Genomic DNA, 138,211 nt, shown 5'->3' on the forward strand with positions numbered 1-138,211 from the left:
TCTTTCTAGTTGCTGTATGTGGGACGCGGCCTCAGCATAGCAGGAGAAGCGGTGCGTGGGTGCGCGCCCGGGATCCGAACCCGGGCCGCCAGCAGCGGAGCGCGCGCACCCAACCGCTAAGCCACGGGGCTGGCCCTATTCCTCATTTTGTTAATGTGGTGTATCATATTGATTGATTTGTGGATGTTGAACCATCCCTGCATCCCTGGAATAAATCCCACTTGAACATGGTATATGATCCTTTTAGTGTATTGCTGTATTTGATTTGCCAATATTTTGTTGAGGATTTTTGCATCTATGTTCATCAGTGATATTGGCCTGTAATTTTCCTTCTTTGTGTTGTCCTTGTCTGGTTTTGGTATCAGGGTAATGTTGGCCTCATAGAATGAGTTAAGAAGTGTTCCATCTTCTTCACTTTCTTGGAACAGTTTGAGAAGGATAGGTATTAAATCTTCTTTGAATGTTTGGTAGAATTCTCCAGAGAAGCTATCTGGTCCTGGACTTTTGTTTTTTGGGAGGCTTTTGATTACTGTTTCAATCTCTTTCCTTGTGCTTGGTCTACTCAGATTCTCTATTTCTTCTTGATTCAGTTTTGGGAGGTTGTTTGAGTCTAAGAATTTATCCATTTCTTTTAGGTTGTCCAGTTTGTTGGCATATAGTTTTTCATAGTATTCTCTTAAAATCCTTAGTGTTTCTGTGGTATCCATTGTAATTTCTCCTCTTTCATTTTTAATTTTATTTATTTGAGCCTTCTCTCTTTTTTTCTTAGTGAGTCTGGTTAAGGGTTTGTCAATTTTGTTTATCTTCTCAAAGAACAAGCTCTTAGTTTCATTGATCCTCTCTATTGTCTTTTTAGTCTCTATTTCATTTATTTCTGCTCCAATTTTAATTATTTCTCTCCTTCTGCTTACTTTGGGCTTTGTTTGTTCTTCTTTTTCTAGTTCTGTCAGGTGTAGTTTAAGATTACTTATTTGATGGGGCCAGCCCCGTGGCATAGCAGTTAAGTGCGCATGCTCTGCTGCTGGCGGCCCGGGTTCAGATCCCGGGCGTGCACCAATGCACTTCTTGTCAGGCCATGCTGTGGCATCCCATATAAAGTAGAGGAAGACGGGCACAGATGTTAGCCCAGGGCCAGCCTTCCTCGGCAAAAGAGGAGGATTGTCATGGATGTTAGCTCAGGGCTGATCTTCCTCACACACACACACACAAAAAAGGATTACTTATTTGAGATTTTTCTTGTTTGTTGAGGTAGGCCTGTATTGCTATAAATTTCCCTCTTACTATTGCTTTTGCTGTATCCCATAAGAATTCGTATGTTGTGTTTTCATTTTCATTTGTCTCCAGGTATTTTTTAATTTCTCCTTTGATTTCTTCATTGATCCAATGGTTGTTCAGTAGCCTGTTGTTTAGTCTCCACATATTTGTGAATTTCCTAGCCTTTTAGTTGTAGTTGATTTCTAGTTTCATAGCTTTGTAGTCAGAAAAGATGCTTGATATGATTTTAATCTTCTTAAATTTTTTGAGGGCTGCCTTGTTTCCCAGCATATGGTCTATCTTTGAGAATGTTCCATGTGCACTTGAGAAGAATGTGTATTCTGCTGTTTTTGGATGGAATGTTCTATATATATCTATTAAGTCCATCTGGTCTAATATTTCATGTAAGGCCACTGTTTCCTTGTTGACTTTCTGTCTGGGTGATCTATCCGTTGATGTAAGTGGGGTGTTGAGGTCCCCTACTATTATTGTGTTGCTGTTGATTTCTCCCTTTAGGTCTGTTAATAGTTGCTTTATATACTTTGGTGCTCCTGTGTTAGGTGCATATATATTCATAAGTGTTATGTCCTCTTGGTGCAATGTCCACTTTATCATTATATGCTGCCCCTCTTTGTCTCTCATTGTCTTTTTTATCTTGAGGTCTGCTTTGTCTGATATAAGTATGGCTACAATTGCTTTCTTTGCGTGCCATTTGCTTGGAGTATCATCGTCCATTCCTTCACTCTGAGCCTATGTTTGTCTTAAGAGCTGAGATGTGTCTCCTGGAGGCAGCATATTGTTGTGTCTTGTTTTTTAATCCATCCTGCCACTCCGTGTCTTTCGATTGGAGAATTCAATCCATTTACATTTAGAGTGATTATTGATATATGAAGGCTTAATACTACCATTTTATCTCTTGTTTTCCAGTTGTTCTATATTTCCATTGTTTCTTTTCCGTTGTATTTCTGACTGCCATTTCAGTTTGGTGGTTTTCTGTGATGGTTTTATCTTTATTTATGATTTGTGGCTCTGCTCTGATTTTTTGTTTAGTGGTTACCATGAGGTTTGTATAAAAGATCTCATAGATGAGATAGTCCATTTTCTGATAGCCTCTTATCTCTGTTAGCCTAAGCAGGTTCCATCCCTTTCCTCTTCCCCTTCTGAGTTATTGTTGTCACAAATTGTTCTTTTCTGTGTTGTGAGTTTGCAACTAAACTGAAGTGTTTCTAGTTATTTTCCTTTTTTTGGTGAGGAAGATCAGCCCTGAGCTAACATCTGTGCCCATCTTCCTCTATTTTGTATATGGGACACCTGCCACAGAATGGCTTGATGAGCAGTGCATAGGTCCACACTCGGGACCTGAACCTGTGAACCCTGGGCCGCTCAAACGGAGCATGCTAACATAACCACTATACCACCGGGCCAGCCCCTATAGTTATTTTTGATGCTTTCCTTCCCTTTGTCTTTTATGTTATAATTAAGTGTTTACTAACCTATTCTGATATAGAGCTACAATTTGTTGATTCTGTCTATTTATCTCCTTGCTCAAGATTTTGTAAACTTTTCCTTTTTAGTTTCAGATGGGAGGGCTCCTTTTAACACTTCTAATAAGGCAGGCCTAGTGGTGATGAACTCCCTCAGCTTCTGTTTACCTGAGAAAGCTTTTATTTCTCCATCATAACTGAAGGATAGTTTCACTGGATAGAGTATTCTTGGCTGAAAGATTTTGTCTTTCAGTATTTTGAATATATCATTCCATTCTCTCCTAGCCTGTAAGGTTTCTGCTGAGAAATCTGCTGAAAGCCTGATAGAGGTTCCTTTGTAGGTTATTTTCTTCTGCCTCACAGCCTTAATATTTTTTGTCATTGACTTTTGCGTTTTACTATTACATGCCTGGGAGAAGGTCTTTTTGCACTGAAGGAAATCAGGAGAGACTGTCGATCCAAAACACAGGTCTGTGAGGGCAGCTAGAAAACTGTTCCGGAAGCTTTTGTGCGCATGCTGGGCTGCCCCTGGCTCCTCTTACAGTTGCACTGGCCACTGTGTGAGGACCTGTGACCTAGATCATTCCTGCCAGGGAGGGGGAGGTGTCTGCTCACCTAGTTCCACTGTTTCCCAGGGATCCAGTCCACCCACCTTCAGATGTATGACTGCGTGGATCTCTTAGACGTCCTGTTGTGCCATGTAGGGAATCCTCTGTTGGTTAATGAATGTCCATTTAATGGAACTTAGAGGGGAGAGACAAAGGGAACAACTTACTCCCCCATCATGCTGATGTCACCTGTTCTTTGTTCTAAAAAGGTATAAAACTGTACTGAAAACCATGCTTCTCTAGAATGCTTTCTTCCTTTGTGGAGACTGCCTTCCTGGGCTAGTTCTCAGCTTGGCTCAAGTAAAACTCCCCTTATCTGTCTTATCTATAGATTGGTTATTGGTTACTTGCATCGACATCCCTGACACTCATACATGGTCTGGCACTGCCTAGGAACTCAGATAGTTCCTGAAGTGAATGAGTGAACGTCTAATCTAGAGGGCAGCAGACGCCACATTTTGGGGAAACAGGCCCAGAGAGGGAAAGAGAGTTTCTGAAGGGACTGTGAGCACAAGCCAGTGTGGCTGGGGTGTGGTGCGCTGAGTTAGAATTTGTGCCTCTAATCTTGGGGTCACCCTGTCTCTGAACTCCCTGCTGGAGGAGAGGCCAGAGCGAATGGCCAGCCCTGCCTGGGGTAGCTGGGGCTCTGCAAAAGTTGGGGTTCTGGAAAAGCCTAGGTCTTGGGGCTTGTCCGAGGACTCCTCCAGGCAGTGGGAGGAGGCAGCCTGCAGTTGGGTTCATGGGATGCAGGGAGGTTCAGAACCTGGGCCTGTCTATCGGGCGCACCAGGGTTCAAATCCTGGCTCTGCCAATTACTAGCCAGGTGACCTGGCAAATGATGGGGCACTCTGAGCCTTACTATCCTCAGCTACAAACTGGGAACATTAAGAGCTGCTTTGCAGGCTGTTGGGAAGATAAACTGAGTGACTAAGGCTGGAACACCTCCCACGATGCTCAGAGCGATACCAGGGGCATCACTGGTCTAACTCTCAGCTCAGGGAGGAGGCAGGTTCCTCCTACAGCTTCCCAGGGGTCTCCTCACAGCATTCACGCCTGCACTGCCCAGCCCCTTGTCCACACGGCAGGTCTGACCCGTCACCTCTGCCATCTCATGGGACCCTGCAATAGCTCCTAGATACATCTCCATCAGAAATGCATCCATAAGTACACCAAAGATATGCACAAGGATGCTCCTAGCAGCACTACTTGTAACTTTAAACACTCCAAATGTCAAATGGACAATAAACTGGTGTGTTCATAGCATGGAATACCACACAGCAATGAGAGAGAACAAATTACAACTAGAGGCCACAATATGGATCAATCTCACAAACACAATGCCAGTGAAGGAAGCCACACAAAAAAGGTACACACTGTAGGATACTGCTTATAGAAAGTACAAAATCAGGCCAACCTAATGTACAGTGTTAGAAGTTGGGATGGTGGTCACCTTGAGGTGACAAGATGGGTGTCGGGGGCTCCCGGGGCCCTGGTTCTTGATCTGGGGGCTGCTTACACTTTTAACAGAAAGGTGGTCAGCTTTGTGTGACAAGCACCCTCTTGATCGGGGGCTGCCTGGTATGTTTTGTTTGTGAAACTTCATCAAGCTATACACATTCGACTTCTGGAATTTCCTGTATGAACGTTATATTTTAATTTTTAAGAAAAGCAAAATGAAACCAACCAACCAACCTATCCTTCAGAGCTCCCCCCTGTCCTCACCACCAACAGTGGCCCTCAAAGTTTTGGGAGCCCAGGCCCCTGCCAACCTCCCTCCTCCCTCAGCACCTCCCTTCTCCCTCTCTCTTGCCCTTTTCACCCAGCCACACTCCTGCCTCAGGACACTTGCTTATGCTGTTCCCTCTGCCAAGAAAACCCACCCTGGATAACTCCCTCTCATTTTGCACTTGCTCATCCTCGTCACTTCCTTGGAACGCCCTCCCTGAGCTGAGAGGACCCTGGAGTCAGACAGGCCTGAGTCTCAGGGGTTTGTCTCTTTAGGCCTATTTGCTCATCAGCGAAATGGCCACTAACCAGGGGCCATGCAGCCAGACCCGGGATGGCTGCCCTGTCCCAGGGAACTATTCTGGGAAACTCACAGCCCACTCCTCACACCTCCTGCTTCTCAGAAGCTAATAATGGCAGTGCCTGAGGTAGCTGAGGGCAGGTGACAGGGAAATGGGGCCAGCTGACTCAGACAAGCCCGGGTTGGGCCAGGTGGGGAGCTGAGCACAGCTGAGGGGGGCCAGGGGGCCCTCACTGGAGGGTTCTGAGTCACCGTCATCACCCCAGCTCTCTCGGTCGAGCCCACAGTCCTGGCCCCAGCTGTCCTGCAGGCTCGCAGAGAGAGCCATTCTGGTCGGTGGGAGTCCCTAGTTTATTTTCTCTCCTCCTCACCAGCATTTATGTTATTTATCAGGCACTTGTTCTAGGTCTGGCCTGGGCCAGGCTCAAATACATAACAGACCCTTCTTCATGTTGCCCTGGGCTTCTCCAGGTGTGGCTGGAACCACCTGTATCAAAACCCCCAGGGGCCGGCTCCGTGGCTTAGCGGTTAAGTGCGAGCTCCGCTACTGGTGGCCCGGGTTCAGATCCCGGGCACGCACCGACGCACGGCTTCTCCGGCCATGCTGAGGCCATGTCCCACATACAGCAACTAGAAGGATGTCCAACTACGACATACAACTATCTACTGGGGCTTTGGGGAAAAAACAAAAAAGGAGGAGGATTGGCAATAGATGTTAGCTCAGAGCCGGTCTTCCTCAGCAAAAAGAGGAGGATTAGCATGGATGTTAGCTCAGGGCTGATATTCCTCACACACACACACAAAAAAGAACCCCCAGAGCACAGCAGAATGCAGACTCCAAGGCTCCATCCGTGATCTGGACCAACCCAGGCCCCAGTGGGACCCAGGAATCTGCATTTTATACAAGGTGATCTCGGTGCTGCATGAAGTCAGAGAACCATTGCTTACTGAGACAGACAAGGAACCGATTATAGTCCAGTGTGGTCAGTGCTGAGGTAGGAGAGGGGATGCATCTGCAGGAGCCCAGTGGAGACCCCTCACCTGGCCACGAAAACCTCTAAGTGAGAACAAAAACCTGAGCCAGACTCGGCCAGAGAAAGTGGAACAGGAGGGGTGATGTATTCCAGGCAGTGGACCAGCATGTGCAAAGGCTAGGAGACAAGAGGGGGACGGGCTACTTTACTTGGACTGTGAGTAATTCAATCCAGCCTGAGAGAGAGGGGGTAGCCGAGGAAGAGGTGGGTGGGAAGGTGTGGCTGTTTACGCACGGCCTTGTAGGCCAGGGAGAGGAATGTTTTGGGAAAACGGAGGTGTAAGTGGAAAACTGGCTTTGTGTTTAAAATGCTCCCAAGATGCCTCATTAAGCAGCATAAATGTGACTGAATCAATAAATCTTTGTTAATTGAATGAAAGGAGGAAGGCGTCTAACTTCAATTAAGCTTCCATTCTGTAAGGCGTTTAGGGCGCCGACTGTGCGCCCCGCCCCAGGAGTTCCCTCCCCCACCCCACCCACGTTTAACAGAAAGGTGGTCGGCTTTGTGTTATTTGCCCTGTCGCCGGTCAGTAAAGGGCAGAGAAAAGGCCCCTCTGGGTCTCTGGCCTCAGTTTACTCATAACTAAAAGCGGGTGGTTTTAGATCCTATCGTGCCAAGGATGCGTCCCCGCTTCGAGCATGCGCTCTGACGGGCTCCCAGGTCAGGCCCACCTGGGACGCCTCCGGGTGCCGGGGAAGCCTTCACTCGGCGCAGGTCCCAGCCAAACCAAAGCTCCCACCAAAGTCCAACACGCCCCCCAAGCTAGCGCCTGATTGGCCTGCCCAACCCACACTGAGAGCCGGCCTCACCTTCTGACTGGCTGTTCTGCTCTCTGTTGTGTGCTGGAACCCTCCTCTTCCCTGATTGGCTAGGCAGCTACCTGCGCTCGTCCCGGATTGGGCGCCGGCTTGGCCGGCTCGCAGGCTCCAGGGGCCCCGCTCTCTGATTCGCCGCTCGGGTCAGCCCCACGGCCTGCACGCTGAATGGCTGCGCCGCTACCTGTAGCGGCCTCCGATTGGGTGCGCGGCGCCTCCCCGGCGTGATAGGTCAGGACCACCGCCCCCCTGACTCCTCATTGGCTGCTCGGAGAAGCCCGGTCTCCGGGTAAGATGGCAGCGGACGGACAGTGCTCGCTCCCCGCTTCATGGCGGCCGGTGACCCTCACCCACGTCGAATATCCTGCAGGTAAAAGGCGGCCTCGGCTCCGAGGCCTCCTTCCCGGGGCCGGCCCCTCAGCCCCGGGCGCTCGGGCCCGCGCGAGCCCGCGGAGGGGCCGCCGGGGGACCGGGGTGGGAACTGTCAAATAGTGAGCCGTGGAGGGGCTCGGCCGGCGCGCGCGCCGCGCAGGCGCAGTAGCGCGGCGATGAGCTGGGCGAAATTGTGAGCGGCTCGCTCGCGCACTCTGCGGCTGCGCGGCCGGGGCGCTCCCCCGGGTCCCGGGGAGCGGGTGGGCTGCAGGGGGCCGGGGGTCTGTGTGAGGCGGGAAGGGTTCACTGGCCTGGACCTGGGCCCTTCTTCCCCGCCCTCCCCGGAGCCAAGGAGGCCAGCCTCCCTCCCTGGCGTGCAGGGAGTGCCTGTTTCCTTCAAACAGCACTTTGGGGCTGTCTGTAAGAGAAAGAGCTCCCCGTTGCTGGGAGTGTGCAAACCGAGGCCAGGCAGCTCTTCGTTGTTTGAGCACTTCTGGTGCTACGCCCTCAGCAGGGCATTGCTCCACGACAGTGGGGACCCGGTGAGGGGGCAGGCAGCCCCCGGGATCTTGACTTCTGGAGCTTCCCATCAGACGCATCTCTAGCAGCGCAGGGTTATCCAGCTGGGAGGTCCTTTAGCGACCTTTCTGGAGGCGGTCTAGTAGAGTGATGCAGAACTTGGGCCTTGGGGTCAGAGGCATCTGGGCTCACGATCAGGCTGAGGCCTTGTGCGGGTAGCTTCACCTCTCTGTGCTCCATTACTTCACCTCTAAAGTGGGCCTCATCGCAGTGCCTCCCTTCTGCTGTCGTGTGAGAATCTAGTAACAGGAAGCATGAGAAATGCTGAGTGCAGTGCATGGCAACAGTAAACATTTAATAAATAACTCAAGTTAATGTTATCCTACTCTCCCAGGATCCTCTAAAGCCCCCCCCCGACCCCCGCCTCCCGTAGGTTGGTTGGGTGTGGGGTGAGCCCCTCATTGAGTTGCTTTGGGAAGGGCCTGCTCATGCTGTGCTCATGGGCAGAGATGCAAAAATCTGGCCCTGCTGAGGACCCCAGGCAAGATGCCAGGGAACTTTATACTGGGAAACTGGGTGCTCTGGGTTATACTGGGGGTAGGCTTGCCCTGTCAGGTACTGGGCCCTACTTGCCTGCCTGCTCACCCGCCATTCATCCATCCATTCATTCAGCCAGTGTCCGCTGAGCACCTCCTGAGCACTAGAACCTGGACTGGCTCTCGGTTTAGAATGATGAACAGGCTGGTATGTCCCTGCAGTCCTGGACTGTGGGAAAAAACCCCACTTTACAGGAGGGAAACCGTGACCTGGAGACTGGAGGGACTTGGCTAAGGCCTCAGCGCCTTCATGACTCCATCCCACCCCCTGGGCCTCAGAGTGGCTTCTCTGAGTGCTCACAATCTAACAGGCAAGAAGAAGGAGCCTGGCACTTGTGAGCAGTGTGAGACAGACTGTGATGAGGGACCTTCGCAGGGACTGTGGGGGCCCGGAGGAGGGACCTGGCTGAGCCTGGGGGTATCTGGTGATGCCTGGCGCCCTGCTAACTCTTCTATGGCCCCCTGCGCTTCTCCTCCGTACCCTCATCACACTGATCCTTGCTTCCTTCATCCATTCACTTAGCATCGTTTCTGAGCTCTGCTGGGCTTGGGGGATTGAATGGGGTGTAAAGAGACCGCTGTCCCTGCTCTCAGGGAGCCTACCGTGTGGAGGGAGTAGCAGACACTGGCCCGATGTCTACACTAACAAGTGTGTTGTGAACAATGCCCGGTTACAGGTTCCCCCAGACGGAGAGCTCCGCAGTGGCAGGAGCCCATCTGTTTTTGCCACTCTGGTGGGTACTTAATTTATGTTGAGTTAACCCAGACAGCGTCCCAGGCGGAGGAAATGGTGTGTGCAAAGGTCCAGAAGTAGGACAGAGCACCATGTGTTTGGGGAACTTGAGTTCAGTCCCTGGAATTGGAGCAGAGAGTGGGAGGGAGGCAGGGCCGGGAGTGCAGGGCCTGATGAGCTGGGCTGAGGTGGGACTTATCCCAAGGGCAGAGGGAGCCACGGAGGGGCTTGGATCAGAGAGTGGCGAGGCCAGAGTCGCTGACAGCGTCTGCAGGAAGGCCCAAGGGTAGCGCCGGCTGTGGGACCGGTCATGGAGGTGGTCAAAGATTTGGGGGCACCAGCTACACCCTGTCCTTACGGCCCAATACCCCGGGCATCAGCTGGGCAGCTGAGAGACCCAGGATTGCAGGGCTGGAAGGCACCAGGCCGTTGTGTGGATGAGGAGACAGAGGCCCAGAAGAGGGAAGGGCCTCACCAGGGATCACCTCGCGGGCCTGTGGCAGCACCAGCACTTGGACCTAGGTTGCTGGCCTGTTCTCCCAGGCCAGCTCCACACCAGCCCTGCCCTGGGTGGGTGGGGGTAAGGCCAAGTGTGTGCCGATCTTTTCAGCCTGGAGTCTGGGCACCTCCCTGCTGCCTGCGTGAGGCCAGGCGGGTGTCGTGGGCCATTTCCCACGCTGGGTCCTCCCAGCCTCTGGGTGAGCAGAGCCCCCAACATGGAAGTGTCCTGGGTGCCAGGGACTGAGCTGGGTGTCAGCCAGGCCCTGTCTCATCCGAGCTCACACAGCCTTAGCGGGTGGGCATCGTATCCGCGTTTCACAGGTGAGAGAGCTGAGGCACAGAGGTAAATTCCTGGCCTGAGGCCCAGGAATTGAACCATGCCCTCTGACCCCAGCGTGGCCAGGTAGCTGCCCTGTCTCGGATGGTGGGGGTGGCCTTGGACTCGGTGTCACCTTGCCCTTGGGCAAAGGGGAAAGTGGCTCTTGTCTCTGGGCTTCAATGTCCTCATCTCTCAGAAGGGCTGGTGGTCCTCACACTGCCTCCCTCCCAGGCCTGTTAGGAGGGGAAATTTCTTGCCCGTAGGGAGGTGGGAGAAGTGGGGATGGCACCAGAAGGCCATATTGGGCTATGCAGTGTCCTCCTTTCCCCTGGCCTTGGTCCCCATCAGAGTCTGCAGTGTAAACCCAAGTCCGTGTGGAGTCCAGAGAATCCCAGGTTCCCCTGGAGGTCGGGGCGGGGCTGGGATGGCCTCAGCACAGCACTGCGGTCCAGAGGCACCCATGTGCCCGCCAGTCTGCCTCCTGGTGCAGGGTTCAGACCAAGCCAGGATCCAACTCCTGCTCTGGCGGGGTGATGGGTATAGTACCAGGCCACAGACTTGGATTTTAGTCCAGATCCCACCTTCTTCTGGCTTGGTGACTTTGGGCAAGACATACAACCCCTGTGGGACTCGGTTTCTTCATCTACAGAATGGGAACGGTGAAGGCACCTGCTTTAAACGCGTGATCTGTGAACTTCAGTGCTCAGTAGACAGACACCGGCACATTGTGCCCGTGACTGAGTTGCTCCGCCAGCTGGTCGATGAGGCTCCCGCAGCTGCTTGGCCCCGCACCCGGTCCTGCTGGGGCCTCCTTCCTGGCTCAGGCCCCTCTGCTGATGCCCGTGCCCCATCCTCGTCCTGTTCTGTCTCGCCCAGGTGATCTCTCTGGCCACCTCCTTGCCTACCTGAGCCTCAGCCCTGTATTTGTCATCGTTGGTTTTGTGACCCTCATCATATTCAAGCGGGAGCTGCACACCGTGAGTGGATCTGTCTCCACCCGCCCCTCCACTGCTCCCCAGTGCCCCCAGCCCAGGGAGGAGGGGCCGCACCATTTCATCCCGGGTGCTTTGCCTTCCCTTCCTTGCTTCCACCTTTCTTGGGGTGTGGGGAGCCTCGTGGATGCTTCCACATTGTTTACCAGTTGGGTGGGGAGGTTCAGGCGGAGGCTACCGTCTTTGGGGCTGGACAGTGGCCAGCGGGCACTCAGAGTCCCAGCTGACCATGCATCTTCCTGGCAGATCTCGTTCCTCGGGGGTCTGGCACTGAACGAGGGGGTCAACTGGCTGATTAAACACGTCGTCCAGGAGCCACGGCCCTGTGGAGGTAGGGCCCAGGCGGCAGGGGCCTGGAGGTCCCCAGGTCGGGGCTTCACTGGGAGGCCTGCGTCCTACCATGGCGCCCTGTTCCCCTCTCTTTCCCAGGCCCCCACACGGCACTGGGCACCAAGTACGGGATGCCCTCCAGCCATTCGCAGTTCATGTGGTTCTTCTCCGTCTATTCCTTCCTTTTCCTGTACTTAAGGTGAGCTTCTCTCCCGCCTGGGGTGGTCCTGCACTGGCCCCTGCACTGCCAGGGACTCACTGCCAGCCTTCTGGATGCCTCTCTGGGCTTGGCCTCTGTGGGGGTGGGAGGAGCTGCAGCCAAGGCAGAAGGTGCTCAGGGAGCTTTTGGATGGGGCCAAGGGCTATTTGGGAGGCCTGGGCTCCAGGCTCTGGGCTGAGGCTCTCTGACAGGCCTGTTTTCCCAGAATGCACCAAACGAACAACGCCAGGTTCCTGGACTTGCTATGGAGGCATGTGCTCTCCTTGGGTCTCCTCACCGCGGCCTTTCTAGTCTCCTACAGCAGGTATGGAGGGAGGGAGAGCCCCCACCCCACACCTGCTCCCTGGGGTCTCACTGGATTCTTGGTCCCTGTTGGACCCCATTGTGGACCCGTGTCCCAGAGGCTGGAGGGTGGGGCTGGAAGGGGTCCCAGGCCTCTAGTTTTAAAGGGGTGGGGCTCCCGTTGCCCCTTCTAGCCCAGTCCTTGCTCTCTCCTCCCGGCTGAGCCCAGTGTTCCGAGGACACCTCCACACACCAGCCACCTGTTCCCAGCACCCTGGAGGAGCCCCTTGTGGAGTTCCAGGGCTGGACAGAAGGGAGCAAATCCCACCCTAGCCATCCCTTCACTTCTAGAATCAGGGGAGCCCCAGTGGGGTCCAAGCCCCTGCCTCCTTCTGGAAGTAGATGTGAGGCTGTGTGCTCCCAGGAGCCTGTCCTGTCTGTGTGTGTCAGCTGTGTGTGCACAGGTCCCTGAGAAGCTGGCGCTTGGGTGTGGGGATCGTGCAGGCCTGCCCTGGCTGGCTCTCACGAGCGTCCCTCTGTCTTCGGCCCAGGGTCTACCTGCTGTACCACACCTGGAGCCAGGTGCTCTATGGGGGCGTCGCAGGAAGCCTCATGGCCATCGCCTGGTTTGTCTTCACGCAGGAGGTCCTCACCCCCCTGTTCCCCAAGATAGCAGCCTGGTAACTGCCTCCTGTCCCTGTTGCTGCCCCTCCCGCCTTCCTGGGCACTGTGGTCTCTGCCCCTCCTGCGGATGGAGCCGTCAGTGGGAGGACCCAGGTGTCTTGACCCCAGCCTCGGTCTCGCTGGGAGGACCCTAGCGTCTAGGCCTCTGGTGGGCATAAGGATACTGGCCTCGCTTGCCTGACTTCCACCTCCCACAGGGGTGCCATCCCAGGCCCAGAAGCCAAGGTGTCATCCTCTGTCCTTGCCTCAGCTCTCAGGGCCTTAGAAAGCAACCTGAGTCCTCCGGGGCTGAGTGTACTGTGTGGCAGTGCCCCTGCCTGAGTGTCACACAGGTGGCACATCTGGATCTCCCAGTGGCTCTGGGGTCTAGGGCCAGGCAGAGACTCTCTGAGCGGTGGGGGAGGGTGCAGCACTGGCCCCAGCACTGGTGGAAGAGTCTGGCTGGTGACAGGCTCATGTCCTGATGTGGCCCTGGCTTTCTGGGTGTCTGTCTCTCCAGGCCTATCTCTGAGTTCTTCCTAATTCGAGACACGAGCCTCATTCCCAACGTACTCTGGTTTGAGTACACAGTAACCCGGGCAGAAGCCAGGTGAGTTAAGGGGATAGCAGTCACTGGGTCCTGGCTCAGTAGGGCTCAGCCCCAGGGCAGCTGCTGCCTAAGCCGCCTGCCTAAGCACTGTTCTTGCACTACCTCATTGAATCACCCCCTAGGTCCCATTTTACAGATGAGGAAACTGAGGCTCAGGCGAGGAGGAGTCACTTGACTGAGGACTTGCAGATTGTGGGTTGGGGAGCTAGGCTGTGACCTAGGCTGTCTGGTCCAGAACCAGAGAGCGGGCAGCCCAGATTCCTGGGGCGCCTGTGTGAGGGCTCCCCTTGGGGCTATTTAGTCCAGACACTTTCCTAGAGATGGGTAAACCGAGGCAGTGGGTCAGGGGCTGCCTGTGGCTGCACAGCAAGTGGGGGCAGAGGTGGGCTTTGGAGCTCCTGACTTGGATCTCCCCCTCCACTTACCCCAAATCCGGGGTGGGTTGCCTCCCTAGTTCAGAGAGGGAGCTGAGGTGACGTCAGGCTCCAAAGCAGGCGTGGGAGGTTTCCCAGGAGCTGGTGAGAGGAACGGGGGATAGGGGGGGATGGCGGAGCGTCGCAGCAGCTGGGAAATGTGTCTAGTCCATCATGGTCCACATTATCCTAACGAGTTTAAGGGTGAAGTCCCGGATCCGTGAGGAAAGGGGATTTGAGGGCGTTAGGGCAGGCAATCCCATTATTGGTGGAAAGGCCCTAGCTGGCCCAGGCCGAGCTCTCCACCAGGCCCCGCCTCCCCCCACCTGGCTGGCTGCCACAGTCTCTGTGCGCACCTGCTCTGTGCCCGGCGGTGTGCTGGGGGTAGGCACAGAGACAGACAGCCACAGCGGGCAGGGGGACACAAAAGAGGCACCTACCTGTGTGATCAGTGCCCCAGGCTCGAGAGCTCGTGACAGGAACCTGAATGTGGGGGTGAGGTGGTCGGGCCTGCTGCCCTGGGGAGACAGACCTGAGTGAGGAGAAAGACCAGGCCTGTTGAAGTTGGGGTTTGGCCAGGAGAGGGCCCTCAGCAGAGGGAACAGCATATGCAGAGCTGAGGTGGGAGGAAACTTGGCGAGTCCACCAGACAGACAGACAGGCTGGTGTGGCTGGAGCCCAGGGAGCAAGGGGAGTGGGGGACAAGGCTGGGGCTGCATCGTGCAGGTCCTATGGGCACAGTTAGGCTTGTGGATTCTAACTGGGACCCTAGATAAGCCCCATTCTCCTTTCTGAGCCTCAGCCAGCCCCTCTAGACAATGGGGTGATTATCCCTGCTTCCCTCAGGTTCCTGGGCCCATCATGGATGTAGCCACACCCCCAAACCAGGTATTCTGATCCCCTCTATAACCTCCCTCAGTCATTCTCCTACCTTTGCTTACATACATCCCAGATGGAGAACTCACTACTTTCTTGTCTGTTTTTGGTAATAACAGAACCCTGCTTGTGTTGGCTTCTCTGTAAAGGGGAACTCCCCATCATTCGTTGGAATCCAGCCGGGGCCCTCTTGTTCTCGCATCCTGGCTCGCACTCCTGCCCCAGTCTCTTGGCTCTGTTCCTGGACGCCAGGGCTTAGAAACCTGTGATACAGGCCCAGCCAGAGAGATTGACCCTGTCTAGATCCCAAGTCCCAAGTCCCGAGTCCAGGGCAGGAGCTCTGATTGGCCCAGCTCGAGTCAGTCACTGGGGCTCCTGGGGGTGGGCATTCACCCATCTCGAAGGGACTGTGGATTGGGAGGGACAGGTGAGAGGGCAGGTCACTGAATGCCAGGAGGCCCTTCATTTGACCCCTGGGCATTCTCACATCTAACCCCCACGCCCATTTTGCAGGAACAGACAACGCAAACTGGGGACGAAACTGCAGTGACCGGTGAGTGTGGCTGAGTCCAGCCTGCAGATCTGGCCTGCACGATGCCTTGCAGGATGGACGGAATGACAGACAGACGGACGAAGCAGAGACCTCTACAGACCCAAGTCACCAAGTGGAGCCTTTTTTTTCCTTATTTTAATTTTAATGAACAAGGTGGACCAAAAGGCCGAGCCAGCCCCTCAACCAGGACCCTGGAGGGCCTGCTGCCAGGGGGCCACACGGCCAGAGAGCCTCGCTGTGCTGCTGCCAGCCCCCGTCGGGCGGAAAGTGCCCTTAGCATGGGCACTGGGGTGTGGGGTAGAGGAGGAGGGCTTGCACTTCTGGTCTCGGGGCCAGGAAATCCAGGTGGCGTGAAAAATACTATTTATTTTTTGGTTTTGTCAAAGGCAGACGGGATTTTGGAGATGGGGCCAGAAGAGCCTGCTCTGGTGGCTGCCCTGCGTACGGAGGAGTCCGGGTCAGCTTCCCAGGCTCTGTGCCCTGAGCCTGGGGGCAGGCTGCCTCTCCCTGGGCTGGAGAAGTGGCCTGGGGGCCCAGGAGGAGGGGAGCAGCCCCGTGCCCTCCCTGCCACCATTGCCATTCCAGAACTCGTTCAGTGTTTCCTTGTCTGGGGGCCAGGGCCCAGAGAGAGCACGCATCTGGTGGCTGCTATCATTGCGTTCTACCCCGTATCAACCCTACACCACAAGGGCTTTTTCTGGTCCCCTGGCCCCGAGACAATGGTCCCTTTCTGACAAAAGAGCCTGCACATGTGGGTGAGCAAACCCAAGCTGTTTACAGCTCTTTTGCCCTGCCATCCAGTAGCAGTTAGTCTTCATCTCCACTCGAACAAAACGCAAAGAACCAGGAGCCGGCTGAGAGGAGTGGGGCAGTGGGTGCCTGACGTCCCCACCCTTCCCTTCCCTCTGTGTGCTCTGAACATTCCTTGTCCTTCCTGACCTCCTTCCAAGATGCTGGGAACCTGCTCGGGGTCACCCTTGAGTCTAGGGTGTGGGCTCACAGATTCCCGCTGTCCAGCTTGGAGGACACCTCTTCCTAAAGGGACCTGATCTCTAAGTTGCTCTGAAATGGAGTTGTGGAGAGGAGATGCTTCCAGACTCTCGGAAGTTGCTAGAACTGAACCAGGCTGCTTGGGTCCTGTGTTCGAATTCCTCTCCTCCCCCACCTTTTTCTTTGTGGAGGTTCCTAATCTGCTGCTGAAGCACAATATTTTGGTGCTTTCTTTTCTCATTTGTTAAAGACAGTGTCCAAAAGCCATTCCAGATGCCAGGACCAGGGGCCTATTTCTGGGGAAGGTTGGTCAGTCCCCACATTTTCCTCCTCTTCCTTTCTTATTTTTATTTTTTACTTTTTGCCTGAAACAAGCCAGGTGTGAGGTGATTTAAGAAAAATCAATGAAATTGTTTACTATTGTTTTAAAATAAAATCTTGAACTCTGGCGGCTTGAGCGCATGTTGACTGAGCTCATGGGAGGAGGCTGGGGGTAGTTGTGGGGACATGTGACCTTCAGGGGCAAGGATATGGTAAAGACCATAAAATCATGAGCATCTCCAAGACATCCAGTCCCTTCCAGCCCCCAGAGCTGGGGTTTGAATGGCCTCTGCGACATTTCCCTCCAGAGTCTGAGGACCTCACTGCCATTCAGTCAGGATGGTCCCCCGTTTTCAGTCCAGTCTGGCTCTCCGTGTGGTCCTGGCTGGCTCTGCCCTCAGTGAGCCTCGTTCCTCCTCCATGTGACAGCCCTTGAGGACAGGGGACAGCCTCTGCCAGGATGAACACCTCCACTCCTTGTTTAACTCAGTGTTACTTGAGCACATGGACAGGTGAGTATCTTGCTTTGGAAGAAGAAACTGCAAACTGAGCCAGGTTTTTGGAGGCCTTGTTGGAGCAAGATGATAAGTGAAACCCAACAGCTGGCCTGAGGCGGGGAGTCTGATCCTTGATGCATTAAACAGATGCAGAGCACTGCACTCGCAGGGTGAGGGCGAACCCCAAGTGATCCCGTCCTCACCTGCTTGCAGGCTGGGTGTGGGTCCTGCACGGACCCCCGAACCTCAACATTCATTTAAGGCGGCTGCACTCCAGGTGTGGGGCAGAAACGAACCCATCTCTGGAGGAGGGAACCTTCAGCCTAGACTTCAGTTATTTGTATAAATAGTTTTTAAATGACAGTGAACAAAATAGAAACACAGATGGCCGGGTACAAAAGGAAAGGATGGCGTGACTGAGAACCAGCGGGAGACAGATAATAGAAACAGACCCCCAGATGCCTCAGATCCTGGAATGATCAGGCACAGGCTGTACATTATTTTACTGTTTTAAAGAAATAAAAGACAAACTTGACCATTTCTGTAGAGAACAGGAAACTTTAAAGTGAGCCCTGGCGTATTTTACAGTGAATCAAAACTGAAAAATACAATGGCTGAAAAACAAGGGCTCAGTAGGGAGGTCTGACGGCAGACTCAACACAGCCCATGAGGAAAACTGGAGGATAGGTCAGAAGAATCCAGAACACCTCAAGGAGGGAGGGTGGGAAGGGGCTGTCTGGTGAGCCCTGGGGTGTTCTGAGTCCCAGCTGAGCTCGTGGCCTTCACTCCCGTGGGCACCCACCTGCACACCCCACCCCCTGCCTTGCACTCTTGGAGAACTGACAAGCTCCCCCACTTGTGAGTAATCCAACCCAGCCTTTCCCATTCAGTCAGTCACCAAGTCTCCTTCACTCCAACTCACAAGTGTCTTTGAAATACTTTCCTCCACCTCTCGGGCCACTGTGGGTCCAGGTCCCACCTGTCACTGCCTCAAGGCAGCCAAGCCTCCCTACAGGTTTCCGTCATCTCCAGCCCTGTCAGGCCCCCTTCCAACCATTCCTCAGCATCTTCCTAAAACACCCTCCTCCGTGTCTCAGGATAAAGCCCAGGTCTTTAATGTGGCCCTTGTCTGGGGCTCTGCTCCAGGCCTGCCCTTGATTCCCACCACTGCACTTTTCCAATGAAGACAGCCAAGATCAAGTTCATGCCAACGCAGACAGACACACTGTAGGAGATCGAGGTAAAAGCCAAGTAATTTTTTTTTTTTCCCTTTTTCTCCCCACAGGCCCAGTAGATAGTTGTATGTCATAGTTGCACATCCTTCTAGTTGCTGTATGTGGGACGCCGCCTCAGTGTGGCCTGACAGCGATGCGTCAGTGCGCGCCCGGGATCCGAACCTGGGCCGCCAGTAGCAGAGCGCGTGCACTTAACTGCTAAGCCACGGGGCCGGCCCCCCAAGTAATCTTTAATTCATTAATTTTATTACATTCTCAACTTTCAAATGATGTGTTGCACAAAATATATTAATTTAGAACAGTTCTTTTCCACCACATTTTGCAAAAAAAAAAATCAAATCAGTTCTTCGTCTGTGTCTGGGCATCAGGGTCTGGCTGCCCCGGGACCACCTCTGGGTCAGCTGACCGGATTCTCCTGGGTCCACTCACTGAGCAGTCTGAGAGACAGCAGCACCTTCTGGGTTGCATGGGCGATGCTGTCACTGGAAATTTTATCTGAAGCCCCAAGTGCCCACTGGCATAACGTTCAGGCAGTTGGATTTTAAAAATCGATGGTGTAGTAGTGTGTGACCCCAATGCCTCTCTCCTGTGTGTTCAGAGACCTTGAAAGCTCTTGCTTGTCCTGCACCCACTGTTGCAAAGTGTGAGAACACAGGTCACACCCTCGGGAATACTGACTTAATCTTTACTGTTTCTTTGCCTTTTTTCCCCCACCTGTTCCACCAGGGGCCCTCTAAGCAATCCATCTAACACTGATCGGGGTTGTGTACGTGCTAAATGTGTCTTCCCCAAACAGTACTGAGCAGCTCTAAAGAAGTGAGTGAGTCTCCATATTATGAAACCTGTAACAACTCCAATGCAAGGAGATGCTCTCACTTCTGAAAGGTAATTTTTTGGGGAAAAAATCCTGCTTTGTATTCAGACCCAGAGGGTTCTCAGAACTTGAGTTTGGAGAGTCCTGGGTGTCTGCCCACGTGGCGTGCTGGCTTGGATCCCTCTCAACTCCTGCTGTGGGCCCTGCTCCTGGGACTCCCAGGAGCCCCCAGAGGGAGCAGCACACCTCCACTGCACAGATGAGGAGACCCAGGCTGGGGGACACCAGGGGCCAGCCTAAGCTGAGCAAAGCCTGCGTGCTGTCACGGTAGAATTCTCTTCCAGGTCCTCCTGCTCACGGCCCCTGAACGGGCACTCGCATCCTTCTTGCTCTGGCCTCACCCCACCCTGCTGGCCTTGCTGGGGTCCCGAGGATCTGCCAGGCCTAGGACAACACCCACTTCCCCCATTGTCTGGGCTCCACTTCTTGTTGCCTGGGACTTTGGGCAAGTGGCATGCCCTCTTGGAGCCTCAGTTTCCTCATCTGAAAAACGGAGAAAACCACTAGACCCTCTCTACATGACCGCCGCAGGTCAGCCAGGCCTGAAGCACCTCACTCACAGGCGACCTTTCCCACCCTTATCACCTTGGCATCTGCTCTTGGGTTTCACCTGTGCCTTCCTTAGGGCCAGAGCATCCCTCTGAGGGAGACTGTTTTCTCTACAACAGCCCAGTACACTTTGGCAGGACACCCTGCCTCTGCCAGGTGCATGGGGCTGGGGGCAGATACAGGGTTCTGGTCAGGTGGCCACATGGCCACATAGGCAGTGGCGAGGGCTGGGAGTGAGAGTGCCCGCTTGGCCACCACTCCTGCTGGGCTCAGTGCGGGGCAGCAGGATGAGGCCTCGGGCCCTGGGTATCCGCCAGACTCCAGTTCACCAGACCCGACGCTACAGGGCCCCACAGACCCCTGGGGGAGTTGTCCCCACCCACAGCCCATGGGACTGGAGACGCCCGAGTCACGGGTAGGAGGGAGTTGTCTGTGAACACAGCCCTGGGTCCGGGGCCATTCTGGCCCAGAGACCTGAGGTCGGAGCTGGCCCCTTGCTCCCTGACCCAAGCCTGAGGGCCCTTCCTCTTGGCTCCTCTGGGAGCCCTTGGGCCCACCGGCTGCTTGGACACCAGCTCCCAGATGCAGGGAAAGCTGGAAGGCCAGGCTTCTGCCCCCACCCTGCCCCCTCCTCGGCTGAAACACCTCTTCACCAAAAAATGTCCCCTTTATTAATTACCTCACATGTCACTATGGTACAAGCCGGCACGTGGGTCAGGGATCGAGCTGAGTGAGAGCAAGCGAGCTGGGGCTCGTGAGCCACGTTATCCAAAAAAGCATGGCAGCCACGCGGGAGAGGGCGCCGTGGCGCAGGGCGGGCCGAGGTGAGGCCCTGGCCACCCCTTCACCAGCACCCCTCACAGCCTGGCCTCTCAGCCTCGGCGGGCCTGGAGCCCCCAGCTCCAGATAATCCTGTCTCCAGGTCCTTTGAGAGCCTGGGGATGGGGGAACAGACCCCAGCGTGCAGATGGCAGGGACTGGGCAGAGCTGAGCTAGCGAACAAAGGACCTCCCAGTGTCCCACCCGGACAAGGGATGGGCTCAGCTGGTTCCTTTCCCTGGAGGAGGCCTCGAAAGGTGATATGCCGGGTGCCTGGCCCTACGTCCTGCTCAGCCTCTGAACTCAGCCCCGGACTCGGCCCTGGCAGGTGCTGGGGATGATCCACGGAAGGCACTTGGCTCCAGCCTGCAGGCCCCGCCGGGGGTTGCTGTCTCTGGTTCAGTCAGATCTGCGGGGCCCGGGGGAGAGGGAACAAAGGAGTGCAGCCCTGGGGGCGGCCCACCCCAAGGTGGCTTGGCTGTGGCATTGTGGGCCCGAGCCTGGGAGGCTCAGAGCTTGGCCCGGGGGTGGCTCTGCAGCAGAGCACGCATGTCGAGGAGCGCCTTCTCCAGGTAGTGCGCCAGGCGGACGGCATTGGTCTCCGCACAGCTGTTGTAGGCCGACACGGAGAAGTTGATGTGGGCCTCCATGGGGTTGTAGCAGACACCATAGCCGTCGGGGACCACGGGCCCAAACAACATGACACAGTCTGTCTTGGCGGGGACCTGGGGATGGCACAGGACCGAGGCTCTTGTCCCTCCCCTCCCCTCCAGCCCCATGGGAGCACCAGCCTGCCTTTCCACGTCTCTGCTCCCACTGTGCTCTGCCTGAGATGCCCTTTCCTCTCTGCCAGCAGACGGGTTACTCCCTCTCATCCTTTAGGGGGCAGTTCTGGTGTCACCCCTCCACGGAGCCCTCCTCGACATTCTGGGGAGGGCTTGAACTGCTCCCTCCTTGGGGCTTCCCTGAGCCCCCAGCATGTCCCAGGGGGCCATCACTGCCTCAGTCCCCGTGCTTCCTGCTAGACCATGAGCCCCTGGGGGCAGGAATGGTGGTCTGTCCCTGCTCTATCCCGTGCCCAGCACAGGCTGGCATGGATCAGACGTTCCTTTGTGTCTGACTAGTGAATGAATGAAGCAGATTCTTCCAGGGGGGCCCTGACTTCCCCTCAGCCTGCCTGAGCTGCAGTGAAGCCCCCGACCCCAGCTCCTCTGCAGAATCAGCTGCTTCTCATGGGCCTGTGGTGGCCCGGGTGCCCACGTCGCCACCAAGGTCTGCCCACATTCTGGACTTGGGCTCCATCACTACAGCCTTTGTCCAGCTCTAGCTCCAGTGGGCTCTGTTCCAGCCCACCCCAGGCCCCTGGGGCAGGGGCAGAGGCCCGGAGGGCAGGAATGCCCAGATGGCCCTGGGGCAATGGCCCACCTGGCTGGTGGAGAGGTTGAAGTGCATGGCGATGGCGTAGGAGGTGTCCATGAAGATGTCTGGCATGCTCACCAGGTCCTCAATGGCCTGCAGCTTCAGGCCCAGGAGGTGCCGGTCGAAGGCCTCCCCACGGATGGCCTGCGGGAGGGGGAGCTGTCAGGAGCGTGGCTGCAGGCCCACAGGGCACCGCCGTCCTCCTCAGAAGCCGTGGCAGCGACACCTCTTCCATTTGCTGGCCCCTTGGACCCCTGAGACCAGAGCATCCAGGCAGGAGAGCCCTCACTTCACAGACGGGGAAACTGAGGCCCAGGGAGGCAGGACAGTTCAAGAGTTAAGAGCACAGGCCTGCAGCTGGGTGGCCTGGCTCCGTCCTGGCTGTGGGACCTTCGCAGGTCACTTATATCTTGGAGCCTCAGTGTCTCCTCTGTAAAATGGGGGCCGTCACTGAACTCCCCTCACAGGACGTCTGCACGTAACATGGGCAGAGTCTGGCACACACAGGCGCTCGGAGCCTGAGCCGGATGGGAACCCAGACCTCGACCCTCTTGACTGCAGCCCAAGCTGTCAGAGGGCGGGAACCCTGCTGTCTGCCAGACCGTGCGCACCCTCATCCTCTTGGGCTCCAGGCCTCAGGGAGAGCACGACACAAGACCCAGAGGCTAAGCCAGGACCAGGGCAGTCACTGGGCTCAGCCTTGGTTTCTCCAACTAAGAAATGGGGACATTCAGCCTTGCTCTGGGTGCACCAAAGCTCAGGGGAGGGGCAGTTGATGCTAAGAGCAGCTATTTGCTGCAGGAATGGACAGATGGATGGACAGACAGGTGGGAAATGCCACAGGTCAAGCAAGTAGGGACAGAAGGGACTCACTCACCCGGTCAGTGTAGGCTCGGTGGGCCTGCACGGCCTTCCGCAGCAGCTCCACCTTCTGGTGCTCCTAGGGGGTCCGGGTAAGAGGGAGTTCAAGTCCCTTCCTTGTTCCTGCCACCCACCTCAGTAGCCCACTCCCCACCCAGCACTAGATTCTGAGCTCCTTGAGAGCAGGAACTGGAACTGACATCTCTCTAGTGAGTCCCCAGCCCAGGCCTGACATAGTGCAGATGCTTGCTGCTGATGAGTGAATGAATGAATAGTTCCTTTTTCTCTTTGGCTGCCAGGAAGCTCAGGGCTAAATTCATGGCTCCATCTTCTGTTGGATTCCCCTCGCCCAACACAGGGCTGGAATACAGTAGGTGCTCAATCCAGGTGTGTTGATAGAATGAACAAGAAGGGAGATGGCTCAAGCCCAGCTCACCTACCCTCACCCTGGACCTCTCACCGTCACATTGGAGTCATCCATGGCTTTGACGAAGTTCAGTGAGTCGATGGAGGCTGAGCGGATGGTGTCAGTGCGGCCCAGATGAAACATGCGCAGGGAGGCGCTTTCATACGTGGCACACGCCTGCCCGTAGATCCTGGGAGGGGGGAAGATGGGGTTAAGCACACCCCTGGCAGGTTGCCCCCACCTCTGCCCCCAGGGCTCACCCCTCCTTCGTGGGCGGGTGCGGCGGGTGCACCTGTAGTAGGCCAGCTGTAGTGCCATCTGGATGAAGGCGTCTGGGCTCAGCTTCTCCGACTTGGGGAAGTCTTTCCCAAAGTGATGGAAGAACATCATAGTGATGTCCAGGTCCTGGATCATGCTGGGGGGGACGTGGGCAGGTGAGGAGCGGGTTCCTGGTGGCCCCTGTCAATCCCAGGGAGGGCCCAAGAGCACTCTCAGAACCAGCCAGGTCGAATGGTAGACCTGGAGCAGAAGCCCGGCAGCTCTGCCGCCCAGCGCCCGGCACTCACATGCTGAGGTTCTGCTTGGCCTTCTCGATGTCGCTCTTGATCTCAGGGGTGATGTTGAACCGCAGCTTCTTGGGCATGGGCAGGGGTACCATGGGCGACCGCACGAGCTCAGGCTTCTTCCTGCATGAGACAGGGGGCATCAGGCTCATGCTGGTGCCTCGGGAGCCTGGTCCACCCCTGGGATGAGGGTGGGGAGGACGGGTCCCTGAAGCTGGAGGGGGCCAGCCCCAGGAGACTCTTCGGTTTGCTTTTCTGAAAACTGTTTCACTCCGTGGCCAAACAGAAGATGCCTAGAGAGGGGAACAGACTTGTCCAAGGTCATGGAGCTGGGAAGTTTCCGAGGCAGAATTCCAACCCTGGTCTGAGCAACTCTAAAACCTATGCCCTCTTCTGGCTTCCTTTGAAGAAACAGATTCCCAGGCATAAGGGAGAAGCCAGTCTGCCACCTGTGTGTCACCTGTCACTGGAGCTGGGGGCTGGGTGGAGGCTGGGGGAACCACACTCACGTGAATTCGATGACGTGGTCCACAAGGGCGATGATGGGGGGCCCCTCCGCTGTTGCGTGCTCGTAAACGAGCCCACAGGAGCCATCCTCTGCCACGATGAACTGTGGAGGAAATTGGGCACCCGTCAACCAGGTCCCTGGAGCCACTCTCCGGTTGGGTCCCACCAGAGAGGGGAGGGCCTCTCTGAAGCCATCTCAGGGGTTGTGCTGTTATGAATAACTGTTATGAATAACAGCTAACACTCATCAGGGACCCATCCCAGGCCACACCAAGCATGCCCCGTGCTCATACACCTCATTGAGTCCCTGCAACTACCGTACCGGGGAGTCCTGCCACCCCCCCCATTTTACAGGTGCAGAGAGGGAAAGTCATGGCCGAGATGGTGCCTCTTTGCCCGGCCCCGCACCCCAGGCTCTCTCTGACGTGCTGAAGGGGTGTGTTGGGGGTGACAGCAGTTTCTGGGCCAGGCCCAGTAATGACGGGCTGACTGGCCGGTCATTACAACCGCGTCCGCCGGCTGGCTTCCCACCAGCTTTACAAGCTGGGAGGCTGGGACGCCCAGGCGACGGGCAGGAAGTCCCGAGGCTGCAGGGGGCCAAGTTTGGGTGTGTGTCTGGCGTGGGAGTATGGCCCTGCCGGGTCCTCGCCTGCAGCGTCTTGTCGAACCAGCGGTTGCCACTGTTGAGCTTGCTGCCCCCGCCGTGGAGCATCTGGCCGGCCACGTGGCTGCGGTACACGTCTTCCGAGACCCGAGGCACGGGCGCGTCCAGGCACACGGTGAAGATGCTCTTCTGGATGGAGCGCACCGAGTCCCGGTTCACCTTGTCTGTGGAGACGCGGTGGGGGAGGCACAAGATGGGGGTGTCAGGCCTGCGGAGGCCTCCAGAACATTCACCAAGTGCTGGGAGCTGGCTTCAGAGCTGAACACTCGCCCGGGCCCTGCAGCCCCACAGCACCCCATGAGGCAGGGCCCAACACCTGACCCACTTTAGAAATGAGGAAACAGAAGCCCGGGGTCACCGGAGAGCCAGTGCGGCAGACAGGGATCCAACACAGCGGTCTGACTCCGGGGATGACACCCTTGACCGACAAAGGATGTGGGGGGAATGTGGAGGTGGAGCTGGGCTCCTCAGCCAGAGGACTGGACTTGCATTGCAACTTGCTACTTAACAGAGGGAAACTAACTTAACGCAGCTGAGCTGAGTCTCCTCAGCTGTGAGATGGGGCCAGCAGCACCCACCCCAAGTGGAGAGGACTCAGGGCCTGGTGTGGGCAGGGGCCGGGATGTGGGCCTCCCCTCACTCCCGGGGGCACCTCTGATGAGGGTGTTGTACGCCTTGGCCCAGGAGTTGCGGTGGTTGGAGGTGAGGATGCCCACAGGCTCTTTGTTGGTCTGCAGTGACGAGTTCCAGATCTTCTCGAGCTGCGTGAAGATCTGATCCGAGGTCAGGGGCGTCCCATCGCTGTGGTACACATCCAACTCAAAAAACTGTCGGGCACAGGCAGGTGGAGAGGAGGGGGCTGCTGGGGTCTCAGACTGGCAGCAGTCACCTCCCACCCCAGCCTCCTCCTGGCCTCGGCGGCCCCGAGGTCAAGCCAGCGCCATCCCAGGCCCAGCTGAGGGGACGGGGTCAAGCCAAAGGTGAGACAGGGGAGGAGATCTTTGCATTGCTTTCCCCAGGCTGGGCAGGCCCACAGCTCCTCCTGGCCTCCCTCAGGCAGGGGCCTAGCCGGGCACCCAGTGGAGATGCCCAGGGCACGCCTGTTCCCGGGGGCACACAGGCATGTGAGCTGGGGAAGCTGACTTTTGGCCTTGCCCCTCCCCCCGTGTAGCAGTGTGGGGGCTGAGGCCACGGGGGCCCACCCACTTGGTAGTTGTGCACCACGGTGATGTGCATGGGCGGCTTCTTAGTCTTGCTGAAGTTGGTGACCGAGTCCTGCTTGGGGCCCGGCAAGCGGCAGGAGGACAGGATCTGATAGTACTGGTTCATGCACAGCGGCTTCCCCCCGAGGTACTCCACGGGCAGGGTCTCGCTGTGGGGGCAGAGGGATGGTAAGCGGGGAGGAGGGCAGGACCAACGGGGAGCTGCTGGGCATGGCTGGGGGCTGGGCCAGGCTTAGTGGAGGCTCACACAGCAGCATCGGGCCCCTCGTGTCCCTACTCCCACTCAGCATGAGCAGGGGGTCTGACAGAGCTGGGCTGGGGTCAGGAGGCCTGCATTCCACCCTGGATGGGCCCTGCTTGTGAGTCACCCTGGAAACTTCCTTCCCCTCTCTGTGCTTCAGTTTGCCATGGAAGACACGCAGCTGCGAGTGAACTTCCGAGGTCCTCCTTGGCTGGGATGCCAATTCCAGGGGTCTCTCCGATAATGTCACCAGGAAGAGGTCCCAGCAGCTGGAGCAGAGGCCCGAGGTGTCCCAATCCCCACGCTCTGTCTCCCCAACCCCAACAGAGGCCGGACCAACAGGAAGTGAAAGGGACTGAGCTCTGGGCCTGCCCAGCACCCAGGCTGACGTGCGGGGCCAGGGCTTGGGGTCGGGCTGCCCCAGGCTGGAGTGGCTGTAGTAATTAGGTAGGCGGGGCAGGGGCGGGACAGGGCTGCTCACTTGTCAATCATGGCCTTGAAATCCAACACACCCTCGATCAATTTGGCAGCGAACCTGGAGGGACCAATTAGAGATCAGAAGCTGTGTGAACACCCCAACAGAGGGGGGGGTCCCTGGGTCAAAGACCCCTGCTGGGTGAAGGGAGAGGCCTGGTCGAGGAGGTGATCAATCGCTTCACTCCTCACTCACTGTCTGCAGAAAGCCAGAGGCAGTTCAAGCACAGGACCCGTGTTCAAGTCCCAGCTCACCCTTCTGAGCCTGCCTTCTTATAATTTCTCGAGGAAAGGCTGTTGTGAGGGTTCAGGGAGATGCTCTTGGCCAAGCATCTGACAGGACTTAGGTGCTAATAAATGGCAGCATGATTATGGCCAGATTATGGGTCAGTGCTGGCTGATTCCACCCACAAAGGGCCTGAGGCCCTGACCCATATAGCCTGGAGTCTGGAAGGTCACCCTGCTCTGAAGCATCAGTGATGGAGGGACCTGGGACCTTGGGGCAAGGGAGTGTGAATGGGAGGGCAGTGGCTTGAGGTGTTCCCTTTGCTAGGTCCCTTCCTGTTTCTGGGCCTCTGTGTCCTCCAGGCCACCTCCCTCAAGCTGGCCTTCCTCCCTGGACTGTCTGGGCCACACCAACCACGCCCAATGCCTGGGGCTGCCCCTGGCCCCCAACATGGGGACCAGGAGCTAGAGTTCCCGAGCCTGAATCGCCCCTTCCTGGGGAGCCCTGGTCCCTTTAAGAGAAGCAGGTGGTGGCCATGAGTGGCTGCTCCTTGGGCAGGAGATCCCTGCCACTGGTATTTTTATCCTAGGTAGGACTGGAACAGAGGCCAGGGCAAGTGACACGACCGAATGTGGAAAAGGGGACTGTGTACAAAGGTCACTCCTGTGGCCAGCTAAGGAGAGAGAGAAGGAGGGGTGAAGAGCCAGAAGTGGGGTGAGGGGTAGCTTCAGGTTTAGGGGGAGGCAAGGGACTCAGGCCACAGTTTGGTGGTTAACAGTTATGAAGCTCTGGAGCTGAGAAGACCTTGCTTCCCGTTCCGGATCGGCCAATCCTGAACAGTGATCTTGAGCAGGTCCCTTCACTGCTCTGAGCCTCAGTTTCCCCATCTGTATAATCGGGATGATGCTCCCTACTTCACGAGGCTATTTGTGGGGATGGAAGATAATGAACAGGGCTGGGGCCCCTCCAGTCTCGTGGGGGAAGTGGACTGCAAGGCCCTGGAAACGCCTAGAGCCCTGCTCCTCCTCCTCTGGGCCTGCCCCAGCCTCAGCCGCTCACCGGAGCTGTCCCTGCAGATCCACAAAGTCCTGCTTGGGCAGCACGACACCAGGGCTGGAGTGGATGACCAGGGGCTGGCGGTACTGGAGGTAGGCCGTCTTGAGCCACCACTCGGACAGCTGGAGGAAGGACCAGAGTCTGTGAGGACGGGTGGGCAGGGACCTGGAGCCCCATCCCTACTAGAGCCAGAGGATCTGGCTGGGCCCCCTCGATCCCCTCTATGGGGGGCAGATTCTCAGGGTGAATGCTCAGATCTAGAACCCCCACTCCCTTAAACCCACCAGCAGCATCCCATCATCTTCCCCTTAGTGTGAGCCAATCAGCATTAGCAAGAGAAATCAGACGACACTGCCAAGCAAAGAAAGCGAGAGAAAAAGTGCTCTCAGGAAAGCAGGAATGTGGATTCTTTTTCTTTATCTTATAAATCTTTGGTCAATGATTTCACTACTTTTAGAAATAAAAATGTACTCCTGATAGATAGAAAGGCAAAAAAGAGAAAGATACATAAAAAGAAAGTTTTTGCCCGTCCCAGGTGGGCATCCTCCCGGGAGGCAGGAGCCCAGGGTTCAGTGCGGCCCTCAGGACCCTGGTCCTCTGTGGCCTCAGTTTTGTGGGTGTGGGAGTGGGGAGTGGACACCCACTTGGATCTCAAGGCCAGGGCGACCTGGAGGAAGCTCACTGTGAGGATAAGTCATCGCACTAGTGATAAGATGTGGGTCACCCACTCTGTAGCTCCACCCGGCGGTGTGTCCTTTGCCCGGGGTGGGGCTGTTTCTGTCAGGTGAGCAGTGTCTCTCTGGTGACCAGCCATGGACATGCTGTTAAAGCCTCCTGTCTTGGGGCTGTGCGGACTCCCAGGTCTCACCCTTGAGCCTTCCGTGCTGACTGCAACATCCCCCTCACCGCACCCCCCAAGTACACGGCCAGTATGCCTCTCCGGCAGGTCCCTCAACCCATGGAGACCGGGCCCCCACTGTGCTTCCTCACCCCATCTCAAACAGCAGTGGGACGCGCCTCTTCACCACACAGATTCCCCTTGGGGAACTGCTGGCCTGTGGCACCAGGCCACTAGCCTTGGGCCTTTGGCAAGAGGCGAGGGAAGGCTACGTGCCCAGGTTGCACAGCAGGCCAGTGAGCCTGAGGACATGGCCCCTGATCAGCCAGACCCTCCTGTGTAGCTTGGGGCCTCCGAGAGCCGCTGTGTGGCTCTGGGCTTTCAATCTACCTCCCTGGGCCTCAGTTTCCTCCCCTTGGGGACAGCTGGGCTGCTCTTTAGCCAGGAGCCCCCTCACCAGGGATCTCAGATCCTCTGGCCAGAGCTTGGGAAACAAAGGGAGACCCTGCAGACATGGGCATTCCCCCAGTGAGAATCTGGTGGGCAGTGGCAGAGCCCCTTAAGGGGCCCTGTGAGTAGAGAGAGGGTGCCCCCACCCCTTTAGCCAGAAGCTTCTGTTTGAAGAAAGAGTTCCAGGCTAAACAAAGTTGGAAAACTGCTGGATCCCAGACTCTCTAAGCACCTTCTGGGGCCAGCAGCCTGATTCTGGAGCTCAGTACATGTCGCCCACCAGTCACTGACTCTCCGTCCTCTGTGCAGCCCCCACTGTGCCACCTGCTCCCCTCATACCACCTCCCACTTTATAGGGCCAGAACCCAGCTCCGGGTCTCTCCCGCACACCTGCTTCTCCCCCAGTCAGCCCCATCTTGGCAAATCGCCCTCTCCCTTCCCCCAGTGCCGTTAAGTTAGGCCAGGACTGCCCCTCCCCAGCCCCCATCAGCAAGTGTCATTGGTGCCGCCTCCAAAACATATCCTGGCCCGAATGCCCTTCCACCCTCTCCCTGCCAGCACCTCCCTCGGGTGATGGCACCTGCCTCCCACCAGCCTCCCACCCCACTCTCGCTTCCCTCCCAGCAGCCAGGGCCATCCTTTGTCACTTTGTGTTGAGGTATGAGACTCATACAGAAAAGTGCATGGAGCATCAGTGTAGACATATTTTCACAAGCTGCACACACCCGCGTGACAGATTGAGACACAGAACCAGGGTTATCCATCATCAACAACACAAATCCCCTGCCCGAGCATCGACTGAGTCCTTGCTCACTCAGCACCCTGCCTCGTGCCAGGCACACAGTAAGTGCTCAAGAAACTCTGGCACAAATGAAGGCACCAGAACAGCAGGTATTGGAAAATTCTCTGTATGCAGCCAGCAACAGGCCATGGGGGCATGCTCACAACCACCCAGAGCATCCGGGTCCCCTGTTCCCCCCACCCTCCGTGAGGATTTGGGGGACCCGTGGAGCCTCCCTTCTTACCCAGTTCTCCGTCTTCCTGGCCCTGCGCTCCAGCCCCTTCTGCAGGCGCTCCCCTACGCCCCCGGAGGTCTGAAACTCCTCCACCAGCTGCCTGGTCTGGGCCCACTCCTCCTCGCTCACGATGGGCTGCAGCGCCTTGAGGTAGTGGTCCAGGGACTGCCGGAGCGGGGGCACGGGCAGCCGGGGCAGCGAGTCCTGGTGTGCCTTGAAGCGGCCGGAGACCTTCGTCAAGGAGGAGGGCTTGAGGAAGCCCAGGGGCTTCACCTGCAGACAGAACATCCTGCTCATTCTCTTCCGGCTCTGGGGCCATCCCAAAGCTGCAGTCCTGGCACTTATGTGCCCATCCGTGGGGGCAGGGACAGCCTCTTGGGTGGTGCCCGCCCTGGCTTTCCAGCCCAGAAGCTGTGGTTGTCTCCGCCTCTCAGGAGCCTGGAGACACAGGTGGGGATGGGCGGGGGGGGGGGGGGAGCGTGGCCACCGATCTTGGCAGGGCTCAGGGAAACCAAGTCAGGACGAATGGCACCTGTTGTGGGTGGCACAGGTGAGGGACCATCCTGGGATGAGGATCCAGCGGGGGGTGAAGTGACTGCTCCCTCCCAGAGGTCCCCACCTCCTTTTCTCCCACCGTTGCCAGGTTGAGAAAGCAGGGGGAAGAAGAGAAAATCAGAGGCAGCCAGATGACGACAGCACCTTTGGGCGAGGGCGAGGCCTTGGACTTTCTCCTGTCTGTGGGTGGGGGCAGGGGTGGCATGGGGGCAGGGGTGGCATGGGGGCAGCGATGCGGCAAGAGAGAGCTGAGTGGCCTGGCAAGGAGGGTGAGAGGTGGCAGAGGGAGACAGGGTGACAGGGTGCCCTGGGGCGGGCAGAAAGAGAGATGGGAGGGTCTAAGGCTGCTGGCAGCAGTGGGCAGGCAAGCTGCAGGGGTTCCGTTCCATACCTGCTCCTTCTGCTGCCCGTCCTCCATGGCAGGACTGAGGTTCTGAGCCCTGTCTGTCTGCCTGGGGCTGGATCTCTAAGCCTAACTGTGCTACCAAGTGGGCGAGCAGAACCTAGCAAGACACAGCCACTTGCCCCGGCTGGAAAGAGAAGACAAGAGTCCAGATTCAGGGGGAGGCAGAGGTGGCAGTGGCGACTGGCTGTCGTGGCTATGGTGGCATCTGGGGTCGTGGCAGTGGCAGGAGCAGTTGCTCCACCTGTCCCGGCTTCCACAAGTGGAGGAATCGGGAGTAGGTGAGAGGACTGGCGGTGGGCACTGGAGTGGGTGGAGACCTGGAAAACTTTCTTCTCTGGATGGGCCCAGCACCAGGGAGACAAGCCCAGAGGTATTAAAAAATCCACCTGTTGAAATGTGCAGAGATCTGTTTGATGTGGGAAAACTTGGCTGGGGAGAGAAACTGCCTGGCTGCTGGGGTTAAACCACAACCCTGAAATCAGTCCTGAAAATTGGGGTTGGTGCAAGGGAGTAGACACTGGAAAGGCCATAAGTGCACAGCGGCTGCTAAGAGCCCTGTGCATCCCCCATATCCCTCCCGCACTCTTGGGGGCCCTTCTAGGCTACCCTCCACCAAAGACTGGTTCTCTCGAACTATGGCTTATTCAGCTGGGGGCTAAGAGTGGAGGACTTTGGGCATTAAAAATAAACCAAAGGTCGCGCACTCTGATTCAGCGGCCCAGGGTTCATAGGTTCGGATCCCAGGTGCGGACCTACACACTGCTTGTCAAGCCATGCTATGGTGGTGTCCCATATAAAGTAGAGGAAGATAGGCATAGATGTTAGCCCAGGGCCAGTCTTCCTCAGCAAAAAAGAGGAGGATTGGCAACAGATGTTAACTCAGGGCTGATCTGCCTTACACACACGCACACAAAAATAAATAAATAAATAAGCCAAAGGATGTTGGCTTTGGGATTGGGCTAGATTTGAGTCACCAGACCCAGGGCATTCTGGCCAAGTCTCTCTTTGCCTCAGTTTCCCTGGCAGTAAAGTGATCAGGCCAGCCCTGGCGGTCTAGTGGTTAAGATTCGGTGTTCTTGGGCCGGCCCCGTGGCTTAGCAGTTAGGTGCGCACGCTCCCCTGCTGGCGGCCCGGGTTCGGATCCGGGGCGTGCACCGACGCGCCGCTTCTCCAGCCATGCTGAGGCCACGTTCCACATATAACAACTAGAAGGACGTGCAACTATGACACACAACTATCTACTGGGGCTTTGGGGGAAAATAAATAAATAAATAAATAAAATTAAAAAAGATTCGGTGTTCTTGACCCCGGGTTCGTTTCCCGGTCAGGGAACCACCCCACCCGTCTGTCGGTTGTTATCTTGTGGTGGCTGCGTGTTGCTGTGATGCTGAAAGCTATGCTGCCGGTATTTCAAATACCAGCAGGGTCACCCATGGTGGACCAGTTTCAGCAGAGCTTCCAGACTAAGACAGACTAGGAAGAAGGACCTGTCTATCCACTGCCGAAAAACTGGCCATGCAAACCCTATGAATAGTAGTGGAACATTGACATAGTGCCAGAAGGTGAGAGGATGGCGCAAAAAGGCTGGGCAGCATAGCACTCTGCTGTTCTCAGGGTCACTAGGAGTTGGAATTGACTTGACGGCATTAACAACAAAGAAAGTGATCAGGCCACCCAGCAAGTCCTGGATGATGACCTAGAGGCTGTCTGTGGGATGGGGGACACAGCTCAGGTGGCAATGGCAAGGGTGGGATGGAGCCTTAGGGTCCTGGAAGACCTGGAAGAGCCTCTCTCACAGCGGCCAGCAGATGGGTATCCTCAGCCCTCTGGGCCTGGAACATTCTTCTTGGCACAGGGGGCAATACGAACAGATATGCTTGGAGTAGAGAGGAAAGGAATCCAAATCAGGATAGCAGCCCCGCTTCCTCCAGGCTGCCCTCTGAGGAGGAGTGGGGGCTGGATGTGGACAGGTTGGGGGAGAGACTGGTGGAGAGGGAGGGCATGGAGCTGCCACCTGCTGCCTCCTGCTAGTTCTGAGGACTTTCTGAGCAGCCCAGCTTGATGCCTCCACGTGAGTTTCTCTGGCCACACACAGTTGCCCAGGGGCCATTTGATAAGCCCAAGGAGGCTGACCAGCTGGATGGGGTTGGAGAAGTGGCTCAGGCTGAGCGTGCGAAGGGTGTGTGAGTCGGAGAATAACCGTGAGGGAGGCACTCCCTGTCTCTCAGCTCCCTGGCTCCGGGTCTAAGGGTGCTGCCTGAAGCCAAGGTGCTCTCTTTTCCGGGTCCTTGGAATTTAGCGCCATTGGCCGTGGGTTCCATCCAGCCTCTGACCTTGAGCCCCAATCTCTTCCCCTGCCAAACGGGGGAAGCCCACCAGTCGACTCCGCCCCCGCACCTGCAGGCGGGGCTGGACGGCAGCTGCCCGGCCGCGTCGCCTCGATGGCAGCTGCGTGGCTGGCCCGGCCCGCGACCCGCCCGCCCCGTCCAGGGCCCGCCAGGCCGGGCTCCCGGCCGCACTCACCACGGTCCTAGCTGCGAAGGCCAACATCCCTGCGGCCCGCCTGCGGACACACGGTCCGCTCCGCCCCCCGCGCCGGACAAAGTCCGCGCCTCCGCCGCCGCCGTCGGTGGGTCCCCCCTAGAGCTTCCGGGCCAAGATCGCCGAGTCACCGCCGCCACCCAGGAGACGCGGCCCCGCGCCCACCCTCGGGGCAGGGCGGGCGGCGGGCTGGGCGCCCCGGGAGGAGGACGCTCGGGGCGGGGCCTCCGCGGGCAGCGAACCCCGGCGGCCAGCCGCGAGCGCGGGGCGGGGCGGGGGGCGGGGCTGGGCGCAGATAGCGGTTGGGGAAGCCCGCGAGGCGGTGGAACCCCGGGCGAGGGGCGAGGCGGGGCGCCGTCCAGCTCGCTCTCTCCCGCTTCCCGGGGCCGTCCAAGCTGTTGGAGGCAGTGGTGTGCGCCCTTCTCATTCCGCTACTCTCAGAGCTGTAGGAAAACGCAAACAAGTTGACAGAGCAATGTCCTCTAATATTCTTCGGGATAGGGTCAGGGGCACGCACTAAGATGACAGCTGGGGACCGCCCCGCAAAAGCATGGCTGCAGCGCCGGCTGCCCTCGCCTGCCCCGCAAAAGCATGGCTGCCGCGCTCCCGGGGGAGGGGCGTGGTGGGCGGGCGTTATTGCGCATGCGCCCAGGTGCCCCGCACCAACATGGCCGCCGCCTCCCGGCGAGCGCGGCCGCGCGCGCCGGCCGTTGCTGGGCATGCTCCCTGAGTGCCCCGCACCAACATGGCGGGCGTCTCTGCGGGGGTGACTCTAATTTTCGGTTTTCGGTTATAGCCGGCCGGTGCTCATTACTCTTCAGAAGGCTCTGAGCGCGTGGTGGAGCCGGAGAAAGGAAGGGTCGGTTCGAGGGCGAAAGGTGAGAGGGGACTGCAGGCATCCGGACCGGCTCCTGGCGGGAAGATGGCAGAGGGCGAACGGCAGTCGCCGCCAGGTAGGGCGGGCCGGGCCGGGCCGGGGGCGCGGGGGCGGTGCCAGGCGTGGGGGCGGGGAAGGGGTGTGGTGTGGGGGGCTCGGCAGGGGGAGGTCGGGAGATGGAGGAACTGGAGGGGCGGGAGCCGGTGGGCCCCGAGGAGGGACCGGGGTTGAGGGGCCCCGAGGGAGAAGGGGTGGCGGCTCTGGGAGGAGAGCAAGAACCCGGGGCTGCAAAGGGGTGGCGGGTGGGGCTCAACACCGGGACTTGGGGAGCCCGGGCTGCCCGAGGGTCGTGTGGGCAGCCCCGTGGCCAGAAGGGGAGGCCTCGTCCACATCTGGGCTGCGCATACCTAAGTCAGCTCTTGACCTGGTGGAGAAGCTGCCGGGGATGGGGGCTACCTTCTTTATTGGACCGTGCTCAGTGGGTGGGGCGTGATGCCCGGTAGACCTGGGCCTCCTCGACCGCATTTCCCGCCTCCTACACGCCCTGCCGCCCCTCGTCCACCTCCCCTCTCTCTCTCTTGGAGGCAGGGCTCTGGAGTTTCAGTGGCTGAGAATTTATTGAGAGAAACTGCCTTTGGTCGTCTAAACCACTAATTTAGAAAGGCTGATTGTGCAAGGAGATGAAAGAGTCTAGAGAGTCTCTGGCATCTCCATCTGTAACTTTTATTTACACTGTGGCTTCTTTCTAATTCATTTCAAATGACTTGGATGGAGATGCTAGGGAAGGGATCTTATAGAGACCCCTAACCTGGAGAAGGGGCAGACTGTTTGCCAACCCCCTCTTGACCTAAGAAGGACTGATCATAGATCAGTTTTAAAATTCTGTCCGAGGAGCAAATAGGTTGGCCAAACACAGCTGATGTTTTGAAAGCATTCGTTTTTCCTTCTACTCTATCTTGCATTTTGTGATCCCTGGGAAGGTCTTAGAAGGGAGAAATTTTGAAGATCAAAAGAGGCATCCCCTCCAACCCCAGAAAAGTAGGCCAACAAATAGCTGGGTATGGTCTGTTAGAGCGTTCGAAACCAGACATTTATTTTATTTGGTGCAAAAACTTTGTGCGTGTGTCCTCAGAAGTTCTGGTAATGACATCAGGAGCTACAAGGCAACTAGAATTATCAGTGTCTCTGAAGATGGGTGGTAGGAGGTAGGGTGAGGGAGAGAATCTGTGCCCTGAGAGAGATGCAGGCTCAGGGAGGTTGTCTATGGCTGGGAAGATCCAGGTTCCCTGGAGGTGATCTGTCTTCGTAGTTTGAAACAGGATGGAAAGAACTACTTAACTCAGACAGTTGTGAAAACCTTGGGTTTTGGAGTTACACAGACTTTGCCTGGCAAATCGCAGCCTCTGTGAGCCTGTTTTCTTATCCCATAAAATGAGGCTACTATACCTTCTCCAGAGTCGTAGTGTGTGTTCCATAGATGATGTGATTGAGACATGGGATGGGGTGAGTAGTCAGTAAGTGCAGAGTTACTGTTACCCTTCTCAAAGGTGGTACAGGGTGAGCCTGTAGACCAGTTCCCAAATGGTAGATGATAATACATTATACTTGCTGGGGTTTTTTTTAGGAACATCTCTAAAACTCTGGAGATTTCCATCTTGTCCTGAGAGGTCATGGGGGGATCCAGCTGTCCTGTGGCACCTTTGTCAGAGACAGAATCTGAGTCTGGGGAGACTGTGGGTCTCACTTCGTTTATCACAGTCCCGAGTTTGCAGGCTCGTTTTTTTTCTGATTTGGAATTGTATGTTGTGGCGACTTGTGTGTGAGTGTTTCATCAGTGATTTGTTGCAATGCTTCCCACAAGGTAGCCTTTCTCCTGGGAACATGTCGGGTCTGGCCTGGAGGTTTTCCTCTGTGAAATATTCCCTTGTAGGTTCTCTCAAACAGAGAAAGAGACAGTTCTCTCTGACTTTCAAAAGGACTCTGTTCCCAAGGATCATTTGCAAGTTGATTATTTGAAATGTGGAACATATTTTCCCATAAAAACAATGCAGTTAGGTTACCAGCCTGACTTCCAAAGCCTTTTATTTAGCATCTTACTTAAAGTAGCAATTTACTAATAGTAGGGTCCTCAATTTTGGGTTCTGGGAACAGGGCTTGCAGAACAGGTGGGAGGAGGAAGAGAATTTCTGGTCTCTTTTTTGGGCCCTGGTTTGAATTTTGAATTATGCAGAGGTTTACGTGGCTCTTATCTCAGATTCTCTGTCCGTCTCCTGGCGCTTTTCCTTTCCTCAGGGCCTCTCCAGGCAGGCTCTAGTCCCCCAAATGTCATGTGTTCCAGAACCTTCTTAGGTCTCTGTCCTCTTTTCTCCATGCGGCTGATGTCAGGTTTTAGGAGGATGGCAGTGGGACAAATTTATACTACATTGTGAGTGACCGATAGTCCTTTACTCTTCCTGGAGAGTTTTCTTCTTTTTTTTTTTTTTGTGAGGAAGATCAGCCCTGAGCTAACATCCGATGCGAATCTTCCTCTTTTTGCTGAAGAAGACTGGCCCTGGGCTAACATCCGTGCCCATCTTCTTCTACTTTATATGGGACGCCGCCACAGCGTGGACTGATAAGCGGTGCGTTGGTGCGCGCCCAGGATACGAACCAGCGAACCAAAGTGGAGCTCGCGCACTTAACCACTGCACCACTGGGCTGGCCCCAAGAGAGTTTTCATTTTTAAAGGAAGATGCCTATTAATCTAACAAATCTCCAATAGTCGATTCAGGTCCACAACTCCCAACCCAAAGCCCTTGGGGTCAGGTGTATTTTGGAATTCAGAGTTTTTCAGATTTCAGAAAGCAGTGCCCCATAATCAAAAATACTTCTGCAGCAAAACATAAATTCCCTAAGTGGGATGTGCAAAGCACGTAAATGTTCTCATATAGGTTTAGGTTTAACTTTTGTACCAAATGAGTTTGTGCCAAACTCATTAAAAAAACCTTTGGGTTTTTAAAACTTTTTGGATTGTGAAATTCTGGATAAGAGATTAAGGCTTGTGTTTCTTGGTGTCACAATGTGAAGGGACTCCGAAGTGTGGGAAGATATTTTCTGCTGGGGAGGCCACTGGTCGTAAGCAGTCGGCTTTGGTGTGAAGTGTGCATCCAGGTTGGCCCATTGAACTGCCCTGTGTTTTCCTTTCCCTCAACTTCTCAATATCTAGAAACTCCATTTAAAATAGTTTTTTTCTGATTACAAAAATACTATATACTATTTTTAATAGTAATATGTAGGGTAGAAAACGGAAGTCCGTTATAAATCTTACCTCCTAGAGACAACGATTGTTAACTTTGGAGGTTAATCCTTTAGAGTTTCCCAATGCATATGCTAATAGGTATATGTGTTATTTATATTAGTATGTAGCGTTGTTTTTACAAAAATGAGATTACATTATATATAATGTAGTGCAATTTTTTTTCATCACTTATTAAGATCTAGGCTGTTTTTCCTATGTCAGTAATTTACATTTTATTCTTTTTAAAAGCTAGGAAGATTTCCATTATATGGGCATATCATTATTTACCCATCGCCTTATTGATTGGCATTTGGGTTGTTTCTAATGTTTTTTGATGCAGTAAGCACCTTTATATACGTCTGTGTCTGTTTCTGTGGGTACATCTGAAGGGTCGATTCCTGTAGGTAGAACTGTTGGCTCAGTGGGTGTATGCAGGCAGTGCTGAGTTGCCCCCTCAGCAGATTCTGCTGATTATACTCCCACCAACAGTGCAGAATTCGTGTTCGCCCTTCCCCAATCAATGCCAGATGTTTTTAATCTGCCAACCAGATTTGGAAAAGTGATCTCATCTAATTTACATTTCTTTGCGTATTTGGGAGGTTGGTAATTTTTTTCAAATGTTTATTGGCCATTTTTTTTTCTTCTTCTTTGAATTGCCTGTTTATGTCCAAAAGGTCAACTTGGTTTTATTTTTCTAACCGTTCTGCCTGTCTGGGAGCAGGAGGTGAGGGCATGGCAGAGCTACTGAATGCATCAGCTATTGAGGGAGTTGCCAGTACTGCCCGGCTCCTTGCAGAGTAAGGAAAGGCAGGCCAGTGGGTTTGGCTTAACAAGGCATTATTACTCTGTCCTGCGAGTACGTGTCTGGTTTATGCTGGGCTCGGGTTTTGGAGTCTTGGTTTAAAAGTGTGTATGTGTGTTTGTTGGGGTGTTGGGGGAGGATTCTGTTTACCTGTTTGCTTTTTCATTTTCTGTGTCAAGATTCTTCGGAGGATACCCCTCCGGCGACTCAGAACTTCATCATTCCAAAAAAGGAGATCCACACCGTTCCAGACATGGGCAAATGGAAGCGTTCTCAGGTACCAGCAGTGTCTGTGCTATAGGGTCAGAACCGGGATGAGAAACCTGGGTTTTTCCAAGGCAGTGGTTTTCTAGGTATGACTGGGTGGCCCTTCTTGCTCTTGGAGCCAGAGCTGTTAGAAGCCAGGGAGAGAGGTGACAGGGGAGCTGGCTGTCTCTCCTCCTCAGGGGCAACACTCAGAGATTTCCTTTAGTGGGAAACTCTCTGGGGGCTGGGGCCGGAGTAACCCTGGAGAGTTCTGCTCCTGGTTCTCATAAACCATTGCCCCTTGAGTGTTGTATTGGCTGAACATGAGTGTCCTCAGTCATGGTGTGGGTCACTTTGATTCTTGGTTGCAAGTAATAGCAAGTCTGGGAGCCAGCGTATCAAAGGGAGAGGTTATCACGTGGAAACCTAGGCCAGGGAGGAGACTGAGCCTTAAAATGTCTGGGAACTGGGGTTTAGAACACTGGAGGCAGACCAGCCTTCTGTGCTGCTCAGTCCCCGGGGGGGCAGAACATAACAGCTTCTGCCGCCCAGGCTTCTGGTACCAGCTGTGGGAAGACTGGGACTAAGGAAAAGCATGCCGACTTCCAATTCCCAGGGAAGGCCTTGGGTCCCGTTCCAGCCAGGTGCCTCCACCTGGTCTGGTCAGCTGGGGTGGGGGCTGCCACTTGCACAGAAGGACAGGCTCGGGGCCCTGGCAAGCTCGGCATGTGCTCTGTGAGGAGTCTGCTGTGCTTATGCCAGCCCAAACCCCGCAGCTGTGGTGTCCTGTTCTCGCTGGGCCTTGGGGCCATAAAGCCTCTCTTTCACAAGCTTGCCCTTTAAATATTTGAAGATAGTTATCCTGTCTTTTCTGAGGTGTATTCTCCCCCGAGTCTTCACCAGGATAAACACTTTAGTCCCTTTAGTTGCTCAAAGGACATCATTTGAATCCTTTCATCATCTTGGTTGCTCTACTGCAGGGTTTCTCAACCTTGGCACTGTTGGCATTTTGGGGTGGAGAGTTCTTCGCTGGCCTGTGCACTGTGGGATGTTTAGTAATGTCCTGGCCTCTACCCACTAGATGTCAGTAGGCACACCCCTCCCCGCCCCGGTTGTCACAACCAAGAATGTCTGCAGACATTGTCCGCAGTCCCCTGGGAGCCAAATTGCCGGGTTGAGAACCATGGCTCTGTCCTGAACCGGCAGGTTTGTCTGAATCCAGACGTGGCTTCAGTTCCTTGCTTTGCCCTGGATGTTTTCCAAAGAGGACTGGGTGTTTAGGGTGTGCAGGGTACTTTAGCTCATTTACTCCTCACAGAAACCCTGAGAGATGGGCTCTCTGCTCATCTCCATTTTGAAGGTGAGAAAACTGGGGCCAGGACATAAAGAAATTTAGCAAGGTGGCACAGCTGGCAAGTGGTTGAGGTGAGATGGCAAAGATTCCCACGTGGGTCGCCTGGCTCTGGAGCCCGTGGGCTGAGCTGTTATGCTTTAGGCTGCAGGTCAGCAGATTAATGCCTGTCCGTCTCATCTGGCCCATGGCTCTTTCTGTGAATCAAGTTTTATTGGACCGCAGCTCTGCTCATTCGTTTGTATATTGTCCATGGCCACTTTCACACTGCAAGGGCAGAGTTGAGAATTTGTGACCCAGACTGTATGGCCTGTGGAGCCTAAAATATTTACTCTGTGGCCCTTTGCAGGCAAAGTTCTCCAGCCCTGCTCTAGGCACCAACACTTTTTGGGAAGTGTTGGTCACTTTTAATTCTGGCGTGTATGTTCACTTGCTAAGAAGCTCATCATTCAAGTGAATGGACCTGTTGCAGCCAGACGGGTGACTCTGTGCAGTGGCCGAGAGCATGGGCCTAGGGTCAGAGAGGTTGGGGTCGAAGCCTAGGGTTCCCAGTTTCTCCTCTTATGACTTAGGCAAGGTGCTTAACTTGGCCAAGCCTCAGTTTCCTCCACTATAAGATTGTCTGGAGACTTCAGTGCTTCCCAGAAGCACGTGGCCCAGCGCTCGGCCTCCAGTGAGCCTTACTGAGCAGTGGGTGTGATTGTTGTTGCTGTTGTGATGATGAAGATGGGGTCTGTGGAGACTCTGCACACAGTCGTGTTCATAAGAATGTCCTGAGTTTTAGTCACCAAGAGACCTGGACCCATGTGGGAGCAGGGACTGTGGAGGGTGACACCGCCCCTTGCTGCTTCCTCTCCTTGTATCCCAGTGTGCTTTGCAGGAATGATTGTGAACACTGGCCGCAGTCAGGACGGGGGCTCAGACCTGCCCTGAGCTGGGCGAGTGGCTGTGGGTGCCCCCTGGGCCTGCCAGGTGACCCCTCATTTCCTCCTGTGGCCATTCCATGGGCTGGCAGGAGGATCCTGGTAGATGAATGCTCCCTTCTAGATACTGAGTGGTTGGTGCTCAGGGCTCATCTCAGGGCTGGCTCTGAATGTCCCCAGCTTCCTTAAGGCTTGGACAAGGAGGAAGGAAGAAAGCGAGAGGCAAAAGGGATAAAGAAGAAATAAGACCGAACAGAAGTCACTTGCTCCTGGAAACTGCCTCTCCAGGGGCCTGTACCTTAGTGCTTTCTTATCTCTGTGCTGGGTGTGACCTGCAGCCCGACAGGGAAGAGAGTGCCCACTTGGAAGCTGGTGGGTGTGCTGGGAGACCTGGTCATGGGCAGAAAACAGCTTCTCCTCCTGGGAGCAGGGTGTCTGCACTGCTGTGGGGGGGGGGAACATCCGGAAGATTACTGGGGGAGGGACCCTTGGACTCCTGGTAGTATAGTATTAATGGTGGAGTACTCTGCCACTCTGCTGTGGAGTTTGGCCGGCTGGGTCCTAGCTCCACGTCTGATAAGATCTTGGTCTTCAGAGACCTTGGGCAAGTCACTTCTCCTGAAGCCTCGGTTTCATCTGTGAAATGGGGACAGTGACAGTGTCAGCCTTGTGGGGTTGTGTAATGCTGGCAGCAGTAGTGAGCACAGAGTAAACTGACTGTGGGTCCAGATGTCGTGGTCATTGGCTTGCCAGCGGTTTTGAAGGGAGGGTAGGAAGGGAGGAGTGGGGTATTTGGCGTTATCTTTCTGCTGCTCCTGCTACCGGGTTGGGAGCCAGGGGCAGCTTGGAGCTCTTTGGTAAGCCGGTGGAGCTGGGGGATGGCCGGGGTGTAGAGAGTGGGGGTCTGACACCCCTCTCCACACCCCGGTCCCCCTTTGTTTGGCAGGCGTACGCCGACTACATCGGATTCATCCTCACCCTCAACGAAGGTGTGAAGGGGAAGAAGCTGACCTTCGAGTACAAAGTCTCTGAGGTAGGCACAGGCTGGCTGGGCTTTTCCCAAAATAGCTCCAAAGAGTCACCTGCGCTTGTTGCCCACAACGGGCCGACGAAGAAAATAAGATGGGCAAACACTTGTGCAGCCGACATTTTGGTGTCTATATTGCTAATCCTGTCTTATCTGTGAATAGATGTGTAGTTGTAAAATTGGAATCAAGGTAAATATGCTGTTTTAGCTTGCATTTTTGCTAACTGGTGTCTTTATATGACTTTTTATTTTTATTTTTTAATATTTTTATTTTTTTAAAGATTTTATTTATTTATTTTTTTCTCCCCCAAAGCCCCAGTAGATAGTTGTATGTCATAGCTGCACATCCTTCTAGTTGCTGTATGTGGGACACGGCCTCAGCATGGCTGGAGAAGCCGTGCGTCAGTGTGCACCTGGGATCCGAACCCGGGCCGCCAGCAGCAGAGCGCGCGCACTTAACCGCTAAGCCACGGGACCGCCCGTATATGACTTTTTAAATTAAAAAAGATCACAAAGAAGTCAGCGTGCTCACTGAAGAGATGACTGATAGAAAAGTGCATAACATTAACAGAGAAGCTGACCCGCCCAGACTCCCCCACCTCCCTGACTCCCAGGGGCAGCCCCTGTGCACGGTGTGGGCGCTGTCACCCCAGCCTGCCCCCTGAGCTCCTCCCCTCCTGCTGTGTACCCGGCGGCCTCACTGAGCCAGGCCCCCGTTTGTTTCGGCAGCCCCTAACTGTAGACTTTTAGGTAGTTTCCCTAGGCGTTGCTGCCCTGGACAGCGTTGCACGTAGATCTGTGGGCGTTCTTTCCTGAGGATTCGTGTCTGGAAGTGGAAATGCTGAGTGGAAGGGCGTACACTGCTGGGCGTGCTCTGTGGCTGTGCCGCAGAGACAGGCCTGTCTGTGGAGGGAGAGCAGGAGCTGTGAGCAGGCTGATACCTGTGGGGAGGTGTGGTCTTGCAGCCGTTTGCTCTTGCTGGTTCCCGTCTCCCAGGGCTGGTTCCAGGCCGCCAGAGGCCTCTTGGGTTCTGTCCCAGTTGGCCCGGAGCCGCCTTGAGCCTCTTATCTCAGACATCGGGGCCTTATCTCAGACGTCTCAGTGCCTGGGCCTACCCAGCTCTCTAGCCCTAGCCTCGGCCTGTTGGGTAAGGCCTGTCCTGGCCCAGGCCCTCCACCTGCCCCGAAGCTAGCACTGCCCACTTAGCCCTCCTACTCCTGGGCTCTAACTGGCTGCTGGGTGGCTGAGGGCCTGTTCTGTCACTTGTGGAAGCCAAGCCTGTGCCAGGGATTGACAGCCTTCTTTTGGGAGCTGGCCCACCAGTGACTTCTTGGGTTCCTCCTGGGCCCGCCCAGCGCTCTGGGACTTTGGCTCTGGGCACAGATGGCTGGGGAGAGAGCGGGCTCCTCCTCTACCCCATGGTAAGGGCAGCCCAGCTGTGCTCAGTGGGCTGGGGAATGTGGTGGGGAGGGCTAATTAAAGGGGAATGCTGTAATTACCCCAGCTGGTCCTAAGCTGCCAGATCCCTCAGGTCCCTTAATTGCCCCCGAGGCTTTGATGGCAGGCTGTCCACGCCCACCAGGTGTTGTCTTGGCTCAGGAGCTGCTCTTTGGCAGGGCCGCAGTGTGGTTAAGCGCTTGGGTTCTGGAGGCAGACTGACTGGGTTTGGATAACCTCTCACTTCTGAGCTGAGTGGCCTTGTCCCCTCTGACCCTCTGTTTCCTCATCTGTCGGGTGGGAGGAGCCGCAGACCTACTCATGGCCCCTGAGGGGGTTCACTGAGATCCCACCTGTAGGGCTCTTCTTGAGCACAGCGCCGGGTACATACTAGATGATGTTAGCATTGTTAACTGTTGTTATTGTGAACTCTTGTTGAGTTCTCATTTCCAGCAGCGTTGTTGTTGCTTCAGTTGAACTCTTCCTAAGCTGGGGTTCATCCCAGCGCAGCGGTGGTGGGCTGCTCCTCACTCGGTGGACAGAGGTGACTAGTTTGGTCTCCAGAGGTCTCCTTGCTTCTGCGCACAGCTGGCTGGGGCGGCAGGAGCAAGGCTGGCAGCATGAGCCTCTGCCCGCAGATGGGAGCTCTCCTTCCGCCTGGAGCAGCTGCTGGGGCCTCCCGCTGGGATGGCAGCTGCAGCTGGGGACGGGGCAGAGTGGCCTCAGGTGGTGGCTTCCAGACCGCCAGCAGCCAAGGGAACAGGCAAGGGCGATGTCATGAGATTGTCCAGGCCCATGTTTAGAAGGCTCTCCTTCATTTTGAGTAGTCTGTCTTATTCTTTGGGGGTTAAAGTTTTTGATTTTTGCAAAATAAAGGTGATGGAAGATAGGAGGCTTATTTTTTGTTGTTGTTCTGTTTGAATTTTTAAATGAGGACAAAATAAAAAATTGGCAAGTAAAGTTTTGGAGAAAACTTTACTGGTCCGTGAAATCCAAAAGGGAAGCGTTGGTCTGGAGAGGAGGGGAGCTCAGATTGTTCTTCGCCTTCCTAGGGGTTTCAGCCCACTGTTCCCTCCCCTCCAACCCCTTTGCCCCAGTGAGCCAAACAATAGAGGCAGCCCCCTGCCTTCAAAAGGCCCTCTCCAGAACGAGGAGTGGGGAGCCTTTCATTATTCATTGGCCAGCTGAGCCAGCAGCTGGGGCGGCCTCCAGAGCCTTTATCCCCTCGGTGCCTTGCCCAAGACTGACATCTCTGGGGAATCAGGCCTTGCCGGTGCCTCCTGGGGCCAGGATTATTGCACCATCCCCCCTAAGTCCTGATTGCTGCATGGAGTCGAGTTTGCTCTGTCCTTAGCAGCCGTTCCTGGTGACTTGGTTCTTCACAAAGCCAGGCTTTGGCAGCACTTTCTGTTGCGTTTCATCAAGGCAGCTTTATGTCACCCTGGCCGTCTGCTTCAGCCAGATGTAAATGGAGCTTTCTTTCTCTTACAGGTAAGGGGAGGTGAGGGAGGGCAGCCTTCAGGGCCATTGTCGTGTTGCACAACGCCAGGGGGCGCTATGTACATGGACTGCAATGTGATTTGTGCCTCCTGGAGCCATGCTGCGGGGGGCTAACCTATATGGCATTAGCTCAAGCTTGCCTTTCCCCTCCCTGCAAACACACACCCAGCTCTCGGAGGCTTCTCTGCAGAGTCTCTGCAGTGGCAGACCTGACCCAGCTTGGCCCTCCTGGTTACAACTTTTGCTGTGCGCACCGCCCTGCTGGTTCCCGCCAATGTCAGGGGCTCCTGGAGGGGTCTCCTTATACCTTTTGTGCCAGTAGACACAGGCATGATCCACTGCTTGGCAGGGTCCCTCCTCCCAGGGCCACCTGACTCCGATTATCCTCTGTATCTGCACCGTGAGCTCCCTGAGCCCTTCGTTGCCCTTCGTTTTGGCCTGTTTCTGCCAGCTCCATCTGGAAGGAACACTTTTGCAGCTGCCCTCACAGGCCTGGGTTTTGGATAGATAGTCTCCCCTGATTTCCTCATTGAGTGACATTTTGTGTACTCGTGCACAAATTGGCCTGTGACACTGATTCCACTTCTTAGTCCCTGCCTTCTGTGGGAAAGGTGTGGATGAGAGATGAGAGCCACCTCTCAGACACTGCCGGCCCTACAAAACGATAATCACGTTCATTCCTCTGGCCCAGCATCTCCACAGAGGGCGAGTTGCCAGATTGTTTAGCACAGTGTTGTTTGTGGGGGTGAAACAACTCAGACACTTAACACTGAGGGATTTGGTAAATAAATTGCAGTACATTGGTACAGGGAAATATTATTCACTTATTAGAGGCTATCGTAAAATTATGTTTACATGTTAATGTGGAACGAGGTTCATGAGGCAACTGCAAAGGAGCGTGTGCCCTGTGATCCGTGTTTTTGAGTCTTTATGTGTGTAAATATACACCATTACCCTGTGCCAGGCACTGTGCTAGGCATTCTTTTTTTTTTTTCCCCCAGAAGAAAACATCAAATGTTTTATAATCTTGGAGTAGAGAAGGTATTTCTGAGCATGTCACAAAATGGAGAAGCCATAAATGAAAAAAGTAATAGTGATGAATCGTGATTTTAAATACCTGGCAAAAATAAATAAATACAAATAAACAAACAATCCAACAAAAAAAACACAATCCAAGTCAAAGACAAAGAAGGACAGATTGGAAAAAACACTTTTAACAGACAATGGGCTAATTTCCTTAATATGTAAAGTGCATCTAGAAAACAATAACACCAACAACCCAATAGAAAAACAGGCAAAGAATATGAAATACGAATGGCTTTTTTGTCTGTGTGTGTGTGAGGAAGATTAGCCCTGAGCTAACATCCATGCCCATCTTCCTCTATTTTATATGGGATGCCGCCACAGCATGGCTTGACAAGTGGTGTGTCAGTGCGTGCCCGGGATCCGAACCTGCGAATCCCGGGCTGCCAAAGCAGAGCGTGGGCACTTAACCACTGCGCCACTGGGCTGGCCCCACGAATGGCTTTTAAATACATATGTGTTTATAAAAAACATAGATTTTTTTCCAGTTTCAAAATGATTATGTTAGTGGTAGAGATGATCACTATGAAAATAAATCAGATGAAAGCATTGCGATGTTTGATTATACTTCTAGGAAACACAAATAAAGCTAAAATGAAGTATGATTTTATGCCTGCCAGATCTGCAAGATCAAGCATTGATTGGCAGTGAGGGGCACCAGCTCCCTCCTTTGCTGGAGGAGGGGTTGCTTGGTACGATCTGTTTAGAGATCACTGACCGTTTAGAGATCCAGGGAAAGCCCTCTGCACTAGGGATTTAGCCTACAGAAATATTCCTCCTTGGGTACAAAGACACGTGTACAAGGATAGTCAATCCAGCACTGCTTGTTACAAAAGACTGGAAAGAACCCAAATTTCTACCAATGGGGAAACATAAATAAATTATAGTACTAATAAAATACAGTGCAGCCATTCAAACGGTTGGGTCCAATCTATATTTGGGAACGTGGAGAACACTCTCCAAGCTATGCTGAATAAAAGGATCACGTATAAATACATTAGATGTACGTGCACAGAGTTTCTTTGTGACGTGAGAAACTGGTTTATCTCTGCCCCAGGGGAGGGGAACCAGGCCTCAGAGGTCGTGGGTGGGAAGGACACAAAGTTTTCACCCAACACCCTTTCATATTCTGAACTTTTTACTCTGTATCTGAAAACATTTTTGTTCAATTGTAAGCAGTAGCTTTGAACTTGCTGTGTTGCGGAGTCCCGGCTCTCAGGGAACTCACATTCTGATGGGATGAAAAGACGGCATGCTCTGTGACAAGCGCAGGGCCAGGGGTCAGTGGGAACTCAGAGCAGAGGGCTCAGGAGGGGGGTGCTTCAGGGAAGAAACACCGTATCAAGAGACTGAGAAGAATTCAGACATGTTAAGGAACATTAGCCATACTGGGGGCATCAGTACAAGACCAGGATGTAACGAGGGCACGTCAGTCACGAAGACCAGCCTGTGCAAAGGCCCTGTGGTGAGAAAGGCAGATGAGAGGTAGGACAGATGTTCTCTGCTCCAGTGAGTACACACTCACGTTCAGTTTTGCTTCTAAACGTCCTGCATTTTCAAAAATGTCCACAGGCTCCCAGCAAGTGGGGCCCTTGGGACTTGGGAGGGACAAAGACACCAGCAGCTTCACCGCCCACTCCCAGGCCAGGGCACTTCCCTCTGTTAGAGATGGGTGGGCCAGGTCTTCATGGGCCCAAGAGCTGGGTCAGCCCAGAGGGGCCTGCCTAGTGGATGGTGGTGGGAGGGATCAATAGGAGGGCCCCAGGTGGGTCACCTTCCGTCTGACACAGTGACAGCAGTAGCACAGTCATGTGGTCCACTCTTTATGTGCTTGGCGGCCATCCTAAGCTCTTTGGGCACCCGAGTCCCAATTCCCAATTGCAAACAACAAAAAGCTCTGTGTTGGCCGGACTGACGCAGAGCAACCCACCACCACCCTGTCCTGCCTGGTGTCAACAAAGACCACCCCTGCAGTGGGGGCACGGACACGCTGCCTCCTGGGCCTTCTTCATGAGGGTTATTCGCTCCTCGTGCCAGTTTGGGGAGTTCTTGTCCTCATGCCCGTTTGAGATGAAGAAACAGGCTCTGAGAGTTCAAGTCACTTGCTCAGGGTCTCGCAGCAGCTAAATGGTGTTTTAGCTGGGGCTTGAATCTGGGTCCAGCTGCCTTCAAAATTCTCACCGTGATAAGCAATAGAAAACACTAGAAAAAGACGAAATAGAAGACTATGTGAAAATGTTAGTAGTGTTTGTTTCTGGGGCAGGATTTCTGGCCATTTTCATTTTCTCCTTTGCGCATCTCCGTTTTCTGTGATGAGTAGGGGTTGTGTGCTGAAGAGAAGACCCCAGGAAAATCTATTCAAGAAGGTCATGGCTGCAGTTCACGCCTGTCCAGCAGCTCCTGGGTAGGCTGGCTGGAGAACCAGCGGCCAGGCCTGTCCCTTCAGCCTAGTGCATGTCCCTTTCAGTAAGGCTCGCTCTGTTCCCCCGGCCCCTCCTTCATATTCAGGGTGTTTGGGAAGAAACGGGGACAGCAAGGAGAATGCCGGCTAGTGCCACGCCTTGAGGTCACTGGCCGGCAGCTGTTGGGACTTCCTCTGCGGCTCTAGCTTGGGGCCGCTAGTCATTGTGGCCGGGCCCCTTCTGTTTTGCCTCCACAGGCCATTGAGAAACTGGTCGCTCTTCTCAACACATTGGACAGGTGGATTGATGAGACTCCTCCGGTGGACCAGCCCTCTCGATTTGGGAACAAGGCCTATAGGACCTGGTATGCCAAACTCGACCAGGTGAGGCTGCCCCAGGACAGGCTTGGGGGCGGGGATGGGGGGAAAGCTTGCAGACATGTCAAAATCCCTGGGGAGTTTGTTAAAATGGCAGTTCCATTTACCAAAAGTACAAATGCATTTACCCTCTGCCCCAGCCGTCTTCTGGGAATCAGCACTGTGCATGCACAGTCCTCTGCTCAGGGCTGTTTATTAGGTCACTGTTTGTATTAGCAACAGATTGAAATGTCCCAAGTGTCTGTTCCCAGGGGATCAGTTAAATAAACTGATAGGGGATCGGTTAAATAAAATCCACCCAGCTGGCCACAGAGCTGCCCATGGCCCCTGGCCACTCTCCCCTCCAGGGTCTGTAAGAAAGAATAAGGGGGCTGACTAGGGAACTCAGGGGAAGGGGCTCTGCGATTTACTGTTAGGTTAAAGAGGAGCCAGGGCATGATGCACACGGCAAGCTGCCTTTTGGTGAGAAAGAAGGAAAAATAAAAAGGTCTGTTTGTATTGCTCAGTTTGCGTAGAGCAACATCGCTAGAAGGATACACAAGATACACAAGTGTGGTTTCTTTTTGACTGCAGGGGAGAGGGGGGTGGATGGGGGCAGGGGTGGAGTGAGACTTCTCATGCATCCCTTTTATAATGTGTTTACTTTTGAATCATATGAAGATCATACCTGTTCAAGCAAACAAAAAATAAAAATACAGGATTGCAACCCCATCCTTAGAAAAGCAGAGTCTGTAGGTCTGCGATGGGGCCTGGGAATCCAGCTTTTCACCAGGTCTCCAGGCCATTCTCACGCCAGGTGTCCATAGACTGCACTCAGAGAAACTTGGGTCCTAATTTCTCTGGCCCAGCGTTTTCACGTGGAGCAGAGGGGAGTCCCAAGGACCCAGAAAAATGCTGTTCCTACCTAAGAGTGGCCTGGGGCTGCCTCTGGACTCGAAGATGGCACGTAGTCTTGTTTTTTTAAAGATTTTTATTGAGCTATAACTTAAAGCTGACAAATCATAGCTGTACAGTTTGATAGATCTTAACATATGTTTTTACCATTGCACCCACCACCCGTATTAAACTATAGAACATTCCAGCACTCCAGCAGGGCCCTCCTGCCCCCTGTTAGTTGATATCCCCCAAACCTTTCTGATTTCTGTCCTGTAGATCGATTTCGCCTGTTTTTGAACTTCATATAAATGTCTGGCTTCTTCTGCTCGATGTTATGTCTGTGCGATCCGTCCACCTTGTTGTGTGTAGCAGTGGGTCTTGTTCATTGTGGTGTAGTATTCCGTTGTAGAATGTATTACAATGTATCCATTCTACTGTTGATGGACATTTCAGTTGTGGGTTGTTTCCACGTTTTGGCTACTATAAATAATGCTGCTATGAACATCCTTGCGTACATCTTTTGATGAATATATGGCACAAACTCCCTTACTGGGAGTGTGAAGAAAGATGACGTCTCTGGAGGTGTCAGTGAGTTACCAGATAGAAGAGTTGAATGGCTTCTTTTCAGATCCCTCCTGTCTTGCCGCCAGAACCTTATCCTCTGGAGAAAGTATCAGCAGACGAAAAGCCACCCCAGGGGAGTCCCTCTGTTGTGTACAAATAAATACTCTCCCTCCTCTTCCTTCTGTGACCAGTCAGGGCGGGGAGCCAGGCCTGCCTCGCGTGGCATCCTGGGCCCCAGCCAGATCCTGCCCCTGGGTGCTTGCCCATCGGGTGCTGCCTAATCTGCTGCCACCACTTTGTGTCTCTTGTGTTATCAGGAAGCAGAAAACTTGGTGGCCACAGTGGTCCCCACCCATCTGGCAGCTGCTGTGCCCGAGGTGGCTGTTTACCTAAAGGAGGCAGTGGGGAACTCCACGCGCATCGATTACGGCACAGGTACCTGCCTCGCTGGGGTCTTTTCTGGGGTTGTGGCGCTGCTCCTGCGGCTCTGGCGTGGTCCACCAGGGGGCGCTGATGCCGTATGCATGGTGCCTGTATGCACAGAGCCGATTTCTGTTCTCTGTAAAGATGGTCTCTCTGTGAGCTCATCATCACCCAAATAATAATTTACTGAGCACTTACTATATCTCAAGGCAACCGCTTACAGAAGCCTTGAGAAATGGAAGAGCTTGGGAGCCTCTGGCAGTGTTGTGGTGCACCCTCTCCCTGTGCCCCTTGCTCTTAGCCACGTTCTCTGTGCTCTTGAGCTCTCGGGGAGAGGAAGAGGACTGGACAGGCACCGTGGACCCCTACTGTGGGAGGCCTGCCTTTCTTTTCCTTTCCACCCACAGCGAATGCAAGAGCTGCTGCTCTCTCAGGCCCTCCCCTTAGCTGGGGCTCCGGATCCTCCAGGTTGGGGAGAAGTTTTGTCATCTGCCCCCCTGTTGCTGGGGAACAGGTGTATCAAGGGTTTTGAGACTTTAAGGGGTGGGGCTTTCACTAAGACCAGCAGGGGAGGACCTGGAGGGCGAGTGGCCAGGTGAACGGGGCTGGGTTCCCTTCACTTTCAGGTGTGGGAGTGAAGGTCTGCCCTGAGCAATGGCAGCTTGGACTCTGGCTGATCATGATCGGAAACTGTGCAGGTGAAAGTATCAGCTCACAAGCTTTCCCTCCTTGGAGGGACCTTTGTTCTGCAGAAATAGGACAGGAAGTCACTGAAATATTCTTTCCCCACCTCCCTCAAAAGATATTTTTTATGATGTTATGAACCATGGTATTGAGTCCAAAGTGCAGTCTGTGGTTTCTGTAGTGCTGGCCATTCCTGTTTGACATGACTGGGAAAGGAAGGGAGTGCCTTCTGACCCTGTAATGTGGCCATGCTCACAATGGAACCTGCTTAGAAGCCTTCACTGGCTCCCCACTGCCTAAGGATAAAGTCTGAGCTTTTTACTCTGGCCATGAAGGCCTATCTGATCTCCAGCCTTACCTTGTTACACTTTCTCCCCTGCTCTCTCTGCTTTAGTCGTGGCCTTCTTAGGGTTTTTCAAATATATCAAATTTTTTTTTTTGGTCTCAGGACTTTTGCACATACTGTTTCTGTTGGCTAAAATACTCTTCTTGCTTCCCTCACCCCCTGTGCCTTGCCAACTCTTACTCATCTTTCAGATTTCAGATTAAATATTACCTCCTTAGAGAAACCTTCTTGAACCCTTATGTCAGGGTCCCCCTGTGATTCTCCAGTTATCACCCTATCCTTCTGTAGAGCTGGAATCCTAGAAGTGATTGTATATTAAATGTCTGTCACCCTGGTAGATCACAAACTGTCGAACAAGGGCAGGGACTTTTTTGCCACTGTCTCCCTGCTGCCTGACGTGGACAGTGACTGTGCCCACAGTAGGTGCTCAATAGGTGGGTGCACTTGATGGCTGAGTTCAGCCTACGAAGTACAAGGTGAATGCCTATTTAAGAAGTCAACAGCCTGGGCCCTTTAGGAGTAGAGTTACAGGACTGGTAGTTCTTAAGAGGGCCTGGGTCTTTCTGGATAAGGAAGAGGCCCCATGATCTCCGTGTTGACCTGTCTCCATAGAGGGCCAGTCATCAGTGACTCGGACTCTCGTGGGACCCAGAACAGTCCCACGCCTTTTTCTGGAAGACTGTCAACCTCAGCTGTTTTTCCTCCCCAGGACATGAAGCCGCCTTTGCTGCTTTCCTCTGCTGTCTCTGCAAGATCGGGGTGCTCCGGGTGGACGACCAGATAGCAATCGTCTTCAAGGTCTTCAGTCGGTGCGTGAGAGGAGGGCAGGGGCAGCGGCCAGTGGAGGCAGAGCGAGGGCTCTCCTCCTCGTTACTGTCCGGCCGGAACTGGGTGCTGGAGGGTCCTCTTGTCCTATCCTAATTGAGCTCTGGCCGTGGGCGGGGTGTCCAAGACCCTCCTTCCGCAGGTTCAGAGTCAAGTACAGACAGGTGAAGGAGATGTCACGTGATCACGGCAAGTGCTTCCGTGGCTTGGCCCTGTCGCTGTTCTGTGGCCACGTGGAGATGCACTCTAAGCGCTTTACGTGCAACTCGTTTAGTTCCCACGACAACCCTGAAGAGAAGCAGCAGCTGTCGTTTGGGCACAGAGAAATCAGGTCTCTTCCCTGAGGTCACACAGCCAGCTGAACCCAGGCTGTCCGGTTCTGACCTGCTGCCCTCAGCACCCAGACCACCTGCCCGGCAGCACAGCTGTTTCAGTCGCCAGAGTGACAGTGCCAGTCCTGGGCCCCGCTCTGGCGGTGCCGGCGCTGGAGCTCCTGGGGGCGTCTGACGCACATTTGATGACACGGAAGGTTGGCGCTGCGAGGACCTGGGAGAAGATCTGCTTCTCGCCCCCCAGCTTCCCGGCGGGCAAGCCGGGAAGTTAGAGAAGCTGAGGCTCCTGCCAGGGTCTTCCGTGGTCAGGACTTGATGGCACTACAGCCCCCGTCCCAGTCGGTGTTGGCCCTTTCTGGGGCCGGGAGGAGGCTGAGTGTGGGGAAAGACCTAGAGCTGCAGTGTTTGCAAGGACAGCTGATGCGTACCTTAGGCGTGTAGGCTTTAATGAAGTAGAGGCCGCTTCCACTCTGAGGGGTTATTTCTGGCCTCCCCGTGCTCCCGGTGACAGAAGGGTTGAGAGCGTCTTTACTTTTTGCTTCCTCCCCTCCCTTCCCCCCGCTCCTGTGCAGGTACCTGGAGGTTATGCGGAAACTCCAGAAAACATACAGGATGGAGCCCGCCGGCAGCCAGGGAGTGTGGGGCCTGGATGACTTCCAGTTCCTGCCCTTTATCTGGGGCAGTTCGCAGCTGATAGGTACTGAAGGGGGGCGCGTACCCTCTGGCCACCAGGGTGCGTTCTGTACCCCCCCAGCCCTTCTCTCTTCCCTCCTTCCTTCTCCTCCTGCCCAGGGCAGACAGTGACAGCTTGTAAAGCAGCTATTAGACCAACTCTTGACGGAGGCTGCTTGCTGTCGACCTGCTGCTGTGAGCCGTGTGGCAGGCTAGGGGAGGCGGCGGCAGAGCGCCTCCGAGATAATGGAAAGTGACACGGGCGGGAGCAGGGGCGCTCGCCTGGCGCATAATGGACAGGTGTGAAATGCGCCCCGGCTCCTGGCAGCAGCTGCGGGGTTTTATGTTGAAAACGAGGGGCTCTTTTGACTCGGTCACCAGCGTTATCCACTGTTATTATTGAGCTGTGTGCAAGGGGCCCATCAGGGAGCTGCCGCCAAGGGCTGGGCGGTGGGCCGCTTGCCATGGGCCCGCTCGGGTGGTTCCCCCACTTTCCACGGACAAGCCGAAGTGCGTGAGGGATCTACCGGTGGGCGAGGGCAGGTGGTAACTCCTGTTTTGGCGTGGGATTAACTGCCTTCACAACAATACTGATAAGTGACCACTTGTTGAGCCTTGCTCTGTGCCAGGCACTCTCTGAGGGCTTCAGGTGGGTTGTCTCCTGAATCTTCTCAGTGGCCCTGGGAAGGGTCTCGCCAGTGTGAGACCAGCCACCACTGACCGACGCTTAATGTGCGGGCCTCATGGCGGCTTTGTGGCGGCCGTGATGGTCAGGTGCTGCTCAGCAGCCTGTGAGGGAGGCGCTGGTCTTAGCCCCACTGCACAGATGAGGAAACTGAGGCACATGGCGGAAAGAAGCAGAGCCAGAGCTTCTTACACTACAGTACACACACACAAGGCCATTTGTTGTTCCCGCGAGGTCAAGTGTTGAGGGCACGTGGGCAGGGCTGTGGCCCTGGGGTGGGTGTGGACCGCGCTGGGCCGAGGTGCCGTGGTGGTGTGAGCGCCTGGTTTTGAACCTGGGGCTCTTTGCTGTTCCCAGATCACCCGTTTCTGGAGCCCAGGCACTTTGTCGATGAGAAGGCTGTGAATGAGAACCACAAGGACTACATGTTCCTGGAGTGTATCCTGTTTATCACCGAGGTGAGGGGTGGTGAGGGCAAAGCCCGCGGCAGCTTCGGCTGAAATGCGCTGAGGCTTCTGGCTTTGGACAGAGGGGCCAGAGTGCTGCCTGAAGATGACAGCCTGGCCACAGAAGGCGGGTTGCTGAAAAGGAAGCCTCTCTGAGAGGTTAAACCAGCTTCTGACCATCCAGCATCGCCTCCCTGAATCAGTGGTCTGGGGTTTCTGCTTGAGCTGAGGGACGAACGCTCAGTCACTAGCTGGACTTGGTTAGTGATACAGCAGGTCTGGAGTGAGGGTGGGTGTTGTTGGGTGTGCGTGGGTATCAGCATCTTGTGGGGAGGCCCACAGGTCTGTGGAGCTACGTGCGTGTGAATGTGTGGGATGAACCCACCGCAGGAGATGGCGAGACTGGGTGGGGCAGGACAGGTTTCTGCTGAGGGGGCACATCTCTGTCAGTGCCGGAGGGTGAAAACGAGCAGGCCTGGACCCTCAGCCCACCCAGTGGGGGTCGTTTACCTGGGCACTGTTGTCCTGCTAAGGCAGGGTCTCCCACAGTGCGGCCCTGGACCACTTCCTCAAGATCGCTGGGGGAGCTTGTTAAAATGCAGGTTCTTGGGCCCCACCCTAGCTTTCTGAGTCAGGATCCTGGGAGACGAGGGCCAGGAACTGTATTTATTTATTTATTTTATTTTTTATTATTATTATTTTTTAAATATTTTATTTATTTATTTTTCCCCCCAAAGCCCCAGTAGATAGTTGTATGTCATAGTTGCACATCCTTCTAGTTGCTGTATGTGGGACTCGGCCTCAGGATGGATGGAGAAGTGGTGCCTCGGTGCGCGCCCGGGATCCAAACCCAGGCCACCAGCATCGGAGCGCGCGCGCTTAACCACCAAGCCATGGGGCCGGCCCACCAGGAACTGTATTTAAACACACTTGCCAGATGACTGCACATGGCAGTTGGGGACCCGCCGTTCTCAGGGCCTCTCTTTTGGGAGGTGCCGGGACCTTTCGTCCTCCCTGCCCAGTACCACCCCCCAAACTTCTGAAGGGCACCCTGGCTCTGCTGTCTGTGGAAGGTCCTTCCCCCATTCTCTTTCCTGATGCCTGCATGCGTGCCTACTGGCCCCAGGGACAGCCCTGGCACACCCATGGACCCCCACCCGCGGGGCTGCTCTCCCGGCTGCCCATTCTGAGCCTCTGGAGAGGGGAAGGAGCCTGGTTAAGCAGCCGTAGCTTCAGGCTCCTGGTCAGCATTCGGCTCAGGCCTCCACCAAACTCCAGAGGCCGGAGGGGAGTGACACGTTTCTCTAAGTCAGCACATGGAGCTGGGCTGATGGCTGGGCGGCCACCACTTCATTCTGAGATCTGCTGCCTTCAGCAGTGTAGCCGGCCCAAGGTCGGAAGGACTCCGGGCGGCCTGGCTCACTGCCCTGAGAGCCAGTCACGTGCCGCTCTCTCCAGACTGGAATGTGGGGGTCTGCGGAGCCCCGGGAGACCCCAGGAGGAGCTGGAGGAGCAGGGTGGGGAGAAGGGGTGCACGTTCCAGGCGGAGCTGTGGCTTCCCTCAGTTGGGGGTAAAAGGCTGCGCTCTCTGGCTCCCCCTGGTGGCTGGCCAAGCCCCTGGGTGCCTGTCAGTGACTGACAAGGAGGAAGGCGAGGCTGGGCCTCGGGGACCGTGGGAATTGACTCCAGGTTAAAACTTTGTGTTTTTGTCTGTTTGGTGTTGAATGCTGGTATAAAAACCTAAAAGCTTCCCCAAAGTTTGGGGCCCAGTTCCTCTGCTGGAGGAAATCCTACAGTGGCCACTAGGTGGCCCTAAAGGCACATTGAACTGGGAGAAGGTTTTTGTGACATTTGCTTGGGGAGAGGCATGAACGGGAGGAGGGGTCAGGCCCTAGAGTTCTTGGTGGCTCTGCACCCTCCCTGCGAGGCCTGGTTTGCACATAGGGTCTAGGTGCTCGGGCTTGGTGGTACACCATTGGATGCTAGCGGCGTGCCCCAGAGCGGAGGTGACTGCAGTGAGGCCCCCCTCCCCCGCTGGCCTGGTTGCCCATTGCAGCTCACGTTGTGCTAGTTCTCAGAGCTCTGTCTGGGTTCCCCCCACCCCACCCCTATCCACCTCAGACCAGTGTTGTGCAGCCCTTCGTCGGTGAGTGACCTGGTGTGGCTCACGCTGATAAACGGAGGCCGAGGGCCTGACACTGGGGCCCAGGGACCTGAGGCCTGCATGCAGTTCTGTATGCTAAGGTCGGCCAGGGGGCGGTGTTGCCTCTGCAGACCTGGAGATCACTAGTGCTGGTGCAACTAGGGGATTAAACAAAGCAAGAAGTTGGAAATGGAACCCGGCTTCTCCTCTTGGTCTCATGCCGGGGACCTGTCCTGGTAGTCCTCGGCATCCCGGGTGAGGGACCCCACCTTGTAAGGCTTTTGCCGCCTCAGGAAATGCAACCCTGGCGCCTTTAAGAGCCCTGGGCAGGCAGGAAAAGAATTTCAGTTTCAATCTGGCTTCTAAATTTGGAGTTTTGGGAAGGGAGGGATCAGATTTCAGCTGGAAGGGAAGGAGCTGACAGGAAGGCACTGTGCAGAGCCTCCCCCACCCCCCCGCCCCATCCCCCTCAGTTACTGACAGAGGAACCATTTACAAAAGGCCGATTCTCTTGGGAGTGGAGAGGCAGGAACGCAGCGTCTGTGAGTAATTTCCTGCTCAATATGGCTGCTCTGACTCACACGATTCCCCTGGGGTCACTGCGGGACTGCAGCTTGCTTGCTCCTTCTCGCTCTTTCTCTTCTCCCTTAGTGGCTAGAATGAGCTAATTTTTTTTGTCTTTTCGCCCCCCGATTCCTTTTTTCCCCGTCTGTTTTCCTTTCCCAGAGTTGCAAAGTCTCCTTCTGAAGGACTTAGGGAGACCTTGGGACACTAAAGGACTGGGGGCTGGGGGTGGGCAGCCGCTCCAGAGAAATAGCACCTCTGGCCTTTCCATGGGGGGCAGGGCCACTAGGGCTCCGGAGCTCGGGCCTCCCCCTGGCTCTGCCAGTAGGCCAGAGGGGCCTTTTGGGGCCCTCCTCCCGCACCCCGAGTGGGTGAGGTTGGCCCTCTGGTTTCCCTGCATCCATCCTCTGGCCTCGGCCTCGGAGCCCTTCCCTGGAGCTGCTGCTGTGGGACGAAGCCAGCGGAGTGCCTCCTGGGCGGTGTGTCACAGGGCCCTGTCCAGAGTGAAACTGGTTACGCAGCTCCCAGGATTGCTGAGCTTCTCAGGGCCTGGAAGTGTGCAAGAGAAGGCTGGAGCCTCTCGCCGGCTGCCAGGGGCAGAGATCCTGGGGAAGGGGCGGGGCGAGGGGAGGGTGGAGCCTGACGGAGTGGGACAGTTGGAACAAAGCTCGGGGAGGGCAGGCCCCTGTAGGCCTGGGGCGCCTGGCTGCCCTCCTGGAGGGGGAGCCCTAGATAGAGAGGAGGGCAAGATTCTGGGTGAAGGGCCTGGCCCAGGAGAAACGCTGCGGGGACCAGGGTGGGTTTGTCTCTGTCTGGCGCCTTGGGCTGTGGCCTCTGCTGGAGGAAGGTGCTTGATGTCCTTGCTACTGAACCTGGGGGTTGAGACAGTTTTTTTGGGGATTTGGGCTGGGGGAGGCCGGTGACGGGGGTAAAATGGCAGCTTTTTTGACTTAAATCTTACAGTTTTGAAGAGTTGCCCTTACTGGAGAAGTGAGAGGCCCGTGGGAGTGGGTCACCAGATAGAGACCACAGCCAAAGGAGTGGGGGGTGGTTTATGTGCTCCTGGGCCTTTATACTTATGATGCCCAACATGGAGAGAGAGCTTGGGCCCATCCTTTCTCCCTGGACCAGCTCTCCCCCAGCCCCACCTCCACACACAGCCTCTTCTGGAACCTTCCACCCACTCCGGGTCCAAGTCTCTGCTTCCTTGCCAGCTCAGCCTCTTTGCTCTTCAGACTCTTTCTTCTGAAGCCTGGGCCTCAGGGTGCTGAACCCTGTTCCCCCAGCATCAGTGCTGCTTATCAGCTGGCGAGGGGATGTGTCGAGGGGGATTGTGAACTGCTTGTTAATAAATGCAGTGTGCTGCCGCGTGCTGTCTGAGGGGACACTCAGGCACACGAGCTTCCCTGTCTCCTGCTGTGGTTTCTGATGTCGTGGGAACTCCACTGGGCTCGCTGCAGAGTTTCTCTCTTCCTTCTTGGAGGGTCAGACCAGGAGTGGAGCTGTCTTGGCTCCTGCCTGTCCCTTGTCTCCTGGTTGCCATCCCCCGCCCCCACTTCCCCGCCAGGTCAGCCTGGCTTTCTAAACAGCCCTTCCTCCCTAGTCTGCTGCAGGTGCCCCCCCGGCCCACCTCTGCCCCCTCTTGTCCTCCCTCCCTCTGCCTGCAGTGCAGAGGGCAGCCGGATGCCTGGCTTTGGTCTTACCCACCTTGGCCGTCCCCCAAACCTTGGCCTCCCTCTGCTCTTTCAGCTCAGCCTCTGGCAGATGCAGACCAGGCACCCTGCTGCAGAACCCACCGTGTGTGGGGCTGGGGGGTCGGGGTCCAGGCTGCTGCTGCTGCTGCTTACCGGCGTGGGAGAGGGTCCCCGTGCTGGCGGGCACTCTGTTTCTCTGGGGAGTGATAGGAGCCACGCCAGGAGCTTGAGTGGAGATTTTATTTTTCTGAGGCTGCTGGATTTCATCGGCGGTGGGAATCAGGCCCCCTTTTTTTGGCTGTGGAAGAAAGAGGGTGACTGTGGGGGTTATGTTTTCCCAGTGGGTCTTGCAGGCCAAGAGGGTCCCCGTCTCTGGCACTTATGTGTGCCTGTGTGTGCGTGTGTACGCACCCCACGGGCAGATGTTGCGGCCTGGTCCCCACGTGTGCGTGCATGTGTGTGTGTATATGGGTGTGTGCATCTGTACGTGCGTGTGTGTATGCACACACAACCTTGCTGCAGGGGAGCAGGGGCTGGGCTCCCAGGCGGCCCACTCTCCAGCTTGTGGACTCTCTTTTCCAGATGAAGACGGGCCCCTTTGCGGAGCACTCCAACCAGCTGTGGAACATCAGTGCGGTCCCCTCCTGGTCCAAAGTGAACCAGGGCCTCATCCGCATGTACAAGGCTGAGGTGAGTGGGGCCTGCGACACTCTGGGTCCAGGGGCTGCTCCCCCACCCCCACTCCACTGTTTTGCTCTGACTCTTGGTCCAGCCCCTCTACCACTTGAGGCCTCAGTCTCTGTCTGTGGGATGGGCTGTCAGAAAAGCCCTGGACTGAGGCCCAGCTCTGTGCTGTGACTGAGCAAGGCCCTGCTGCTGGGGGTGGCGGGTGGGGGGCCGTCTCTGTTCCCACCTGGTCCCTCGTGGCTCTGTCTCCCGTGGGGACACGAAAACGAAGACGTGCTCGGGAAAGGGTTTTATCCTTTGGAGGCACCATCCAGAGTGGTGCTCCTCAGCCTTCAGTGTGTCCGATGGCCGTGCAGGTGGGAGGTCTGGGGGAGGCCCGCCAGGAACTCTCAAATCAGAAAGGCCGGGAGAGGTCGGGCCTCCCAGAGCTCCCCCTGCTGGGTGGCGGCTGCCCGGCTCCGGAGGGAGTCTCCTGCCCTCCCTCTTTGTCCTCCTTGGCACCCTTCTCCCAGCCGAGGACGTGGCTTTTTCTCTTGCAAGTAGGGAGGAGACATTTTCTTTCCATCCTGTCCCTTCCGCCAGCTCCTTCCACATCTTGGGCAAACCAGTCCTGGAACTGCTTAACCTTGGCCCGGGAAGGGCCTGGGTGTGAAGTCTGTCACCTGGAGCAATGGGTCCCCAAAGTCCCTTCTTATTGCCCTGAGGCTGATGGTCTCAGATGTTGTCCCGGGGGTGCCGGTCTCTCGACCCTGGCCATCCCTCTCCCGCGGAGGGAGGGCGGTTCCTGCCTGCTTCCTTACACCCAGAGCTTCTTCAGGGCCCATCTGCAGAGGCAGGGGAGCAGCGAGGAGGGGGTGTTAGAGGGTTGGGTGCGGTTTGGTAGTACAGATGCTTCCAGTGGCCGGGCTCCCTCTGCATGCCCTGAAGGGGTTAACGATGCTGGGCCTGGCCCCCTCTCCCTTCCGCCCCCTCCCCCTCCAGTCCCCTTCCTCTGGACTTCACATCCTGTGTTTAGGCTCCAACCCACATACCTCTCTAATCTGAGAGGAGCGTTTGCTGGGGCTGCGAAGGCTTCTTCCGGGCTGCAGCCGCCGGCCGCCACTCGGGCTCTCCTACCTGGAGAGCACCGGGTCACTGCCCTCTGAGTGTCCTGTTGTTCCTGAGACCTCCACTCCCACAGTCCCACAGTGGGTGCTGATGGAAACTCTGTCACATGAGTGCTCCTCATTGCTGGGGGCTGTGTGCAGCTTGAGAGGCCCCCTCCAGCCTCCCCTGACACCCGCACCCCCGTCTGTCACAGTCAGGGCCCTCTGGTGCCTTTCCTGCTTGGGATCTTACATGCTGTCCTTCCTGCAGCTCTAACTTGAGTGACTAAACTTATCTTGACCTGGGCCCCTCAGGGCAGAACAAGAGACCCTGCCACCTTTCCCTGCCTGCCCCTTCCAGAGGCACAAGAGGTCCAGGCTGACAGGATGGGTGGCGCAGATTAGGATCCGAGATGGTGATAGGACAGCAGGGCCAGAGCGTTCCCGGGGGTAAGCCTTGTCAGTATTTCTGCGGATGTTCAACGTGAGGAGGGCTTCGCCCAAAGACTCCCCGCAGCTCAGGGCCAGACAGGGAGCACGAGTAGATGACCAAGCGCCCTTCCTGAGGACAGGGGAAATTCCAGCTCTGGGCGCACGCAGGCGCAGTGCGAGCTTGCAGCCTTGCCAGGCGCTGTGTGGCAGCCAGAGTCCTTTGTAGGACCATGCTGGAACTCACTGACTTTAGTTTAGGAACACCAAGTCTCTGGGATCTTCGGCACTCGTTTGTAAGTCGCTAGCAGGTGACCCTTAGTCTCTGGTCCCCGAGAGTCCGTGGGGTCACATGCTTCCTGCCCACAGGGCTGAGGAAAGGACTTGCTTTTTCAGACCAGTTCTCAGTCCATGGGGAGGACCTTCAAGGCCCAGCAGTCTAGAAGTCCAGAGGGGCTTAGCAAGGCTGGGAGAGTTGCTGCTGGAGAAGAGTTGTTTCCCTGAGCTGTCACAGAGGCCTGCGCAGGCCTGACATTAGGTGGCCTCAGGGTCTGGGACCGGCTGTGCGCATCTCCACGTTGCCTGTCCTGCCCTCCCTGGACCGAAGAACCGAATGCCTTCAGGCCCTTGTGGGTGGCGGGGCCTGTCTTCCCCAGGCTTTGCTGCGCTGGGACTCCTTCAGAAGGGCCTTGTCAGGGCCCGGAGAGCCCCTGGGAGTCCCCGGGACCTGGACGGGCCTCCGGTGGAAGGTCTGTATGTGGACAGGCTGAGGCTGTTGCTCTGCCCAGTACACCGTTAGCTGGGAGGAGGGCCTGACCGGAGGCCCCCTTCTGCTGTTCTCCTGAGTCTGGGCCTTGCTTTGCCCCAAACAGCCTGTTGCCTTTAGCCCAGCTCCTTGGCGCTCCTGTGGCCCTGGGGAAGCTTGTTCCGGTCCCTGAGGGCAGAGTGGAGAGAACTTCTGCCCCTGTCCCCTCCCCCAAGCCTCTTGCCTTTGCAGCCTCTCTGAATAAGAGCTAGAAGCAGGTTGACCTTTGACCCTTTTTGGAATTCCAGGGCCCTGGGGGGCCCCCCTTTTACAAACTCCCACCACTTCCTCCATGACTTAAGCGCAATGGCAGCTGCCTTTGCTCTGGCCTGATCTGCCACTGCTCCTCCTCCCCCCCAGGCGACTGTCCCTGGCTGCCTCCTCCCCACTTTCTCTGCCCCAGGGCCAGGAGCCTGGCTGTGGCCCGGCGCTCTGCTCCCGCTCTGAGCTTGGTTCCCTCTGAGCTTGGTTCCTTCTTCACTGCACAGAAAGATTTCCCTTTTCCTGCTCACCTCCTGGTCCTTGTGGACCATCCCCACCCTGACACAGCTGGCTGTTGAGGTGAGGGAACCTGGGCCAATCATGGCATGCCTTTGTCCCTCTAAGTCAGTTGGCGGTTGAAACCACAGTCACAGAATGGGACTCTCACCCCCTCTGAGGCCATAAGTCTCATTCCACCCCAGCGAGGAGGTGCCCAGCACTTTCTGGTTGTTTTTGTGGCCAAAGGTGTGAGGGGCAGATCCTCCCATCCTGGAGCTGCCGCCTGTGAGAGCTAGTTCGTGACCAGGGCCTGTGTGGTCGGCACAGCAAGGCTGGTGCAGGGGGCTGGGAGCTGGGCCCCTCCTCCCCTTCCTGGTCCTGGGCAGTGCTGAAGCAGTGCCCGGGCCAGAGGGCAGAGGGTCGGGCTGCCTGTGGACCAGGCCAGCTAGTGTGGTTTAGGCCCTGCCTATCTCTCCATCTCCCCTCCTCTGCCAGAGCCCTGGGGGCTGGGGCCCCTGCTGGGCTGGGTTCAGGGAGTAGGGCCATCCCCCTGCTCAGCCGTGTCTCCCCCCACCCCCACTGCTCTTGTTCCCTGCCCCCTGCACAGGGCTGCTGGGAATTGCCCTGGGGGTGGGGGGCTGTCAGCTGGTTCTTATTGTCTTGCTCTGAAGTGCCAAGATGCCTTTTTCAGTCCAGAGAACTGAAAATTGGAGAAAACGGACCTTGGACTCTTCTCAGGCTTGTGTCCCAGTGTGCCCACACCTCTTCTCCAGGCCTGGGCCTGGGCTCCAGGGTCCCCAGTGATCCGGAGGGTTCTTTCCACCTCTGGTGTCCAGCTTCTCCCTCTGGGCCGAGTGATGTCGCTTGGCCTTCTCTCTTCTTGGCTTCTGCTCTGTGAGGTTGGGCTGCCTTCTCTCCCTCTCCTCCGTCACTTTCCCTCTCATTGTGTGGTGGGTCTGATTGTCATGGAGTGGGGGTCTTTGGGTGGGAGGCTGTGGTCAAGAGCAGGTAGGGAGGCTTACTCTTCCCCAAAGGCCTGGGGGCTGCTCTGAGACAGCCACTTCCTGGGCCCTGCATGGACACCTCCTGGAGCTGCGCTGGACGGAGCCTCAGGGCTGTCCGGGGTCCCTTGGAGGCCCGTGAGGCCGAGCAGGCCTCGGCAGGGGTGTAGCACAGCCCTCACCCCTCTGCTCTTCCCCTCCTTCCGCACAGTGCCTGGAGAAGTTCCCCGTCATCCAGCACTTCAAGTTCGGGAGCCTGCTGCCCATCCACCCCGTCACGTCGTGCTAGGAGGGGCTGAGCAGCTGGAGCCATCCAGGCCGCAGTTCCTGTGCCTGCCCCCACCCCAGCCATGGCCCCCTCCCGACCCCTCCCACTGTTCTTTCTGTTTGACGAGAGGCTGTTTCCTGGGGTGGTTGGGGAGCATGGGTGTGAGGGAGGCTCAGCGTATGAGGCTGAAGGACCCAAGTTGGGAGAAGTGACGGAGTGACTTCCCCGATGGTGGGCGGGCAAGAAGACGGGCAGGGATGGGACCCTGGGCCTGCTCCCGGCCTCCCCTCCCTCCTGTCCAGCGCACCCTGAGGCCTGGGCTGCTCCGTGCCTCTGGAGAGGGCCATTCCGCTGTCCTGGTTGCTTCCTTCCCTTCCCACGTCCCCTTGTCTTTCTAGGGGGTGGAGCACTTGCTCCCCGCAGGGTGGGTGGGTTCCCAAGCCGTGTTTAGTGGGCGCCGGGTGTTCTCAGGGCTGGAGGCTGGGGCTGGCGGCAGCCTGAGGTGGGGTCAGGTAGGGAGAACGGTTGGCTGTTCTGGCCCGGGACCCTCCCAGCTCCTCACGGCTGCCCCCGGGGCCTGCGGGCACCTGTGTCCAACGCCTCGTCCTGGCTTCTCTGTTCTGACTTTCCTGGCGCAGCCACGCCTGTTTCCCTCCCCAGGGGTAGCCTCTGGAAGCTGCCCTTTGGGTGGACGCTGGGCTCCTGGGAGGGCCCCCCAGGGCTTGCTCACCAGCTGACTGGGTGAGACCTGCCTTTCCAGAGCTCTCCCTGGCTGGGAGGGGGCAGAGACTCGAGGAGGGGCTGGGGGCCACTGTGGTTGTGGAGAACCTGGATTCCTCTCAGCAGTCTTACATCCAGCCGCTTCTGCTCCCCCCTCACTGCTGCTTGCTTCTCTGCCTCCCAGCCCCTGTGGGCGGTGGGTGAGCAGGCCACGGAAGGGCCCAGAAAGCAGCAGCCCGTTCCATTGTCCTCCAGCCTCCCTGAACTCACCCGTTAGCATTCCGAGGTGAGGGAGTGATGGCCCCCTAAGCCCAGGCTTTGGCTCTGAGGATGGGCAGGGGCTGGGTGGGGCAGGCCCACCCGAGGGGTGAGGGGGTGCTGGCGGCAGTATGCCAGTTCCAGAATTTTCTTCTAGGGCTGCTCCCGGGCCTGGCTCTTGCAGACTCTCTCCTGCCCAAGCCCAGGCCTGCCCTTCTCCATTACCCTGTCCCCCTATCTGGATCCACATACCCTTTGGGAACGCGGAGCACCCGAGAAGCACAATTCAGGGAATTGACCCTCGGATTGGGCCAGTGGCTGGGGCAGAGGCTGGGACAGGAGCCACAAGAGTCACAGAAATCGTTTTCTGAGGAGAAGCCAGTGCCTGCCTCCCTCCCCGGGTCCAGACCAACACCTTCCTGGCTCCTCCATCTCCGTGCCCCCTCGGGCCCCTCCAGCCCCTTGCACCTTCATTGCTGTTTGGATTAAAGCCTCTGTTTTGCACCTGTCACTTGTGTGAGGTGTTTCTTTTCATGCCACATGCTTGTTCCAGCTCCATGTGACTGTTTGTCCCCCCATCAGGTCCCCTTCACTGGGCCCTGGAGTCCGGGGCTTGAGCGGTTTCGGCTGGGGTCTGCGGTGAGCCTTTCGTGGGCGGCGGAAGGCACCCGACTGAACCTGTGATGGTTGATCGAGCCAGCTTGGGAGCAGAGGCCTGGGTTCAGATCGTGGTGGTCTCCACCCCCAGCTGCAGGGCCTTAGGGAAGTTATTGAACCTCTCTGAGCCTCGGCTTCTTCGTCTGTACAATGGGGACCGTCACAGGGTGACTGCAGGGGTGAATGCATGGTGTGAGTCCTCAGCCCAGGGCCTGGCGCACAGCAGACCCCCGTGGTCACTGCGGCTGCTCTGGCTGACGGCAGCCCTTCTGGACTCCTGGGTCCTCCCCAGACTGGCCCGTGGGATCCTTGGCCTGGGCCTGGCTGTGAAACATGCCCCTGCGGTCCTTAAAGGGGGCGCTGTCTGGTTTCCCTCCTCCACCTGTGTCCCTGTCGTGCTGGAGTAGGGTGTCTCTGGGACTGCTGTGCCCCAGACTGGGACACTTCCTTGGAAACTCCTGTTCCTGGGCTTCTGTCTTCAGACGAGTCTCCTCCTCAGACAACAGGAACGTTCTCCTGGCCTTGGAGGCCGTGCACGGGGCTCAGGAGAGCCTGGGGCCCAGCCCCTGCCTCTGGAGTCAGACGGACGAGTTTCCCCCGAGGCCCGTCAACTGGTAGCGAGGAGACCCTGGTGGTTGACTCGTCTCTGAGCCTCAGCTTCCTGATCTGAAAAGTGGGCACGATGACACTTCGGTCACAGAGTATGAGATTCATTCATTTCGCAAGTGGGGGCTGCGTGTTCTCGTTCTAGTGTAGATGACAATAGTAATCCAAAAATACCAGAATGTTAGGGAACGGTGCGTATTTTATGAAGAAAATAACAGCAATTAATTAGGGTGGTAAGGGTGGTTGAGCTACAGGGGTCAGGAAAGACACCTGGGACAACACGTGAGCTGAGACCCCGAAGAGGAGGAGCAGCCATGGGGAGAGCTGCAGGAAGAGGGGAGCCGCTGGGGCGAGGTCAGGGAGGGCCAAGAGGTGGGGGTCCAGGAGGCCAGGCTCCCAGGCAGCCGGCCTTACTGGCTCTGCCGAGGGGCTCAGGGTCTGTCTCCAGTGTTCTTGAAGCTGCTGGAGGGTTTTATACGTGAGAAGGGCTTGGGGTGTGTGGGGCAAGAGGGGGAGGCGGGCCCCGTGTGGGAGGCTGGTGGCCTGGAGTAGGGTTCAGAGTGGAGGTGGTAAGAGGTGGTCTCATTCAGGCTGTTTGGAGGTATCGCCAACAGGAGGGGAGGTGGGAGAGGGTAAAGAGCAGCTAGGAACACCCCAATTCCTCTGCAGCTTGATACCGCTTACTACGGCGGGCAGACTTGGGGAGAGGCGGGATGGGGGCTACCTATTAGCTCCTGAGAGGAGGGGTGGAGGAGGCAGCTGATGTGCTGTCTGGAGCCGGGCAGGCCAGGCTGCCGCAGTAGATCAGGGAGTGGTCGCAGGGCTGTCCAAGGGAGGAGTGGGGTTGGGGGAGAGAAGAGGGCTGACTGGACAGATCTGCAGGGGAGCCGGGGAGGGGGGAGTGGGGGGGCAGGGCAGTGAGGTGGGGGGTGCGAGACCCTAAGGTCAGAGCCCTGGCGGTGGTGGCGACCTGCTAGACAGAGAAGGGGGCCTGGGTCTTCGTGCCCTGGGCTTCAGTGGGGTGCGGGCAGGGAGGGAGCCCTGGAGAGGGCTGGAGAGGGAACGGGAATGAGAACACGGAGGTGCGAGTGAGCACGCGCCTCGTGCCAGACACACGAGTGCTTCCTGTGTCCTCGTGACGCCCCATGAGGGCTGGAGGAGGCACAGAGGTGGGTCCCCATCCACCAGCCTGGAAGGAGGCCTGTGGAGCTGGGCCGTGTGTTTGCCGAGCCTTGCTCTTTGCCACGACATCTCACGTCCCTCTTTGGGAGTTTGTTAAGGGAGCGGCGACCAGGAGAGTGGATGGGGGCTCGAGGTCAGGGAAGGCTGCGGGAGGGGGTGATGTTCAGGCCCGTGTGCGCGCTGTGTCTGCTGTATGCTGGGAATGCTCCAGGAGAGGGGCAGACTGACGGCAGCGAGTCCTTGAAAATGTGCCCGGCTTCTTGTCTGTTGTTATGGGAGGAAGGCAGACCCTCGGTACCAGCACCGTTGTACTGTATTTACTTCTGCAGAGAGATGTGAGGCAAGGCCATCAGCTGCCTGTGGGGCGGGGAGGGGCAGGAGGAGATGAGGAGTTGGGGCGGGGGGATTATGGAATGGTCCGAGGGAGCAGTGGGACACTGAGGACGTGGGCAAGGGCTTCAGGGCGGGGTGGGAAGCCCACTCAGGACCTGGGAGATGGGACATGGCAAGGCTTCCCACCTCCTGCTCACGCTGTGCTCGGTGAAGGATGGCTGCACTGCTGTTGTCCCCGGGGGTCAGTGAGTCCGAAGGGAACCCGAGAGCAGGCGAGCCCCAGGGCTGGAGGCTTCTGGCCAGCCATTGGGACCAGAGAGCCCCAGAGAACAACGTGAACTCCAGCTGTGTTCCTTCCTGGTGCGCAGGGGCCGTGGCCAGGGCGTGCTCTCGGGAGGTGAGAGCAGAGGCCTTTCCTAGGAGGAAACCCGGGCAGGAGCTGGGGTTGGAAGGAGAACATGGTGAGGGCTCCGTGTGCCCAAGGCTTGCATCCAAGTTGGGCGACATGTTTTTCTTGAATCCAACCAGCATTAGGCTACAAACAAGGCATTTGGGGGAATGTGGAGATGAAAAAGGTGAGAATCCTGCCTTCCAGAAACTTCCAACCTAGTGGGGGAAACAGAGACCATGGACCAGCCGTGGAGGAAGGGGGATGATGGACTCTAGGGGGAGCTCAAGGAGGGCTCTGTGGAGGAGGTGGCATTTGAGTGGGGCCTCGAATGATGGGCACAGATGGAGGGCATTCTGGTGGGGGCCTGTGTGAGTGGAGGTGTGGGGGGGTACCACGGGAGGCAGAGCTGGAAAGGCAAGTGGGGGCTGGCCTGCAGAGGGCTCTGTAAGAGATCTCTTCATATCCCCTCCACACGCAACACAACTGCTTTAATTATCTGCAGAATGTGGGCGTTGAATGTCTTTCTGCTCTGCTGGAGGACAGGCCACAGGAGAGCAGGGACCACTCGCTGCTGTATCGCAGTGCCGGCAGAGACTGGCACACAGAGGCACCCGGTACATGTTGAATCAGTGACCAGGGAGGATGTTTGATGCCTCTGTGCGTGTGTGCGTGTGTGTGCATGTGTCTGTGTGTGTGTGTGTGTGTGTGTGTGTGTGTGTGAGAGAAAGAGAGAGAAAGGGAGGGAGGATGGGGGGGAGAGGGCGAGAAAGAGAGAGAGAGAGGGAGAGAGGGAGAGAGAGAGAGAGAGAGAGAGAGGGAGAGAAGGAGAGAGAGAGAGAGAGGGAGAGAAGGAGAGAGAGAGAGAGGGAGAGAGGGAGAGAGAGAGAGAGAAAGAGAGAGGGAGAGAGGAAGGGAGAGAGGGAGAGAGAGAGAGAGAGAGAGGGAGGGAGAGAGAGAGAGAGAGAGGGAGGGAGAGAGAGAGAGAAAGAGAGAGGGAGAGAGGGAGAGAGGAAGAAAGAGAGGGAGAGAGAGAGAGAGAGGGAGGGAGAGAGAGAGAGAAAGAGAGAGGGAGAGAGGGAGAGAGGAAGAAAGAGAGGGGGAGAGAGAGAGAGAGGGAGGGAGAGAGAGAGAGAGAAAGAGAGAGGGAGAGAGAGAGAGAGAGGGAGAGAGAGAGAGGGAGAGAGGGAGAGAGAGAGAGGGAGAGAGGGAGAGAGACAGAGACAGAGACACCCAGATTGGGTTTCAGGAACTCGGGCAGATGTCTGGGTGTTGGATCGGAAGCTGGGTGCCAGCGACGGGGCTGGTACTTGGGCCCAGAGATGTTGACAGCCCTGTGCAGGGCAGAGAGATGCCCTGGGCTGGGAAGGGGGAGATCCAGGTAGGATTTGGTTGGTGCGGAGGGAGAGGGAGGAGTTCTCAATGACCCTGGGGACTCCCCTTCTGTGCCTGGGAGGACCTGAGGGGAAGGAGCAGCCCCGGGGGAAGATGCTGCGCTCAGCTGGGAGTGTTGACTTTGAGGAGCTCTGCTGGGCCTGGCTGATGCTGAGGCTGGCAGGGCTGCTGAGACCCAACCCCCAGAGGGGTGGGGGAGCCCGGGCTGCGGAGACTTCCAGAACTCCTGCCCCCCAAGCTCCCTTCCCTCCCCCTGCTCTGTGGGTTCCAGCATACTGGCCTCTCTGTTCCTCAGACTCTCTGGGCCACTGAACAGGTAGGCCTTGGCCCTCTTCCCAGAACCCTTTTCTTCCCTGGGAACCCCTGATCATTCTTCAGGGCTCGGCTGAGGCCTCACGCCCTCTGACCAGGGTGAGTGTCCTGATGTGCTCGCATGGCCGCCCGCCTGTCCCTGCTCTGAGGGCTGGGCACCAGCTATGGGGGCTGCCTCCTCCGGGATCCTTAGGGAGTGGGTGGGGGAGGGGCAGCCACCTAGTTGGAAGATGGGGGTGGTAGGGGGGCTGTTTGCAGACACAGCTTCTCTTGGGGTTCCTCGGTAGGGGGCTGAGGCCCACCCCCTACACTCAGCACCCACCATCGCTGCTCCCTGCACGTCTGTTCTGTCTCCTGCGGTCCCCAGGAGGGTGCTGCACACTGTAGGTGGTCGGGACAGGTCTGTGATGGCTGTGATCGAGTTAGGGGCCTTCCCTGTGGAGGGACGATGGAGGCGCAGAGTGGGCCAGGTCACCCAGGAGAATTTGGTGGAAGAGAGGAGGCAGGTGGCACCCAGCCTGGAGACAGGGTGATGCTGCTGAGCGGTGGAGGCGGGTGCTCAGTGTGTCCACTGCTGCCGAGGCCAGACAGCCAGCACTGGAGTTGGGGTGTGCGGGAGACCTCAGAGAGAGCGGGTCTGAGGGCACTGGGGCCAAGGCAGAGTGCAGTGGGCTAGGGAAGGATGAAGGTGAGGTTAGGGGGGCAGAGAAACAGGCAGAGGGAGGAAAAAGCAGAGTCCAAGGCAGACTGTTGGAGCAGCCCCGGGAACCTGGGTGCAACTGCAGGTGAGGGCCCTGAGTCCTTGTGGGGATGATGGGGCCGCAGAGGCCGGGGCTGGGGCTGAGCTGGGAGGCTGCTCGCTGTGGCTCGTCTCGGTTCACTCACCAGCAAACATTGCTGGAGCCCTCTCTGCTCCAAGCCCTGCACCAGGCGCTGGTGTGCCAGTGAACGGGACAGACAGGGCCCTCCCTCCTGGCGCATATTCCAGCATGACTTATCCTAATGAAACATTGGAAATACCCTACGTGTCCAACAGTTGGGGATTGTTAGAGGCCGGATGGAGCAGTCATACAATGGGCCAGCAGATGACATGCTTATCCGTTTAGTCTTCTGGAAAGATGCTTATGACCTATTGTTTTTTTTTAATATATATTTTAAAGCTAGTCAGTTTATTCAATTTCCCTCTGCAAACATATTTTATTTATTTATTTTATTTTTTATTTTTTTTCCCCCAAAGCCCCTGTAGATAGTTGTATGTCATAGCTGCACATCCTTCTAGTTGCTGTATGTGGGATGCGACCTCACCATGGCCGGACAAGCAGTGCGTCGGTGGGCGCCTGGGATCCGAACCCAGGCTGCCAGCAGCAGAGCGCGTGCACTTAACCTCTAAGCCACGGGGCCGGCCCGCTTATGACCTATTGTAAAGTGAGGATAACAGCTACAATGACTGTAGATGAAGTATAACCCATTTTTGTAAAAAAGCAAAAATCTACATTTTTGATCTGTCTGTCCATCTCCATGGACAAATGACCAGAAGGCTGTTTCTCCAGGTGGTAATGTGCTTGTCTCTGAGTGGTGGGGGTGTGAGGTGTTTTTGGGAAATCCTTATTGCTTCTCCTGCTCCCCGAAGATGCTTATGAAAATGGTAAACATTCCTGAACCACAGAAGAAACAGAAAGTGATTGTGGGTATGTTTTAACTTTGCTTTTTATTTTTCATATTTGGTTTTTAAATCTTTCTACAGTGTCCACATATTATTTTGTAATAAGAAAAAAAAAAGAAACTGATTTAAAAAATTTCTCCCTAAAGAGCATTGGAGTCTGGTGTACCTCTGGCCAGGAGGCAGGAGGGAGAGAAGGGAGGGGAGGCGTGCTCAGATCTATCAGGATAACGAATGGGGAGGGAGTTCTCAGCCGGGGGTTGGCTCAGAGCCTCCCTGAGAGGGAGGTGGGCAGGGGACTTCTGGGAGTAGAGCTGCTGTGGGACCAGTGATGGGGACTCCAGCAGGCGGGACCCAGCGAGAGGAGGCAGCCGGGATTCCTCAGGGAGCCTTTGGATGGGGAGAGGTGTGGTCCCTGGTGGGCATCTGCAGCCTCCCTGGCCTGGTGGTGACCTCTGGGACCTGGACCCTGCTTTAAAGAGCCCAGCAGACATGGATTGGGTACAGAATTCAATCCCAGAGTCGAGGTGTACTTTCTCCTGCCTATGGCCTGGATTGGGGGTGCTTATAGACCAAGGGACCAGTGGTTCCATTTTTTCCAACGCTTGCAGTACTGCGGGGGGCGGTTTCCCGTGTCCCAGCAAAGGGCAGAGCCCCGAGTCCCAGCTTCATCCACCACCCTCCTCTGAGCAGGGCGCATTGAGGGCACTGTGCCCAGCACCGGGGACACCGGGGACAGCACGAGGCCTCTAGGGAACGTGGCAGTGGGAAGGACCCAGGAATCAGGCAGACCACCGCGACCTTGGACAAGGGTCTTCACCTCTCTGAGCCTCTCCGTTCTCTTATCTGCACGTGTGGGTGACAGTCGAGAATCACAGGTGATGCTGAGGTAGAGTGTCCACGGTGCCTGGCACGAAGTCGGCACTCCACGAGCAGAGAGAAGCGGGAGGTCGTGCCCTCCCACGGGGCAGCCAGCAGTGTCCCTGGTTCTGGTCTCAACGCTCTCCCCTCTGTCCGCTGCCACTGCTCCGGGACACTCAGCACCCTCTCCAGCTGGACCCTGCTGACCTCTAAACAGATCTCTTGGCCTGGGGGTGGACAAATCCCTTTTCCCTCCTTACCTGCTTGGGACTAGTTTGGGGCTTTTCTGAAGGACACTGCAAAGGCAGGCAGAGTGTAGACGCCTCGTCCCCAGAGAACCAGAGTCCAGCCCCAGCGGGAGGCTGCAGGTGGACAGACTGCTCAGACCTCCACGTGGGGACATTTCGGGGGGGCTCTGCTGCCTGGGCAGAGCCTTCTAGAGCTGCCTCCTAACCTCTGCGAGGGGTGGGGAGTGTTGTGGTCAAGGCGCGCGTGGGCTCTGGAGTCAGCTCTTGCCCTTCCTGCCGTGTAACCTTGAGCCACTTCCTTAGCCCGTCTGAGCCGCAGTCTCTGCATGTAGAAATTGGGGGTAAATAAACACGGCCCTACGGGGGTTATTGCACGACCCATGGAAGGAAGCACTCAGCTCAGGGCTTTGCCTCCTGAGCTCACTTCATCTTCACAAGGCACCCTAGGGTGGGCATGTGGTGCCGAGGCACAGCGGGGTGATGACCACCTCGGTGAGAGGTATTCCCACCTGGCCATCGGGCCCCAACGCACACATTCTAACCACTGAGCTCAACCACGGCTTTTAGTTCCTCGTGGAGACTTCAGGAGGACACCTGGGGGCCTGCAGGGGGCTATGGGCGCTGTAGAGGACGGGGTTGAGGGCCCAGCAGCGAGGACCCCTTGGGAAGGCTCTGAGGTATGGCTAGGGGGTGAGCGTCCCCATGCTGGCTGCTGTCCCCAGGCCCCGCCTGCAGCCTGGACCCTGCTGGCCTGGTGAGTCCTCCTGGCTGAACGAGCTCCTTTAAGAGCTGCTTCTGCCCCATTCCTTGCAAATTCCTGTCCCCTCATGACCTCATTTGCCACTGCCCTTCAGGTCCCAGAAGCTGCCGGCACCCTGACTCCTGGGGGTGTCACCAGAGACCTCAGAGCTGGTGGCTCCTGAGGCCAGCCTCATGTCTGGCCCCGGGTGAAGTGCTTAGAAGCTTGTGTCACCTCATCGTCACCATGGGCCTCCTGTGTCCCCATTCCACAGAGGAGACTGAAGCTCAGGTGGCTCAAGTCACTGGCTAGACAGGGGAGGCGTTGGTCTCTTTCCCGCTGAAGCTCACACACCCGCAGCCTCTCCCTGGGCCTGACCTGAAGCCTCAGGGGGGGCCCTGCTGCCTTGTGCTGTCCCCCTCAGATGGCCCAAGAGCCCCCCTCCTCCTCCCGCTGCAGAGCCCATCTCTCCAGGACCGGTCCGGACCCTGGCCCTGTCTGAGAGGCGCCTCCTCCCAGAGCCCAGTTTCTTTCCGGGAGGCAGGGCTGGTTCTCACCAAGATGACGAAGAGATAGGATAGCAGGGGCAGTAATGGCAATTGTGGCTGATAGCCACACGTGTGTCAGCCTGCAAGACACGCTTTCCACGTGCCCTCGTGGAGTGCCCACGGCGAGCCGAGCAGGTGGCATCACTTTCCATGTAGGGACGATGAAGCGGGGTCTTGGAGGGTTCAGGGACGGCCCAGGGTCTCCAGCTCCTCCTGTGGAGTCAGGGTGTTCCCGGGTTTGTCTGACGTGGGTCCTAGTGGGTCTTTCCCCCTCTGTGTTCAGCGAGGTCACACTGGTAGCTTGAAATTGCCACGGTGGGAGTGTCTGCAGCACAGAAAGCGGCTAATGCTACAGACGAACTCTGCCCCCCGCGGGTTTTCAACAGTTAGACTCCTGGGAAGTTTTGAGTTGGGGAGTGCCGTGATCTTAAGCATGCCCAGATATGAGAGAAGGGACAGTAAGGGGAGTGAGAGTGGGCAGACGGGTGAGCAGGTTAGTGCAGTATCCAGGCAGAGGCCTGTGGCTGGACCGGGGGAGCAGGGGCACTGATGCTGGGGAGGGGTGGGTTGTGAATCTCTTCTGAAGGAGAGCTGCCAGGATTTGCCCAGGGACTGGATTTGGGTTTCTGGGAAAAGAAACAGTCGAGATGTTCTGAAGTTTTTGCCCTGAGCCACTTGCTGGTTGGTGGTGCCCTCGACTGGATGGGAAAGACTGGGGGAAAAGCGGTGCTGGGGTGTCTCTCGGGAGCCTGGGTTCAGACAGGCGAGCTCTGAGATGCCAGGTACCCAAGAGGAGAGGTCAAGCAGGGCCGGGACCCCTGAGCTGCATTCGGCATAGGGGTCCCAGCTGGAGATGGAGTTGTCCATGGGCTGATGGGACTGCACAAGCTTGTCCAGGGGATGGGGCAGGAAGGGAGAAGGAGACCAAGGCCCGAGCCAGGAGCCTCCCTGGCATGTAGAGCAAGGGGAGGAGGACCCTGCAAAGGAGACTGGGGAGATGTGAACCAGGAGAGTGGAACTAAATTGCTCTCCTGCCCACCTGGTATTTTTGTTTTTTCTTTTTTAAACCAAGCATGAGGGGTGTGTAGAGGAAGGATGGCGGAGGTTGGTGGCTGTGCAGTCCCCATTCTTCTGGGACTAGAATCCCTCTTCCCTATGGAGAACCCATTAGAAGCGGCTGAGGCGAGCTGATCAGCTCACTAGTCTAAGGGCTGGACACAGGCCCAGACCTGCCTCCCCATCTGAGCATGTGACCTGGGCTGTGCCAATGAGCGTCATCCCTGGTACTTCCTGTTGGAGCTGTTGGGCGATGCCCTTTCTGCCAGGGTTGCCAAGCTGGGAGGATGTTGTCCTGGGGATGCTAGTGGCTGGGCCAGCTGCGTAATTGTGGGGCCCAGTGCAAAATGGAAACGCAGGGCCCCTTGCTCAAAAAGCAGGAAAAAGGGCCATTAAAAGTACATGGAACACTTTTCCTTCCTTTCACAGACTCCCTATCAACTTGACATGGTGTTTTTTATTTGCTATTTAATGTCATTCTAAGTAAAGAAAAATTAAAATTTTAAATGATTAGCACGAATATTACCATTCATCTTTATATTGTGCAATACTGGTTTTAAATGCAGATATCAGAGCATTTAATTTGTGTGCAGAATCACTGAAATTATACAATTTGTATTTTGTGGCTTGTCACTGAGGACAAGGCACCTGAGGGTGCCTTGAACTGGCCAGAAAAGACAAACATAAGCCAGACTCAGGAAGGTTATAGGAGGAGGAGAGGGTCCCCAGGCACGCGGAGCTGCCGAGGGAGTGCTCCCGGGCTTGGGGATATGGCAGACCCTCCCAGGCACCCCCCACCCTGCCATGCGTGCCCATGTGCATGCTCCCTCACTCCTTTAGACCTGACAGTTGCTGAATTACCCCTCCCACCAACCACTGGTCTGATGTCCTGAGGCCCGGCCCGGGGGTGGGGCCTGGGGAATTGACCAGGCACCTCCCCTTCCCACAGGCCCTCACCTCAGCCTACAGCAGAGGGGTGATCCCCACGGACCTCAGGCCCTGGATCGGGGGTAGGTGACACACTTGCCCCTGCCCAAACACAGTCGCTGGTTGGCTGCAGACAGGCTGTAGTGCTGCCAACCCAGGGCAACGGTGGCTGCCACCACACCAACGATGCTGCTGGGCGTGAACACCTGACCCCCAGCCCGCCCTGTGCCTGTGCCCAGGGTGGAGGGTAGCAGTGGTCACGGGAAGGGGGAGGCCAGGTAGGGCTAGGGTGCCAGGAGATAGGGTGGTGGGGACTGAAAACCCGTCCCAGGGAGGTGGGGAGGTGGCAGCAGGCAGGATAGCACACGAGTTGACACTCCAAGCCCTCGGCGCAAGCTCCATTGTCCCATCCCATCAGTTTTCACTTAAAAACACAGATTCAAAGACAAAATGATGATAGATTTTAAGACAGCAACTGCAGAGCATTAAACCTCAAGCATGGGGTCCTTTGAACACGAGGCCTATGGACTGCTCTGGTCACATGCCTGTGAGGCTAGCCTTGGTCGGTGGCCATCTTGCTCACGCCCCAGAGAAAACCTAAGAAGAGGCCAAGGAGAGGCGGGAAGAGCCAAGAAGCAGTGAGCAGGCCCTGATGACATCATGTGAGCCTCTGGGTCCAGCTGTGCCTGGAGCCGAAACATCCATGGACTTCCCAGTTCTTCAGCAATTAATCCCTTCTTTGCTTACGCCAGCTTCAGTGGAGTTTCTGAGGCCCGAACAGTGCAGGACCCACAGAGGTGAGGGTCCCGGCCTGGGAATCTGGTCGCCCGGATTCCTCTCTTGACAAAGAATTTTGGAACCGTCCATCCAACTGGAATGTTTGCAGGTCACTTAGAGATCCAACTGACCCTCCCCATGTGGACCTGTTCTGTTCTCAGCCAGGTTCTTTATCTTAGGCCTCCAGTTCTTTCTCCAAACGAAGGGAAGCTTTATTCCTCAGCCTTCCCAGAGTTCCCCAGGCTGGTTGATGTGGGTGTCAAAGGAGACCCTCCAGTCCCACCCTGGGATGGGGTGTCTGTGTGTGTGTGTGTGTGTGTGTGTGTGTGTGTGTAGTGGCCTGGAGGGTGGCTGGGAGCTGGGGAATGCAAGTGGGAAAGGTGCCTGGGAATTTTCATGAAACATCAGGAAATGGCTGGGTCAGGGGCAAGAGTCAGAGACCCAGGGGATGGCAGTGGGGAAGAGCCCGATTGCAAGGGTGGCAAGCAGACAATCTCTCACCAACTGTTTCCCCATTAAACCACTCCCTGGAAGGAACAAATATGCCATTCATTCATTCATTCATTGACCCATTCATTCATTCATCCACCCATTCATTCATTCATTCACTCGCTCATTCATTCATTCATTCACTCGCTAGGCAAATGTCCCGAATGAAATTGTTAGACATGCACTGAGTACATGTTGCCCAGCAGGCATAGCCAGGCCCTGAAGATACCGAGACACCCTCCTGGAGATTAACTGTTTTTTAAAACACGAGTGCCAACTTACAGAAAGACAAAAAAAAATCCAACGAAGTATTAATAGGGTACTTCCTCCGCTCTCCTTCCCCAGCTCCGGAGTAAAAAGATCTTGGTTGGGACGCTCTGGAAAAAGGTGCATCTTCTTACTTGTTAGGTCATCAATTTTCTCAGCAGGAAAACTGTCCTGCATTTTGCAGTGAAGTTATTATCCAGGCAGAGCTGCCCGTGACAATATCACAGCTCTTGTTTATTGGGCACCTACTGTATGCCAGTCGCGGTGCTGTGGAAGGCTCATTGCACAGGTGGATACTCATGTGCAACCTTGTTTTGTGAACAAGAGACCGGAGACGCGGAGAGGGGATGAGAAGAGCCCATTGTCACCTAGAAAGCAGCAGGGCCCAGTTTGTTCTCAGGCTGTGTGGCTCTGGAGCTGGCTTGGAGGCAGGAGCCTGGGCTTTGGGCGGCGCCTCCAGTGGGGGTGGCCCTGGGAAGCCCTCTGTGCTTGCCCTTGTGCCCGCCGGTCCACATTCTCCAATCTGATATTAACAACTTCCAGGGAGGGATGTCGCACACGGAATCCTCATGTGGCCCTGGGACAAGCCCCTCACCCTGCCTCTTCGCTGATGGATGTGTCCATGGGGCTCAGTCCACTGGGAAGACAGGCAGAGCCCAGACGGGCCTGGAGCCTCAGCCTGCCTGGTGCGCGTGAGTGATCGGGGAAACTGTCGGAGGAGCTGACCCAGACTGTGGTTATATTGGTTTATCCTCTCCCTCCGCCCGCCCCCCAGGCACCAGCCCCCCACTGACCTGGGGAAAGGAAGGAAGTGCCTATCACACCAATAAATGCTACCATTTCTTGAGTGCTTGCTGTGTGCCAGGCACAGCTCGAAGTCCCTTCATGGGTCATAACCGAATCCTCCCGTCCCTGCCTTCCTTTCCGGCCCCGTCTCCTGCCGCTCTACCCCTTGCCCTCTGCCTCAGCCATGCTGCCTGCTTGCAGGCCCTTGAAGACGCCACATTAGTTCCTGTGTTTAGTCTTCACACGCGCTGTTCCCTCTGCCTGGAACACTCTTCCACCACTGTTCGTCCAGCTGGTGTGGTAGAGACTTTTAGTGCTTGCCCATCTGCGCTTCACCTCTCCTTCCCAGGCACCCAGGAGCACTGCCCTTTGCAGGCCCCTTGTAGTTAGGGGGTCATGGGACTAATTCTGGCCAATGGGCTGAGTGTGAGTGGGGAGCATGGCTTCCCTTGCAGGACTCTGGCTCCTGAATCCCTGAGTCACTGCACGGAGGACAGCGGCCCAGGACAGCTGTCCGATTGAGTCGGACTTTGCACGGTCAAGAAATAAATCTTTGTTGTATTAAATCTCTGAGATTTGGGGATTGATTTGTTACGGCAGCATAGTCTCTCCGATACTGACAGATATAGCTGACCCATTCAGGTCTCAGCTCAAATGTCACCTTCTCTGATCACCAAATCTAAAGAGATGCCACACCCCCCCACCGGTCCTCTCGAGCCCCGTTTTTATTTTCCCAGAACACTTACCTAATTGTTTGTTGGTTCACTTGCTTATTGTCTGTCTCCCCTGCTAGAATGTGAGCACTGTGAGGGCAGGGCCCTTGTCTGTCTTGGTTGCAGCTGTGTCTTTGGTGCCTACCACAGTGCCTGGCATATATAGGTATGCAATAACTATGAATGAATGCATGCATGCATTTCTTGAACGAGTGAGTGACGTAGGTAGATGGGCATGCTCACAGGTAGACGTGGAATCTGATATTGCCACCTGCTTTTTTCTTGCTGTGATTGGACACAAGATTCGGATCATCAGATGGCTGGAAGCAATGGTTGCTTTTTCAACTTTTAGAGCATCAACGCTGGTCTAGGACTTTACTTCTCTCCTCTATCTCTGCAGATGAGGGAATGTGGGCCTGCTGGGAAAGTGACTCATCCCAGGTCCCAAGGAAAGCCTGTGGCAGAGCCAGAACCTGCCCCCAGGTCTCCAGACTCCTGCCCCTGTGTTCTTCCCACCAAGCTTGCCACTTGCCTTTTAGTTTCAGCCTGGGGTGTTGAGAACATTTCCCAAGAGCATTTGCCTCTTCCTACCCACCCCACCAGGTAATCTAGCAGCTCTGAGCCACTCACTCTGCGATGATTGGTGGGTCAGACTGGGCGGGGCTGGGATGGGGTTGGAGATAGGAAGGAACAAGGCTCCCTCCAGAATGCCTCCTCAGACCAACATCCCCGAGGTGAGCCTGTCTCACCCATCTTTAACAGAGACAGGGTGCAGGAGGGTGAATTCTGGGGAATCCAGGCGTTTAGGTGGAGTGTTCTGCTTCTCAGGGGTTGAGCCTGCCCCAGACATGTTGAATATAGCTGCTCCCCCCTCGGCTCTGTAGCACACTGTACATCGATTATACCACCTGTCACGGCCCATTTGAAAATGTTGTGTTAATTTTCCCTTCTAAATAGAAAAGTGATACATGCTCATTGTAGAACACTTGGAAAATCTAGAAATGTATGAATGATAGAAGTCGCCTGTAATCCCCCCACCTACTGATAACCTTTTGGACATTTTTGAGCTTCTAGTCAGCCATTTTTATCTGCACATGTGAATGGGTAATGTTACCTGTTCCTGGATGTCCCCTGACCCCACCAGCTGGTGGCCCCTCAGCGTGGCCCCTCTACCTCCACCCCACTGGCCAGCACCTCGGCCTCCGCTCCAAAGCCTTTGAGTCATACCTGGGGGTGCCTGGAGGAGCCACATAGGAGCTCCGGCCAAGTTCCTCCACTTCGGCCTCCCTGAGGATGTCCACTGCTCTAAGTCCCCTGAGAGTGGCCCCTGGCACTGTCTCTGCCGGGGAGCCTGCTGGGAGAATCTGGCCCCCTGCCCCACCCTAGAGATGTCCGAGTGGCAAACCTGGGAGGCACCAGATAGCCCTGGAGCCTCATTATCCTGGCTGGGAGCAAGGAGAAGGTTTCTTCCCCACAGCTGTGTTGGCTGCTCATAATCACCCAGGCCTTGAAGCCGCCATGCCTGTGCCCTTGGTCTCCCCCAGTCCCATGGGCAAACGGCTCATTTAGCTTGGCTGCAGCCCCTCTTTCTGGAGGACATCTTTGGCCTGTCACCCATTACCACCCTTTCCTGAGAAGAGCACCTCTTCTCTGCCCATAAGCTTCTAGTGGGGGGCTACCAACCACTCTCCAACCCTGGCCACAGGTTTGGGACAGGACAGAGTCCTTCCCCAAGATTTTCTGAGTTGAAAATAAGAGAAGAGGACAGTCCCTCTTGGGCGGCAAAGCTGTGAAATGGGAAGCCGGGAGCTGCCTCCTACGGCTGTAGCGAGAAGTGAGTCTGCAACAGGAGAGGGGAGCCCACGTGCAGAGAAGGAAGTCACAGGAGACAAAGAAAGAGACAGAGCATCCTGGAGATTTGTCCCGGTATCCAGTTGTACCTGAAGCCAGATGCACAACGCCCACTGCACAGGTTAGTGCCAGGAGCCAGGAAATCCCACCTTTGGCCCAAGCTAGTTCCAGTTGGGTTGCTGTCCCCTACCATAAGATTCCTGACAAATACCAGGAAAACATGCTGGGTGGGGCGGGACATAGACATCACTGTCCTGTGTGTCTCTTCATCCCTTGTCCCTGGGACCCAGAGCACGAAGCATTGGGGTGTGTGTGTGTGTGTGTGTGTGTGTGCACGTGTGTGCTCCCAACCAGCTAGTTCAGGCTAGCCAAATCTCAGAACCCAGTTTAGGCTCAGCTGGAACCTAACATTATTATTTAGACAACATCAGGGTCATTTGCCCACTTGCATTGTAACATGTTATCAATTCTTCCCCACTAGCCTGTGAACTCCAACAGGAGAACAGGCCACTGCTTAGTTGTGTGACTTCGGGCAAGTTTTCTCATTTCTAAAACAAGAATGCTAATAGTATCAATTTCAAAGAGTAGCTGGGAAAATTAAATGAGTGAATCCATGTAGAGGGATTTGCTATTATTTTTCACGGTGGTCAGCTCAGTGCTTTGCACAGGCTAGGCACCAAATGGGCGGTCTGTAAATGTGTGTCCAGTGAATGGAGATCCGGAAAGACACAGCTCCTCCTGTGCACGCCCTGTGCCAGAGGGATATCCACATCCACACACACATACACGCACCAAAGTGCATCACAGAGGCACTCAGATCTCAGCACCCTGCACAGTGGCCCTCCTGGGCATCCCCAGCCTCTGGCTCCTCTGGAGGGCAGCCTGCAGCTCTCTGAGGCTCTGTGCTATCACCCCAGCAGCTCCACGTTGCTGGGAGCGCACCTTGGAGCCTGGCTCAGCCCTACACCACGTATCAAGGGCAGCGGGACCTGTGATGTTCTATGAGCTGGGGGAAGAGAGAGAGAGAGAGAGAGTGTATGTCTGTGTGTGTGTGTGTGTGTGTGTGTGTGTGTGTGTGTGCGCGCGCGCACGCGTGCTGGTTAACCTGGGGGGACGAGGGACTTGCTGGAGCTCTTGCTTCCAGAGCTGCTGTTCTCTGGAAGCTCCCCCTCATCATTCCCTGGGCCCCTCAATCTCTCTACCTCCCCAAGAAGCACCCCCAAGTCCTACCTGGGGGCTCTTGTGGGGTCTGGCTTGGTCTTTTTATGGGAGAGAGAGGGGCTTGTCTTTGGACCTGGGTCTGTAGACTCCTGGTTTGCCTGCCTGTCTCCTCCCCTCTTTCTGAGGACCCTCATATGCTCCCCCACCCCCCAAGCCTTTCAGCTGTGCTACGCCTGGGAGTATTGTCTCAGGATGTTCTGGGCGGGCATACTGCGTGCTGTGCCAGTCCTCTGGGGGTTGAGTGGAGTGAGGATGCTACTTAGAGCGTCTTGTGTTGGGGACAGTCCCTCAGCCAGGTGTGGCCCTCAGCGTGCTGTGCAGCATGATACCACAGCCTTGCTTGTGTTACTGTCCTGTGTGGCATGTCTTAATGTGAGATGTAGATCACCAGTGGGCTGTGTTTTGGGTCACCGCGCATTATCCTCAGGGCATTAACCCTTTGTGTAGCAGCCCTGGGCCCTGAAAAGATAAGGGGGGGTACCTCTCTTCTGGGTGCTCCCAGAGCCCTCCATCCCCATCCCTTGGTTTCACTAGATCCCAGTGTGCCTGAGGCTATCGGCGCAGCTGAAGCTCAGGAAACCTGGCAGAAGGGAGGAGAACCCTGGTGCGGGGTCCTGTTGGGCTCAGAGCTCCTATTTCGCAGCCCACCACCCACACTCCTTTGCTGTAGGGATCCGGGGGACGGGTAGGGGGCTTCCCAAGCAGGTTCCGCGCTCAGGTCCACGCTCCCAACAAAGGCGGCCTAGCACGTGCCCTCCTCGACACGGGCCTGGAGTGGGGACGCACGCTGCCCCCGGCTCTCGGTCCAGCCGGGGCTGGATCCCGCCGCGGCGCTGCGCCCCAGGTGGGCGCGGAGCGGCCCCCAGCAGCCCCGCCGCCCCCGGCTGTGCCTCGCCCACTACCAGCCGCAGCCGCTGCAGCGCCCTGACAGCGGCGCTAGGGGGAGCTCTGGCAACTGGCTTGGTGGATTGAATCAAAACCGTGCATCAAACAGCGACTCGGTGGACTTGTAGGCAAAAAATGGGGAGGGGGGGACACAGCGTTCCTCCTCCTCAGCTGCTCCAGACTCTTCCCGTGGGAGGCCGAGAAAACAGCCCTAGGGGGTGAAGGTGCCTTTCCTCCCGGTAACTCACGCCTCCATAACCTCCCTCTTCCCCCGCCCCCATCGCAGACCTTCGCTGCCCCCCGCTCTCGGGAGTGTCCCCGAGAACTTCTCCTCGCGCGGCACCGGGACTCAGAGCCGAGCGGGCCCCTGGGACTGGCTTGCGTCCGCCTCTCCGAGTCTGGGGTGGGGGCCTCTCGGCGACAGCCCCTCCTCTCGCTGCGAGAGGCGTGAAGGCTGGGGTGGGAGGCGTGAGTCGTCCAGCGGGGTGGCTGGCGCGGGAAAGGGGAGCGCAGGGGCGAGAAAGCGAGGGAGAGAGCTTTGGGGAGACAGCCAGAGACAGAGAGACACCGAGAGAGAGACATTATCAAACAAACAGAGAGCAAGCTGCCACTTGGCTTTTTTTTTTTTTTTTTTTCCCCCTCAGTCTTTCTTTCCTATCCTCTCCTTGCAAAGCTGGAACCACCCGCGCGCCCCCGGGCCCGAGCCGCGGCTCCAGATGTGAATTTGGTTCCAGTGGGGAGAACACGAGCTTCCTCCGGGCCTTGGCACATTCTCCCACTCTGAGGTCATTCCGTAGGTGGTCAGAGGGGAGAGCGCGCCTGGAGCCTTCCTGCCTCCATCCACTGGGGAGGGAAGAGAGGCGGGCGGGAGGGAGGGGAGAGGGAGAGGGGAGGGGCGCGAGGAGGGAGGGAGACGCCGCCAGCACACCACCAAGTGGCACCGAGCAGTGATAACAAACTCAACTTAAAAAAAAAAAAAAAAAAGGAAAAGGAAAAAAGTTCCCCAAGTTGCAGCCTGAGACGTGCGGACGTGCGGGGCGGGGAGTGTGGGTGGCCCAGAAGCCCCCAGCGTCCCCCGGCTGCTTTCCCCGCCGCAGAGAGCTCAGAATTGAGGCCGACCAGGCCCTGCACCCCTGGCTGAGCAGGAAATGTGCTGGAGGCGGGCTCGGCTTCCTGCTGGAGACCCCGGGGGCGGGCGGTTCCCGTGGAGAGCCGGCCCCTCTGGGGAAGGGGGCCCGGGAGGCGCGCAGCACTGGCTTCATCCCCAGCAACCAACATCCCCTCCCCAATCCCGCTGCCACCCCCGGCCCTACGGATGTGGGCAGATCCCGCCCGCCCAGGCCCAGGAAAGCTGGGGTTTGAATGCGGGTAGGGGTCTCTTCCCACCTCCCTCTACCTTCCCGCCACCTCCAGGCCGACTTGAAAACCAGGCACCACCATCCTCTATAATGGACTTTTTATTAAGATTATAAATTTAAACAAATAATCTGAACAGTTTTACCCGGTGATATACAATTCAGTATGCACAAAAATACAGAATGACGGAGAGTACCAAGAAAGGGAAGGTTGGCAACTTGTTTTGGAGTCCACATGGTGCTGATGGCAGAGAACCAGAGGGGCTGCGGACGAACCCCATCTTTTTACAACAAAAGGCTTTAAATTAAACAAAATCTATCGAGCTGAAGACACAGGACGGGGTTCTCAGAGGCTCGAACAATGCTGGTTTCATGAAATACAGCCGAAGGCTGAACCAGGACTGTGCAACTTAGCACACACACAAACACTACATCTGACCAGGAACTTAGTGAAAAGTCTCCAACGCAGTCGGCGGTCCCGGCCCCTCCCTTGGGGCCGCCGGGGATCCAGGTGAAGGAATCGACTTCCTTTTTTGTTTAGTGAGGACCGCAGTGCTGGGCATGATGGGAAATGTAGTCCGCCGTGCCCGCCCCCCACCCCTTCCCCAAACAGTGTCCGAGTGTCGGGGCGTCGGGCGCCACCCCCGAATCCGGGAGATGGGTGGAGGAGGGGAGGAGAACGGAGCCAGAGGGGCGGGGAGAGGAGGGGTTCAAGCCACCCGCCCCGGGAAGAAAAGAAAAAAAAGTTGAACTGTTTTCATTTCTGCCTTCTCATTTTGAGAACTTTGGAGGCCGCCCCCAGAGAGGAAATGCGACCCCAATGTCCCTTTCGAAGATAGAGTTTGCCTTTGTTTTTGCTCAGGATTTCACAAGACCCGTTCCTCAACTCACGGAGGGAGTCGGGAGAACCGAGCGCCGGGCTTCCTGGGTCTGACAACTGATTGGAATCGGCGTCCCGGGCCCGGCGCCCTCCTGCGCTGCGCCTCCGGCGCGCCCCGGTGGCCCAGGCGCCCTCCCTCGCCCCCAGCTGCCCGGCACCTCCTCCGGGCAGCAGCCCTCCCTCACGTGGCTGGCTCCTCGCTAAACACCACTGCAATCACTACAATAAAAAGAAAAAAAAGAGTAGGAGAAACACAAAGCATACTTAAATAGGCGCTTTTTCTCTCTGCAAAAATAAAGTCCAAGATCTTAGATTTCTTTTTTTTTATTTTACAATTTATAAAACACCAGCCGCCTCCCCCTGCTCGCCCCCGGCTCAGGCCCGAGTGGCTGGGCGCCTGTTCGTTCCCTCCTCTCGCCCCTTGGCCGAGTCTTTGTCTGGCCCCAGCCCCGCGGGTCCCCGGGTCCCCGTGCCCTCGGGGGTCCCTAGAAGGCGACAATGGCTCGAGTCCAGGCGCCGAGGCTGGCGAGCGCCTGCTTGGCGCACAGCTGCCCGTTGAGCGGCGGCGGCTGCTCCGAGGAGTCCGGCTGTCGGCTCACCAACCCCGAGAAGCCCGAGCCAAAGATGGAGATCAAGTTTGAGATGTTGGACGCGTCCGGGGACGAGTCCGGGCAGAAGTCCTCGAAGCGGGCGCGCTTGCAGGGGGCGAACGGGGCGCCCCCGGGGGGCTCGGCCCCCAGGTCGCCCGCGTCCTCCTCGTCGTCGTCGTCCTCTTCCTGGCCGGGGTAATACTTGCGCTTGCAGCCGGCGGCGGACGCCAGGCCCGGTCCCGGAGCGCCCTGGCCACAGCAGAGGCAGTGGGCGGAGGCGCAGCAGTCCTGGTGCAAGTAGCCGTTTTCCACCGTGGTCACCACGTGAGTGTCCAGGTCCAGCACGGTGGTCTGGCTGCTGCAGTGCACGCCGAAGTCCGAGGGGGCCGGGTACGCGCCACGGTAGAAGCCGGGGGAAGAGGCGGGGGCCGGGGAGGCGGGCGGGGACACGGCGGCAGCGGCCTGAGGGGCGGCCCCTGGGGGCGCGGAGCAGGCGGCCGAGGCGCGAGGGTCCCGCGGACAGAGGGCGGCGGGAGCGGGCGGCGGCAGCGGCGCAGGACCCGGCTGCAGCGGCTCCAAGGGCTGCCCGCGGTGGGGCGCGCCGTGCGGCGGCTGGAGCGCGGCGCACCCGGGCAGCTCCGAGAGCGCCCCCGCGCCGCCCGCGGGCGCCCCGGCCGCCGCCGCCGCGCAGCCCCTGGGCGCCGGGTGCTGGTGCTGGTGCAGCTGCTGCTGGAGGTGCAGCTGGTGGAGCTGGTGGAGCTGGTGCAGCTGGTGCCGGGCGGCCGGCTCGCGCGCCTCCGCGTCCCCGCCGCCGCCAAGTTGGAGCGGGCCGAAGTCGGCCGCGCTGGCCGGCATGCCCGGCGCCGCGTACGCGAGGTGCTGGTGCTGGTGGTGGGGCGGCTGCTGCTGTTGCTGTTGCTGCTGCTGCTGCTGGCGCCGGTAAAGCTCGGCGTAGCGCTCGCTCAGGTAAAGCTGGCGCGCGTTGCGGAGCACGTAGGACACCAGGAGGTTCTTGTGCAGCTTGATGCCGCCGCGCTGAGTCCGGGAGCTGTGGATCTTGCGCAGGGAGATGCTGATCAGGCTCTGGGCGTCCAGGGCGCACTCCATGCTCCCGCGGAGACGGCGGCGGCGGAGCAGCCGCGGCCGCTGCTGCTGCTAATGCTGCTGCTGTTTCGGCCTCCAGCCGGCCACGAGGCGCGCCGGACAGAGGGAACAGAGCCCGGGTCAGCGGGTCGGCTGCGCTCCGAGAGGAGCCGCCACCATGCGCTCCGCGCCAGCCACAGGCCCGAGCTCCCCAGACGGCGCCAAAGCAATGAGCCTCGGCCGGCCCCGGCCCCAGCTATTTAGCTGGGCGTCCGGGCCCCGCCCCACACCTGGTGAGCCAATAGGAGTGCCCCGAGCCCCCCGAGTGACAGGCGCTGCCCGCCCCGGGGCCACTCGGCTGGCCAATCAGACCAAGGCGGTTCCTTTGTGCTATTCAAATACCGAACGGACCCCGGGCCTCCAACGCCGCCGCTGCCTCGAATGTTCTCCTGGGGCTGCAGCGCCGCGCGGGACTCGGAGCCCCTGGGGCCGCTGTCTGCAACACGGGTCGCCCCGCAGCCGACACGTTGGAGGCGCGGCCGCCCTCCGCCTGGGTCCTGGCAGCCGGGGGTCGGCTCACCTGCGTGCCGCGGCGACGGCTCCTCCCCCTTCCGCACGGCTGGGCCTCACCTGCGGCAGGTGCGCGCGGCTCCCCACTCCCGGCCACGCGGCGCTTCCTTTCCCACCTGCCGCCTCCGGGTGGCCTGCGGGACCCAAGGCCTTTGCAGGAGACTAGTGGGGCCGCCGGCCTGACCAGGGGGACCCTCAAAGGAGAGAGGTTCAGAGGTACCCTCGACCGCAGAGAATGTTGGGCCCAATTCCCTGACTTTTTGGCCGAGGGGACTCAAGGAATACTCCGGGAAGGTCCGTCCTTCCCGTTGGTCTGACGGGAAAACCCAAAACCTCGTGAATTTTGGTTATTTCTGGTGGAGGAGGTTCCAAAGCATGCCCCAGAGAGTGCATGCGCCTTGCGACCAGCTGAGGTCCAAAGTGGTTGTGAGAGCCGACCCCAGGTGTCCTAATCGCCGGTTCTGTAACGTTTCCTTTCCTTCCTAACTAATAATAATGACAATAGGGACTATCTTTATGTTCCTAGTATGGGGCAGGCCCCTGCCAGAAACCCTGAATCCCTCACTGTGAGTGCTTGCCGAGCGCGGACCTGGGTCTCAGAGGAGTGGGGTGACTCCTGGGAGATCACACAGCCCCGAAGGGGCAGGGCCAGGATCTGTGCCAGGGCTGTGAGCTCCCGACGGGAGGCGAATACCAAGGGCTGAGGAACTCGCCGGCTTCCCTTTTGTTGACACTGTTTTCCTTCTTGTCCAGAACTGTTCGTGGGCCGCCTCCTCCCAGCTGAGGACTGAGACCATCCCAGAACAGAGGGGCAGGCATGCGATATCCGGGGACTCACCATCTGGACCGGGAGGCCTGAAAGGGGGCTGACTGCTGCTCTGAGAGGGGGGTCCTCGAAGTGGTCAAGAGGTTTGCCTGAGGAGGTGGCCCTTGCGTTGGCCCTTGAAGGAGGAACGGGCTTCACAGAGACTGTGACAGCTAGGTGGCCTTGTGGGGCTGGGGTGGGGGAGGTCCCGGGAGCAAACTGCCTGCTGTTTCACCTCTCCTCGGGGTTTCTTCTGAGTCTCCTCTCTCCTTGGGCCCATTGTCCTCAGCACCGACTTCTTGGTGGGAGTGAAGAGACCCAGCCAGCCATCCTGCAGCTTCTGGGTCTCCCTTCAGTCTGAAGAATTCTCCAGATTTGTTTCCTCGAACAATGTTTCAACATCTACTCAGTGCCAGGCATCAAGGGTGAAAACAAAGTTAGGGAGCATTTACCCCATTTTTCGGAGGAGGAAACTGAGGCACTAACAGCAGCAGGGACTTGCCTGAGGTCCAGGCCTGGGGCTCTGTGCTTTCCATGCCAACAACCTCAAACTGGTCCGAACCCCCTGACCAGTAGCACCTGTCCCGGCCCCCACCCAGGGAAGCCAGTATTGACATTTTAGGGGGACTGCAGAGAAAGGGCATCCTCCTTCCATATCTTGGGGATCTGGTGATAGGGATACCCAAGAGTGGAACTTGGCCGTGTGGTAACATCTGCAGGAATAAGAATATACTGCTCGTACTTCCCTAGGGCCTGTCTTAAAGACACAACGGCTTCATTAACTTATTTTTGAAGTTTGCCTTTGAGACATGGCTAGCACGTGGAGAGGAGCAAGAGGTCCTATCTGGCTTCACAGCTCTGAGGACACCATCTGCAACAGTCAAGTCTCGGATCCATGGGGTCTGGCCAAATGCACAAGCCCAAGAATGTATTATGAATGCTAGTTCAGGCCTTCGTTCTGTCCTCACCCAGAATTTATTGAGGGACACAGACTTGGAGTTTATGTGTCTCGGTCAAGGTCACGCAGCCAAGAAGGGTTGGAGGCAGGATTTGAGTGCAGGTCTGTTTCCAGGACTGGGACTCTCCCTAGGTTCTTTGAAATCAGCTGCTTCTGCCATGGGTGGATCTGAGTCCAGTTCTCAGGGCTCAGCTCAGGGTGACCATGACCTTGATTTGGTCGACATCCCACCACTTTCTTGCCAACTGCTCCGAGACCAGGGCCTGCAGGAGTCCACGAAGAAGCAAATATCTGTCCCAGCCTCAGCTCATCGTTCATAGCCATTCTCAGAGCTGCATCCCATAACACGACTCTGGGGGCCTAGATGGGGAGTCAGGGTGGAGATGGAGGTGGATTCTCTAGCCACAGGCTGGGGACAGGGGAGCCAGGCCCCTCGCTTGGGCGGCTCCCCTTAGAACTTCCCAGCCCCCTGCTCAGCCTCTGCCCCACAGTGAGCCTCACTCCCTGAGGCCAGCTGAGAAGTGGTCGGCCCCATCTGCATGGCCCCATTCTTTGGGCCCTCTTGTCTGGGGCCCACCCTCTCTTGGTCTCCCCTCCTTCCCAAGAATCGAGGGGTGGGTAAGCGGGGAGAGGTACGCAGTTGTCTAGCTTAATAAAAACCCTTGATCTTTTTTGGGGTGGCCTGGGAGGGGGGAGTTGCTGCAGCTGTTGTAAGAAAACACTTACCGAAGCAGGCAACGGAACAGCTGAGCTCTTTGGTGCCCTTGGGAGCCGTGAAGCTTGGGGGGCACACAGTAGGAATTCACACGTGTTTGTAGGATGGGTGGGTTGCACACAAGTCTTCTGTTTGGATGCACAAAGGCTCAGAGCAGGGTACCATAGGCTGTTCGGGGCAGCAGGTGTGTACGTGTGTCTATGAGTATCCTTGTGCACACGTGTGGGGAAGAGGGGCCCTCAGACCTGTGCCCTGTGCTGGGGGGCAGGTCTGAGTGAGACAAGGCTTCTTGGGATGAAGGGCTGGCCTTATTTGGGCACCTGAGAAAGGGGGGGTGCTCACCTTTCCCCCTAGAGCTGAGAGATTACATCTGGCCCTGAGTCATTGCTTGCTAGAGGAAGTTAATTAATGCCTAAATATTGACTGAGTGTCTGCTGGGACAGCGTGGAGCAGGGCACAGACCCGGTGGGACCTGGGCTCCTGTGGAACCCCAGGTGGTGTCAGCCCCACACCAGAGCAGTTAACACCTCGAAAACGCTGCATATGCCTGGCACCTTTTGGTCACCTGGCTGGGAGGAGGGAGACACGGCTGGGAAGGGTCCTGGCCAGCTGTAGGATTTGTCTGGTGGGCTCCGGGAAGCGGTTTGGGGAAGAGGATGTGGAGGCAAAAAGCTTAACTGAGGGCATTGTGTTCTGGAGAGTGGGGAGGGCGAGAGAGATTTGAATTCATGTATTCATTCATTTGTTCATTTGCCCAAGAGATATTTCCAGAACCCTCCTCTGGAATCCCTGCAAATGTCTCAGGGAACCAGACGTGATCCTGCCCTCAGGAGTCCCAATTCAGAGGGAAGCAGACAGAATAAATAGACCAGATGATACAGAGGGATAGGTCTGTGATAGGAGGACGGACGGGGCTGGAGGAGGGCAGGGGGGACCCCAGGGCTGGTCCGGGAAGGCTTCCTGCAGGAAGTGTGACTGGAGGCCATGGAGGGGCAGGGGCCTTCCAGCTGAGAGAACACGCAGGGCCCACACAGCGCCTGGCACACAGCAGGCACTCAATACAGACTGTGGAATAAATCAGTCAGTGCATGCAAGTATGCAGAAGATGCTGTTAGAGTTGGAAGGGCCCTAGAGACCAGGCTGCCTCTACTTCTGATTTCCAGATGGGTAAACTGAGGTCGGAGAGGAGGAGGGATGTGCTAAGGGTGTCGGCCCGGAGCTGGGGCCAGAACCCAGATGTCCCAGCTCCTGGTCCAGCCTCTGGCTGCCACACCTCACTGTCTCCATGGCTTGGAGTGGGCGTTGCTCCATGGGGACTGAGACTGGGGACTGCGGGCTGTGGCAGAAAAGGTGGTGGGGTGCGGCTGACCACAGGGGTCGCTATTGAGTCCTCTCTGAGGCCGTGGACCAGTGGTGCTCAGATGTGGGAGCGCTGTGCTGCACCCCAAGAAGGCTGTTCTGTGGCTGGTGGGCACTGGAGAGCTTGGCTAGGGTCCCAGAGCGCAGGCAGCTCCCACCTCCTGCCCTGCCGAACTGGCACCCTGTCACTGTCCCAGGTGGGGGTTAATGACCCGCTAATGTCTATGCTTGCCCAGCATGGGCGTGGGCAACAGGCTCAGGGCCCAGAAAGACATGGTGGCCCTGGCTTCAAGGTCCTTGAGTGTAATGAGAAAGACTGACAGCTGCTTGGCCTGTCTGAGCTCTGCTCTGTGCCAGGCACTGGGCCGAGCGCTTTCGGTAGTGGTCTCCTTGAATCCTCAGGCCAACCTTTGAGGCGGGTTTGGTTATAATCTCCATCTTATGGATGAAGCACCTGAGGCACAGAGAGCTTGGCTGACTTGCCTGGGGTCACACAGCAAGGAAGGGGAAGTGACTGGATCCCAGGGCTCTCGGGAAGTGGGAGTGCCGTCAGCAGCAGGGGGGGAATGGAGACCCCCGCTGCTCCATTTGGATTCATTGGCCTTTTGAACGAGTTCTGTCCTTATCAATGGAATGGGCTTAGAGGGCAGATGTGATCTCTCCACTGGGGTCTCTGCCTGAGCACCTGGCACAGGCTGGATGTCCGTTTGCTCCTTCCTTCCTTCAGTCATTGACTCAATAACCATGGACTGAAGGCTGGCCAGTGTGCAGGCACTGAGCTAAGCCCCCGGGAGAACACCTGGTGGCTCTCACTGCCCAGAGCGGGGCTGAGCATCCTTTTCATCTCCCAGGCCAATTCTGATTGATTGGTAGTGTCTGGCTGGAGCCCTGGGTTGGAAGGGATTTGGCGTGTGCTGCAATTGATTAGTGATGTCTGCCAAGGGCTCAGCTGGGAGCCTTTATGACAAACCGGCTGGGGAGCTGCCCCTGGGACCAGGATGGAGTGTCTGCTCAGTGCTTTGCACATCTGGGGTGGGCAAGCAGACAGAGCAGGGTCTGGGGGTCAGGAGAAAGGACTTCCAGCTCCAGATTGGCCTGCTCTCCTTAGGTAAGGTGCTCCACCTCTCCTGGGCCTCAGTTTCCTCATTTGTCACCTTCCTCCAGAAGGTACTGTGAGCATCAAATGACACGAAAGTGCTTTGAAGGGTTGAGGGGATTAGTATTGAAATGAAATAGGAAACTTCTCCCTCTCTCTTTTTTCCTTTCTCAAAATCCTGCGTGAAGCTGAGTGTGCTGGGCAGGCCAGAGTTAATCCTGGGCCGGCCCTGGGTTGGGGGGTGTGTTTGTGTGGGTGAGTGGGTGGGGGGATTCCACGGTTCCTGGGTCAGAGTTTTTATAACTCACTCAGGACAGACCTTTGTCCCCTCACTGGACTCAGCTGGGAGCTTCTAAGGAGTGAGAAGCTCCTTGGATCTCAGGAACTGTGTCTTAGGATTTCTTTTTTTTTCATCTGAGTGGCGGGAGCGGGTGTATGTGCTGCTAGCCTCCCCCACCTGCCCACTCAGTGAATACACCCACAGACCGTGGTGCCAGACACAGGATTCTGTCTAACATGGACTTGTTTCATTCATTCTCAAAATGATCTAACGAGGTGGGTAGTACTATCGTCCCTATTTCATAGCCGAGGAAACCGAGGCCCAGAGATGTGAAGCTCTGGGGTCACACACTGGCCGCAGTGTGGGTACCAGCCTCTGGTCTGAGCTCAGGAAAGATCCACTCACGACCAGCTGCGCCTCCCCTTGCCCCCTGGTCCATTCATCCGTTCGCTCATTGATCCACTCATCCTTTCATTCTCTCACAAATATTAAGTGCCTACTGTGTGCCAGGCTCTGCCTCAGCCCCTGAACCACAGCTGTCCCTGCTCTCACGGACCTTACATTCCAGACCAGACGGGAACAAACAAGAAATAGGTAAGCAGATAAATAAACAAGATTACAGTGAGGGCAATAAAGGAAGTAAGCAGTCTCTGTGATGGGGACAGGGGGAGGGGGAAGTGACCAGCCTGGTGGGCTCCTAAGGCAGAGGGTCCCCAGGCCCCGCCCCTCCCAGGGCGGGTCTCCTCCCCAGCCTCCCCCACACCTGAGTCCCTGCTTCGCTAGCCTGACTCTCCAGCAATCTGTTCTGAGCTCGGGCTGCTCTCCTGTCCCTCTCACTCCCCACAACTGCTGAATTTTTAATGCTGCTTACGTGGAACAAGCAGAGTTTTTGTTTTTGTTTTGAGAACATTTCTCAAAAAAATCATTTCTCGTGTGTGTGTGTGTGTGTGTGTGTGTGTGTGTGTAGAGGCAGTGAGTACTAACTGTGTGTCCTCAATTCATCTCCTGAGCTCCTTTTTATTTTTTAAAAAATGGGGCCAAAGAAGATGTCAGTTCTGGACCCCGTGTTGGTGAAAGGGCACCTGGCAGGGCCCTCGACATCCGTGACCTCAGTGAACCCACCCAGGCCCTTGGGGACCCAGGTGCTGTCATCACTTTTGTCATATAGGTGAGGAAACTGAGGCACAGAGGGAAGAAGAAGCTTCTGTGTGGGGTCCTCCCGCTAATGAGTGGTGGATTGGGGGGTAGGATTCACACTTGGGCCTCTAAGCCAAGCTCTTTCCACTGCTCCACACTGCCTGCCCCATCACACACACACACACACACACACACACACACACGCATGCTCAGGGCTAAGTGAGTTGCCCACAGTTGCAGCTCTGGCCTCAGGAGGGGTGGAAATGAGGGAAGGAGCCCCGCCTGTGACCTCAGAGGGGCTGGTATCAATCCGGCTGAGAGAGAGAGGAAGGGTAGAGAGACTTACAGGTAGGAGAGTAGAGCCTCGTGGTTTGTGCTGGGGTGGGGTCGGGGGGGCGCAGAGCATTTTTCCAGAACTGATCCCAGGATGTAGCAAAGTGGGCCTCTGCCTTGTGTCCTTGATGGTGGCTCCCGGTGCCCTCTTTTTAGCCTACTTATGGAGTACTTACTGTGTACTAGCCACTAAGTTCTTTACATGAGTCATCTTGTTGAATCTTCATGATAGAATCTATGACTGAGGTACCTTTATTATCAAGCCCATCTTACAGACGAGGAGGCTGAGGCTCAGAGAGGTGAAATGACTAGAGTCTAGGCTGGTTTACCTCCACAGCCGGCTCTTTTAACCTTGACACGGAGGGAGAGGGTGGGAAGAAGAAGGTGGCCTCCAGGTCCTTGAGAGCTGAGGCTTGCAATCGTCTGTGTGAAACTGTGAACCTTCGATGCTGCTATGTTCATCTTTTCAGTCTGATTTTACTGGTTTTTAGCACTCAGGGTTGGGCTATGCTCTGCTGCAGTAAAAAATAATTCTTGGGGCCGGCCCAGTGGTGTAGCAGTTAAGTGCGCACGCTCTGCTGTGGTGGCTCGGGGTTTGGATCCCAGATGCGCACCGATGCACCGCTTGTCAGGCCATGCTGTGGTGGTGTCCCATATAAAGTAGAGGAAGATGGGCACGGATGTTAGCCCAGGGCCAGTTTTCCTCAGCAAAAAGAGGAGGATTGGCGACAGATGTTAGCTCAGGGCTGATCTTCCTCACGCACACACAAAAAATAATAATAATTCTTAAAACCGTAGTGGCTTGACCCAATAAAAGCTTGTTTCTTTCTCATGCTGTAGTCCAGTGTGGGTCAGACAGCTTTCCTCCAGGATCCAGGCTCCTCCCATTGTGCAGTTCTACCATCCCAGAGTTTTTTGCTTGCAGCCTTGCAGATGAGGGGGGTGGGAGGAAGTATGTGGATGAAGCCGCAGGATATTTTATGATGAACCCTGAATCGGCATTCCTCCCTTCCATTGGCCAGAACGGAGTCACGTGGCACCACCTTGATGCAAGGGAGGCTGGGAAATGTAGTTCTCAGGTGCACTCAGCAGGCAAATGGCTGGGTTCAGTAAACACACAGCTTTGTCACTGACACAAAGGCCTTGAAGAAAGCAAAAGGGGAGCCTTGAGGGATTCTGGGATCACAAAAATGAACTAAAATGCTCTTAACTGGGGGCAGGGTGGGGAGAGCTTCTCATCACTTAACTACCAAGAAAATGTTTATTTTTTCTCATGTCTGTCTGTCACCTCCTCTAGAATGTAAGCTCCCTGAGGTCAGGGGTGTAAGTTTCTGTGCCTGGAAGCTTATTAGTCTCTAGCAAATAATAGATGCCCAATTAGTGTTTGTTCAATGAACGACATTCTCTGTGTGAAAGGACCTTGATGAACAACTGTTTTAGCTTTGCAAGTATCAGATGTGTACAAAACTATATTTTAGTATCAGTCCAGCATGGAAGTCCCTCTTGAAAAGTTTTAACCAGTCTCGTCCTTCCCCTAGTGGTGAGCACAGTTTTTAAATTAACAAGTGTCATTCATTGTTGATTCATTCCTTGCTTCTTTGATGAATGGAGGGGTAGATTGATTCACTCTTTCAAAAGATGTTTGTTGTGTGTCTACCATGTGCTAAACCCATCACAGGACATAAGAGAAGGGGAATGGACAGTCCGTTCTCCAGCGGCATGCAGTGTACCCGGGGAGACAAGGCTATCCCAAGGTAGTGAAATCAGACTACATTTAATTCTGTGAAACCACAGCTCTATTTCCCACCTGTAAGATCGCACACTGAATTTAATCTATTCTAAGGCACTCACTCCCCCGTATCTAACATCTCTGTAATCGGGATGAATCTTAGGTTTGACAAAGTCTGGATATTTTACTCATTGGACTAGTTAACATTTATAAGACACATCACCCTACATACCCCATCACCCCACGTTTAGTGACTAGCTCTGTCCCCATGTTGATTAAGGCCATCTATTGGGTATCTTTTGGGTAGTGGGGAAGGGAGGGGAGCGTTCTTTGCTGCGCACTAAGCATGTAACAGCACTGCGCTCTGTGGTTCACAGCACGGGGTTTACACGCCTTGTCAGAGAGCTTGGTGTATCATCCCCATCTTACAGGTGAAGAGACCAAAGCCTTTCTAGAATCCCCCATTGGAAGAGCTGGGTTCCGACCCGGTGCTGCCTATTCCGGAGCCCGTGTTCTGAATCATCCTTCCCCCTCTGGGGGCAGACGCCCACCTGTGATGTAGTCATCAGTCCTGTCTCCCAGATGAGGGAACTGAGGTGCACAGGGCTTACCTGCTCTGCTTAAATTTAGAGTCAGAAGGTGATAGAGCTGGGGTTTGGACCTGTCTTTTTTTCCCCCAACCCAAATGCTTCACGACTCTACTCTCCTGCCTTTGGCTTCCTCCTGGTTTTGAAAATGAGGCTGGACTGACTGGGGAGTCGTCCTGAGACCAAGCCTCGCAGCGCATTTGTTTGAGCCCCCCCGTCTCTAGGGTTCTGCAGGAGGATTCCCACCAGTCTAGTCTTGGGCCAGAGGGACTCAGATACTGATGAAGCCAAAATGAACGACGCCAGGCTTGCTTACAGCACCAGAGGGGCCTGGATAATGGGAGGTGATCCTTGTAGTGAACATGTTAGTGGGAATTGAGCAATTTTGGAAACTTAGTAACTAAATTTGATGGTTAACCAGAAGGTGTATAACACTGGTAGTGGGCTTTGTGGTGAACTTCCCAAAGCAGGTTCCAACTCTTCTCCATCAAGGAACAACCCTGTGGTTTGGGTGGCATTGGCTCCAGCCCAAGCTCCAGGGCTGGCAACCCCATCCCCTCACCAGGCACCAGTGGGACGTAACCTAAGTTCAAAGCCAACCAGCGCTGGGTTCAGGTACGTTAGGTTAGAGCAAAGCTCAGGACTTCTGTTCCTATGAGGTAGAAATTTTCATCAACCCCATTTTACAAACAAGAAAACTGAGGCTAAGAAAGTAGGATAGGGCCGGCCCTGTGGCCTAGTGGTTAAGTGCTCACGCTCCGCTACTGGCGGCCCGGGTTCGGATCCCGGGCGCGCACCGATGCAACGCTTCTCTGGCCATGCTGAGGCCGTGTCCCACATACAGCAACTAGAAGGATGTGCAGCTATGACATACAACTATCTACTGGGGCTTTGGGGAGAAAAAAAAAGGAGGATTGGCAATAGATGTTAGCTCAGAGCTGGTCTTCCTCAGCAAAAAGAGGAGGATTAGCACGGATGTTAGCTCAGGGCTGATCTTCCTCACCAAAAAAAAAAAAAAAAAAAAAGAAAGTAGGATAGATTGGATTATTGCTCAGCAATTATTTGTGCCCCTTCTCCTTGGGGCAGAATAGATTTTCCTGCCCCACTGACCTTGGCCTTGGCCACATGGCTTCTTTGGCCAATGGACTGTGGGTAGAAGAGACAGCATGCCCCTTAAGAGGAGGCCCTAGGAGATATTGCCTGTTTCTGCTCGACATCTTGCATATTTGTGATCTGTCCTGGCAAAACATTTCCCATTTAGCTTCTGATCCAAAAAGAATGTGGAGACACATGGGACAGACTTGAACCCAACCGGCAGCCTGGATCCAAGTTCAGCTGACCCGCAGCCTGAAACAGAGCTAGTTGAGTCCAGCCTAGACCAGCCAATTGCAGTCAATCTACGGACCAATGAGCATGAGAATAAATGTTTGCATAGGAAGCCTCAGAGAGTTTGAGGTTGTTTGTTACACGGCATCATTATGGCAAAAGCTGACTGCTACATAAATGTTAAGTGACTTGATTAAGGTCATACAGCTAATGAGTGGAAAAGCCAGCATCTAGAATTTTGGCTTCCTTATACTCCTTATCTTGAGGCTTCAGGTAAAGGCAGCCTGTAATGAGAACAGGATTGGGAGTGAGGGTACTCTGTAGGCATCACGGACTTTCTCTAGCCTGCTTTCTCTATCTGTCTGATGGAGACAGTAAAACTGGTGTACATTGGCACATCTCTGCTACTTTTGGAATTTCATCACCATACTCAAGTTTGGAGATGGAGAGTTTTTGGGAAGAAAAACCATGTATTAGCAGGGTTTCTGTTGTGTATGAGCTTTAAGGAAATATGGCAAGACAACTAGACAGAAGTTTCTCCCCTTATCAGGAGCTGTTTGATGAATAAGTCAACTTTCTGTGAAAAGAATCTCTTTCTCGGGAACTTAATACCTTTTAGGTATGTTTATGGATATGAATTTTCCTTTGAATGTTGCTTTGGCTGCATCCTATATGTTTTAGTATTCAGTGCTCACATTTTATCTCATGTCCAAATAGTATTAAATGCCTAGTGTGTAGTTTCCTTTTTAATTTCCTCTTTATCTCAAGAATTTTTTGGAAGAAGATTTTCAAATTTCCACCAAATTAGATTTAAAAAAAAAAATCTCTAGTTATTAATTAAAAATTTTTATTTTGCTGTGTTGAGAATGTGTTTTACTTTGGAATTTCTTGAAATTGTCTTTGTGCCTGAATACCGTGATCATGATTTACCTGTTCCGTGGGATTATTATTTTCAAGAGTGCAAGTTTTTGACAGCTTCAAATACATGTGAATACTTGCAATCCAGGTAAATATAATCATACCTGCCCCCCTGCTCCTTGGTATCATATACAAAGAACCGAAAATTAGGGTACATTTGTTTCAAGAGAAAACTCCTCAAGGTCCAGCCCAGCCGGGCGTCCGTTCCGTTGGTGACTCTGGGCTCCTCTGGAGAGACGGGTTGTGTTGGCTGGCTCCTGCGGTGTTTGTTATAACAAACATGAATGGATCCTGCAAACAGGGGGCCGAGTGGAAGAAGCAGTTAATTAATATTTGACTCCTGCTGGGCATGTTTGGAGGTGGGTGGAGGAGGCTGATTTTCAGTTTATTCACTTTCCGTTTTCCTTTCTGCTAATTACTGCATTAGGCTCTCCTCTTTGTTGATAAAATTTGCATTTTAAAAATGATCTGGGAGACTATTTGGTCAGGATAAATTTTTCACAGGTAAAATGACCCTCCAACTTCTTGCACAGTCTCCAGCTGTTTCCTGGGCTACGCAGAGGTCAGGGCCATTGCCTCATTGCTGTGGCCGGTTCCTGGTCGAGTGTGTGGAATAATAGTCACCATCATTTATCTGCAGGGCTCTTCCCCTGTGCTAAACTCTCCCATGCGCCATCTCACCATCTTCATAGCTGTGCTACGGAGGTGGGACGTCTACACCTCCATTTTCCAGATGAGGAAATTGAGACCTGTGCAGTTTAAGTCTGTAGTTCTCAAACCTGACTGTGCCTCGGAACCTGCCCAGGGGCTTGTTAATCATGCAGAATCTTGGGAGGGAGGGTAAGGGCTCACTGACCCTAACGTGAGTCTAACCCCCAGACCTCCTCTGCCCTCCTCTGCCAGCCAGCACTTCCTGTCTTCTGGGGTGGCTGGAGATTCCCTGGGCTGGTGGGAATGTCATGAGTTCAGAAAGTGGGAGATGCAGGAACAGGGGAGCGTTCATCAGGGAGGGGGCCACCTTGTATGCCACACAGGGGCCCTGTGAGAGCTCCTGCTCTCATGCCCTGCTAGCCCGAGTGTGCTGGGACCCGGCTGAACCTCATCCAGCCTCCTGACCTCCCTCCTCCTCTGTCACACCCACAGTGGCCAGGCTCCAGCCTCCCTCCCTCTCCTGAGCTCTGGCCTGTGCCAAGTCCTGAGGAAGACTCTGGATGAGCACATGGTCTGATGGGGAAACAGAGTCATGGGCGGGCTGCCTCCTCAGTCAGCCTTCCTCCACACTCAGAGAACACAGTGGAGTGAGTGCCCAGCCCTCCTGTGGGTTCTTTGGGTGTGAAATACAATCCCTTCCCTGCTCCCACCCCTTCGAAATGTCCCCTTCCAATGCCACTTCCTCCAGGAAGCCTTCCTTGATGTCCCCATCAGAACCATTCACTTCTCTTTGTTCCTGTGCCTCTGAGCATCTCTGCTTAGCAAACATTCCATGGGCTAGAGTCATACTGGTGTCCATCTGTCCCATCCTTCTCCTCCCACCTATGGCTAGCTCCTCTTGGGAGGGAGGTGCAGTGGTCAAGGCACCTGCTTTGGAGGCAGAAAGACCTGGAGTCCAGCCTGTTGAATTCTTCCCTGGGACCTTGGGAAAAATGACTTCACTTCTTGTAGGCTCCCCTCCCTCGGCCCCCATAACTGGGGATCACGGTTATATCCGGCCTTATTCCTTTAGCTCTCTGGTCCTGGCCCTGCCACATGCTCACCTTGTAAATGAGGCCAAGCTAGTTAACCCCCGTGCCTCAGTTTCCTCATTTGTTCCACAGGGATAATAAGAGCACTCAGTTCTCGGGGTGTGAAGGTTCAGAGAGATGACACACAGCCTTTGGCACAGGGGCGAGCTCGGTCAAGGCCAGCCCTTCCCAGATAATGACCAACCCAGCAGCTTCTTCCTTTATTGTCTCCTCTGAGGAATTTGGATTTGAAGGTGAGAGGAGCCCCCTTCCTCCCTCACCAGAGAGAAGAGAAAGAAGAATCACAGGGGCCACTGCCCATGGATATGGCTGCTCCCCTGGCAGACCCACCCAAAGGCCACCAAACCCCACCCACTAATTTCTCAGCTAGGAAAACTGAGGCCCAGAGAGGACAAGGAACTTGCTCAGGGTCACACAGCATGGCCCAGGGAGGGCTGGGCCGGGAATCCAGGTCTCCTAGCTCTGATGGAATCGTCCAACACTTCCCTTTCGGGCTGAGTTTGCAGTTCAGGTCCTGCAGTCTCAGGGCTGCAGGGCACCTCAGAGGTCTGGTCTGCCTCGTCCATCCATTCACTCCAGTGCTCACTCATGTTTATTAAGCAACTTCTCTGTGCTGGCCCTTCTGCTGAGCACTGTGAGGGTCTCCGAGGTGGCCCGGTGATGAGTCAGGATTTCTGCAAGTCACAGACCCCCGACCATGATGGCTTAAACACAGACAGTCCTGCAGGAGGCAGGCAGAGCTGCGACAGCCTCTTGAGATGTCCTTCTGGCTTTCTGCTCCGCTATCCCTAGCATGTGGCTTTCGTCTTCATGGCGCCAAATGGCTGCTTCACCTCTAGGTATCACGACAGCATTCCTGGCAGGAAAATTGGTGTGGAGATAGGGGAAAAGTGAAGGGCAAAGGACAGAAGGCCCCCCGCCACGTGAATTCCTCTTTTTCATCAGAGAAACAACTGATTTCCTGGACGTTCCCAGCAGGAGACTCCTAATTCCCTTTCATTGGCCAGAATTGGATCAAGTGGCCCCGCTAGCTGCAAAGGAGTCTGGGAGGTGAATATTTTTATCTGAGCATCTTTGCCCGCTTGAACAAAACCAAGGTCCTGTTAGGAGGGTAGACGAGGGTGAAAAGGACACCCAGTTGGCCAGCCTGTTCTTACCTGCCGAGCAGCATCTCTGTCCTCAAGGGGCCCACATTTGGGGGCCACATACATTAGAACCTTTCCACTGTAGTATAAAGTAGGAAGTGGTTGGTGTGGGCCCTGCAGAGACCCCAGCTCTCTTTTACCACCTTCGGAGGCAGTGTCCTGTGCCCAGCACAGTGCCTGGTGCACAGGAGGGGCCCAATCATTTATTTGTTGGAACAAAGGGGCAGAGTTTGTAGAGAGCAGTATTTCCAGGGTTTTTACCATGAGCCAGTCTAACTTTTGAGTGTTTTACGTGGTGTCCTCTGGGCTGTTAGTTTGGGTCTTCACTAGATGCCCCTCTGCAGCTGAGATGGTGCCGGGTGTGGAGGCTGTGGGGTGGCTACGACCAGGCCCCCCTCAGGGAGAAGGCCACCAGCCCCGCTTCTGTGGTGGGCTTCCACGATGCACCGGACTTAGTTCTCTGTATCGGGACCCGTGCCCTATCAGAAGCCCCTCTGTAGCCCCGAGAACCGGAGGGGTTGGAAGCCTCCCGCTTTTGCCCAAGCACAGGTGCTTTCCACGCATCATCTCATGACCTTTCACAACCAACCCTGAGAGGCGGTGCCGGTGAGGCCCCATTCCACAGAGGGGGAAACCGAGCCTCAGTCACTCGCCCAAGTCCCTGAGCTTGTAAGGGGCCGACCTGGGATCTGAACCGAGGTCGTCCGGTCCCAAAGCAGCCGCCCTCTGCGCCAGACAGCCGTCCCCACCCCTACCTCTTCAGGAGCCGCGGTCATCGGCTCACTCACGGGGCTGTCGCCTGTGCAGGGTGGGGGCGGGGAACTTCCCAGGGGTGGGAGGGAGACGGGGAAGAGGTGCTGGGTGTCGGGCCAGGCCGTGCTCCCGAAACCACTCCCCCGCGGGGGGCTCGGCCCGGCAGGGCGCAGAAGCTCCCCGTGGCACCGCCCTGAGCCTGGCACCCCGGCTCTCCTGGTTCTTGGAGTGGACACCGGCCCAGCGCAGAGGGTGTTCGCCGGGGGCCGCCTCTCTCCTTCCTTCTCCCTTTGCTCCGAGACACACGGATCTCGGCCCTGGCGCCGCACTCGCTCTGTGGGAAAAACTTGTTTTTGTTGGTAAACTCTGGCGATGACTCAGAAGGCGTCCGGGGAGCAGCCTCCTCGTGTCCAGGGCTGCTCTGCTCATGAGCTCATGTTTATCAAGGGCTTTGAAGACGAAAATTCCACGCGAGGGCTGAGGGTCTGTGCTGTTGTTTGGGGGAGAGGGCGAGGAAGGAGGATGGGGTGGAGGGAAGGGGCCAAATCCTGCTGAGAAACGGCCCGGAGCCCCTGGCTGTGCTCTGTGTGGTTGATGCGGGTGCCTGTCTGGGCAGGAGCGCCAGCCGCCCCTTTGTTCAGAGCAGGCAGGTCTGACCCGACACGCGGCTTTGAGTTAGGTTTTCTTGTAGCAGGGGGAGGGGTGGGTGGGTCTTAGGTGGTCCCTGCCCTTGAGACTGAGATCTAGGCTGGGATGGTGACCAAGTCATCAAAGTAGCTTCTTCCCTGGTGCTTGGCACACAGTCAGTAAGGAGAGCCTATTGTTCATTCATTCATTCAACAAACGCGTCCACCTGTGCCAGGCACTGGTCAGGGAACAGGGAACAAAGAAGACGGTCCCTGCCCTCTTGGAGTTCACGTGCTGGAGGGGAGACGACCTCTAACAGATGGAGATGTCGATGACCCTGCAGTTATGAGTGAGAAAGGGCAGAGGAGGAGAGACACAGGAAGTCACGGGCGCAGGAACCAGACCTGGCGCAACCCATGTCCAGGAGTCCGAGGGAGGCTTTCCTGTGAGGGGGCAGCTCGAAGAAAGAGGGATTTCCAGCTCCCAGCAAAGAGGGAAAGAGCACATCAGGCAGGAGAGCAGCGTTAATGAACACCTTAATTAATTCATCCAGCAAACATCTAGTGAGTGCCTACTGTGTGCTGTGCCCTGGGGCTACAGAGGCGACTGATACAGGCAACATCCGGTCCTCCCACGAAGCTCACAGTCTGTATAATGAGCAAATGAAGGAACAACTATAAAGAGAAAGTATCAGGTAGCAACAAGGAACGGTGGTAAAAATAAGCAGGGTCATGGTGGAGGTGCCTGGGGAGGCTCCCTCAGATTGTGCAGTGCACAGGGAGAGCCTTTCAGGGGAGGGGGCATTTAAACTGAGACCTGGATGATGGAAGGAGCCAGCCATGAATAAATGTGGGAAGTGCAAAGGCCCTGAGGCAGGAATGAGCTCAGCCTGGTCAAAGAACCAAAAGAGGCTGGAGTACAGTGAGCCCCAAGGAAAGCAATTAGATATGAGCTCAGTAGGGGCCATTCACGCAGGGTCATGTATCATCAGCCTCGTATTCATAGTAGATAAAGAAACTCTACTACAGTGGCTTAAATAGGGGATTTTGACTTAGATAGCAATAAGCCTGGGGTGAGCAGTCAGGGGTTGGTTTAGTGGCTTATGGATGCCACCAGGCATCCTGGCTCATTCCATCTTCCTTGTCCTCAGTGTGGAGGCCTTGAACTCACATTACTGCCTCATGGCCACAATATGGTTGCTGAACCCCCAAGCCTCATGTCTGTGTTCCAGGCAGATAGAAGTGGAAAGAGCAAAAGGCCAAAAAGGGAAGGATGAAAAGGGCTTTTCCTTGCCAGACTCCATCTTTTTTTTTGTGAGGAAGATCAGCCCTGAGCTAACATCCGTGCCAATCCTCCTCTTTTCGCTGAGGAAGACCGGCTCTGAGCTAACATCTATTGCCAATCCTCCTCCTTTTTTTCCCCCGAAAGCCCCAGTAGATAGTTGTATGTCATAGTTGCACATCCTTCTAGTTGCTGTGTGTGGGACGCGGCCTCAGCATGGCCAGAGAAGCGGTGCGTCGGTGCGCGCCCGGGATCCGAACCCGGGCCGCCAGTAGCGGAGTGTGGGCACTTAACTGCTAAGCCACGGGGCTGGCCCAGACTCCATCTCTTTATTCAGAAACGGAATTGCTCCCCAGGGACCACTGTTCTATCTCATTGGCTAGAACTGGGTTGCATGGCCACCTCGAACTGCAAAAGAGTCTGGGAAAATTGAGTTTAAAAAATTTGCTCGTCTCGATAGTAGAGGAAGAGAAGGGAAAGGGAGATGGATTGGAACGCCTTTTGTTTTGCCAACTCGTAGCTTTGGCCAAAGGCCTGAAAAGGCCCCTAGGAGGGAAGGACTGGGCAGGGGTCAGGCTAAAGGGTGTGGACTTCATCCGGAGGGCCTCAGGGCGCCATGGATGGTTTTTCAGGAGGGGTGACATGGCCAGATTTGCGCTGAAGCTCTGCTATTTAAACTGAGCACGTGTGATGTGTCTCCGGTGGGGGGGCCCCTTCCATGCCAGCCTTGAAGACTTGACTGGGGAGTCCTCAGGGCTCAGAGGAAACTGTAACTCCTCAAAGAGGGGCTTCCAGCTCCCAGGGTCTCTCTCCCCTTCGCACCTCCCATCCTGGCAGCTGTCCCCTGGTTGGCACCCAGCTGTGGCCCACAGATGGCTCCTGGCTGTCCCACAGCGTCACACTGGGGCACAGAACAGAAAGTGACTCACACTGGCGCCCCCCCGGCTTGTAAAACGCCGGTTTGACATCCATCATTTTTGGTTTTTCTGCTAGAACTACCCCATGAGGTGGGTGGACTGTGCCCTCCTTTCTTTGAAGGGGACACAGGCTCAGGGAGGTGAAGACCTTCACTGAGTAAGGACTGGCTCTGCCACATGGAGGGAGGACACTGGGCAATGGATGTCTTTGCCCCTGGATAGCTTCCTCACACCCGCCATGTGCAAGGCTGATGAGAGGGTGTGTGTGTGTGTGTGTGTTGGGGGGGGGGTGGTGGTTCTAGAAGACACATAAGACCCAGGCCCCGGCCTTGGGGAGTTTAACATCTGGGGCTGCCTCCTTGGACCAACTTCCTCTGACTTGCTGTGTGTCTCCAGGCAGGTCCCCTCATCTCTCTGGGCAAATTTCTTCTTGGGGACGATGAAGGGGTTGGCAGGAATGGTTCTGCATTTTCCCACCCCACCCATCAAATGCACCCTTTGAATTTCAAAGATTCCAGTCCATTGCCTATTCTCTGTTTGTGTCCGTCTTTGGCTCAGAAAATAGCCCATGCCCTTCCCTGTCGCCCCTGCTATTACAGCCTCAGGCTCTACTCCTTTAGACTCAGCACAATTAAGCAGCGATGAAATGTTCCATGTCTGTCTCCTTGCCTGGACTGTGTGCCGGCAAAGACGAGATCTCGTCTGTCTTCATCTCTGTCCTCCAAGAGATGAGCACACGGCCGGGCACACAGTAGGTGCTCACTAAATAGAGTAGCTGTGGCGGTGGTGGTGATGATGATGATGATGATGATGATGATGGTGATGCAGAAGAAACGACGCTGGGAGAGACAGCTGCTGGAGTGAAACGAGCCCCAGCCAGGCTGGCAGGCAGCCAGCGTCCTCAGCCCCTCCCTACTAGCGGGCCGCGGAGGCTCCTCATTTCTCCGAGAGAACGCCCAGACGCCCCAGTCCCCAGGCCGCGCCCCTCCAGGGAGAACTACAATCCCCAGAAGGCTGCGAGGGGCGGCGCAGCCGGCGCTCGCTCCTCCCGGGTCGCCGCGGAGCGCGGCATCATGGGAATTGTAGTTCAGCCCAGTGGACCCGGGCGCGCCGCCGCTGGCGCGGACGTGCGCGGAGCAGCCGGGCGCCCGCGGGGCTGGCGGTTGGGGTGCAGTGGAGGCCCCTCTCCCCTTAGGGTCTCCACCAGTGGAAGGCCTTTGAATTAACTTTACGACGCCGGGGACGCGGGGACGGCTGGGTCGCGTTCTCCTGGGCCCTTTAAGGGGCGGGGCCGGGCGCCTGCCCCATTCTTGACTCACCACCCTCCGCTAGCAAACCTCAACTCCCGCCTCCCCCGCGGCGTCCGATCCCGCGCTTTAAACCCGTGATCTCGCTGAAACCTTTCCAGTCTCCGTTGGCCAAGCATTGCTTGTCAGCTGTGTGTCTGGCCCTTTGGGGTACAGAGCTTACTATGAGGGTGGGCATGAGAGGGGGACCACAGACGGATTCAACCATCAATAACACATCACATGACCCCAGCTGAGTCGTGGCGAGGGCGGCACCGGGCCTCAACGAGGCCCGGGGTATGGGCCAGGCTTCCAGAGGACGGTGACATTCAGACTCGGCCTGGCTTGGCCAGGTCAGGAGCAGGGAAGCGTGTTCCAGTCGGAGGGGACAGCGAGAGGCAGGGTTCTGGAGCTGGAGGGGACTTGGGGTTTTGGAGAAGCAAAAGAAGGGGGCCTTGGAGGGCAGAGAGCACGGGGAAAGGGCCAGTGTGAGAGGCGGTGAGTCCAATGGGGACATCTGAAGGACCTGGAACCGTGGTGAGGAGTGTCCATTTGATCTCAGATGAATGTGTGGCTGTTTCTCAGGCAGGATGGCTGGCCCAGCCTTGACCAGGGGTCAGTGGCAGAGCCTGGACCCAGCCCAGGGGCGCTGTCTCCAGGTCCTGGCTTGTCCCTAGGGGCAGGGGGCGTCCCAGGGCAGGGTTCAGCAGAAGCTGGCTTACTGCTGTCCTGGGCTGTCCCAGGAACCAGGCAGGGAGATGTGGGTGGGGGGGAAACTCAGCATCCCTGCTGCTTGGAGGGGAAACTGAGACTCTGGCAAATTCCTGCTGAATGAGCTTCTGTGTGAGACCCAAGAAAAGCCTTTTCCTCCTCAGACTCTTCTACTGCCAGGAACCAGCCCTGGGAAATCGGGGAGGGCCATTTTCACACCCTCCACTCATCCCAGATGTGGCAGAAGCAGGAAGGGATTCAGGCCAGATGTCGGGGGTCCCCAGTTTCAGAGAGTTGCCTGGAGGTGGAGGCGGCCAGGTTTGGGGCTCTGCTCTTGAAAATGAGCCCGAACTGGGTTGCCACTGTCGTTTTCTCTACACTGGCGCTGTGGCCCAGAGACCCCAGGGGACATGCTCTTGGGCTCTGGTCACATGCAAAGAGAGGCAGGAAGCCCGGGCCTCAGTGCTGACAGCACCCAGGCTTTGCTCCCGGGGTGACCTTGGCAAACTCTTCTCTGCTTACTGGTCTGTCCTTGCTGCCTGGAACCCAGGCTCTCTACCTGGTACCTCGGGCCCCTGGACTTCTGGAAAGTGTTATGGACACTTGAGAAGGCCCAGCAGGAGGAAGCCTCTGTGCCCCATCAGAATGTCAGGTGTCTGTGCTCTGGGCGAGGATGGCGTCATCTTGGTGTGGCCGCGGCCCCCAGATCAGAGGCCTGGCTGGCTGTGGTTTGTCTTTGATTAATAAAAAATAGGGAAGCAACTCCATTACCCCTTCACAAACGCAGTTCAGCCGGTAGGAAAGAATCTCTCTCGAGCCTTGAGGACCTCTTCTTCATGAAAAGATTGGAACACAGAAAATGTTGGCCTGAGATGCCCCAATCCTGGTGGGGACTGCACATTTGTGCTTGAACCAGGCAGGGGACTCAATATTTAAGTTAAAAACTTAGGATATGTGGGGCCACGAGGAGGAGGGGAAAGACGAGGGGGGCATTTGTCCCTCAGAGGTCCCTTCCCCAGGGGGACCCTCGGGCTTTTGAGGAATGGGAATTATCTCCACCGGAATCCTCACCCATTTGGTGAGATTTCTGGGTTGTTATTCTGAAAACCAAGTGGTTTCCCCAGATGCCTGCTGGTCTGTTGTACTGGAATCTCCTGGGAGGCTGGTTAAATGCAGATTCCTGGACCCCTTGCTCCTAAAGATCCTGATGCAGAGGGTCTGAGGAGGGGCCCAGGAATGTAGATTTTTATGCAGCTCCTGAGGCAGTGTGACAGGCATCCGAGGATGAAGACCGCTGCTCTAGAGTGAAAGGAAGCAGCGAAGTGGTGAGGGCCCAGCTCTGGGGTCACCCAGACCCCAGGCTCCAGTCCCAGCTCAGCTCTTCCTGTGTGACGCTGGGCCAGTGACGTCCCTTCTCTGATCCTCAGGTCCTTGTCTGTAGGGTGGTAATTATACTGCTTCCCAGGGTTGCACAGGGCGTGCATAATGTTCATTACGTGGCCGTTATTATTATTGTTGTTACTGTCGTCGTTATTGGGTGGGAGGAAGAGGAAGTGACTGCTTTTGAATTTTTCACTGCCGTCTGAATGACTCCAGGTATTATTGCCTCAAATGCACGTTGTGGGGTACGGTGCCCTTCCCTTGTGTGCTGAGGGAAACTGCCCTCCAGAATCGGGGTGGTCAGAGCTGGAGACTCCCGGCCTCCTTTTATAGGGTCTGGGGTGTGGCTGGGAACATCTGCCAGGTGGGGGTGGGTGGGGCAGGTTATCTCTGGGGGAGGAGGGTCTTGGAGGCGTGGGCTTGGCATCTCCTCCTCCAGACAGGCCTCCCTGACCACCCCAGGCCCAGGGGCTGGCCCCCTCCGCTGATGCCTTCTGCCGGCCATCTGCTCGGCTCTGATGCCGCGCAGCTCGGCTCCTAGTGATGTGTTTCCTTGTCGGTTTCCTCTTGGGGGCCGAGTTCTCTGTCTGCTCTTTACACTCCCACCATAGCAGCGGGGTGCACTCCTCCAGACCCAGCCTGCAGATCCACCCCCGGGGCTCAGACTGGGAGTGTGGGGTGTGGCTGTTGTTTTTACTGCCCAGCACCCCCCCTCACCCTCAGTTTCCTGGTTCAAGTGGTTCCCCATCCTCCGTTGGGGACGAGCCCGCGCGTGATCCTGGCCTGGCCATCCTCCGGCCAGAGGGCTTGGTGGGTGTCGTCATGTGACCCAAGGCAGGCCAATGAGATGCGTTCCTGGGACATGGGCTCAGATAAGGGGAAACTGAGGCTCTCTCTCTGCGGACAGTCTAGGCTGGTAGGATATAAGACCAGAGTTGCCGAGGTCAGCCATGTGGACAACCTGGGCAAAGATGAAGCCAACACAGAGAGCAGTGCTGAGAGAGAGAGAGAGAAAAGGAGATGACATTGTTTGAATGCCTGGATCCAGCCTTGCCTGAACCAGTCTGCTGCTTTGGCTTATGGCAGTTTAAGTTGGGTATCTGTACTTGCAACTATTTCTGACTGATGCAGAAAACTTGTTTCACCCATTTGTCTGTCCATCTGTCCACCCACCCATCCCACATTTGCTGAAACACCTGCTCCATACCAGCTCCTATGCTGGGACCTCACCCCTTAGTCTGAAGTGGGAGGTGACAAGGTGACACAAGCTTTTTAAAAAAGCACATGGGAAACTAGGAGCTGCCACAGAGGTGAGCGCTGGGGGCTGTGGGCGTGAGAGTCTCTGTGTTGTGGGGAGGGGGAATCCGAGCAGGGTTTGCGGAGGAGGTGACCTTTGGGCTGGGCTTTGAGGCACAGGAAGGATATCACTGGTTTGAGAATCAGGGAGGGGACCTTTCGGAGCAGGAGTCACAAAAAGGCAGGTGGAAAGGACCAGGAACGCCTGACCCTGCTGCCTGGGGTGGAGGGGTGGGGCTTTTGTGGACTCGTAGGGCATATGTAATAGTCACACGCGGTCCTACTGCTGATCATCAGTGTCCAGCGTTGGCTGAGCAAGCACCGTGCAGGCCGTCCATGTTTATTTTCTCGCTGATTCTCTTCCCCTCCGTGTAGGGGAAGCACGGGCGTTATCTCCATCTTACAGGTGAGGAGACTGGAAACAGGAGAGGTGACGACCTTCTCAAGGCTTCACAAACATCGAGTAGCCCAGGGGTCTCTCTGGCTTCCGTCCCAAGTTCTTAAGACCCACACGGGTTCCTTGCAGCTCTGCCTTTTCAGCCACGTCTTCCTGGACTGGTCAGGAGGTTGGTGTGGAGGCCAAGGAAGCAGCCCTGGAGATTTCTGGGGTTTCCAGTGCTGGGGGTCGGGGGAGGGGGCTGGCCCTGTAGGGGGCCTCCCAAGATGGGAATGGAGACTCTCGCTGATTGCTGTGGGACCCCCCAACCCCTCTGCGCTCCTCTAGCCTGCCCGCCTCCCGCTGCCCATCTTCCCCACTGCAGCCAGAGGGATGGAACTTTCGGGGGCACATCTACTCAGGTCTCTCTGTCGCTGAACAGTCTTCACTGGCTCCCCATTGCCCTTGGGTGAAGTCCAGACCCTTCCCCTTTGCGCACAGGCTCTTCATTCTCTGGCGCTGCCCACCTCACAGCTACTTTCCTGGAGCCCAGCTCACCCTGAACATGGCCGCCCTCCCCTCTGTGTCCCTGGAGGCCACCCCTCCACCCTCCAGGAGTCCGCCCAGGTGTCCCCTTTCACTGGGGTTTGGGGCCCTTGCTGGGCCTGTTCTTCCCCCATCCCCGTGCTGTCCTTGCTGCACTGCCAGCAGGTGTGTGTCTGGCTCTCCAGCTGGGCTGCCAACCTCTTGAGAGCAGAACCAGGCCTTGGCCACCTTGTTCCCCCCGTGGCCAGCTCAGGCCTTGGCACGTGGGACTCACCGGGAGTGGACAGAGTGCACTGGCCCAGCTCTCTTGGGTTCTGAAGAGGAGCCAGCACCACTTCAAGAACCACCCTCATTTCCTGGGTGCTGATTAGAACAATGAAGAGGAAGACGCATCCCAGCTCACCCCCAACTTTGCCTGCAGGTTTATCTCCTGTAGAAGCAGAGGTGGCCCCTGAGTCTTGCTGGGCTGGCCTGGGCTGACGGCTGAGGCCGCGGGATTCCGGTGTTCAGAGGAGGGCTGCAGGGAGGCAGGGATGAGGGGACGAAAGGGTCACTTCCTGGATGGGTGCAAGACAATGACATTGATGGGGATGCGTGGAATGGCTCTGCTGTTGCCCTTTGCTGGGCTGGTGAATTTGTTACACCTTGGCGAGCACTGTCCGCTTCCAGCTGTCACCCTGCCAGAGCTCCTGGAAGGATAGGCCTGACCCCAAATGCCCTGTCCCTTGCCTCCAAGGCCCTCTGACCTGTCAGGCCCCACGGGACAGGCAGCTCCACCAAACCAAGAGCGTGTCCATCTGGTCACTGTGGTCTCCATCGTATCTAGCATGTGCCGGACATTTGTGGGTGCTCAATATATTTTATTTGGAATGTTGCAGGAATGTCAGGTCATAAGTTCCCACTTCTGATTGGGAAAGGATGGCCACCCCAAGTATCTTCTTAGAGAAACTTTAAATAAATAGATGTTTGTACACCCACGTTCATAGCAGCATTATTCACCATAGTCAAAATGTGGAAGCAACCCGAGTGTCCACTGATGGATGGTGGATAAGCAAAATGTGGTCTGTACACACAATATTATTCAGCCTTCCAAAGGAAGGAAATTCTGACTCATGCTGCAACATGGATGAGCCTTGAGGACATTATGTGAAGTGACATAAGCCAGTCACAAAAGGACAAATACTGTGTGATTCCACTTGTATGAGGTCCCTGGAGGAGTCAAATTCTTAGAGGCAGAAAGTAGAATGGCGGTTGCCAGGGGTTAATGGGAACAGACTTTCAGTTTTGTAAGATGAGAAGAGTTCTGGAGATGGATGGTGGTGATAGTTGCACAACGATGTGAATGTACTTAATGCCGCTGAACTGTACATTTAAAAATGGCTAAGATGGTAAATTCCATGTTATGTGTATTTTACTGCAATAAAAAAATAGGGAAAAATATTTTTAATTTTTTATTATGGGAGTTGTTTAAGTTTATCTTCTCATGATGGAAATTTTCAGACATTTAGCAAAAATGGAGAGAATAGTATAATGAGCCCCTGTGCCCGTCACCCAGCTGCACCAACGATTGCTCCCATCAGTCTCATTTCACCTCTGCCCCCACTCCCTTCATCTTCCTATTTACTTTGAAGCAAATCTGGGACATCATATTTTATTTATTTAAGTATTTTATTTAAGTATTTATTTAAGTATTTTATTTATTTAGGTGAGGAAGACTAGCCCTGAGCTAACATCGGATGCCAATCCTCCTCTTTTTGCTGAGGAAGACTGGCTCTGGGCTAACATCCGTGCCCATCTTCCTCCACTTTATATGGGACGCCGCCACAGCATGGCTTGACAAACGGTGTGTCGGTGCACGCCCAGGATCCGAACCTGCAAACCCTCGGGCCGCCAAAGCAGATCGTTGGAACTTAACCACTACGCCACTGGGCCGGCCCCTTAAATCTCTTCTTTAACAGGCTCTCCGAGCCTCAGCCTTGTGGTGTTTTCCTCGCCGTGTGTTTGTCCTGGAGAGCCTCCTTCAGGCTGGATTTTGCTGGCCGCGTCCCCATGATGGTTTCTAACCTGTTTCTCGCCCCATGTATTTCCTGTAAATTGGCAGTGGGTCTAGAGACCTGTCCAGACTCGAGTTTGCTGTTTTTGGTAAGACGATTTCAGAGGTGTGGCGAGTTTCCCCACCAAGCACCAGACCCCCTGTTTCCTCCTTTCTGGGAGGTCAGGGGCCAGGTGCTCATGACTGCCTGGACCCTTAATTCGGGAGGGACTGCCAAGTGGAGATAGCCCGGTGTTATGACTCCTTCTCCATCTGTCAGTGGGGACGTTCCTCCTCTGTGTCTGGGCACCGGGTGATCCAGCGTCTGGGGCAGGTAGGGTGGATGCTCCGTCCTTTCCTTTTATTGAACACCTTCCCTGTGTTTTTTTTTTTTTTTTTTTTTACCCAGGAGGGAGCTGAGATTCTAGGGCATGGTGCGGCTCAAATTCTGGGTCACAAAGCCAAGGATCAGAAGGGTCCCACTGGGCGAGGGCTAGACCCTCACTGATTTCACTCCCATCACTTCTGCAACCGGAGAGCTGAAAGGGCGGGCGTCATATTGGAACTGCCCGTGGGCCGCGGCCTTGACCTCTACCCTAAGTCCCGCTGCCTGCCCCGTGCTCGCTGGCTGGCTCGGTGCGTCGCCCTCTTTGCCTCCGGGTGGGGGTGTCTGGTGCAGGTCCCAGCAAGCGTGGACCCTCCTCTCCCCTTACCTCCGCTGCTCCCCATCCAGGCGGGCATTCTCTCTCTCGGCCTTCGGTTCTTGGGAAGAACCGGGCCTCCCTTTGGCGTCTCCTCCGGGGGCAGCCTCACCGTGTACGCCTGACCTCCCCTCTCTGTGACCAGCCCTCGTGGAGGTGCTTGCTGAGGTTCTTGCTGAGGACGCTGAGCTCCAGCCCCTTGCTGATGCTCTTCAGAATCAAGCCTTGCACCAGGTACTAACAGTTCATTCATTAACATCATTTTTTCCCTTTTCTTTAAAGTTTCTTTTTAAGAATAATGTAACGGTTTCATTGACTGTAGTGACATGCAGTACACTGCACCTGTTTGAAGCGTACACTTTAATGATGCACTGATCATTTATTGAGAACCTATTATGTAGCAGGTACTTGTGACAACCTGTGGGGACAGAGCAGCCTTGATGTCAGACAGACTGGGTCAGAATCCCATTGGGATCATGGTAACCAGCTGTGTAACCTTGGGCCACCTGTGTCCCCATGTGAGGCCCCTGGTTGTCATCTGTGAAACCTCTTGGAGCAGATTGGTTATTATTCTCAAGTTTTTGTTCCCTCCTGTAATGGAGTCACACACCCATGCTCTGTGCCATGGGACTTTGCAGTGCCCCCCGCCCCCGGAGTGGGCAGAGTGTGTGTCCCCTGCCCACTGAAGTGAGGGTTTGGCCATTGACTTGCTTTGGCCCAATTTATTATTAGTGGATGTGACAAAAGCATTGGCTTGAAATATGTTTGGGTTTTTCGCCTGGCTGCCTGAGCTTCTGCCCTGTGCTCCAAGGCCACCACGTCCCAGGTAGCTGATGGTTCTAGAAGGAAACAGTCATGGAGCTGAGCTGAGTCCAACCTGCGGCCTGGAGCTCAATCAAGCCGACCCACAGAATGAAGCAGAGCCACGGCAGTTGACCTGCAGACCTATGACAGAGGAAGAGAAATGGGGCAAGCCACTGGATTGGTGGGGCTGTTTGTTACACAGCAGTCTTGTAGCAGAAACCTGACTAATGCACATGTATTATAATGGTACCCACTACACAGGATTGTTGTGCCAATTAAATCAGGTAATATATTTTTAAAAATATATTTAATATATTAAAATGTTTATGTTAGAGTCTGGCATGTAGTAACTCTATAAAATGTTAGATATTATTAACCAAAGCTTTTCTCATGTATCTCTCAATGTATCACATGACGTGCTGATACATTTATTTAACTAATTAGACTTACTTTTTCTTTTCTAAGCCTTGAAACACAGAGTGGCTGTGCTGCTTTTAGAGACACAGACCCACAGCTCACAGCCTGGGATGTGGATCACAGAATTGAAACGTCTCAGCCTTGAGAGCCTAAAGTCCCTCTAGTTCACACCCACACCCTCACGCCGTGCAGGACCTCTGCCATCCTGTCCGTCTCTGGGGGTTGCTCAGCCTCTGCTTGAGTGTTTCTAGCGGTGGGGAGCTCCCTGCTTCACGTACCAGCCTGTTTAATTTCTGAATCTTCTGCGTGGTGAAGAAGATTCTCTTTTTGCCTGCTGCAGGATGACTCTCTTGGGCAGGGCTGGAGATTCTTAATAGATTATTAATAGCAAGCTTACAGGCGCTGGGGTCAGACCTGGGTTAGAATTCTGAGTCCCACACTTAGTGCTGTGTGACCTTGGGCAAGAGTATTCACCTCTCTGAGCCTCAGTGTCATTCTCTTTCCTACCCTTCTCTAGGGTAGGAAAGATAGTAAAAAACCCACCTCCCAGGGTGTTGAGAGGATCATACGCGAGACACCAGTAGGTTCTCAGCAGAGGAGGCCATATGGAGGTGTGTGTGTGAACTAAGGTTTCTAGGCTGCAAAAATTCCCTCTTGCTATGCAGGGGTTGTTCTCTTGTCTTCCTCTTCTGCTTCATGTTTCCCTTCTCTAATTTTTTTTTTTTTGGTGAAGAAGATTGGCCCTTAGCTAACATCTGTGCCAATCTTCCTCTGTTTTTTGTATGTGGGACGCCACCACAGCATGGCTTGATGAGCAGTGTGTAGGTCTGCGCCTGGGATCCGAACCCATGAAAACCCAGGCTGCCGAAGCGGAGCCGGTGAGCTTAACCACTACGCCCCCAGGCCAGCCCCTCCCTTCTCTAATTTTTAAGGTCTCCCACATGTTCCAGGTTCCCCTGGGATGTGGCTCGGAGAAGCTGGTGGTAGGCTGAGGGGCCCCCAGGGCGGTTGTTTATCGAGCACTCACGATGTGCCAGGTACCCTCTAGACTCTGCAGCAGACTCTCTGCCCTCAAGAGCCCACACGCTGGGATAAGACAGGAGACGGGCATTACACCAACCCAGACAGCGTCGAAGGTAAGTGTCATGGAGAAAGTTGAGCAGCAGAGGGCATGGGAATCGGGCGGTCCAGAAACTGGGGGAATTCATTCTTGGGTTACACGAAGAGACATGCCTTCTCTGGAGCCAGGAAGGGGAGTGGCCTCTTCCACTCTCCCCACTCAGGCCGACCTGGCGTGTGCTACTCTGTCTGAGCGTCGGTTACCCCCTAGGGATGACGGGAGCAAAGGCGCGTAGGTTCAGAGAGGGGAGACCTGGCTGGAGGAGGGACAGGGGACTCTATCAGCTCAGTCTTCATAAGAACGGTTGCCACTTACTAAGGCAGTTCTGGGCTCTGTGCTCTACCTGTATTTTCTCATAGATTTGCACCATAAGGTCCACCCCTAGACCCTTATCCCCACATTACAGAGGAGCTGCTGGGGGCTCAGCGTGTGCAGTGACCCGCGCAAGTCCACGGGGAGGAGTGGAAGAGGCAAGATGGGAGCCCAGGTCTCGGACTCCGGAGTTGGTGCTCGAGATCTGTCTGTGAAACCGTGGGACTGAATGTGTGGGGCCTGGACGTACCCAGCGTGCTGCTGGATGTGTTACAACCTGCTCCCTCAGGAGGAGAAAAACCCCGATTTGTAGCATTTGCCGATTCCCCATGATGGTCAGTTTCAAGTTACCGATGGGAATGTGGGGACAGAAGTGGCAGGACCTGGTGTTGGTTGGGACCAAGAGGGAGTCTCCAGATCTGCAGCTACAAATATGAGGGTCCCGGGGATGCTGAGGACCCCTTGGAACCCTAGCCTGTCATTCCTTTGCAAATGTCAACTGAATTCCTGCAAAGACGTGGCTTTGGGGGCCTCTGCCCTCACGGTGCCCCCACCTGGGAGCGCTGGTCTCTGAAGCAGTCACCTGTGATGCCCATCACAGTGCGCTCTCTCCAAGGTTAGGAAAGGGTGGGTGGCATTGGCAGGCCGGGCCTTGTCACAGGGAGAGCCTGGTGCTGGCCCCGAGCCCCTGGGGTTGAGTCCCAGCCCCCGCACTCACAGGCGTGTGATCTTGGGTGCGACACCGCCCTCTCGGGGCCTCCGTTTCTCCCTCTGTCAAATGCAGAGGTGGGACCGACGAGCTTGGAGGTCCTCGCGGCGTGGACCTTCCTCCTTCAAGGCCACGCGCCTGGAAACCCAGCCGGCCGCGCGGCTGCTGCCTGCACACGCTCGCCTGCCTTCCTCCCGCTGCATTGCTATTTCAAGTGGCCGTGGTTTGGCTCACTCTTTTTTTAAAAACCATTCCCGTACTCAAGGCCAGCTGTCACCACTAAAAATGTCTGTCGTGTGACAGCCACCAGCGAGGAGGTGGGAGGAGGCAGGAGGCCCCGGATGGGACCACAGAGTGGCTGGATTTAAAAAAACAACACCCAACACGGCAAGGAGGAAACAAAAGATGGGGGGGGGGTGCTTTTTCCCGTTTCTCCGTCCCTCTGCGAGCTCCTTGCCGGCTCTGCTGGAGGGCTGATGGCAGCGGGCGCCACGTCGCTGTGGGGACAGGAGTGTGCAGGTCCCGGCAGACGGGCCAGTCTTTGCTGTTGTTGAGCCCCAGCCCCTCCCCGTGCCAGCTTGGTGAGCACTGCGCCCTTGCAGGTCCTCCCAGCAGCCCCCCGTCTGGGCGTCACCCCCATCCTCATCCCACTCGCATGAGAAACCAAGGAAGTGAGCTGCCCGCGGCTGCCGTCACAGTGAGGGGCTGACGCAGGGCATCCCCGGGGACGGAAGGAAACCTCTGACGGGCCCTCCTGGATCAAATCCCTCTGTGAGTCACTTCTAAAGTGATTAAATGTTCACAACAAACTGGGAAAGGAGTCTCAGTTCCCCCCATTTTACAGATAGGGAAACCGAGGGTCGCAGGGTGGAGCACCGGCCCAGGGCAGTACGCCGTGGGGATGGGAGCACAGACTCCTGGCCTGGGACACTCCTGTGATGTAATCGTGAGCAAGTGATTGTCCAGCCTCAACCTCCCCAGCTAGGAAATGGGCCAGTAACACAACAGCTTCCCGAAGATATCGTGAGGGTGAAATAAGACCAGGCCTATTAAGTAGTAGGTGAGGTGGGGTATAGAACGTGCTGGAAGGTCGGGGGCTGGGACAGGATCCAGGGCTGTCAGATTCCAGAGGCCACATTCTTTCCACTGCACAGGGCCTGGAGCAGCCTGGGGGTGGGTGGGGGACAGGCGGTTACTCCTTGCTCTCCCCCCCCCCCCAACACCCAGGTGTGGCCCCGTTGGACCCTGGGGGGCTGAGGCCTTCCTGACCACTAGTCTGAACTGCGGCTTCTCTCATGGGGGCTCCTGGCCCTCAGACGTCTTGACGTCTCACAGCGGGAAGGGCAGGTGAGTGGAGACCCCCATGGACAGAGACTTTTTGAAAAGAAAAAGGAAATTATACAATTATTGGAGAAAAACTCCAAAGAAGCATTTTGTCTCTGGCGTTGTTTCCTCCCTTTCTTCTCAGGGCTCTCCTGGCCTCAGTTCTTCCTCCCGCTCACAGAAAGAGGCCCAGGGAAATCATTCACACTTTAGTAATAATTACAGCAGCTGCCATGTACTGAGCATCTACTCTGTGCCAGGACCTCTTCTAGGTGTTTTCCTCTCAAAAAGCTTTACTTGTCCCTCTGGAAGATATGTGTCCATCTATTAAAAGGTCTTTTAGACATCCATGCCTTTGTTCACGCCACAAACATTTATTGAGCACCTGCAGTGTGCCAGCTTCAGTCCCGGTGTGACAGTGTGTGGAGGTGCACACGGCCGGGCAGGTGGGAGTAGCTCTGAGATATCTTCACTCTTCGGCAGGGGTCTATTAAGCACCTCTGACATGGCACCAGGACAGGACATGGCCCTGTGCTCACGGGTGACATTCCAATGGGAGGGACACACAGTAATCCATCAAATACACACTAAAAATGGTGGTGGTTAGTGCTAGGATTATGAATAAAAATAAAGCAGCGAGGGGACGAAGAGCAATGGAAAAGGGTGGTTTTAGTACGGACGATCAGGGAGGGCTCTCCAGGAACGTGACTTTTAAAAAATGCACCTGCCATTTATTTATACATTTTTGGTAATATATAGAGACCTTACATGGTTCAAACCCAGTATTGGTCAAAAGCTATCAAGGAAGCCCCTCTGTCACCTCTGTCCATCTTCAGCCTTGTTCCCAGGCCCAATAATCACTGTTTTTAGTTTTTAAAGAGTCTTTCAGAGTTTCTTTATGCAGATATAAGCAAATATAAATAGTCTATTTAAATGAAAAAGTCAGCACATAAGAGGTACCAACATTTGGACTGAGACCTGAGTGAGAAGAAGCCAAACCAGGGAGAGTTCCTGGCAGAGAGAAGGCAGTAAGCCGGGGCCGGGGCTGGATGAGACTGAGGGCACGGACCTGGGAGGGGTTCCAGCATCTAGACCGGTGGGCCACGATGAGGAAGGGGGCTGCCGGCCAGGAGGCCGCTGCAGGGACCTGATGGGGCACAGGTTTTAACAGCATCCCTCTGGCTCTGGTGGGGCGAGGGCAGGTGCGGGGAGACAGTTGGGAAGTCAAGGTTCGTGCACCAGAGCTACACTTCACTGAGGGTTTCAAGGGCACCAGCACACATGTATTTTCCATTAACAACCCTGGGAGGCAGATGCTATTATTACCTCCCCTGTGCAGACGCAGGAGTGGTGGCACAGAGAGGTTAATTAGCCTGTGGAAGGTCACACAGGTGGTGAGCAGCAGAGGTGGGACGGAAGCTCAGGTAGTCCAACTGGGGGAACCTGAACTTTTATTTTTATTTATTTATTTATTTTTTGTGAGGAAGATCAGCCCTGAGCTAACATCCGTGCTAATCCTCCTCTTTTTGCCGAGGAAGACCGGCTCTGCGCTGAATCTATTGCCAATCCTCCTCCTTTTTTTCCCTTTTTCTCCCCAAAGCCCCAGTAGATAGTTATAGCTGCACATCCTTCTAGTTGCTGTGTGTGGGACGTGGCCTCAGCATGGCCGGAGAAGCGGTGCGGCGGTGAGCGCCCGGGATCCGAACCTGGGCCACCAGTAGCGGAGCGCGCACACTTAACCACTAAGCCACGGGGCTGGCCCCGAACCTGAACTTTTAATCTCTGCACCCACTGGCCTCTCCTAATGGCTGCGTGGGGCACTAGCAGAAAGAAAGTGGAAGGGCACACAGCAGGGAAGGGGTGGAGGCGGGACTCACCTTCACGTGTCAGGCTCCAGAGCCAGAGCTCTCCACCAATACAGGACTGGGCAGTGACCTCCTGCCTGGCCTGCTGCACCAGAGTCACCTGGGCTGCTGGTCAAATGCAGATTTCCGGGCCTGAGCCCAGGAAATGGAATCAGAGCCCCTGGGGGTTAGCCTGGGAACCTGCATTTTAAACCAGGACTTCCTCCCCCCATCTCCTATAAGCATCCCTGGATCTGAGACCCAAGGTGGTTGGGGATGGAACTCACCCACTAACCCAGCTCAAACCTTTCCCCCTTGGGGTCTAAGTCCAGCCTGGTGGGGTGGAGTTCTGGCCTGGCATCACCCCTTCATCCAGGAGCTGATCCTGGTGGTGGGCTCCCCCCTCCCTGAGCCGCCAGCCCCGTCTTGGAGCACAGCCCCGGCCTCGCCCACCTCGGATGATGCTTCTCGCCTCACCTGTCCCACCGCGAGTCCTCAGGGGCGGGGCCCCGGCCCTCACTCAGCTCTGAAGCCCGCTCAGCACAGGGCCCGGCTTATTGTAGGGCAGTCAGCGTCCTCTGCAATGAACCCAGTTCTCAGTGGCCCCCACTGAAGCTCGTTCAGGCTGTCGGCGGGAGTGTAAAGCCGGTCACCAGCTGCCCCGGTGATGTTAGCACCCGTGACACTCCCTCTACCCACCACCCACATGCTGCTTTTCCTTTACGGGAGAAACCGCGAGTGCCGGCACCTGGCGTGGGGCACCCAGGCTCTCAGTCAACATGTCACCCTGTCCCAGCTTCTGGAGAGCTGCCCTCTGACACCCCTACTCCCCCCTGGCGTGCACCTTGGCCTCGGTGTCTCGCCTCCCGCCTCTAGGGCTCAGAACTCACCGGTGTTTCCTGGCTGAGTTTGCCCAATCCTGCTCCTTTCCCCGACCTCCGCTGGACGTTGCTCAATCCAGAGCGTGGGACAGTGGACTCACCGTTGGGGTAGGAGACAGAGCCCCGAAAGGCTGTGGGTCTCCTTGCAGTGCAGGGCTGGCCTAGACCCAGGCTCTTGGACTCGTGTTCCAGTGCTCCGTCCACTTCTTCCTGAGTTAATTTTTTGGGTGTATGTTCCCCTCTCTAAGCCGGGCCCTGTCCCTCTACCTTTTTGCAGCTCAATTTTCTCATCTGTGAAATGGAGTCACAACGTGGTGCCAGTTGCGGGTCACACGATGTAGAAAACACCTCCAGATGGGCCGGGCACCGGGCGAGTGTTGAATAGGTGACAGGTGCCGTTATTCCGAGTGTCAGGGCCTTGGCTTCCTGGGGGCCCCGGGAGAGAAGGCACGCCAGACCCCCTGGAAGCCCCACACCCCAGGCCGGGTGGTTGACATGGTCCCGAGGCCCAGAAGTGGTAAAACCAGCATTCCAGCCCAGGTCTGCTCGCCCGGGGCCTGTGTCCCTTACTACTGTCCTGGAGTCAGAGGGAGCCTCCCCATTCCTTCGCTCATCCAAGTGTTCATCGAGGGCACACTGTGTGCCGTTTGAGTGGCCTTTCCTCACTGGGGACAGATGGTCCTGAGCCAGCCACACTCTCCCCTCTGCTGAGGCTCCCGTGTCGTCTGTGTCCCAGGGCCAAGGCCCGGCCTTTTGTTCCACGTCTGGGTGGGTGGCCTCCCGGGAGGTGCCAAGAACTCTGCCCTCCCACCGGGGCCCCGTGGCTGCCCCTGGGCCCAGGCAGGGTGCTGGGGCCTCTGTTTGTCCACAGGGGCCCCGATTTAACCTGCTGGTTCCTTCGAGTATTTATCCGTACCCTCATCCCATCCTCATTTGTGCATTTATGATTAACTCTTGCCCCAGAAGTTTCTCCAGCACGCCCTGTGTGCCTGGCTGAGAGGGCACAGGTTACCAAGCCGGCCCTGGCCCTTACTCAGGTGGGGGAAGCAGGGACGCCTCCAGACGGTGGCTGCACAGGGGACAAGAGACAAGAGCCCCAGGTGCCCCCCCACCTCCCATGGGGGCAGGGAAGGCTTCACAGAGGAGGTGACACTGGGCTCAATCTTTGTAGGAGGGACAGGGGACTGTGTCACTCAGTGATGACAGATGAGAAGGTGCCAGGGGTGAGGGGAGGAGGGGGGAGGAGGCCATGAAGGAGGCGGGGCTGGGAGGTGAACTAGGGGCCAGATGAACCCGGCTCAGGGCTTTGTGTAGGAGCCCAGGGGCCCAGGGCTGGTGGCTGTGACGGAGTGGACCAGAGGCCTGGACCGGAGGCCTGGAGGCCCTGGGGAGGCTGCAGGGGCCAGGAGCCGACGCAGGCCTGGGGCCACCCGGCTCTGAATCTGTCCCTGACGGGGGCCCCTCTGCTGCCTGGGTCTCAGGGCTCATGCGTGGTCCAGGCAGGCCCCCCCAAACCCGATCCAGGTGCACCAGCCGTCCTCTCCCTAGAATCACAACTTTGGGGCAGGGCGGGGCAGGACCAGGAGGCAGCTCCGGGAGAGAGGGCGGCCAGGCGCTGCTCGACGACAGACTCAACCCCTCTCCTCTGGGTGCTCCCAAAATCTCGAGATAAATTAGGCAGCATCAAAATCAGACGCTCTTCATCAGGAGAAATTACTCATTTCAAATATTTGCAGCCGCGTGAACAGAAATTTAGTGAGATGAGGACTTAGATGAATAATCTGGGGCCTTTTCAAAGACAGTTTTTACTCAGCAGTTTTCTTGATTCGGAGCCATCTCCCCGCCCCCCGCAGCCCCCTCCCCATCAGGAGCCGCCCTCCTGTCTCCTCTCTCGGGCTCCTTCCTTTTATCCCCAAATCTGGGCCTATTTCTCCTTCCTTCGGCTCTCTTCTCCTTGATTTCATTTGCAGACAAATCTGCAAAGACTTGCTGGGCGCCTCCTCTCGCCTGGCACCGAGCTTGGCCTGGGGACACAGCAGTGACAAGATGGCCCAGCCCCGGCCCATGTGGAGCAGCAGGGTTCCTTGGCTCAGGACATGCCCTGTCCACAGGCAGGGTGCTCACCCCGGTATTGGCCCTGCGTGGCCCTTCGTATTTGCAAAAATTTCCTTTCCACGCTTTTTATCAAGAGACCTTATATAACCACCTCTCTGGAGGCTCTTTGGGGGCCGGGAGAAAATCTGGAGAAGTCTACGGCCTCCCCTGACCCCCTTCCTCCTCCGCATCGGCTTGTGGCCTTCGGGATGGGAGGTGTTTGACGAAGGCCAGGCCTGGGCCTGACCACCCTTGGCAGCCCGAGGCCTGAGGGACGGGACGGGCGCACCCACAGGAGGAGGGGTGTGATGGAAAGCAGGAGGGAGACGGAGGCCCTTCGTGCCTCGCTGTTCTTGGAAAGAAGCTTCCAGGCTGGAGGTGGAGGCCAGCCACACCTCCTGGCTCCCAGGATCCTGGGCTGTCCTGTCTGCTCTGCCAGCTGGTGGGGTGGGAAGTCGGGGGGTGCTAGTCCTTTCTTCCTCCTTGAGACGAGGAGTATGTGTGACATAGGAGGGAGAGAGAAAGGAGGAAGAGGGGGTGAGAGAGAAGAAGGGTGAAGATGACGAGAGAGAAGAGGAAGGACAGAGAGTTGTGGCAGGCGAGAGTACAAAGTGGGGTACAGGCGTGAACCCCACCTGTGAGAAGGCACGAGGCACGCGTGAGCTTGTGCCTGTCAGGGAACTGTGGGGTTTAGGGTCTGACACCCCTATGGAAACACGGGCATTTGTGGCCCCACAGATCTTGCCCTGTACAGTTTCATCCACTTCAGGTCCCCCTCTCTTCCCCAGGGCCTTTGCACACGCTGTTTCCTCTCCTAGAATGTGCTTCCTTGACTGGGTCAGCTTGCTGGTACTGGGTCTTCACCTCTCAGCTTGGTTGTCATGGGGGCATCAAGGAGCTTGTGTTGTTTGAGGGGCAGCTGGGCAAGCTGGGCTGGGAACAGAAGACGGGAGTGGTCAGCGTGTGGACGGGGCTGCGGCCAGGCACAAGGGGACCACTAGGACGGGGGTGGAGGATGAGGAGAGCACCTGGGCGAGAGCGCCAAGGAGCAGACGGTTAGGGGATCTTCAGAGGAGGAGCAGGTTGTAAAGGAGCTGCCAGACAGGCAGAAGGCAGAGCTTTTACAGGTCCTGACATCTCTCTCTCTCACGCGGAGACATGGATCTAGTTGGGGCATAGAGTGTTGCCACCAGCACCCAGAAGCCCCCGTGTTCACGGTCCTTTATTGTTCACGCCCCTTCTTCTCCCCTCAAGGTAACCCCCGCCTCGACTTTTGAAGACTCTTTAGAGTTGGATATGTCTCTAAGTACCCGGGGTTTAGGTTTGCCTGTTTGTGACGAGGAAGTAGGGCGCCGTCTCCTTCCTCATCTGTGCAGCGGGCCCAGGAGGGGCCACCATCTCAGGGGGAAGGAGGAGAAACAAGAAATGAACAAGAGTTTGCACTTCCTGACTATGATTCACCAGTTAAATTCTAGGAACCGACTTCATGGTGCTGACGGAGGGGCCCTTGTTGCTTCAACGCACCTCCCTGGAGCGTCCACCACGCGTGTGCCCAGTGCCACACGAGCACGCGGGACAGAGCCGTGACCAGCCAGGCCAGGCTCCTGCTCTCATGGGGCTCATGCTCCTCCCCCTCCTCCTCCCTCCATCCCACAAATATTTGCTGAGCACCTGCTCCACATCTGGGGCTGTGCTGGATGCTGGGGGACGGCAGTGAGGTTAACGGACAGGCCACCTGCCCCTCCCCCAGCAGCGAGGGAGACAGACCTCCAACACGTCATTCCCCAAATAAGTAAATGGAACTGGATCCGCCCCAGGTGAGGGAAGCATGGGATGCTCAGGGCTCGTGTCACTTGAGGCCCTGGCTTGTCCTGGTGGCGAGGGAAGCTATACTTGGAGCAAGTCTTAAATGATTAGATGCGAGTGCTAAGCACATAGACCCATAAACTCTGGCTGTTGCGGCCCTGATCCCTTCTTTTGAGGTCTCATCCCTGCAGTGCCCAAGTCACCCCCAAGCTGGTCTGTTACTCAGCCCAGGATTCTGGGAAGTGGGTGTCTCTCGGGCTCCCTCCCGCTGATGTGAGGGTGAAGGCCGTGGCAGCTCTGCCCAGCGATGCTCTTGGGAACTCTCCGAAGTCAATGGTTCAGCTGCAGATTCAACTTGAAATGCCATGTGAATTTTTGGGTCCTTTTGATCTGAAACCAGGGGTTTCCCACCCATGAAGAGGAGGAAGTGAGGAGGAGGTAGGGACTTAAGACAAAGAGAAATGCCTTTTTCAAGCAGAAGCCTGTGCTGGGGACGAGGCTGATGGAGGGGACCTGGGGAGGCCACAGTGGGAGGGTCCCCAGCCCCCAGCAGGGGCCTGGTGCGGAGCTGGGCTCAGTCGCTGTTTGTGAAATGAATGGAGGGACTGCTCCATTGCCCTTCCCGTCAGGGGGCAACCACAGCATAAAAGGACTTTTTCTGACCCTTTTTACTCTTCGAAGAGGGCAGGGTGCCAGGATAGGGGAGGATGGCACGGGATTTTCTTTCCACATTGCCTTCAGAAAAAATGTCTAACCCCCTGGCATGATCTTCAAGACCATTTCTAAGCTGGGCTCCACGGCCTTCTCTGCTGAGGCAGGAACCACACCACACAGGTCCCTGCCATCCCATGGGCTTTGGCCTAAGGCACTGGGGAGCCATAGATGGATCTTAGGGGAGGACATGACATAAGGACATAACATAAGGACATAACAGTATTAGGGTTGCCATGTAAAATACAGGACACCCAGGTACATTTAAATTTCAGATAAACAATGAATCATTTTTTAGTATAAGTATATCTCAAATATTACATGGGGCACAATTGCACTAAAACATTTTTTTGTTGTTTATCTGAAATTCAAATGTGACTAGACGTCCTATATTTCTGTTTGCTAAATCTGGCGACCGCAAATGGAAAGACCTTTTTCCAAGCCTTCCCTTGACCTCTTGTAGTCCAGGTGTGAGGTGCAGACAGGGAAGAGGAGGAGACCAGAGGCCGGCCACTGGGTTCCAGAATTTCCCGGGGGTTGCTCACCCCTGTTCTTGGCATCAGGACTTTTTCCTGAAACTGAGGGCAGACTGGAAGGGCCATGGAGGAGTGGGCATGCGGGGTGAGGGGTTGAGGGTCTGGGGGAGAGGGGGAGATGTGGTTCCGACAGAGGGGCCAGTGCGGCTCCCAGGAATGACGGGAGAGGGAACAGGTAGTGAGGTGCCCGACACGTGCTGCGTCATCCCCGCCCTCCGAGCCCCATGGGGCGGGTGCTGTGAGCAGCCCGTGTTTCAGCCGTGGCAGCGGAGGCTCCAAGAGGCCCTGGCTTGCCCCATCACTCAGCAATAAGTGGTGGTGTGGGGATGGGAGCCCAGCAGGGTGTGTCTGACTCTAGGGCCTGGGCCTCTCAGTCCTGGGACCCTTTGCCCCTCCCAGCCTTGAGGTCTCCTCTGTGACCCCTGACCCCTGACCCCTTGCTGGCCTGGACTTTGCCTCTGCTTTGCCTTTCACAGCCTCCCCACTCTCCTAGAACAATGCTCATGGCTCATGTCCATCAAGCCCTTAACACGAGTTGGGTCTGGACTTCACCGTGTGACCCCACTGAAGCCCCACACTGACCTTCTGAGGGAGGCCACCAGGACCCCCATTTTACAGGTGTAGAAACTGAGGCTCAGAGAGGTGGGGTCACCTGTCCAGTGTCAGTCAGTGGAGAAGGTCGGTGTGTCCTCTGGGTTTCAGCTGAAATGTCACCCACTTGGGGCAGCCTCTCCTGCCCCCGCTGGGTCCCCTGTGCATGGTTTTGGCACCCTACCTTCTTCACTTGTCATGAGTGTGGTTAAGGACCGAGGGCCTTGTGCGTGCTGGATTTACGTGCTGGTCCCGCCAGCTGTGACCCCTGTGTCTTGTCGCGGCTGTAACATGGTGCCAAGCTCTGTACTGGGCCTGAGGCAGGAGCTCTCCAACGGCTTATTAAGACATAAGGGGCCGGCCCAGTGGCATAGAGGTTTAAGTTTGTGTGTTCCACTTTGGTGGCCCCGGGTTCACCGGTTCGGATCCCGTGCGAGGATCTACTCACCGCTCATCAGGCCATGCTGAGGCAGTCTCCCACATAGAAGAGCTACAACTCTACAACTATGCTACACAACTATGTACCGGGGCCTTGGGGAGAAAAAGGAAAAAAGAGGAAGATTGGTAACAGATGTTAGTGCAGGGCCAATCTTCCTCAAAAAAAAAAAAAAGACATAAGGGGAGACTTCAGAAAGGAGGTTCTGTTCGAAGTTGCCCTAGAGGGTGAGAAGTTGGTGCCTGGTAGATCAGGTGCAGCCTTGGGAGGTGCTGTGGACTGAACTGTGTCCCCCCAAATTCATATGTTGGAGCTCTGACCCCCAATGATGGTGTTTGGAGGTGGCCCCCTTGGGAGGTGATCAGGGCTGGGTGAGGTTGTGAGGGTGGGGCCCTCGTGACGGGATTAGTGAGCGTGTAGGAAGAGGAGGGGGCAGAGATGGTTCTCTCTCCACGTGTGGGCCATGTGAGCACACAGTGAGAAGAAAGAGGGCCCTCACCAGAACCTGACCGTGCAGGCACCCTGATCTCAATGTTCAGCCTCCAGAGCTAAGAAATCAGTGTCTGTTGTTTAAGACCCCGCCCCCCACCATCTGTGGTGTTTTGTTACGGCAGCCAAGCTAAGACAGGAGGGCGGGGGTCAGGCACACCAGGTGGGGCCCCGGAGGACAAAGGCTTGGAGGTGGGATGCAGCTCAGTGTGTCGTGGTGAGCTGAAGTGCGGTGGGGGAGGCGGAGAAGGTGCGGGAGAGTGAGCTGCAGGGGGTGGGGGCCATCTGAGGTGGCCAGGGGCGCCAGGATGCGTTTGGACTTGGTGCCGTTTAGGAATACGCTTAGTTCTGATTTTAGGTAATATAATGAAAATATTCTTTGCCTAAATGGGAATTTACTCACGTTCCTGAGATGGCTTCTAAAGGCAAAGTCTGCTCGTTGTTGAGAGGTCCTAGTTTGGCAGGACCTTGTATCCCTTAGAAATGCTTTCTGCTGCAAGCATCAGAAAACCTAACTCCCAGAGGCCTAAACATGAGACCATTTAAAGCTTATCCCAAAAGAAGACTAGGGATGGTGTTTACAGGGCTTATTCAGCCACAGGGTCAGGGTCAGGGCCCTGGGTTGCCTCTCTGTGATTCCCTTGGCCCATCCTTCGTGGTGACAAGATGGCTGCTTGGTTCCAGGCATCACCCTCCTGGTGACAAGATGGCTGCCACAGCTCCAGGCTCCATGTCTTCACTGAACCACATCCCCAAGCAGGAAGGGAGACACCATGTGTATGTGAGGGGAGACAGTGAGGTGGGGAGAGAGGTTCTCCTCCTGGGCTTCTCCGTTTTCCTCAGGGAGGAAAAGATCTTTCCCTGAAGCCCCCCGCAGACTTTGCCTTATACACCCTTAGCCAGAACATGGTCCCATGGTGTCTTCTGGCTGCAAGGGAGGCTGGGAAAATAAGCACGTGGCTTTTCTAGCCTCGGATGGGAGGCAGGTGGGGGAGAACGGGTTTGGGAATGACTGGGGAGAGCTGACCTCCAGCGCTGGTCAGGGTCCCTTTCCCCAGGAGGTGACCCTGTTCACCATTTCAGGCTGACCCCAACATCACCTCTTCTGTGAGGCCAGCCTCTCCTGGCAGCGAGTCCTCCCTTCCTCTGCCCCCCACCCCAGAGCACCTGCGCGTGTGGGGGGCACATCCTGCGACAGGAATCCCTTCCTTTTGACATGCATATTCCTGAAGAAAACTCTTGGGGGGTGACTGTGTGCATGTCTTGCAGACATGAGTGTTGTCACGGGGCTTCTGTCCCCAAAGTGGGGGAACACAAACTCCCCTGGTCTTTTTAGGCACAATCGTCAGAGTGCCAAGTCCGGGATTTTGTGTTTGTCAGTTCACTTCACAGTTTCCAGCCTAGTTGTCCGGATTCCCTCTGGGGCACGTCCAGAGGAGGGTCCGATCCATGGCTTGTGGTGGGTCCCATGATGTCCTCCCTTGGTCACGTCACACCAACGAAACCACCCGTCCTCCCTTTTGGCTCGTGTTTCTGCCCTTGCATTTTTCAACTCATTTTTATAAAATAAGAGAAAATGCAATGAAATGTTTTGCTGTTTCCCACTAACAGCCATTGCAGTCAAGTGATGAAGAACCACAAACACAGGGGACACCTGTGTGTGGCCGGGTGTGCTGGGAAGCACTTTGCTGATGTCACCTCTTAACCACCCCTCCCGCCCCTCGAGGTGGAGACCCCTCCCGCCCCTGTTTACAGGTGGAGACATTGGCTCAGAGGTTAGGCTGCACGCCCAAGGCCGCTGGCTCTGGGACCCCGCCCTGAGAATTCACACCGCTGCTGTGATGGGCACAGTCACCCGACGGTCTTTCTGCACTCGTGCACCTCCTGGCCCCTTGGCGTCTCTGGCCAATGGGCTGAGAGGTGACGTGACACGTGTCCCCTCTGGGCTGAAGCACAGAAGGACCAGTGCTGCCTTCCCTGTTGTCTCTTTTCTGTTTTTGGTGACCAAGAGGGCCACCTCTTCCAGATGGGGAGCTACAAGATGGGGAGCCCTCCTGGCCGGGGTCCCTCGAGACCGCGTGGAGCAGAGCGGTGGCCATGTAGCGTGAGGGAGGGAGCCACTGAGGCCTGGTTCTTTGTCCCTGCAGCAGAGTCTAGCCTGGCCTGACGAACACGACAGTCCCCCACCTCCCGGGCACCCATCAACCGCGTGAGAGGCGGGTGAACACGGTTGCACATCCCCGGCCTGCAGGAGCCCCTGGGAGGTGCTTGGTCACTGCTTCCTGGAACCGGCTGAGCAGGGCTGTGCTGCACAGCTGCACGGGGTGTTCTGGCCTTCACAGATGTGGCCTCTTGTCCACGCCAGGACGTTGGCAGGGCCTTTAGCTCAGGGCTGGCCGGGGGCAGCCTCTTTCTCTGTCGGGCCTTTCTAAACCTGGCAGAGCCACACTGAACCTGGGCACAGCTGGGGTCCCTCCTGTGTGCACCCCTCTGGAGCCAGGCACTTCCACAAAAGCCCCAGCTGCTGCTGGCAGGGTGGAGGGACGTTGGTGCCACACTAGCCCAGATGCTTCTGCCAGCACCAGGAGCCAGGCATCACCCCCGGCCGGTGAAAGCCTTGCTGGCAGGGATGTGGTCTGCTGCGAGCTGGTGGCTCTGGGCCTCCCCAGCCTCATCCCTGCCCATCCCCACTCCCCGCTTCTTGCCACCTGAGGCCGTCTTCCGTCTGGAGACCTTTCCTGCCTGTCTGCCTGGGAAGCACTCCTGCCTCCTCCTTCCCACATCTGGATGCCTTCTCCCACCCCTGCAGGGGCGCAGGGGCCTCCTCTTTTTTTCTTCCGTCACACCCCACTCACCTCTGGCCCCCTGACGTGGCCCCTGCCACTTGGCTTTGCGCCCCCGGCTGACTTGTCCGTCTGCCCCAGGAGACTGCGGCGCTCAGCCGTGCGTGGGGAGAGTGAGCGGACGCCCCCTCTGCCCGGGAAGCTGCACCTGTGTATCCAGCACCTGCTGCCTGCTGCGCTTGGGCCCCACCTGCGCCATCAGCTCACGCGCATGTCACACATGCTCGTGAGGCCGCTGTTATTTTCCGTCCCTGTCTTAGCCTGGGTTGTCCCGAAAGCAGAGCCCGGTGAGGACGTGGGTGCAGACCATTTCTTGGCAACAGCTCCAGGGGCTGCGTGAGGGACCGGGAGGGCGAGACAGAGAAGGAGGAGGCGACCACGCAGGGGGCGTCCCAGGGTTGATCCCCCACTGCGGGCAGCTGGGCCCTCTGGGGGGCATGTGGAAAGCCACCCAGCACCGTCCACTCAAGCACCCAGACCCCCACTGATGGAGGGTCGCCCTGGGGGGCGTGAAGTTCCCTGCCCCTCCCACTGTGCCCTCCTCCCAGGGGCCTCCCGCTGACTTCCCAGCGCTGCCATATTGGGGATGGATTCAGATGGGGAACTGAAGGACCATGGCACAGGGTTGAGGCGCCAAGTCTGAGCCTGACCCCACATGCCCTGGAGCCACCTGGGGCAGAGAGGAGGCATCTGATTTGGGTCCCACCTTACAGACAAGCAGATTGAGGCCCAGAGAGGTGACGTCACTTGCCTAGTTCCTACTGACGCTTGATGGATGTGTGAGAGCTCTGAAGACTGAAATTCACTCTTGCGTCCTTCCAAACGGCAGCCCCAGCGCGCCCGCTCTGGGCGCTCTGCTGCATGTGGGACGAATGTGATGACTGAACAGTCTCGGGGCTGGAGAAGGGCAGGCTTTCATGGGGAGGGGGCCGGGGAGAGGATGCCGGGGGTTGGGTAGGCAGGCTAGGGGGAGGGCACACCCTATGCCGGGGGCTTTTCGCACCTTCTCTCATTTCGTCCTCCCAGTCACCCTATGAAGCATGCACATTATTATCCCATTTTATGGATGACAAGTGTGAGGCTCAGAAGGATTAGCCTCTTGCTCAAAGTCACGCAGCTGGCCGGGTGAGAGCCCGATCTGTCTGCACTTGACCATCACAGGGCAGATGGGACCATGAGTCCTATGGCGGAGGCTCCCACACCCAGCACGGTTCCCAGGACACAGTGGATTATGAGTGAACCGGTTTCTCCTCGGGGTTAGGGTCCCAGTGGCAAAGGGAAGCCAGGGGCCCCACCCAAGCAGCTGGTGGACCTGAGTCTCCCCAACAGCTTTCATTCCACTTACCTGGCTCCCCCCAACTCCTTCATCACTTCCCTGCTCGCCCTCCAAGGAACCAGCAAAGAGGCTGTTTTTAGCTCTGTACCCACAGACACTGTTGGACCAGGACCCAGTTTTGGGGGCCCTCCCAGCTCTTTCCCCCTCAGAAATTAGGGTTTCTCTTCCAAATGCCAGCGGGGCCTGGGGCTTGATAACGAGGTCCAGTTTCTAGCACACCTCCCTGCCTCTCCAGCCCTTTCCCTGCCCAGGTAGCTAAATTTTAAACAGGCACATTCCTGCTGCCCAATTTCCATTAATTGGATCTAAAAGGGTTTCTATTTTCTCCCCGAATGCTGATTGATCCAGCCGAGGTAAACAGCACCGCCAAAAATGTTGGGGGCGCTGCTGAGGGAGACGGGATAACTAATGTTACTTGACATTTACTCAGAGAGAGGAGGGGAGGGAGGTGAGTCACTCGCCCGCCTGGTGTCAGCCCACGGATTCTGTAGAAATGAGCAGCCGCGAGGCAGGCGGGAGCAGGAAGGCTCCGAGGAGCTTCAGTTCTCCCAATTTCACAGGCTTCGGGGACCCCTGGGGGTTCTCTGCTCCCGGGGGAAGAGGGTCTCTGTGTCCTTAAATGGCTGTGTGTTCAGCTCTGGGGGTGGGACCCCTGAGGACACCAGCAAGGCTGAGCTGGTGGCTTCCCTGTTTGTGGCAGAAAGAGCCATGAATATATGCCTCTCTCTCTGTGGAAGCCCTTTGTGGGGTGGGGGTGGGGGTGCAGGGAGTCAGGCAGGAGGGGCTGCGTGCTTGGTTTCTCCTCAAAAAAAAGCTCTTCCAAGCAATCTTTGCTTCTGACTGCCTCAGTTTCCCAACTTGGCACTACATCCACTGGAGTCTGCAGGAGGCATAATTATGGTTGGGAATCACAGCTGAAGGGGAAGATGCCGGGTGAACGGGTCTGGCTCTCTGCACCAGGATGGACAAGGGGAACCAGCAAAACGCTGGCCTCACCATTGCCACCAGCCACAATCACTGACTACGCAGCAGCTATCGCTTTATTTTTTCAGCAAGTATTGGCTGCGCACCTGTTACGAGCCAAGCTCTGCTGCTTGCCGGGGCTCCGGGAGGGAACAGCCTGCCCGCTTGGCCTCCCTGCCTGGCCTTGCTCCCACCCGTGGCCTCCTGTCACCCTCGCTGCATTGTGGAGCCAGATGCTGTGCTCTGCAGGCCTGCCGTCTTGAGATCTTCCCCTTCCTCTCACCTGCCCTTCAGAGCTGACCGTATTTCCCCCACATCTGGGAATCCTCTGTCTCCTTCTGCCCAGGAGACTCTCCTTCCATTGGGCTTGATTTTCTGGACTACCGCATCCAAAACTAAGCCCACCCCCATCCCAAACCTGCTCTCCCTCTTCTGTCTCATCTCAGTGGGCCCCCCCCAGCCAAGCAGCCCCTGGAACCAGACCTCGCCTCCTCCTTTGCCTCCTCTCTCATCTCATCCCCCATAAACAGTCCATCACCAAGTCATCCTGGTCCTGCCTCCTCAGCATCTCTCAGACCTGTCCACTCCTCTCCTTCCACATTGCCACTGACCTGGTCCAGCCCACCATCATCTCAGCTCCTGGCTGGTTTCCCAGCCTCCGATCTGGCCCCTGCCCTCCATTCTCCACTCAGCAGCGGAGAGTCCTTTCATCGCATGTAACACTCCAGGTGGGCAGTACTTCCCATGGCTCCCAGCTTCCATTGTTGCTGTGGAGAAGTCGGCTGTCAGTCTAACTAGGGTTCACTCGAAAGTGAATCTGGCTTTTTTTCTCTGACTGCTGGGATGTATATTCTCTCCTTCCTTTGGTTTTCTGCAGATGGATTGAGATATGGATTCTTTTTGTTTATCTTTCTGAGGACTCTAAGTGTCTTGAGTCTGTGGTTTGTTATCTTTTATCAGTGCTGGAAAATTATCAGCCACCATCTCTTAAATGTTGCCTCTGCCCGTTTCTCTCTCTTCCAGGGCTCCGGGTAAACTCTGTCTTTTCTATCCTCTCTGTCTATTACCCTCTATTTTTTGCCATCTTTGTGTCTCTCTGTAATGCATTCCGGATATTTTCTTTTGACTTATTTTCTTGTGACCTAATTCTCTCTTCAGCAGTATTTAATCCATTCTTAAACCCATCCGTCAAGTGTTTTTTTGCTTTATTATTTTGGAATATAACACACACACATGAAATGCGTAAATTATAAACATACAGCTTTGCAGAAGAGTGAAACACAAATGTTCGGCTTAATGCGTGATTAGAAACCAAGCCTGTATCTGACCATCGCCAATAGGTCAGGAAATAAAGTCTCTGAGTTTTAAATTTCAATTATCATAATGTTCATTTCTAGAGCTTTGATTTGGGTCTTTGTCAATTTTCTATGTCACTTTTTAGTTTTATATTCTCCAATGATGTTTCATGCTTCTCTTTTTGTTTTTTTAAAATGTAGTAAGCATAGTTGTTTTACGCTAATTCAAATATCTGAAAACTTGGTGGGTGTGTTTCTAGTACTTTTGTGTGTGTTTTTTCTCATGGGGGCTTATTTCCTTGTGTGCCCCACTTTCTGTGTGCATTCATTGCTCACAGAATTGGAAAAATTAAGCACAGGGATAATTTAAGGCATGAGACGGAGTTACCTTCCCCCAGAGAGGAGTTCTGTTTGTCTCTACACACATTTGTATGTTCTACCTGTCTGGACCCATCTTCACCCGAGCTTAGGTTCCTGGAAGACTCGAGTCATTCACACCCAGCTGTGTGTCCTCAGAAGTGCTGGTCCACTTTGGGTCACCCTTTCCCTGAGGATGCAGTGCTTGGGGTCCCAGCTAACTGTGAGGAGGATCTCCCGTTAAACTGTGGGCCCTGTGCTTTTGTTTCTCTCCCCATATTTCTTCACAGATGGCAAAGGGAAGGCTCCTTGTGACCAGGGAAAGCTCTTTAGACAAAGAGGCCTCCATGTGCACTCCCTTCTCTGAATTCCTCTTTTCTCTTTAGGTTTGGTCTGGAAACTTGTTACTCTCTTGTAAACATTTAATGCTTTGCAAATACATCTCTATCTCTATATTAGATACAGGCATTTCAACTTTTTAAGTTATCTTTAGCTAGAAGGCTGGTCAGAATCACCCAGCCAATCCTTCCCAGAAGTCTGAGTTCTCTTTCTAGACAGGAAATCTGGCCACATCTCCCCTCCATTTAGAAGTCGTTTTTTTTTTTTTTTTACTTTGAATTTTATTTTATTTACCCAATGATTTTTTTTAGAAGTTCTTTCTTTCTTTATTTTTTTGCGTTCATTTAGAAGTCTTGATGGCTCTCACTGCCCTCCAATGATGGCCCTGCTCTTGGCTGTGTCTCCCCAGGTCCTGGCAGATCTGGCCCTGGCCACCCTCCTCTGCAAATGCACCCTCCCCGCTCCCCCCTGTGCTCTCTGCTTCAGCCATACTGAGCTGTTCTGGTCCCTGGAGGCCACTCACCTCTGGGTGTATGCAGGTGCTGTCCAGTTCCTTTAAGCTGAGATGCTTTTCCCTGCCTCTTGGCCTGGGTAAGTCCTGCTTGCCCTCTAAGTCTCAGGTTAGACATCACCTCCTCCAGGAAGCCTTCCCTGTCTGTCCCACTCCAAGCTATTTTTAGGTCAAGTGCCTCCTCTGGGCTCCTGTGCCCTGTACATTCCCCATCACAGCACTGACCACATTGGATGGTAGTTACCTGCTTCCCTGCCTGTCACTCCATTAGACCGTGGGCTTAATCAATATTCGGAATGAATGAATGGATGGATGAATGTATGGATGATGAATGGATAGGTGATGGAGGGATGGCTTCTCCCTCCCGCCCTGACATTGTCAATTGTTCTGGTTCCTTGGGGACCCATCTCCCACCCCCGACTGAACTGGCAGTGCCTAGACAGAAGGGCTATCCTTTCCTCGTCCCCCTCCACCTCACCTGCCCAGTCCTTTGCACAGGGTGGCTCCAGGCTCCTTGTAGGACATACCTCCCTTGAGGCTCATTCCCTCTCCCTGGCCCCTAAATCAAGAACTGGGGCTGCAGGTCCCAGGAATGGGAGAATATACCAGAAGGGGCAGTTTTAATTCAACCTACAGGAAACCCTATTTCATGTGAAGTTCACTCCTGTGCACACAAATTTCAAAACCCGCTGCTAAGAGAAAGCCAGGCAGGGAGGCGTCCAGTCCAGCGATGGTGTCCAAGGGCTCTGGGCCTCTGATTAGTGTTAGAATCCTTGACTGCGGGACCTGAGGAAATAATTTAACCACTTGCTGCCTCAGTCTACACATCTGTAAGACAGGGGAAATCGTATTATTTATCTTAGAGCTGTGATGGGGGCCAGGTGGATGGCATTCTCGCTAGGTTCTCTCTACTGTCTTTCTGCACGCCTGTCCCACCCCCCGAGTCCCTTCCTGCCCCTCTGCCTTTGCCGACACTGTGCCCCTTTCAGGAACACCTTTTCCCTTCGCCTCACCAGTCACATCTGCCTCCTCCTCCGAGGCTGGGCTCCACCCCCTCGGGAGAGTCGTGCTGATGGCCCCGGTCCACGCAGGCCTTTGCTGGCCTCCTCCAGAGGCGAGGAGCAGCTGGTGGGGTGGGACATCACCATCCTTTGGGAGCATTGATTGAGCACCTCCTGTGTGCAGGGCCATGTGCTGGGGACACAGCAATGAGAGAAACCTTCAAGTCTCCCGTTATCTTGCTCCTGGAGTGTGGCCCAGACCCCTCGGCAGAACAAGGGCTCTTAGACAAGGCGTTAGCTTGTCTGGCCTCTTGGTGGATCCCACCTCCCCTGACACTTGGCTGTCTCTGGGAGGACGATGGTGGGACTGGGGGCGGCGTGGCAGAAAAGCACGTTTTCCTCCCGGGATTTGCAGGAGTGATGGTGACATTCCCATATATTGTAAAGTGCTTTAAAATATATAAAGTGCCTCTCCTACATTCTCACACCTGGTCTCAGCTACAGAGGGCAGAGTGGGCTGATCATTTTAGAGATGAGGAGACCCAAGATCAGAGAGGGCCAGCGACTGCCCAAGGTCACACAGCTAGCTGGCTTCACTTGACTGGGCCGTCACAGCCCGAGAGCCCCGCTCCACAGAGCCGCTGGATGGACCTGCCTTTCCCTCCTGGGAATCTCGTCTGCTGAGGCTACAGAGCAGGGACAGCTGTTCTGAGGGCCAGAGATATGGTCTCCCCAGCGAGTGAGAAGGCTTGAGGTGACGAGGCTGGGATTGAGGAGGAGGCTGTAAAAATGGAGACACGGGAGACATTTGAGAGGTATCTAGAAGTTGGGTGGACCTGGCCACAGGTTGGACATGGGGGCTGCAGGGCAGGGAGGACAGACAAGAGGATGATGGGATTGTTTGCAGAGCAAGAAGCCCAGAAGGAGGAACCCGTCTGGCTGGGGAGGCAGGAGGGCGGGGTAACGAGGCATCCGGTTTTGGCCAAGGTACATTTGGGGCATCCACATGGGGTTTGGATTTAGGGGTGAGCAATGACTGCTGAACCCCTACTCCCACCCTGGCCTCCAGCAACATCGGGACTTGGGGCCTGTTCCTTGGGATCTCAGGAACATACAGCCCTCATTTCTCTCCCAACAGCTTCCCTGGAAGGAAGACACCCAGGGACCTGGTTGAACCTTGGAATTAGTTTCATTCGAAGTGTAGCCCGGACGTCTGACCATGTGGGACTTTCATAAGAAGGTGATGTAATCACATGCTGGCTCCGGGATGAGGGTGGCACGGCCCTGGACTCGTGGGAGCGCTCCACGGCCCACCTGCAGTTCCCACGGCCGGCCCCACCTGGCAGCGCATTCTGGATCAAGTCCCTTAGCATTCCTGGCTGTGATGTCTCTCCGTCCGTCTTGGGATTCCAGACAATCTCGGCAAGAGGGAGGACGAAGCTCTAGGGATGCGCATGACCTGATTCCCCAGGAGCGGGGTGTTGACTGGCCCTGTCCCAACGGCGGGGCGCCTGGAGCAAGAGGTCCCGTGCAGCTCGTCGTCCTCGTCGGCACCTGACGGACGGCGAGTTCCCTCACTGCCTCTCATCTGCCTGACAGAACGTAAGCCCCTTGCGGGTGGGAGTTTGTGTCCTTGGCTGATCGGTGCCTAGAACACGCCTGGCTCGTGTCGGGGCTCTGTGGGGGTGGAATGAATGAATGATTTCCCATTTGTCTTAAATCCAGGCCAGGATCTGCTTCTCTGGCCGTGAACAGCTGCTGACCTCCCGGGAAACAGAGCCAGTGGCCACAAAGCCTTCCAGATAGGACTGTGGTGGGAATGAAACGTGACAATATGTGTAGGACCCTTTGCATGGAC

At 55.9% G+C, this 138,211-nt stretch overlaps 4 protein-coding genes across 5 annotated transcripts; 2 read left to right on the plus strand and 2 right to left on the minus strand.

Moving 5' to 3' along the window:
• Positions 1 to 7,488: 7,488 nt before the first annotated feature.
• DOLPP1 (dolichyldiphosphatase 1) lies at positions 7,489 to 16,638 on the plus strand. The gene is made up of 8 exons (XM_058524254.1): positions 7,489 to 7,591; positions 11,138 to 11,238; positions 11,500 to 11,584; positions 11,683 to 11,782; positions 12,009 to 12,107; positions 12,637 to 12,765; positions 13,269 to 13,358; positions 15,161 to 16,638. The coding sequence occupies exons 1-8, from the start codon at positions 7,516 to 7,518 to the stop codon at positions 15,195 to 15,197; spliced, it is 717 nt and encodes a 238-aa protein (XP_058380237.1). The 5' UTR covers positions 7,489 to 7,515; the 3' UTR covers positions 15,198 to 16,638.
• Positions 16,639 to 20,506: 3,868 nt separating this feature from the next.
• On the minus strand, positions 20,507 to 34,096 carry CRAT (carnitine O-acetyltransferase). 2 transcript variants are annotated; one of them, XM_058524253.1, is made up of 15 exons: positions 33,914 to 34,096; positions 31,376 to 31,514; positions 30,439 to 30,702; positions 28,129 to 28,247; positions 26,851 to 26,904; positions 26,112 to 26,277; positions 25,558 to 25,732; positions 24,891 to 25,069; positions 24,244 to 24,344; positions 23,738 to 23,857; positions 23,464 to 23,586; positions 23,226 to 23,361; positions 22,782 to 22,844; positions 21,911 to 22,048; positions 20,507 to 21,210 (listed from the first exon to the last, which is right to left on the minus strand). In XM_058524253.1, the coding sequence occupies exons 2-15, from the start codon at positions 31,400 to 31,402 to the stop codon at positions 20,995 to 20,997; spliced, it is 1,881 nt and encodes a 626-aa protein (XP_058380236.1). In that variant the 5' UTR covers positions 31,403 to 31,514; positions 33,914 to 34,096; the 3' UTR covers positions 20,507 to 20,994. The 2 variants fall into 2 exon arrangements, with proteins under 2 accessions (XP_058380236.1, XP_058380235.1); XM_058524252.1 differs by lacking the exon at positions 31,376 to 31,514.
• A 540-nt stretch (positions 34,097 to 34,636) lies between these two features.
• Positions 34,637 to 65,729, plus strand: PTPA (protein phosphatase 2 phosphatase activator). Its single transcript, XM_058524255.1, has 10 exons — positions 34,637 to 34,884; positions 39,067 to 39,164; positions 42,354 to 42,440; positions 49,114 to 49,239; positions 50,991 to 51,108; positions 52,836 to 52,935; positions 53,856 to 53,980; positions 54,998 to 55,098; positions 60,070 to 60,177; positions 64,186 to 65,729. Exons 1-10 carry the CDS (start codon positions 34,854 to 34,856, stop codon positions 64,261 to 64,263), a joined length of 972 nt encoding a protein of 323 aa, XP_058380238.1. The 5' UTR covers positions 34,637 to 34,853; the 3' UTR covers positions 64,264 to 65,729.
• An 18,831-nt stretch (positions 65,730 to 84,560) lies between these two features.
• On the minus strand, positions 84,561 to 87,256 carry IER5L (immediate early response 5 like). The gene has a single exon (XM_058524256.1). It carries the CDS (start codon positions 87,051 to 87,053, stop codon positions 85,842 to 85,844), a length of 1,212 nt encoding a protein of 403 aa, XP_058380239.1. The 5' UTR covers positions 87,054 to 87,256; the 3' UTR covers positions 84,561 to 85,841.
• Between the last annotated feature and the right edge of the window lie 50,955 nt (positions 87,257 to 138,211).

The sequence above is a fragment of the Diceros bicornis genome, chromosome 28, assembly GCF_020826845.1.
Source record: "Diceros bicornis minor isolate mBicDic1 chromosome 28, mDicBic1.mat.cur, whole genome shotgun sequence".
Taxonomy (NCBI): Eukaryota; Metazoa; Chordata; class Mammalia; order Perissodactyla; family Rhinocerotidae; genus Diceros; species Diceros bicornis.

What these genes read in the sequence shown, in the direction of transcription:
- CRAT (XM_058524252.1), bottom strand. Translation starts at nt 33,940, where the DNA reads ATGTTGGCCTTCGCAGCTAGGACCGTG. An exon ending in GGTTCGACAAGACGCTGCAG is followed by an intron (nt 24,345 to 24,890) that starts GCGAGGACCCGG and finishes TTTCCTCCACAG; the next exon opens with TTCATCGTGGCAGAGGATGG. An exon ending in TCAACCTCTCCACCAGCCAG is followed by an intron (nt 21,211 to 21,910) that starts GTGGGCCATTGC and finishes TGCCATCCCCAG; the next exon opens with GTCCCCGCCAAGACAGACTG.
- PTPA (XM_058524255.1), top strand. Translation starts at nt 34,854, where the DNA reads ATGGCAGAGGGCGAACGGCAGTCGCCGCCAG. An exon ending in TCGAGTACAAAGTCTCTGAG is followed by an intron (nt 42,441 to 49,113) that starts GTAGGCACAGGC and finishes TTGCCTCCACAG; the next exon opens with GCCATTGAGAAACTGGTCGC. An exon ending in GTCTTCAAGGTCTTCAGTCG is followed by an intron (nt 52,936 to 53,855) that starts GTGCGTGAGAGG and finishes GCTCCTGTGCAG; the next exon opens with GTACCTGGAGGTTATGCGGA.
- IER5L (XM_058524256.1), bottom strand. Translation starts at nt 87,053, where the DNA reads ATGGAGTGCGCCCTGGACGCCCAGAGCCTGATCAGCATCTCCCTGCGC.
- DOLPP1 (XM_058524254.1), top strand. Translation starts at nt 7,516, where the DNA reads ATGGCAGCGGACGGACAGTGCTCGCTCCCCGCTTCATGGCGGCCGGTG. An exon ending in GGAGCCACGGCCCTGTGGAG is followed by an intron (nt 11,585 to 11,682) that starts GTAGGGCCCAGG and finishes TCTCTTTCCCAG; the next exon opens with GCCCCCACACGGCACTGGGC. An exon ending in TTCCTTTTCCTGTACTTAAG is followed by an intron (nt 11,783 to 12,008) that starts GTGAGCTTCTCT and finishes CTGTTTTCCCAG; the next exon opens with AATGCACCAAACGAACAACG.